Source organism: Agelaius tricolor, unplaced genomic scaffold (genome assembly GCF_023055355.1).
Source record: "Agelaius tricolor isolate 1412-34295 unplaced genomic scaffold, bAgeTri1.0.p SCAF_3, whole genome shotgun sequence".
NCBI lineage: Eukaryota > Metazoa > Chordata > Aves > Passeriformes > Icteridae > Agelaius > Agelaius tricolor.
Genome location: NW_027269263.1, coordinates 14407788 through 14549374, shown reverse-complemented (window position 1 = coordinate 14549374; position 141587 = coordinate 14407788). Strand labels below are relative to the sequence as shown.

Genomic DNA, 141587 nt, shown 5'->3' with positions numbered 1-141587 from the left:
TTGAAATGCATTAAGCAGCATCACACTTTCAATAATTTAATTGAGGAATAGGTTTGCAGAAGTGAATGACTACAGGATGCATCAGCAAAAGTAAACAATAAGTTTAGGAAATCTCATCATTTTAAAGGGCTTTTAATCTACTCACTGATGAAGAAATACATGAGTGTGATGATCAGTGAAGGCAGCGATGAGAAGAGCACCAATCTGTAACTACAGGGATGACTTGGGAAAAAATGGGGGGTTTTACACCTATCCCATAATGTTTATTAATTGTGTGTCTTCAGTTCTCTGAAATTTTCAAAATAGCTCAGATAAGGGCCCCTATTTTTCAGGCATAGATCCAGCCCAACCAGGCAGAGAAGCCACAGTGAAGTTATAAAATAATAAGACAATTCATGATCACACAAAATGCAGTTTTTTTCTGCTTACAGGATAGTTTTCATGCAAAATGCTTTACTATTTTTTAGAACTTTTAAAATAAACCACTTCTAGTTGCACTTTTGGAAGCTGGAAGCCCCTGCAATCTAACATGCATCCTTTAAAATGTATTAATTTTAATTACTAGTCCAAGTACTAATCAATAAAACTAAAATCCAGGCAGGAAAAATTTTTACCTACTTTCCTTAACGTGCTAAAAAGCAAATCAACAAACTGCAGGAAGCCTGTGACTTTCTGAATGTGTCTCAGCATTAGCCTGCAAGTTTACAATGACATGGAGATTATGGGAGTACAATTTACACAGTAAATCTCTGGCACACGTCAAGGAAAAAAATTGTGGTGCTTATCTAGCCAGTGTAGCTCATATCAGTGCTGGGGCTGATTCAGGGCAATTTACAACAGGTTACTTGCATGGGTTACTATTAATAAGAAGTGTCGGAATTACAGCATCGGGCACAGAAGAGGAATTCACAGACACTAAATTGAGCTGAGTGAAGCCAATTCACACCCCCCTGCTACTTCTGCAGTCTGTGGAAATGTAAGCTTCTCTAGAAGGCAGCTCAGAGCACAAGCTTAATTTAGACTCACGTTACAGGAGAGGCAGAGAACTGATTTAGTGTTTCCCAGCCATCACACAGGAAAAGGACTCTCCGTGCTTCTTTGTCCTGGACCATCCTGAGCTGTGTCTGGTATTTGCTGGGCACTTCACCAAGCCCAGTCAGTTGGCTAATGAACAAAAAAACTGCTTCAAGGAAATAAAAGTGATAGTTTCCTGCTGATTTAATGAGCTGAAATGGCTCAGGAAAGCTTAGAGAAGCTTGTGGATCTGAGGGATAAGCAGGGGTGGAGGGCAGCCCTTTGAGGCTTGCCTGATCCCGCAGAGCTCAGCTTTGGACTCAGCTCTGCTGGGAAACATCACCCTTGGCTGCTCTCTTTGTGGAGAGAAATTTTATGTGGGCACCTGTTAGATCCAAATCAAAGATATTTGTTGCAGTAATCCTAAAGTTCCTGTCTCAGTTGGCTTTGCCTACAGCATTATAAACCAAAGTGGAAGCTTGATTGGTTGAATGACTAAGCTATGTGTTATAGTTGGAAGGAGGAGATACAAAATGTGTCCACAGATATATTCCCTCACCTTTCGTGCATCACCCTCTAAGACCACTGCTGGAAAACATAACTCTCATTACTTCACAGAGAATTTGCACCTGTCCCTGCTTCCAGCAATGATTTCTCCCCTTTAAGTCCCTCTAACCAGAGGAACAGATTTGCAGGGTCAGGTGAAACAAGCTGTGACTGAGGACACTCCAGGAGCCTCCCAGCATTTGGATGGAGATTGACACTGCGTTTGCCAACAGTTCTCTTCCCCCTCCCCAGGAATCCAACACCATCAAGGGTAGGATGTTCCCTCACACCACCTGGTTAAAGGAATTCTGCCAGATTCCATCAAGGAATCCCTGCCACTACAAGTCCCTTCTGTGTACAGTGCAAAGCTTGTCCCTAGACGCAGGACTCAGATGCATCAATGGAGACAAACCTCCCTCATTACTGGGAAATGTTAAATAATAATGCTTTCTGGAAGCTCAGCTGTGTCCACAGCTCTTTCCACAGAGCTTGTGCTCTGTGAATGGCAGTGCTAAGGGTCCAGAGTGCAATATGGCAAAGGTTCTTCAGATAGCACTGGATGCTTCCCAAACAGGAGGGCGGTCAGTCAGCCTTGACCCTTAACATCAGCAATCTGCTTCAAAGGCAGTGGCTGCAAGGCTGTGACTGCTCTGGAGAGGTTTATGTAAACCACAGACAGGTTTGTGTGTAACAGGCAAAAATGTATTCAGTCTGCCTCCAGAATTACTTTTAACAAGGTAAATTGTGGGATCATGTAAGTAAAAGTCTAGGTGGGAGTGGGAGTGGTGAATCTGTTCTCCAGCAAAATTCACTGTAAGCAATATCCAGACATAGGTGTTCAAATAACATAACTTGGGAGTTCCTTCTCCCAGTACAACACACATAAAAGGAAACCTGGAATCAGCTCCTAAAGAGGTAGCAAGTCTACAGCTGTGGAACTGCTTCAGAAGTCATTAAAGGCCCAAGATCTGTTTCTATGTGAAGCACTACTGAAAAATCTACTGTAATACGATGTACTATTGTATTACAGGAGGCAACTCTTACTTATTACCTCACTGCTATTACACTAGTGCTGTACAGGACTACTACAAAAATCTTTGTACAAAGATCAATTGAAGTGCTACATACCAGATATGCCCCACTCTGTGTGTGGTTACAGGGGGTGATTGCACTGATGTAAAAAACTCTCCAGTATGAACACGACCTTGCGTCTGTGTCTGGAGAGGTGTTAGTCTGATAAGGTCATATTCATTCCTTCAGACATACAGGTAAAGCCACAAAATCCATACATAAAAATCTTAGGACTACTAAGTTTTCTGAACAGTTAACCAGTTCAGAGGAAGAAAACCCCATCCTTATTGTATGGAAATTCATCTATTGATAAAAAAATCATTGTCTGTCTGTAATTTCAGTTCCATATATTTTTGCTTGCATATGCACTGTTTGCCCGTTTCTGTCTTGTCACTTTGTTTAGCAGCTGTAGGTTCTCCTGAACCTTTTAATGAGCCAGAGCTCATTAAATAAACAACGTTTAGTTCTTACAAACTGAGTGCTATTACTTACCTAATTGTAAAACTTATCACCATTTATTTCCTCTGGCATAAAAAATATTCATTAAATGAGATAATCACATTTCACTCCTTTTGCACTATAGCCCTCAAGCTCATGATGTGTTTGCTTGGTTTTTTTTTAACTAACTCCATTCTAAAGCACTTATTATGAGTGTGTTATCTGTTTGCACTGTCTAATCTTTAAACAAAAATTAAACAGAAAGTTGGCTCACTGCCAAAAATAAGGAACCGTTCCTTCAAACTAAACCAGGGCAAAAGAAGATTGCAAAGCTGCCACTCCAAGATAATTTTTCTTTATTGTGTGATGTATTTTTCCTCCAAATGGCAAATCCAGGTGAAGAAGCACAGAATTAACATAGGTGGACCAGAATTTTAATTCAGCATCTGCCAGCATTGCATGTGACAGCACTTAACAATTTCCAGCAGATTAAATCAATTCTCTGTAACTGCAAAGCTGAACATCTAATGCTTTTCCCTCCATGACATCCACGTGCAATAATGCTTAGAAAACATTCATCCTGTAGGGCAAGGATCAGATCCACCAGGTCTAACACAGTGAGAAAATCTTCACATTGCCATCAGCCCTACATCCCATCCTGTGGTGTAAGGGTTCCTTCCCTTCCTAGGTTAAACTCTTCATGACTTAGGGCTACAGCCATCATTAGACCATGGCCATCAGAACATCAGCATCCTGCTGTGTGAAACAGTACCATGAACAGAGATTTTCGATTGAGATCTCTCTTTTTTTAAATCAGGTTTAAGGGTAGTTTTTGGGGGGGGGGGGAAAGGCAGGGAAATCCTATCTACTTTCATTTTGGGAAGGTGATGGGACAGATGGAAGTAGTGAAGTATCTCAGACTTATCTATTGACATAGTTTGTATACAACCCAAAAGTTGAAGTGATTAAAATGTATGCACAAAATATATGTTGTAATTGTATGAAGGTTACCAGGCAAATTTATTTACACTGTGTCCCTTAACATTAGGGTTTGTTTTTCTGGAGAACTGCGCTGCATCAAAAATGCCAATGTTGCCAAACTGGAGCTGAACTTTGAAACTGTGACCTGTCACCAGGAGATTTTCCATGTGACCTTGGGGAGATCTTTTCACCTCTCTGTGCCTCAATCCTCCATCATCTGGAACAATAAGTAAGTAAATAATTTAGAGCAGGAAAAGGGAACAAGCTTCTTTCTTCTACCCACTGTCTTGCTCCTACCTTGTCTATTTCGATTGAAAGGACTTCAGGTAGGGGATTAAATACCCTGTGCTTTTAGCACTGCATGCAAAATGAAGCCTGATCATAAGAAGAGCTCTTGTAACCTGTGGTAAACGGACTGTCTGCCTTTTAAAGCTTTAATATCTTGCAAATAGGAATGGTACATTTCCCTCTCTAATTCCAAATGCTACTGTGATAACTGATTGTTGAAAGGTCATAAGGAGAGAGAAGGATCCCGCCCAAAGAAGACACAATGCAGTGGTGAATGTTCCTCACAACAGGCACGGGCAGGACAAGGACCTTGGTTATGGTTCAGGAATTAAAAACTTTCCTCTGGTCCTTCCCTAATATCTCCAGAATCTTTTTATCTCCTTTCCTCCCTATTTCCTTAAATTTGAGCTGTGTATGTTCCTGTTGTGATTATAGAAGACAGCTTTTCTGACCCTTACATTTCATTGTGTAGTTATTATTTACCTCCAGCTCCCAGTGCAGCTGTAATTTCAAAGTCTTGAATTGATTTTCTTACAGCAAGCTGCTACCTGAAGTGTCATGTGGATGGCTTAACCCATTTCTTTCCCTGCAGGGGACCTTTTGCAAAAAAATGCGTAGAAGCAAAGCAGGCCACGGTTAGACAGTGATTTAAAGCCAGCATGGATCTGTACTGATCTGCTGCCCAGAAAAGCAGGTTTCATCCTTTGCTCACCACCATGCTCCCACCATCATTTGTTTGGCTGCTTGGTGAACCATGGGGAATTAATCCAGTTATTACTAAACCTGGCAAAATATCTGGAAAAAAAAAATCGATACAACTTTAAACCAGCCGCAGCAACAGAATAAAAAAAGGGCAGCCATAGTCATAGGCAGGCAGGGCTAGGCTCTCTGCCTAGTCCCATTTAACCCAGTGACTTATTTGGGAGGACTCTGGAATCCACTGTTCTGTTTTCCCTCTTGTGAGAGAGACTAAATCATGTGTGATGGGGAACCTAAAGCTTTCTGGTTTCTTCCCCACTGGAACTAATTGCATACCATTCAGTGTTGTGCTTCTACTTTCTTCCTTTACGGCTAGGAAGATGTAATGTTAGATCACTAGATGAAACAAACTCTGTTTGCTGTTATCCTGTATTTTGCTTGCTTTGGTCCTGGAGGAATTCCAAGAAATCCCTTCCTTCTCTGCTCAGCAGCAGTGGCCGATTGTACACCCAGATTTTCAGTCTGTGTGTTCTGCGTGTATGAGGAAAAGGAAAATATCATCTGACTCTTATTGCTACTTACAGTGGCGGATTTGCTTCCCACTTTAACAAGGCGTTGAACTACATTCACGCTTATTACCATCTTTAAGGGATGCCCTACTAGGATATCGCGAAAGAGTGTGCTGGGTCTGGCCGAGACCGAGGGAGAGGGAGGAGGCGCAGTGGCGGTGGCTCTGCTCAGATTACACTCTTTGTTGGCCTGCCTCAGGTTACCTCCCTTATTCCTGCCGGGGCATCGCTCCGTGTCTCCAGGCGGGATTCGTCCAACCACCAAAAATCCAACCGGAGTCAGGCCCGGGGCAGAAATCAGCGGGCGCAAAAATCAGATACCCCTGACTGAGGAGACATCCCCAACTTGAGCAAGTTCTCCCCGAAAGATCAGGTTAAATGCTTTACTTTTGCCATATGTTATATCGATTGCAGCGATTCTGGCCAAGCCTGCGGCTCTGTGACACCAGGGACCAACAGCCCCGTTGTTCCCTGTGGAAGAGGAGCTGCCGAGGCCACCAGTGTCGCACGGCCACCCCCGGCTCCGGCAGCATCGCTGCTCCCGGCGGCGCGCCCAGCGGTGTCCCGGGGACACAGCTCCAGGGACGGGCCACCAGCGCCGGCCCTGCGCCACTGCGGGACCGGGGCGGAGCAGCGACATCCTTGAGGCTCCGTCCTTGGCGGGGATTGAGCGCGGCCGCCGCCTCCCCCCAGCCGCGCCGCCGGGCCCGCCCCTTCCGCTGCGGAGCGGTCTTTGCCTGAGCCCCGAGCCCCGAGCCCCGCTCTCCCCGAGCTGCTCCGGCTCGCCTTCTGTTGCGGAGCGCTCGTTGCCTGAGCCCCGCGCCCCTTCCGTTCCGGAGCGCTCCCTGCCTGAGCTCCGCGCTCCCCTCGCCGCTTCTGCGCTGCTCCCGCTGACCGGTGCGTACGGGGAGACCCCGCTCCGGGACACGGGGTGCTGGGTGGCCGCCCAGCCGGCCCATCACTTGATCCCGCCGGGGTTCGGCCTTGCCGCGCGCCGAGCATCCCTGCGTGGCCAGCGGGTGATGCCTGAGGTGGCCGGAGCCGGGCCGGGCTCCCGAGGGTTCAGGTTGGGGTCTGGAATGGCCGGAGCCGGGCGGCGGTTCCCGGGGGTTTGGGTTGGCCTGAGCCGGGCTGCGGGCTCTGAGTGTTGGGGTCTAGGATGGCCCGAGCTGGGCTGCGGCTCCCGCAGGTTTGGGGTGGCCGGGGCCGGGCGGTGGCTCGGGGCTGGTCCCCGGCTGTGCTCAGGGCGCCCCGGTGCCGCCGCGGCCCCTGACTGCCCTGGCGCGGCCCTGGGCCTCGGGCAGCCTCGGGGGCCCGAGGAGAGGAGCCGGGGAAATCCCAGCCCGCTCCCTGCGGCCCGGCTGGCTCGTGGAGTCCCGTCCCGGAGCCCCGGTGTGTCGAGAGGTGAATGCCCGGGGCTCGGCAGCGCTGATGGAATTTCACCTCTGGCGGGCGGCTCTGGGAACGGCGGTAGCGGGGTGTGCTGCCAGCCCCTGCCCGGGCACAGGGAGGGCAGGCACCTAGAGCTGTGTGGGTGGTGAGGGGTGACTCGTGGCTTGGGAGGAGCCCCGCGAGCAAGGGCAGCGTGCCCGGAGCTGCTTTACGTAGGCTGTGGCAGGTGACTCCTCCCTTCAGAAAATGCCTTCAGCTCCCTCTGGCCTGCTCTGATCCACATCTTTCCGTCTCTCCTCACAGAAGACCATGGCCACCGTCAAGGACCAGCTGATCAGCCCCATTGCAGAGGGAGCCAAGGTCCCCAACAACAAGATCACGGTTGTGGGGGTTGGCCAGGTTGGGATGGCCGCTGCTATCAGCGTCCTTGGAAAGGTACGGCTCAAGGACAGCATGCTCCCCAAGCCTGCGTGCTGTCGTGCTCTGCACTGCCTTTCTTAGGAGAAGGTGGGACATTTGGGAGGTTGGCACAGGAATGAATCATTAGCAGCTCGGGTAAGCTAGCAGTGACCTACAAGCCTGACCTCCACATTCAACCTCTCCTTGTTCTCTCACTTTTCTGTCTTTGTTTAGCAGTAAATGTCTCATTAGGCAGAATGATTTTCCAGGCTGCTGGAAAAATGTAGGTAGGAATGACTCCACAGCCCCTACCAAACTTCTCATTCTCTTCTTAATTTTTTATTCTTCCCCAACAAAGCTGGACTTTGCTTGGTGAGGGAGCTCTGCTGGGCAAAGAATGGGGACAGAGCAAAAATCTGGGTGAAATATAGGATAGCAATCAAGAGTGTTTGCTTTTATTCTTTTAAAGAATATGTTCTCTAGTAGCTGAAAATACTGCTATCTCCTTCAGCAGCTTCTTGATTTCTCTTAAGCCCTTTTTGCTTGTTTATATGACTTTATTTTTTTTCCAGAGAGGTGTTAGCTAGTTTTTAAATAACTAAAAACAGAGGGCTGAACTTGGAGGTTATTATGACTTTTCCTGCTGCTGGTTTGTGGGATATGTTTTTCAAATCTCATGGTGTAGTCTTTGAGCAAAGTAAAGGCTTATTAATCAATGAGGATGTCTTGTACTTTGCACTTTGTTTTTAGAGAATATTGTGAATTCATTAAATTTGAAAAGACAGGTAGAAACTGCAGACTTTTTTTTTTTTTTTAAAGAAGACACCAACAGATATGCCCTGCACCCTTGCAGGGGCAGATCTTAAATCAGATAGTTCACAGTCAGATGAAAAATCTTGCTTGTATGAATAAACCAACTGTAATTTGTTTGTAGATGACCCTCCAGTGTATTACCCTGAGGATGCATGTTTTAATGCATGTTTAATTATATTTAAAAAAAAAAAAAGTAAGGCCTTTCACTTGCTGATATTCATGAACCCTGTGAGCAAAGAAAAACTGACAGAAGGAACAGGCCACAGTGAAACTGAGTGCGAAACTGATGTGAAAGTGGCAAATAGTTTTTAAAACAAATAAGTAAAGAAGAAATTTAATGGAAAAACAGTGATAGCTCCATGTGGGTTTTTATATATAACTATTTTTAAGCACATGGTTGCCTGTCATGGTCTGAAATCAGTTGTTTTTGATGTTACCTGTGGGGGAGCCAGGTGATGTTACCACAAATTGAACCACAATTCAGCATTCATTTAATGCACTTCTCTAAGCAGGGTCAAACTGCCTTGTCAGATAGCTAGGCACAAAGTTTTACTGTTAATGAAGAGTATGCACCAAACCCAGAATAAGAAGAACTGGTTTTAAATTCTTCAAGCATGGATGATGACATGGAGTTTATTTCTGTCAGGCTTCTGCTTTTACTCTTTCACAACTATAAGCTGCAGTATAAAATGTTTTCATAATAAAATCATCTGGTTCTTGTAACTGAATTATAATAATGTAATAGAATCATTTGGGCTGGAAAAGATCTCTTATGATCATTGAGACCAAGCATTAACCCAGAGCATGTCTCCAAGTGCCACATCTAAAAGTTTTATAAACACATCAAGGGATTGTGACCCAACAGCTTCCTTGGGCAGCCTTACCACCCTTCTGGTGATGAATTTTTTCCTCCTATCCAATCTAAACCTCTCCTGGCACAGGGTGTATCCTGTCCCTTGTTCCTTGGGAGCAGAGCCCAACCCCAGCTGGCTGCCCCCTCCTGTCAGAGGGTTGTGGAGAGCAGTAGGGCTCCCCTGAGCCTCCTTTTCTCCAGGCTGAGCCCCCCAGCTCCCTCAGCCGCTCCTGATGCTCCAGCTCCATTCTCCAGCTCCGTTCCCTTCTCTGGACACGCTCCAGCCCCTCAATATGTTTGTAGTGAGGGAATACAGGATTTGAGGTGTAGCCTCACCAGTGCCAAGCCCAGGGGGACAGTCACTGCCCTGGTCCTGCTGGCCACTCTGTTTCTGATACAGCCAGAATGCCTTTGGCCTTTTTGGCCAGCTGGGCTGGCTCATGTTCAGCCACTGCCAACCAGTATGATGTGGGTTTGACTTGTGCAAAATGCTCTAATACTGATTTCAGTTTGTTGGTGTGGTATTAACTGTATAAATTTGCATGACTCTAAAACTTCCACATTAGTTATTTAGTTCCTGCTCAGTTAGAGACATTGATGTTACCATACTGATTTAGAAATGGGAGCTAAATCTGTTCTGCAACATAAATATCACACAGTAGCTCCTGTAGAGAAAAATAGCTAAAGAATCCTTTTTCTCTCAATTTCAGTGTTGAGGAGATCTGTTCTCATTGTATATTTTTGTGAAATGAATTGACTGTTGGCATGTTGAAAGAGAATACTTATTTGATAATTAGACGGTGTGTTCTTTCAGATATTTAAATATTTAAAACAGGCCCGTTAGCTGGATAGATTTAGAGGGTTTGCCACAACTCTGAAAGATGCAACTTTTTTCCAAAGATAATAACTAAATTAAGAAGTGCTTTTCTAGCAAAGGGTTGGCTGTGCACTCAAAGTCTCCACAAATGATACCTTTTTTGGAAAGTCTGAGTGGGTTTTGTGAATCTGTGCTATAGTAGCCTCTGACTTCATGAGATACATCAGAACACCAAGATAGTGCTGGTTTATTTGGAGAAGAGATGCTTTCAGATGGGGGAAACATGTTACTTTAAAATGTAGTTTAGCTCTGCTCTGGGTTAACTTTAAAATGTATGTGAACTGCTTCATTGACTCCACATTTTGTTGTTTTTAGGGTCTTTGTGATGAGCTTGCTCTGGTTGATGTTATGGAAGACAGACTAAAAGGAGAAATGATGGACCTGCAGCATGGGAGCGTGTTCCTTCACACTCACAAGATCGTGGCAGACAAAGGTGCACTTCAGTTTCTTTGGTTTAATACTGATATTTTGTGACTTTGCTTAATAGTGGAGAATTAGTTGTGCAGTCCTAAAGAATTCTTAGGATTTGGCATTGAATAAGGTGAAGTGTGTGAGTTGGGGTGAGTTCAGATGAATACCATAATGGGAGTGGCTCTTAAGCTGGGCTCTCTTACATCTCTTAACAATTTGGGGCTTGTTTAGTAAAATTGATTTTAGTGAAACTCTATGTAGAAGAAATAGTATTTTTTTCATAGTGGAAATGAGAGTCAGAATGGCTAGATGGACTCTCAACACCCAGGTATTGATATATCAGGTCAATGTTAGGAGATGTTGCTGGCTTTCAAACTGATGCTTTGGGTTTTGGGTTTGAATGCAGAAGCTCCCTCTAACTCCTGTATTAACACAATGCTACTGGAATTAGTAGAGTTATTTTAAACACACTCTGTATCTTCTCCCCTGTGCTCTGGTTAGACTATGCTGTCACTGCCAACTCCAAGATCGTGGTGCTGACTGCAGGAGTCCGTCAGCAGGAGGGAGAGAGTCGCCTCAACCTGGTGCAGAGGAATGTGAATGTCTTCAAAAACATCGTTCCTCAGGTTGTCAAGTACAGCCCCAACTGCATCATCCTGGTGGTTTCCAACCCAGGTAATGCACTCTTCTCCTAATGACATACAGATTTGGTTTGACAAGATAAAACATTAGTTGGTTCTCAGAAAATCTCTTCAAATACAAATTGTTGGAACTTAATAGCTTTTTGTGGACATCTGACAGTACAGACAAATACTCTGTACTTTCTGATGCTCTTTTTATTCAGAACTTGTCGTGTCCATTTTAGAAGAGTGCTTCGTGATAAATACTTAAGTTCTTTGCATACTTTGGCTTAAGCAGTAGGAAGTTTAAATTTTTTCACTCTAATGGAAGCTTTTGTGTCTGGATAGGATAGGGCTGTTTTTCAGCATGAAGAACTTGCCCTATAGTTGTGGCTATATTTTCAGAAAAAAGCATTTGCATGCTGAAGCCTATGGTGAAACAAGGGCTGTCTGTACTCCACAGTTCAATTAAAACCGGAAAAAGAGTTAATTATGCATATTTGTCTGTTCACTTGCAAGTATCTCATTGCACTGAGACAGACAGCTTGGATATTTGGATGTCTAAAGGTAACTGTAAATATTCTGGTGTGCTTTGTTGGGTGTCCCTGTAGGGTTGTCTTTGCTTAATTCAACATCTGAAACCTTTACTGAAGAACTGTGGTGATGAAGTGACACTGCTTTTAAAGAAAACCTGGCAGAGTGGAACCATTGCATGCTCTGTTGGGGGATGAGTGATGATCTGGTGTACAGTCAGCCAGTATTCTGAGCAAATAGAGTGACTTGCAGCAGTTCTAAGCACTTACCTGAAAACCAAACTGAGACAAAGATCAGGCTGTTCTTGTTCTAGCAAAGCTGAATTCAGCCTGTTGACTTCTCTCCAGCAGAGCAGCTGCAGGAGGAGAATTGCATGTTGCTTTTTCAGAAGTATTTTTATAATCCTTTGTTTTCTCAGTTTGTGGAGTTTTGTCCACTAGTCTTACATAGTGAAGGTCGTTGTGAGCTCATGAGAAGGAGCTTTGGGTGTGTAACCTTGATGCCCTTCCCTGCCCCAGCTGAGGCTGTAGGGAACATGCCACTGGTGAGGTGTGAGCTGTGCTTGGTGCCTGAGCAGAGCAAATGATGCATTTCAGATGTGGGCACACAAATGTGTTCCCTCCTGAGAACTGCCTGGCTCCTCAGAGTTGGAGTCAGTTCCTGCAGCCTGCTTATTGCTGTTGCTTTGAGCTGTGAAGTAGAGCTCTCTGCTCACATCCTTCTGTCTGCCCTACCTAGCTCTGGGTTTTTTCCTAAAACTGTATTTTTAGAAACACATGCAGCTAAAGCACATTGCTCATCTGGCTTTTCATGCTGCAGAGGTGGTAGATGTAGAAAGTGCTTAGTGCACAAATCAAGAAATGAAACGGAAGGAATTACCAGCTACAAAGAGTATGTAAATCTCAGACTTCTGGTTGTAAATTGTTTAACCTGTTGTTGTGATGGTGAACTAGAAGGGAGCATTATTCAGGAAATTGCTGGAATGTTTTAGCCATATGAGATCAGTCCCAGTTCTGAATGCCCTAGGGCTTTAACTGTGATCAAAAAAAGTGTGTCCAACTTTAGCTGGTAGGAATCTAATCTCTAAAGACCTTCCTCAAATTTTCTTAGGACCCATCAAGCTACTGTTTAAAATTTCAAGCACTGCATCCATTTAATCCCCCAGATAGCCAGATCCAAACTTCCTTGATCAGTGAGCATGACTGTGTTTTGAGTCCTCCTGATTGCCCTGCTACGCTCAGTAAGGAAATTTTGGGAGCATTTTTGATGTGAGTGGAGTTTCATTTGCCCTGCATGTTTTTCCTTTCAGTGGATATATTAACCTATATCACATGGAAGCTGAGTGGGCTGCCAAAAAACCGTGTGATTGGAAGTGGCTGCAATCTGGACACGGCCAGATTCCGTTATCTGATGTCCGAGAGACTTGGGATCCATCCAAGCAGCTGCCATGGCTGGATCTTGGGAGAGCACGGTGATTCCAGTGGTAAGGAGCAGTTCTGATCTCCCTGGGAATGAGCCAAACCATAGCAGAGGTTGAGGCCTGAGGTTTCTTACAGGATTCTGAAGGAACAGCTGCAGCTGAGCTCAAGTAATTGGTACTTTGCTGTATTTTTATGAAGATTAGAGTTGAGAGAAGTACAGGAAATCCACCTACATTTAATAAATATGATTGTGGCTGTACGATTGAAGCCTGAGCTGAAAAGGCCAGTTTTGTGAGGCTGTGTTGTGAAGGCTGCAGCTTGCTTCTCTTTATCCTCAGTTTTTGGAGTATGATTCCATAGCCTTTGGCACAGTTCTCTGAAAGCAGTATCAGCACTTGCTAGGTCATTAGCTGAGCTTGTTATTCTAGCAGTCCATATCCAGGCTAACAAAATTATCCCTTACCTTATTTTGTGACTTTTCTCCTTGCTGTTTAAAGCAAAGATAGTTTTAAAATGAGAAATCAAAGAAATTTATCTGTCCTAATTCAGTTCATGTATTCCAAATCCGAAATGCTGCAGCAGAACATCTATGTGCATTGTTACTACTTTATATTTTCATGCTGTGTATTTCTAAGGGAGCCACCTCTTCATTGTCCCATTGCATTTGATCTAAGTAGTGTCTGATCAACAGCAGCAATTATTGTAGCCAGCTCTATACCAATGAAAGCAGAGTTTGGCTGAGCACATGCAGAGCTTATCCTGTGTCATTGTCACAGCTGCTTTTGCTTTGAAGTAACTCCACATTCCTGCTTACTTCCCAAAAACGGAGACTCGGCCTGCCTCTGAGCTTCCAGGATGCAGGGAGAGGTGCATATTCCTGTCTTGATAGTCTAAGTTTGCATATTGCTGCCCTCTTATTTGTGTAAATAAGAATAGACTTCTTGAAGGCTAATCCTACTGATTAGTGAAACTGCAAATGCTGCCATTTTGAGTAAAATCAATTCTAAAAGGCCAGGTAGCTAAAATATGCCTTTTTACTAGAATTTGATGTTTCTGACTTCAGAAACTTCCAGGCTCTGACTTGTCACATGTTACAAGTGACTTGTTTAAGTGCCAGTACTAAAACAGTCTCACATTTGACTCCCAGAGTTCTGAGATTTAACTGTAGCTAAATAAAAATGTAAAACCTGCCTCAGCCATTGCTGTAGTTCTGGCTGCTCCTCCTTTGTTTCCAATTATTTTGGCTAGGAAAGGTGGAGGGGGAGTTGCCAGGTGCTGTTGGCACTGATGTCCTGCCTCTGTTGCAGTGGCTGTTTGGAGTGGAGTGAACGTGGCAGGGGTTTCCCTCCAGGAGCTGAACCCCGCCATGGGAACTGACAAAGATCCTGAGAACTGGAAGGAGATCCACAAGCAAGTGGTTGCAAGGTATGATGATCTGAGGGATAATGTGGATGGATGCCATGCTGACAACAGTTTGTGTGCACTCTGTCTCTTCTGGTGCAGCTTTCATGCCCTCTTAGGTAGAGGGTTGCTTGAGTGACTGGGGCTGCTTTTTTAAACACAGAAATGCAGGATTTCAGCTGGTAAGATTTGTTACCCTCCAAGGAGACAGGTTATTGCATAAAAAACCCACTTAAGTGCTGGAGCACTTGAGCTGTGAGTGCTTGTTTTCCCACGTGGAGCTTCTTCAACAGGTAACTTTGTTCAAAGGGCACAAGCCCAAGAAAAGGTAGCATGTTTCTGTGAGCAGAGTGTTGGAATTGGGGAAAATGTTCATGGATGCAGGAGAGTTTGCGTACAGCTGACTAGATGTTGCTAAGTCTCTTGTGAAATGAGTATACACTCACTAGGATAAAGTGTGTGCAGATGCTGGCTAAAAACCTCAGGATGTAGTGGTGCTTTGACTCTAAATGTTTGCCTATTCCATTGTGCCCCTGACTGAAACAGAGCTTGTCAGGTATAGGTGCCATTTTCTACTTAACGCTAGGATCTCTTCCTAGGTGGGAGCTAATTTTGTTTGCAGCTAATCCTATGAGAACAACAGGATTCTTATGCATAGGGGATAATACAGATTTTATCCTCTAATGTTGAAACACATTTTAATTCCAAAACGTACAGTGTGTTTCAGGAGTTTGAAAATTTTTAAATGGCTTACATTGACTGGTTTTAAGACTTGTAATGTGCAGTGACTTGCTTGAAGACATCTTAATGAAGCTGTATTTCAATGTTTCCTAGTGCCTACGAGGTGATCAAACTAAAGGGATACACAAACTGGGCTATTGGCTTTAGTGTGGCTGACCTCTGCGAGACCATCCTGAAGAACCTATACCGGGTTCATTCAGTTGCTACTCTGGTGAAGGTAAGAATTGGGGGCTGATTGGACACTCTGGCTCTTTTTTGTTCCGGACAGGCTAAATAGCCTCTATTAGCAAGGTGCTGAATGAAGGAAGCTTTGTAAAATACTACTTCGAATTTCAAATGGCAGCTTACTATTGCCCTTTCTTCTAGACTGACCTCTTGTCACAAGTATGGAGCTGAAAAGGAAGTTCTCTGTGCAGAACTACCTTTGTGTGAAGCTTTGCTATGTGTAGCATATGCAGATTCCTTGAAACGAAGTTATCAGTGTAAAAGTGGAAGAGTTCTTGGAGGCCCAGCTGTGATTGCAGGAGCCACTGTCCTTTTATATCTGGTGTAACCTGCTGTATGTGGTCTGTACCAGCTCCACAACCTCTGCTGCAGCAAGGGCTCTGAGCTCCCTCTGTTGGCCTGTCCTAATCCTAATCCTGTGTCTGAATCTTTTCAGCTCCTTGCTGTATAGAACTAAAGTGAGAGAGAGGTTTGAAAGTGGGATTTCTGCCATCAGCTGTTTGGTATTGCCAGGCATTTGGTCTGAAACAGCTCTATGCTATTTATTTTCTTGAATTCATTGTGGCTGAAATTTTTTCTGCATGTTGTAAAACGATGGTTTTTCAGCTCTGCAACATAAACCAACCACAGATCTGTGATGACAGGCCTGTGTCTGATCTCTTCTGTTTGTGACAGGGCATGTATGGCATTCAGAATGAGGTCTTCTTGAGCCTTCCTTCTGTCCTAAGTTCCTCTGGCCTGACGAGTGTCATCAACCAAAAGCTGAAGGACGATGAGGTGAGCCAGCTGAGGAAGAGCGCGGACACACTGTGGGACGTCCAGAAGGATATCAAGGATCTGTAACTCCTGAATGTTAGGTTTCAGCAGTGTTGTAGAAAAACAGCATGTTGTTTGCAGACGGGGGTTCTACTCACTGTGTATCTCAATGGTCAACATGAAATGTTCTTCCAGACTTTTGTCCATGGTAGCTAAGCTTATGCTTGCTGTAACGCACAACCTTGCAAACAAATAAAGCGATTTTCAGGCGTCTTTGGTTGTCTTAGTGACTCTTTCAGTATGTAAATGATCTGCCTTACTCTGGCATTTTCCTGTAGTGTTTGCCATGGACTGCATGGAAGTGTAGACTTGATGTGTCCTTCTAAAGGTTGGAAACAAAGTAGTAAGAGTGAATTGGTGGGATTTCGCTAGCACCACCTTGCTGTGAGCAAGCTACCACCACTGGCTTTTCTCAGTCCAGGTGCTGAGTAAGTGGAATTCATTCCCAGACCTGTTTCTGATAGAGAACTTCATAATTTTACTGATGAGTAGAGGAAATGGAATGAGCATTTGGCTCTGTGCCACCAGCCAAAAATATGCCAGCAATAAGGTTCTGTATGCCACTGGCATAGAAAGAGTTCCATAGATCCTTCCCTCTTCTGGACTAAATTCTTTGCTTGTTACTGGTGCCTAGTTCTTATAATTCAAAAAACAATATTATTTTCTATTTGATTATCCAAAATTCAAGGGTTTTTTCTGGACCTAGACTGGAATGTTGTGATTTTGGTCTTGTTTATTAGACAAACCAAGTTGGGTCTTAAATCTCTAAATTTCAGCATGATTGTTAAAGGCTTTATATACTTGGAGGGGGAGCAGATTAAAAAAAAAAATCGTAGTTTAGTTCTTAATCACTTACTGTTATGGAGTAAACATTAACCATAAAATAGAACTGCGGAATCTAAATGTCCAGGGGACAGACAGCATCAAATCCATGTGTCTTGTGGGGCCTGTTAGTTTTGTTTCATTACAAATGGTCTGAGACTATGCTGGAGCAATTTAAAGCTCTTTTCTATCTGCATTAAAATGCTTTGGATATTGGACTAAAACACTTTCACAAGCAGGTAGCTTAATTTTTGTAGTTCCTTTTAAAAGGGAAGATCATGCAAGTGTTGTTACATTGCAGGTTAACTTTGTGTGATTCAGTAAGGATCGAGTAGTTACTGAAATATGCATGGCATGCTGCTGGCAGCATTATTTACAAAGGGTATCCCAGAGACCTCGGGAGATGTTTTATTCTTAGTTACAGGCTGAATTCCAGCCTCCTTTGCCAAGAGGGGGGAGGAAATTATATTCTCTGCTTTCCTAGCTTGGTGTGGAGATCTTACTGGAAAGCTTTCCACGCCTGGATGGATTAAAGTTCCTGCTAGAAACTGTTCATGATCAGCTGGATTTAGGAGGTAAATGGCACAAGGTGCTACTCTTTTCAGGACACACCCATTAGGAAAATTCACCTGAGCACTTTTAGTACAGGAACCTTGCACAGTTCCTTCCTGGCTTTGTTCTTACGGTCTTCTCAGCAATGAAGTAATTCAAAGTTGTGTTGTGGGACCTTGCAGGATTCTTGAGTGATGTGCATGAAGAGGCATCAGCTGTCTCAAGGAACAGGGAGTGCTCCGTTTGCCCTTCTGGTGGTGTTACATATTGATTTTTGAAGGTCACCTGGCTACAGTAAACAGGATTTTTCACTGACTGCATCCTCACACATTACAATGTAGGGTCAGACCTTGTTCTGTGGTTGGCAAACAGATCCAAAGGGACATTTTGAGCATCCATGGTCCTGGTGCTTGAGCTGAGGGATTCTGTCACCTGCTGTCTGTCAGCCGCTTCAATCCCCTCCAGGTGCACCGGGGAGGCTTTTTTCGTTATGATCACAGACTTAACAAGATCTTTAGTGCCTAGACATTAAGCAGAGAACTCATGAAAAAATCTGTTCTGTTTAAAGACGAAGTGGATACAGGTGAAGGAGGAAACTGAAGGAATGAAGAAAAAATGGTTTGTGTGGTGAGAAGTTTTCTTGCACATCAGCAATTTCACTGTACTACCCTTTTTTCTTTCTACTTTCCTTTTTTTCAACTGCTTTTGGGGATATGACATCATGAAGAAACATTCTAAAAAATTTAGGCAGCAGTGAATAGCCATCCTGGGTGTTATGCAGGATTAGTTCCAAATTGTTAAATAGGAATGAGTATCCTGGGTTAGTGCATTTTAAGCTTTTACAAATAGGCTCTTCAGCTGTTACTTGCATCCACTGATGCTTGTAAGACCTATGCAAGTGCCACAATGATATTGTGATCATTTTCTCTTAGGAATCTTAGCACACACAATCTTTTATTTTCATTGCAGCTGCGTGGCTGTAGAATAGCTTCCCTGTGTGTGTTTATACAATACCAGCCTATCACCTCCTGTTACTTGGAGTCTATCCACAATTTAGTATTATATCAACTATATAAATTCCTAAATAACAATATTGCTATAGGACATCTGTGGGTTTTGATCCAAATATAATAGGTTTATGTTTTCTTCTGTATGCTTTGTTTGTTCAAGCCATTGATACACAAATGTTGCTTGTTTTATGTGGTTTTTAGCCACATTCCTGTGTCTCAAGAGGTACCTTGGTCACTCCTTGGCCCAGCAGAGACCATTGTGGTGCTGTTGGGCAGAGCAGTGCAGCTAGCAAGAAGAAATGCTTCAAAACACTTCAGAAAAGTGAGGACAGCCTCCTCTGTTCACTCACACAGGGTAAGATCAGTAATGTTATTTTAATTGCCATAAGGCTCTGGACCCCCTTGCATTTGCAGGTGCACAAATACTGGAGAGCAGAAAGTCAGTCTGATTACACCGCAAATGTGCATATTGACAGACAACAAGGGACTTTACTGACTTTTAGTGTTAAATCATGTATTTTTTTATTAGTCAAATGATAAAATTGGGACAGGAACTTGAAGGCATATTTAAACAGTGAGTGTTAAAACTAACACATAGCTGCAGAGGGATGAAAATGTTTCATAAATGTATTTTTAAGACTTGTAGTGCTGATGTGACTTTTATACCAGCTAACTTAGGACTGTGGTTTATGGTAATTAGGTGACTTCAGTTGCTCACTGAGTTCCTCTTACCTTGTGTTTACAAACTTCATGTTATCCTTGTGCTGCAAAGAAATGCTATTTGCCCTGATTTACAGGTATAAGTCAGACCAATTAAGCCACAAACTCTCAGTGGATTGTGGATGCTGAACTCCTTGCTGTCAGTGTGACAAGTAGCCCAGAAACATTAGGAGTCAGATCCTTACATTGTGGTCCTGTGGCCTCCCAGGGCAATGTCTAATTTTGGGCATTTCTTCTATAAACAATTCTCCCCTAATGCATGTGTGTGAATCCAGCCTTATGCAAGGCAAAACTTACAAAGCCTTTCAGACTACAGTAGCCAGGGCCTTCCTAAAATCCACACCTGTGGTCCCTGTGGTGTACTACATTTTTATAAACTGCTCCTGACATACCATTGCTGTGTGAGCTGTTATTCTGTGCCAGCAAGGGAGCTGTGCCAATCATTAACTTAGAATGGTCTGTTGGAGAGGTCAGGATCAGGAGGGCTGGATTTGCTCAATATCTGAAATGAATAATTTACCTGCAAACATAAGCAACAAGGACCAGGCAGTGGCTATGCAAAGTAAGATTTCTGAGTAAATATGTTCTTCTTTATAGTCTTATCTTTAATAACTCTTCACCATTGTTAGGTATATTTACACATTCAATACCTGAGGTAAAAAATCCAGAAAATCTGTCAAAATAGCATGAAGGTGGATTCCTACCAACACTGATTTTTGGAAGGAAATATTGATAATTCTTGTTCTGTGAGATACATTAAATGAATATACAAAGGGAAGCAAAAAAAAAAAGACCAACCAGTTTTAGTTTTGCTTGAGATACAGCTTTCTCTGTGATGCTAATTCTGTATCTTAGGCAATAAGACAGAAATGCAATGATTTCCAAAGCCTCTGTTCACTCAGCAGTCTACACCAGTACCAGATACTGGAATACTCTCCCAGTATCACTGGGAATCAGTCTAAGAACCACATCAAACTTGATTTTCCTACCCACAGCAGTGGAGTCCCTGATACTCTGACTGAAGATCAGTCTAGAAGAGTATTTGTTGAACTTCTGTTCATTTTTCTGAGCTTGTTTTTCCCACAGCAAATTGCTATGCAGAAGGAAATAACTTTAATGTTACTTCTGTACTAGTTTGATTCTGTGTGTTGCAGGGTTTTGTTTGTTTGGTTGGGTTTTTTAAAGATAAAAGACAGAAGAATAAGGAGAAATATCTTATTTTTATATATTTCAAGTGCATTCAAGTCAGTAGAGTGGCTCTCAAGGAGGCAGAAAAGATGTTAAGACCACACTGAGCTTAGCTCAAAAGCCTCTATTGCACAGAGTAGGATTTATGCTTAAGTGTTTTGTTGAACGGATTAAATTTCAGTAGGTTAAATTTTAATTTTAAGGGTTATCATGGCATAACCTGTTTTTTATAAAGTCCTGACTATACTTCCACAGCTGAATGAATGGAAATGCCTCTTTCAGCACTGCACCTCCGTTTGCAGCAGTCTTTCAAAGCATAGGAACCTTGGTTTGTAGCCAGAGAGGTAAAATGATGGAGTGGTCATTTGCTGCCAGCCCTGACAACAATTCCTCCAAGGTCACTCAAGATAATAGCTGTAATAAGAATTCATACCTAGCCTAAGCATTTAACATGAGAAAAAATGCCAACCCAACAAAAATAATAACCCCAAAAATCACAACAAGAAACAAACCTGGGAAGAGTTGACTTTGATGTAACAGAAAGGAAAAAGAACTATTGGAAGCAAAGGAGTCAGGACAAAACCAAAAACTTCCAGAGCATATGTTTACAAGAGCAAATAGTGACAGGACAAGGAGCAATGGCTTCGCACTGACAGAGAGGAAATTTAGATTGGATATTGGGAAGAAATTGTTTCCTTGAGGGTGCTGAGGCCCTGGCAAGGTTGCCCAGAGAAGCTGTGGCTGCCCCTGGATTGCTCGAAGTGTCCAAGGCCAGGCTGGATGGGACTTGGAGCACCCTGGGATAGTGGAAGGTGCCCCTACCCATGGCATTGGGGTTGGAACTGGGTGATTGTTAAGGTCCCTTCCAACCCAAACCATTCTGTGATTTTATGATATATTTAGTAAGTCAGGCTTCTGTCTCTCTGTGATCAACTTTTAGTCAAGGAGAAGATACCACAAGTTACACCAACATACTGACAAATTCCTATGCTAAATATGATAGAAGCACTGTGTTGACCTCAGGAAATGAATAATTATCAAAGCAAATACATGTGTGTATATCTTTGAAAGTGTTTGTGTCTTTGTACATGAGTCTGAATTATAGGTGGGGGCTTGGCACCAAACAGTAGAAAAGAGGCAAAACAGTGTATTAGTCTTACATTTTATTTTTCAAGTTACAGCCATGTCAGATATCACGCAGAAAATCTTGGTGTCTCTCAGAAACTGCATGTGCCTGTGCATTTATTTCCCAGTAGAATTAGCAGGATGTTTTTAGTCTCTAATGCCTAGTGCTCACCTGGAGATACAGACAGGGACACTGTTCCCTCTCCAAGAATGTGAGCTGTATGTCCTTCCTTTGTCAGGAGATCACTTCAGGTACCTGGGGTGAGGTGACTTCAAAAGGGAACATTCCCAAATCTCTGCTCATGTGGGAAAATGGCACACATGAATTGTAGCATAGATTATACATTGAGCAGTGCTGTCCCTCAGAGGGATATCTGCTCATCACTGCATTTATTTTAAACTTTAAATAGGATGGTGGTATTCTCCTCTATATCCAAGTTGCAGGATCCAGCTTAGTGGCCAAGCTACTCTGGCATAATTTTCCAAAGCCAGTTCCAAAAATATTAACCTTAAACTTGCCCATGACATGCTGATATTTGCAGGATGGCTCTCATTGTCACTTCTGCATGAAACAGTAGAGACCAAAATATTCTGCAGGGCTGGGAATGTCAGCCTCTCAGACCAGCTGATAGGAATGTCTTTGGTTTGGTGCGTCCTGAAGTTCATGCACTCCCAAATTCCTAATTTAGGACAACACATACCGAGTGTCACTGAGAAAAACCCATTGTGTCCCATCAAATGTTTTGTAGCCCTTTCTGCCTCCTGGCTATTTCACAGGATTATTCTACATGCCTGTCCTCTAACTGGAAGAAAAATTGTCCACTTGTGGGAGATTTGGATCATTTTTTGGCCTTGCACAGCCAGGGCAGGAGTGAAGGCCATCACTTCTCAGCTGGAATGAGATGAAGTTGCTGCCAGGCAGGCAATGAGGGCTGTCCTAGAGCACTTCTGGGCCCCTCCCTGATCTCCCCTGGACTCTGCAATGACAAAACAACAGGGACACTGGAGAACTCATGTGAATGCCATCAGTGCCACCTACTGCTCTGTGTCACAAGCACAGTGTGTGTGCAGCAGTGACTGCTACAAACCCTGTCCTTCCCTCCTCTCTAATTTGACTCAATGTCTATGCATTTTTAACATCCATGTCTGATTTTTTCCCCCACAGTTAATTTAGGCAAACCTGGAAACCACAGTTCTGTTCAGAGCAAGCCAGTCCTAGACAATTATCTCCTCTTAAACTTCCACACATGGAAAGTGTCTCTTCCCCTACAGGCACCTTCTCACTTGCAGCCAGGGAGACTGAGGTTGATATTCCAAGAAAAAAAGGTTGTCTGGAGTGGTTCTGGTGGAAAGACTGTGGTATGAAGACAACATCCACAACGTACTTCTTGGGGTGATATACTGAGTTAGTTTCTGCAGAAAACTTTGCTCTACCCAAATAGGAGCTGGATCAAAGCATGCAGACTAGACAACAGCCTAGAGGTAACACTTTCAAAATGAGATATAGGTAGAGCAGAATACACACCACCATCCCCCATTGCTCTCTCCTGGAACTCTAGGAAATTTGGGAAAAACAATACACACACTCTGTATAATTCTCTTCAAAGACCTTGCAAACTCAGTCTTCTTACTGTCCAGTATTCTTGCAAACAAAATTATTTCGTTTCTGTGGGCTGAAAAAGAATTTGGTGGGGTAACAACTGGTGTCTGGCAGAATTGCAACACAGTGAATAATGTATTACCAAAGGGCATTTGTACAGTTTGTGATAAGAACAATATGAGAAGCTAGGCTGGACTCAAAACCAGCCGCACTGGTTTCCAGATTTCTGGGAAATATTTTAATCAATGTTGTATTTCAAAAACTAGTCTTTCTGGTATGTTTCCATCTCCCCACTTCAGCATCTGGCCTCTGTTTGGTGAAAAAGGAGCAAACTGGATGATCATAGTCACAACCTTTCCCTGCCTTTGTGACAAAAATGACGCATTGTTCTAGTGGCAGCAGAGTGTCCATTTCAGCACTTGCACCTCACTGCACCTCACACGGAGGACAGCTAAAGGCTGCCCTTCTTAATGTCAGAACACAGCTTTTCTTCTGAAGAGCTTTTATTTTGTCTTACTATATGTGCACAGCAACACATGGCCTCCTTTATGGCCCTAAACCCAGATAACTCCAGCTGCACCCCAGATATCCCACAGTTAACCCTTGCAGACCATAAACATAATGAATAGGGCCCTTTGCCTGCTGGCAGTTAAGAGCATTTGCAGGGATGAAAGTTTCTGCACTATCTGTTGGAGCTTGCCTTTTCTGGGCACTTCAAATACTTTTCCCTCACTAACAGAAAAGCAAGAATTTGGGATGGCATTGTGTGAAAAAAACCCTCTTTCATTAAGACATGCAGATTGGATAAAATGAAATGTAGTCAGAATATGAAGGAATGCTGATGTTCACTGTGATACTGAGCACTTTTTATCAGTTAAATACTCCATTATCTCTGAACTGCCAAAGGTGAGTTGCTCCCAGGTGCTCTCAAGGATGGCATTGCCAGTACTTGTGGAATTATCTAATGGTATCTGAGCATTTTTCTAACTCCTTTGCCAAGGTTTAAGGAATTATATCATATTTTGTTAAATTCAAATAGTAAAAGAATTATCATCTTATTACAAACAGAAGCTGGAAAAACAAGACACTTAAGAACCTGAAAACCACAGATTATGTGAGGAGCTTGAAAAATTTGATGCTAAACTTTAGTTCATTGCTGTAAAATTATTTGCATGTTTTTCAGGCTTTTGAATGCTTAGGGACATAGGTATGTCAGTGAACCAGTGCCACTGATTATCTGGCATCACTACTAGAGGGTTTTTTAGAGGGATAGAATACCTCTCCTATGAGGAAAGGCTGAGAGAACTGGGACTGTTCAGCCTGGAGGAGGCTCTGGGGTGATTTTATTATGGACTGAAGAGATACTACAAGAGAGCTGCAAAGGGACTTTTTACAATGGCCTGGAGTGACAGGAAAAGGGATGATGGCTTTGAGCTGAAAGGCCCTGGCACAGGTTTCCAGAGCAGCTGTGGCTGCCCCTGCATCCCTGGCAGAGTCCAAGGCCAGGCTGGATAGGACTCGGAGAAACCTGGGATACTGGAAGGTGTCCCTGCCATGGCAGGGTGGGGAATGAGATCTTTAAGGTCTCTTCCAACTCAGACCATTCTGTGGTACCGTGGTCCCTGGAGAGGTAAGTGATGTGAACAGTTTTGATTTCAGCACCTTGAGAGCTGTGTAAGGACCTGCAGAGCACAGTGGCCCCCAGGGTGATGTTGGAGGCAACCTCAGCGAAATCTAGGAGGCTTGCCAGACAACAGCTTGTTAGAAATCCCACAGGGGCGGAGGGAGGGGAGCAAAGGCCGAAACGGAGGTTGGCTCTAGTCCCAGCTGTCCCGGGGGAGACAGCTCCCGAGGAAGGGGAGCAGGAGAAAATTTCATCACCTCCAATTCCACCAGCCCCAAAGTCCAAGGGACCCCTAAAACGCCCAGAAACCCCAGAGAATGCAGGGGCTTCGGGCTCCGACTCAGACACCATCTCAATCCCAGAAGAGCTCAGGGTTGAGACTTCCCCGAGCGAGATCGAGGGGTCAGACCGCGCCACTGTTGCGCGTCCTCCCAATTCGCAGGAGCCAAAGGGATGTGGGAGAGGGGAAACAGCAGAGTCGGGAAGCGGGGTCGAAGCGGGACCAGAGGGGGAGGGGGAAGCGCTCTCTCACGGTAGGCGCGGTCGCGCGGCGGCGGTGCTAGCTAGCGGGGGGGGGCATGGAGGCGGTGGGAGACATGGGATCTGGCGCGGTTTCTGCGGGCGTGGCACCGGTGGCGGCAGTGATTTCGAGCTGCATGATGCCAGAAGTGCGCGCGGGGGGCAAGACTCGCGAGACATCCAGGGAGGGCTTTCAGACCGAGGCCACAGCGTCAGACGCGGGGGATAAACCTGGCGGGGCAGCTGCAGAGCCCCAGCCGGCACCCGAAGGGAGACGCAGGAGGCGCGCGGTGATGACGCCGTACCCGGAAGTCGGGACGCGAATGTCTGCTCGAATTGCGGCACGGGCACAGGCACAAGCCGGGAAGGAATTGCACGCGCCGGTGGAGGATGTGGATACAGCGTCGGAGGAGGAGGAGAGGGAATCAGAGACGGATCAAACTAGGGAGGAGACATCGGAGGTGGAACGGAACGGAGACAGTGACGTCAGTCTAGCGGAGACAGGAGGCGTTCCCGAGGGCGCGCGTGCGGGGAAGGTGCGGGCGGAGCTCGGTTGGAGGCAGGTCTGATCCCCTGTGACGACTAGGGCGAGGAAGGGGCGTGCTCGGGGTTCGACATCCCGGGGTTCCACCCCCTCTCCGATTCCGGTCCCTTTAATCCCAGTCCCTATGATCCAAAACTCTCCTATCCCGGGGAGACGTTCACGTATCCAATCTCCATTGCTAGCTCAGTCAAAAATCGCACAGTCTCAGTCTCACTCAAAATTGCGAGTGCTGCAGTCAGCCGAGCAGGAGCCGATTGAGTTTGTGACACCATCACGGTCGCCCAGGCAAATGACAGCGCCACCTTATGGTGGGATGATCACAGTGCAGGACATGCCAGACCTGTTCAGCCAAGCCACAACACCATCTGGTGGCAGGACTGCAACAATGCAGCGATTTTTTCCAACAACATATAAGAAGTAAGCCACATCGAGAAGAACAACACCACAACAAATGGATTATCCTTCAACTTCGGAATTTCGTGAAGCTCAAGACACTTCAGATGAAGTACAACCACAAGAAGACATGAAATGAATCATTGCATCGGAGGGAATTCCAGCATGGTTGTTTTCGGCAGTGGAAGCAGCAAAGAGTTTTCTGCATTCTTTTGATACATTCTTTTGAGCCAAGAGGGCACAACCACGAGAATTTCAAGTTCCTTTTTCTGATTTAGGAGCGAGGCCAAAGACCTCAAGGCAAAGAATGTGGACCTCGGAGACACCAATGACCTCCACAACTCCACTGTGCATGCAAATACCAATTTGCATGTTTCCAGTTTCCAGAGGAGGAAGAAGAAGAGCCAGTGAAAACAATGGATTGGAAAAACATCAAAAAAGCGTTGTTAAAAGAAAAGGATTTATTGCAAGGTTCGGGAGATCTCATAATACCAGTGACATATGATGCACAGGGTCAGAATCCAAGGTGGGACAGGATGGGTCACGATGTGATCAAAGATTTAGCAAAGGCCATCAAAGACAATGGGCTGAATTCACCATATTTTAAGCAGCTCTTGAAGGGGACTTTCAATATGTATGATTTTACACCATATGACATCCGATGCCTTGTGTCAATGATTCTCACCGACATGCAAAATCTCATCTGGGACAGAAGATGGAGAAGGTATCTCACAGACTTGAGGAATGGTTACCAAGGTGGGCCAAAAGTGAATCTCACAGTGGCACAGTTAGCAGGGGATCCTCCAGATGACAATCCAGCAGAGCAAGCAGTGCGACTCCCCAGACAAGTGTTGAATGACATCAAGGAAGCAGCGCGAAGAGCGATTCTACAGATTGCTGCAGCAGGAGTTCCAGACGTTCCATTCTCAAGCATCAGACAAGGTCCCACAGAACCATATTCATCATTCATAGATCGACTCACACAAGCTGTGGATCGACAAGTGACTGATGAGGTGGTGAAGAGACCTCTCATGGAAAGTCTAGCCTTCGGCAATGCCAACCCGGATTGTCAGCGGGTCATCAGTGCAATCCCTGGATGGCCGTCCTTGGCAGAGTTAATGGAGGCATGCAGCAAAGTGGGAACACCTCAGCACGTTGCATCGATCGTGAGGGAGGAGCTGCGAGGAGAATGGGAAGAACAGATGAGAGGACACTTGGAAAAACTTTGAAGACAAAGTGCTGGAGAAAATGCTTCAACAGCAGAATGAAAAGATGGACAAAGTTCTCACAACCATTCAGAAGAAGAACAACTCATCGGGAGGACAATGCTACAAGTGTGGGGTGTTTGGACACATGAAGAAGAACTGCCCACAAGCATGTGCACAAGCGAATGCACAAGTGCATGCACCAAAGATGGAAAGGCCACTCTGTCCACAATGCAGGAGAGGAAGACATTCTGTGAAAGAATGTTATTCTCAGACGGATGTGGAAGGAAATCTCTTGCCGTGTCTGGGAAATGCCAAAAAGAGCGCTCAGAATCGTCAGCGTGCGTTGACACAAGTGATGGCGATGACACAAGAGCAGACAGGACAGTAATCGGAGAACATCAAGCAGACGCCCTCAGCAAATGATTGGAAGGTTCTCTTTTGAAAGAGGCCAGCAATGAAGTTTTATATTCATACCTGGCAAGCATGAAAACATTTCTAGAAAGCAGGGAACACGAATATTTTATCACTTACATCAGAGCACACACATAACTTCCAGGATTCTAGCAGAAGGGAATGCTCAGGCAGACAGGTTGACAATGCCCATTTCACAAACCCTTACGGACATTTTTGAGCAGGCAAGATTAAGCCACGCATTTTTTCATCAGGATGCACAGACGCTGATGGAATCCTTTCGTCTCACAAAGAGTCAGGTGAGGGAAATCATTAGTGCTTGTCCAGACTGTCAGCTTGTGCAGCCACCTGCTTCCACAGGAGCAGTCAATCTGTGGGGACTGCAAAGTCTTCAACTGTGGCAAGCTGATGTCACAAAATATCCATCATTTGGGAAGCTCAAAAATGTTCATGTTTCAGTTGACACATTTTCGGGAGCAGTCTTTGCTTCAGCACATACAGGGGAAACAGCAGAACACGCTTGTCGACATTTTCTGTGAGCATTTGCATCATTAGGTGTACCTCAAGAAATAAAAACAGACAATGGCCCAACATATACAGGCAGGGTGCTTGACAAATTTCTGAAAAAGTGGGGTGTCAGACACACATTTGGTATTCCATACTCTCCCACAGGTCAAGCAATCATTGAAAGAACACATCATATCCTGAAATCCCTTTTGGACAGACAGAAAAGGGGGGAGCCAGAGGCGACGCCTCACATGAAATTGAACAAAGCGTTGTATGTGTTGAATTTTCTTAACAGTTCATTTTCAGAGCCCAATCTGCCAATCTTGAGACATTTTTCAAACAGCTCTCAGGCAAAACTGAGGGAGAATCCTTTGGTTTTGATCAGAAACCCAGAAACAGGACAAATAGAGGGTCCCTTCAAACTAATCACGTGAGGCAAGGGTTTTGCTTGTGTTTCCACAGAACAAGGTCTGAAGTGGGTGTCAGCGCAACACGTGACGCCATATTGGACACAAGAGCAAGAGAGCACTGATCCTGCAAGCAGAGAAACAGGCATGCAGATGGAAGAAGAGGCTCAAGCTGCAGACAACGACTCGGAAGAAAAATAAAAGAACAAGGACTTTGAGGGTTTTCCTTTGGGGTTTGAGTGACAAAAGTGGCAATGCTTTTCAACAAGAGTGAAGTCATGAGCTTCATAATGCTCATGTGCCTTATCTCTTCATCTGTTGCTTTAAGCAACGAGACAAATTTACCTATTGATCAACCAAAACAAAATGTTTGGGAGGCTTTAGCCCAGGCAGCAAATTTAGATAGTATTTGCCTGACACACTCAAGACCAGGGAGACCATTCTCGACATGCATGGTTGGATTGCCAGTGGACGAATGGCCAACTCCAGGACACTCTCCAGTTGAGATTTTGCAGGTCGTTAAAGATCCTGTGAATGAGTGGTGTTCTTGGACACATCTCCTTCCTGTGGCTTCTACTGAACCTCAGGAATTGGAAATTTTCGGGTCCACGACAATGGAACTATGCATGAAATTTGAAATCCCGGATGTGACAAAAACAAATAAGACCATTGATGTCACTCCGAATCATGCTTTTTATAGAAATGCATCGGCTTGGTGCAAATACACCAAGGCGACAACCAGAGGATCGCTCCAAGTTCCAGTGCAATTGCCACGAGGATTCTTTTTCATTTGTGGGGACAGAATTTGGCATGGCATCCCTGCAAATGTCAAAGGCGGTCCATGCAGCACTGGGAGGACATCAATGTTGTCACCAGATTCAAAATTATTGAGAGAACAAAAACATAAAGAGATAATTGAAACATTATAGTGCGGATTGTGATGATGGAGTGTACACTTGGGACGAGGCACGGAGAATTGCAACAGCAATTTTCTCACCTCAGACAGCGTTGGGGGTGGCCTTGACTCAACTGGACCACATGGGTTGCTGGTTGAGCAAACATGCTCAATCCGTCTCTCTTGCGCTGAGTGACATGTTGAAAGACACAGACAGTGTAAGACAGGCAACTCTTCAAAACAGAGCGGCAATTGATTATCTGCTGCTTGCACATGGACGTGGGTGTGAAGAATACGAAGGAATGTGCTGCATGAATCTCTCAGATCACTCGAGGTCAATTCACGAAAATATTCAAAAGATAAAAGACAGTGTAAAGAAACTTGGTGAAATCACTGGGTCTTGGATCGATGGTTTGGTTGAATTTTTTGATCTTTCTCCTTTGTGGAAGGAACTTCTAAGAATAGGGTTTTATGTTTTAATAGCGCTCTTAGTCCTCCTGTTCATCGTGCCATGCATCTTTTTGTGTGTGCGGCAACTCATGAGTTGAGTTGCAAAAGAGGTGTTTTTGGTGCAAACAGAAGGGGGAAATGTGGGAATTCAGCACATCCCTCTGGATGTCCAGAGTTGCCGGAAACCCTCTCGGGGGGCTCGGAGACCCTGGCATGTTGCCCGGAACACCTGGTGGCTTGACTTTGATCCTTCCAGCGAATGGCCACCTGTGTATGAGGACATGAGAGCCACACGGGTTTGAATGGTGCAAGAATGATGTATTTACAGGGTGGAAATATAGATTTTGGGGTTTTTTGGTATAGGGGTTATGGAGACAAGATGGAGGAATCAGGGCGTGTCTCGTCCTTCTTCTTTCTTCTTCTTGTTCTCCATTTTCTGCTGTGATGTTGGCACTTGGGGATTGGTTTAGAGTAGAAGTGCACTGTCTAACATAGGTGATAGGTATTGGGAATTAAAAGTAAATATGATATACGTAGTTTGTAGTATATAAAGATGACACCGCCTCGGGGGTGGTCAGAGTGCTTGTGGCTGCCTTGCTGTGCAGACCTTGGCTGGGCAGAAAGAAAATTTTGTAGATAAGAAATAATAAACAACCTGAAGACCGAAAAGTGAAGAGTCCAGACTCATTCTTTGGAGCGCAGGCTGCCTCAGAACCATCCCATGCGTCTCGGGGCAGAGACAGACAGCCGACCCAAGAAAATAGCATGGTTTTTTAGGTAGTGGATGATCTGGTTTCCTACCTACTGCAGGTAGTAAAAGCCACAGCTGCTCCAAAAATAATGGTTCTGGGCCAGGCCTTTTTTTTAGAAACTGGTGAATAGGGCAACTCAAGCCATTGAGACAAAATGACACTCAGCCAACAAACCCCTGAATATCCCTGGCCTCTTATCAGGCTCTTTTCTGAGACAGCTCCAGTTCTTAACTCTGCAAAAAGCGTTTCCTGCACCCTTAGGTTTTTTTCAGTGAGCTGTATCCACCAGCTCAGGGGTGGGTCTGACTGCCGTGAATGCAGAGAGGGCACAGATTGTGGAAGAGCAAGTCTTGTGGGGAGTAGGTACTCTTTAAGGCAGGCTCAGCTGTGCCATGCATTATGTATTATGTCTAAGAGACTTCTATGCTGATGGGCTGCCTGTCTCCTAAACTAATTGTCAGACTTGTTTTGCCTTAGGTGAGCTCAGAGCCTTTCCTCCTATGCCTGCTGCTGCAGTGGTATTCTCCACAGTGCTAGAGATGTCCTGAAGCTCACCTGGAGATTTGCTCCCTGCTGAACTGTGGGTTTTGGGCAGGTTGTGCTCTAAGCTCAGAAACAGAGCCAGCTGGCACAGCTGTCCCAGAAGCACTGGCTTCTCAACCAGATATGTAATATAAGCATCTAACAAGCAGGCAGCTGCTCTGGGGAGCTGTGAGGATCTCAGGCTGTGAGTTAGGGACCAACAATCTCTGTCAATGTGTGTTCAGTGCTTGCAGCATCCCAGCTCTGTGCTGGAGAAGACAGGGGCATGCTGTGCCCTGACTTGGTACTCACTAAGCTCCCTGGGCGGAGGACATGGGCCCAGAGGCCAGGAAAGACCTGTGGTATAGAAAAAAACCAAACAGGTGGAGAATCAGGGACAGGACTGCAAGGAGAGGCAGAGTGCATGCCAAAATGGGGGTAGAGCCTTTGTGGCTCTGTAAAAGCTGGCAGGGCTGCAGAGCTGCTAAAGCAGCCAACAGCTGATGCAGAGTCCTGGGAGCAGAGCTGGAGATAATTGTGGAGATAGGAGATGTAGTAAACTTAGGCTTACAGATGGCTGAACTGAAAAAGAAGAGTTAACAGCATTTAACCTGGCAAGGAACCTGAGAGACATCATGTAAAATGAGTGTACTCTAACTCCTGCAGACGGCCAGCAGGTAGGAAAACTCCACGGGTGTAAGGGGAGGGTGTGTCTGGAGGGGAGGACTCAGGGGCTGGACTCAAATCAGGTGGTGAACTCAAAGTGTCCTCCCTGTTGGAGTTGGCTCAGGGCGGTGCTGACTTTACAACCCTCCAATGTCAACTGTTCCTGAGGTGCTGGTGGAGACTGAATGCTGTGGTTCTGGAGCTAAAAATCCTTTTTTACCTCCTTCTGAGAGAAGACAAAGAAAGAGCTGTGGCCCCAAAACAATTGAGACCTTTCTCAGGTCAGTGTTAAATTCTTACCTCTCCCTGCAGCTGCTTCTCAAGCCCTGAGGATTTCACTGAGCCAATTTAATGCTGGTGGTCAGACAGTTTAAACCCATTAGCTCCCAGCTATCTGAATAATTTTCTCCTGGGATCCCAGCACACAGGCAGACTGCTCTAACCAGAACTGCAGAGCACTGCCACGGGACCTGGACTTTGCTGACTGCTGTGGCCTGCGTGGTGAGCACTCAGGGGCTGAAGAAAATGCCACTGGCAAGATCCCTGTCCATGACATCTCTGAATGGGCTTCTTCAGTGTGAGGATGAAGACCTGCCCGTGGAGGATTTGTTGCTCTTTGAAATTTCTTGGGAGGTTACCAACAAAGGTTTGTACCACACTTGGGGGGTTAGTATTGCTGTTTTCTCAGGAGTGGAGGGAGGGAGGGAGAGGATGGAGAAGAAAGGCATTCACAGGGAGACTGGAGAGGGCTGCAGAGCTGCTGGACGGAGAGAAGTGCAGGTGTGTAGTTGTGCATGCTGAGCGTGGGCTGCATCTGCCTGGGCTTGTGTTGGATGGGCAGAGCCAGGATGTCTCTCTGTCTTTTTGTGTTCCACCACCAGGGAGGGAGGGGGAGGGGGGCTGAACATCTAAGTGATAAGTCTGAGTGTGCAGCTATCTAAATTGCTTTGTACATACTTAGGTTTTGCCTTCCATGCAAATTCAGTTAGGAATGTTGTGCATGAAAATGAGCTGTACAACAGAGATCAGATGCACAGCAGTTTAGCAGCCCCCCCTCAGCCTTCTAGAGCAGTGTGGAGAAGAGGCCAGGCCTGGAAGGGGAATAAATAAATAGAGCTGTGTACAGCCACTGAACAAAACCCAGGAGTCAATGACCAGCGGCCTTTGTGTGCCAGCTAAAACTCTTCTGGACTGCTCTTTGCAAACACAGGTGGTGCCAGACAGGGGCTTCATTTGTTCATTGGTTGCTGCTGGTCAGGCAGAGGGCACACTGCTTATTAGGCAAAAATCCTCCTGCCTCCATTTCTAATCCATTCATCAAATCATCCCCTTTCAAGTAGGTGTAGTTCTGCAAGCTTCCATTTTCACTGCAAAAGTGAGTTAGTATGAGTAAATGATTGACCTCCTGTGTGTTATTTTCCTGGCAGATAAATAGAGTTTAATCAGGAGAGGGGATCTGTAAACTGTTAAGAATTTAACTTTAAAGAGGAAATGTGTGTGAGAGGAACAGGCAGTACTGGGGGTTATCCCCATGGGGATGCTGGAATTACTGTTCTGTGATAATTTCTGCAGGTTTACATTGCTTTTTTAGGGTGGAGAGCCTTATCAATACCTAGAAGTGAGACAGAGTAGATTTGGCTGTTTGAATCCCTGTGGGCTTGTTTTTCAGTAGCTTCAGCCAAGCTTTTAGAGTTAAATTACTAAGGCCACAACTTGGAGCATGCAGCATTCACTTTTGCAGTGTGCATAATAAGTAAGTAATAAGTAAGGCTCTGGCAAGCAGATGGCAGCAGAAATCTAGGAAATTCAGGAGTTCTCACTGACTTCTCTGAACTCCACAGCATACATATTTTCTGAGTCATCTGGACCCAGGGGTTGTAGATATCACACAAGATTTTTAAGAGAAGATAACCCAATTAGATTTTCCCAGAGCATGTACAAAATGTAGTGAATCATTTAATCATCCACCAGAGCTCTGGCTGACTTCACTGGAGCAAAATCAACTGACGCAGCTAAAATTTACTATTCACACATTTTGTGAGAGAATTAATATTAATAAAGTCAGTTTTATTCAGTGTGTTTAAAAATAAGGTGCCTTTGCTTACACCACTTTCCAAGCCCATATATTCAGACAGGGCTGAAGGAACATGGAATGGAAAGCAATTTCTTCATTAGAATCTGACCTTCTGCAAAGCTTCCATTAACCAAGCTCAACTAGAAACATCTGTGCAAAATATAATATATTATAATTTATTAAATTTTATAATCATTTTTCAGCCTATTTTTCTGGTAAATTCTTGATACTGAGGGTTTGGGGTTTTTTTTCTATATCTTCCAGGCAATTGAATGTCTAAGTCATGTGGTGAGAACTGTTCCCTGGTGACCTAACTTTTATAAACAGTTCTGGGAAAATGATACAGCACTGTGAGAGAGAGTAGACAGCAAAATACAGGGAGAGTCATCACAGAAGATATATAAGCTTAGGAAATAATAGATTGTAATGTATATTCCTAGCTCCTTTAGCAGGAGGAATTGTTTATTTGATGAAATAAACTGACCACACAGAGATTTAGTTCTACTGCATGTTTTAGTGTTTGTGCTGCTGCACATGTTCCTAACATAGAGGGCAAGATAAACATTATCTGGATTTATTGCCTGACAAGCTTATTTTGAGCATTTAACATGAAGGTTTCTGTCTTCCTTTCTGGCAATGCAAAGGTATGTCAGAGGAGCTCAGCCTGAAGTTGGTTTGCATTTCTGAGGTGGCATAAAGCTGCTGCTGCCCACAGGAGTGAGTCCCAGTCTTTATGTTAATTTTGGTGCATCACCAGGTGCTTGGGTACATTTCCTCCTGGGCAAGTGCTGCTTCTTAATAATCCCTCCATTTCTCTCGTGGCACTGACAATCAGGCTGCATTGTCCTCTCTCCTGTGAGGAAGGTGATGGCAGAGCTCACAGGTGAATATCCATCCCCACACACTGTAACCAATGACTTTTACAGGAGCAGAGCTGAACCTCTTCAGAGCCAGGGATGGCAAGGGAGTCCTGCAAATCAGAGAATATCTGATTCTGTAGAGAGGGAGCAAGCATTCCATGGCATTTCCCTGATGGTGCTGGTTGTTACTGAGGCATGAGGTGTAGCTGTAGGGAAGAAGATGGTTGTATGAACTCAGGGCTCAAAGATCTACAAGTATCCATTATTTCCAGAGTCTCATCTCTTCTTTGTCAGCAGCTGGAACAGGGGAGTTTTCTCTCCTTTTGTTTTAAGAAGGGATAATTTAAAAAGTGCTCCAACAAGGAAGAGTTTCTACTTCTCCATGTTTCCTTTTTGTATTTTTTGTCCTGGCTGCAGCCTGTACTAAGTTACATCCTCTGACACATAACATTGGCCTCTCAGTTACACCTCTCACTCTACTCTGTCTGAGCAAGCAAAGGTAAGGTAGCTGAAGGAGAAAATGGGAAATTAAAAAGGCTCATCTGCCAATGTCACTCTCCCTCATCTTTCCTCCAAGTCATGAGAGGGAACTTGCCACTTAAACCAAAAACAATATTGAAATCCTCTCGCATTGAAAGTCCTCTGCCAAAGAAATAAGAAATGAGTAGATTTTTTTGTGGGATTTCCCTCACTTTAGTTGGCTTTTCACTGATAGGCAAAACCTTATGTGAAGTGGATCTACAGTGTTTGTGTGGCAGAAGGGGAAAAATGCAGGCAGTGAAGGGTCCTAGTCCATTGCAGTGCAAAAAATCTGGTGGTAATCATGGGGGAGATCAGCATTTTTAACTCTTTCTTTCTCTCCTGGCCATCATGCTCTAGTAAAACGAGGTCTGGTCATACAACTGTGGAAAAAAGGAGTGGTTTCTTTCCTCCATAGCATGAAGACTATTAAAAGCTTTAAGTACAGGAGCACAAAAGAAGTGGCTACCAAGCTATGAAGATTTTGGGCCTGCGTTGAGTTTGTCTGTGGTGGGATTTCTGACACATTGGTTAGAAGGGCTGAGAATGTTCAAGATCCGCCTTTTCTCTAGAAAGATGTCTTGAAAATAATTCCAGTGATATTTAGATTAGTATCCCTTGCTGTACCACTCACAGTTTTTAGATAGAAAGTAGAAGAATGCTTAAAAATGCTGGGCAAACAGCCAGATTATGTCATCATTCAGCTGTGAACAGCTTAGCTCAAGAGTCACTGGTAGATGAATCTCAAATATTTTTATTCCATCCCCATTGGAATGGAGACTGTGCTAAAAACAAAACTTGTTTCAGCTCTCCTTGGAGCAAAGATCTCAGTTCAGCCTCTCTGGTGAAAAACTGGACTTTTGGAAATTAAATCCTGAATCCACTGAAGTCAGTAGGACCAGCGTTTTCCCTCCTCTGTGTCTTCCCATGATGAAACTTCCTTGGGAGAAGGTGATTACTGTAATTTGTGACACAGCTGAAGTAACACCCTTTGGGGAGTGGGGATGTGCTGGCATAAACTTGGCATAAGCACAGCCTCAGAGCTCTGTGCATTTATAGAGTGGGCTGGAATATCAATGTCAAATCAATTCCAAATGAAATCCTGTGCACTGGGGATGATGCACACAGAAATAGCTTCTCAATTGTGGACATCTGTCATAAGTTTCAATGGTTCAGTATTATTTCAGAATATGTTTGGAATGTCAGAATTTCAGAGAATGTGGAAATCTGTCTTCTGAGGAGTCCTGGCCACAAACATAGCCCAAAAACCACAGGAAAAATATCTGTTTGCTGAGGATGCTGGTTGTTTTTCACCTGACATTTTACAGCCTATTTTTATTCAACAGACAATTAATCAATCAATCAGATTCCAATGAAATGTTAGAAACAAGTTCAATCCAAATTTTTATCACACCTGTGCAGATCAAAGACACATTCTGAGGAGAACAGTGAAACAATTGATGTGAGAGTGATTGTGGCAGTTTGAGTCCCGAGCCTGGGCTCATGCTGCTCCCAAGGATCCTGTGGCTCTCATGGTTCTCAGGGAAGCTTTAATGCCTCCAGAGTGGCCTGGTGAGGACATAGCAAAGAAGCTGCAGAGCCCTGGAATCATCCTGATGCTCTCTCTCTGTAGCCAAGGTGTGTGAGAAAGGATCAGTGACAATCTCCACTTACCTCTGTCTCGCTTCCATAGTTCACTTCCTATTTCTCTCCCTCATTTTTGGTTTCTGCTGCTCCTTCATTCTGTCCTTCTGCAGTGTGGGGTGGGTAGGAGGACAAGCTCTAACTGCTGCTTGGATTTTAAATATACAAAAGAAATAATGCAGCAGGACTTGAAACAAGGAAAAGAGAAAATGCTGGAGTGATGCAGAGAACTCCTTTAGACAAATTCTAGTAGTGTTAACATAGTTAAAAAGGTTTAGACTTTAAAAATAATTCTGTGGAATTTTTTGAGATAGTATTTTGGTTTTATCTTCTATTTTTTAAAGAGGTCAGTAAAAAGACATCAAACTTCCCTTAAATTAACAAAATCCTTCTTTCCCAAATATCTGAGCTCTCCTTTCTGTGCCAGTTTATTTTTTCCTTAAAGAAAAAAACAAAACAAAACAAACCAGGAGGAAGAATGGAAAGGAGATAGGTGGGGGAAAGAATTTTTGTTGATTTCCTTTGAAAGTTGATTTCATTTATCGGTGGAAAGTTTAAAAGCACGTTTTAAAAAGAAATAATAAAAATATTTTTATTTCAATGATGTTTTTAAATGACTAAAAATTAATATATTTGAATAAAGCATTTTGTTGAACATCAGAAAACTAAACTATTCCTGTATCAACATTTTACTGCTAATTCCCCTTGTCTGTGATAGTCCAAACCAGTTCTCTTGTTCTGATCTCTGCTGATTCTCTATCGGCTTCTCATTTTGTCATTTCTTGTTTGTTTTAACCCTGTTTCAAAGTACAAAATTTCAGAGGCAGCATAGAGAAACTTGCAACATTTTGGTACATCCCTGTTGTTTAGACAGGTTTTCTGTTTATAGTATGACCTAAAACATTGTATTAGACAAGAAAAAGAAGGCTTACCAAATTGTTGAAGCAATTTGAGAATTCTGTGAGCTGAACATGTAAACCCTTACTCTGCTATTCAGTAGGATATGTAATGTTTTGCTTACTGGCACAGATATTTCCAAGGAATTCAGAGCAACTGAGCATATAGAAACTAGCTCTTAAAAGATATATAATCCGTTCCTGGAGTTTGCTATGGAGAAGTGTAATTTCAAAAATCAATACATTATTCTAGACATTGCTCTGTTCTTCTCAAGATGTCTTTTTTAAGTTATACCCAACACTTCCTACATACATAGTTTCACTTGCAGTTTCCCTCCGCTGTCAGTTAAACCTTATGCACAGACATGCTTTGTGAGTCATATTTCCACAGTAACAGGGAAGACAAAAGCAGGTCTGGGGGCCAGGTAGCACTGCTTTTATCACAGTTAACTTCTGAGGAGTTTTAACAGCCTGTAAAATGTACTCCTTGGATTTTATCATAAGTACTTTTTAGTGCATTTCAGGCAAATCAGTGCCCTGAAATGTTTTTTACCTTGCTGTGCAACAGATTATGACAGCAGAGCACGGCACACTCTCCATTCTTTCCCCCATAAGAGGCCTTCCATACATCTTTGGCCGTTTAGGGCACACAAGGATCCTAAGGATAACCTTGTGAAAAGAAACACTCAGATGCTGGCTGTGTGAAACAAAGATCCAGGCTCTGCGCTGCCCTTGAGCTGCAGATTCCCCATTTCTCTTGAAATCTCTGGCTGTGGAAACTCAGCTACGTTACCAATCCCAGTGTTGAGCCCTTTGCAGTGTGGAAGAGGCTGATCCACACTCCTAGGATGGGGGAAGGAGCTTTGCTTCACTCTAGGCATATACAGCTTTATTGTGGTATTTAGTGTCTTTCATTTTGCAAGTCATGTTATCACTTTTTCCAGGATCACCAGGCTGCCCTGCACTAAAATCTTTCCTCATTCTAAGCTCTGTATCCCTGCCAATTCAAACCAGCCAGTTTCATGACTAAGATTTCTGCCAAGCCTCATATTTATCTTATTTTGGATTTAGGCCTCTTATGCTCCTATGATGAATTTACCACCCCATAAAACCAGAGGTATCATCGTAACTATTGCTTTTTAGGTTGAATGTTCTGATTTGTCTCATATAATTAAAATTTTATGTTTATCTGAATCCAAGCTATTCAAATAGACTCTTTCAGCTTGAGCAGAGGAACTTGGAGGGAAAATACGGTGTTATTTATCTAAGATTGCTCTAAATCCCTGTCCAAAGCAGCCATGGAAGAATATGATGACTATAAATTAGTTTCTTAAGCTTTCTGGTCCTGCAGAAGGGGAGAATAATGGTGTTATGCATAGGTTTCCTTCTGCAATTCCATAGCTACATGATATGAAACTCTTGAACTGACAGCTTGATTTAGGAGCAGACATCTGTAAGGTTCTTGTCTTCTTAAGTCTTGAATTATTAAGGGTAATAATTTATTGTACTAATTCTACTTAGTAAGCTGGTAGATTGAAACTGCATTTTTTTTTCCTCTTTGTAAATACCTAGAATCCTGAGACATGAAAATATTGAGACCAGAGGTCCTTTCAGCATTCAAAACAAATGGGATATTTGTAGAGAAAAGGCATTTAAGTGAACAATTTATTTTCTAGGAGCATAATTAAAACTGTAGCTCTGTCATTTGGCTCTCCAGGGCTGCAAGACAGCAGGCTTTGCAGAAGGCTTTCTGTGTTTGTCAGGGGATGCAGTTTAATTAATCTGGAACTAATCTCCCAAAGTGCTGAGCAACTTCAGCTGCCGTATTGTACATAGCAGTGGCAGATTTTTAAGGAGAATTAGGTAACTTCTCAAGGTTTTTAATTATATTGAATATGGTGCACTGGCACCTCTGGATATCCCAATAGCTTTAAAAGGGTGAGCCTAGCATGCCAGCTCTCAATCCCTGGCAGTTTTCAGTGCTGGCTCCATAGGTAATTTTGATATCACTGCTGGAAGGTGTAGCACCATCTCCATCCCCAGAGTGCTGCCAATATTTCCAAAGCTTCAACATTCAGTGGAGGGAAAAAAATTTATGTAGGAGCAATCCCTTCTGTAGTGTTCCTTTTGCTCTTTGTACCTGTTGTGCTCCCTCTCTCCCACCTTGCTGGAGCTACGCTCATTGTCTCTGGTGTGCAGCAGCTGCTTGGCCTCAGGTTTTCTTTTCCCTCACCATCCTGCCCCCTTGCTGGACTCAAGCATGCCCTATGGCTCTTCTGACTTGGTGGCAGTGAAATTCCACTGCCTGGCACCCTGGGCACTGTAGCAAAGAGAGGTTTGCCCTGCCAGTGTGTGAATTCCAGGGCTGGCTATGGCCAACTCTGAGCAAGAGCAGCTAAGGGACTCTTGCACACCATGTGCAAGAATGGATAGATGTGTATTGACTTGGCAAGGGATGCTGCTGGATTCTCTTACACATTTGAATGGTGCATTTGCCTTTAAAGCAGACATTATTTTGGTGAAAGATGCTACAGACATTTATGTAGTCAGTGTAGGCTACATTCCCTTCAACTTTAACAACTCTTCAAGACTCATAATGCAACAAAACTCCTTATACTTTGAGGATATTGGCTTAAGTCCATTTTTATAGGCACCAGTCAAACAAGCTCAGTTTGTGTGTCAAACAAGCTCAGTTCTTACCATGTGATGAAAAATAGGTTTGAAAATTATAACTGAGGCAATAAAACAAAAGCAGAAGGCTGTGCTTGGGATGCAGCAGAATCAAGATCAGACATGAGAGAGTGGAAGTATGAGGCCCAGGATTTTAATCCCCCAACTGAACAGGGAAGCTCTGATACCATTTAAGAGACTGAACTTCTATTTATTTGACTGAGGCTGGATTTCACTTAAAGCCTACATATGTGAAGGGATTTAACTAGCAGTGTATCTGATCCACAGATGGATTGGAGCTTAGTACAGAGATCTGTAGCCTGTGCCCCTTTCTAATTTTTGTTTTTTGTGATCTTCTTTTGCAGTGGGAGGCATTTACACTGTGATCCAGACAAAAGCCAAAACTACAGCAGATGAATGGGGTGAAAACTATTTCCTGATTGGCCCCTATTTTGAGCAGAATGTGAAGACTCAAGTGGAATTCTCTGAACCTCCAAACCCTGCAGTTAAGAAGGCAATGGACACCATGAAAAGCCAAGGGTGTCAGGTAAATCAGATGTGTTGCTGCTTCCCCAGGGCAACAAATCTGACTCTGAGGAGATTAAAGTTTGGGTTAATGCTCTTGTCGTTCCACTTGACACAGCAGTCCTGGTCAATGTCACAATGGGAAAGGCTCAGAATCCACTGTTAGAACAGCAGAGTCAATTCATTAAAGGTTATTTTTGAGGAGGAACCAGTTCATCCAATTATGGGTTTTAACAGTCATTTATCTGCAAGGCTGCTTAACTGGATTAATGACTTATTTATCTGGTCTCTAAAGTACGGTGAGATTTTAGTACATATAACATGACCTTACCTTGTGCCCTTATTTCACATTCTTGCTTGGGAATGAGAAGAGTGTTCCATTAGCTCTCAGATTTTCTAATGTAGCATAAAAATATTGAGATGAAAACCAGAAAAGACTTGACAAAAGCACTGTGGTGACAAAGGATCCACTTCCTCAGTTCAGTGCAACCAGCTGTCAGTTCCCTGAGAAGAGAGGCTAAACCACAACACAAGAAGTGGATTTTCTCTCTTTCCAACATGATTTTTAACCAGTGTTTTCTGTGTGATCTCATAGCCTTTCTGAGGCTTGGTTTCTCCAACAATGAAGTGGGAATAAACTTCTTCCTATAAAGGTTATCTGCTAAAAGAAATAGATTATCTGCTGTGTTGATGGGCAGTTATTAAGCTGCAAGCAGCTTTGGTTACTTGAAAATGGGTGGAAGGTAACTCATGCTAAATTTAACCTCCTTTCTTGAAGTCCTTATCAGAGATGTAGAACTTGCCTGTGCTCTGGCTCAGTGTTGAGTCCCTCGGAGATGCCAGTTTGCAGGAGGAAAAATTGTCTGCTCCTACTGTGTGCTGAACAGATGTGGAGAGCATCAGAGGCAGCAGCAGGGAAGGATTCTTACTGTTGCTGAGGGCATTGACACACTTCAGTATGGAAATTCCTGAAGTTCTTGGGTTGTCACTAGCTGTGGCGCTGGCAATGTGTTGTCTGCCTTTGTAAGAGCAGTTGTGCTGTTCTTAGGATCTAATGCCTTGTTATGCAGATGTCTTTTGTTGGATGAGTATGTGCCACAGCTTGGGAGTGTTGGGGACACTGACATGATGCTTGAATTGTATGGGCCCAAACTGAAAGGTCCAATCTGCCATTTCTTATCTTTATCAGATTTTCGTAGGTCACTGATCAGGTTTTCCATGTTGCCTCTGTAACACTCCTGTGTCTGGAAAACAGCTAAAGACTTCTGGGGCAAATTGATTGCAATGCTTTATGTTGTTCCAGCAATGCATCCAATTTAATCAGCCACCTCTGCCAGCCCAACACGTGCATGGTGCTGCATAAGTATTCATATACAGCAGCAAATCTGTCCCAGGGATGTCAAATATAGCTTTGATCTCCAATAATGACGCTCTCGTTTCCAGGAGCTGCACTTATCCTATTAACATTTATGTCTGGGTTTTGCTTATGCATCACAATGGATGGTTTTAAACCAGGGTACCTAGGAATGCTTCCAGACTTCTCAGGTCAGGTGTGTTCCTTGCCACAACCTGACCATGTATTTAGATGAAGTCTGGGTTCTCTGCTTTTTAACCTCATTTTTCTGAATAGCAAATCTGGACAGTCTGAAATACATACATGAGGAGCTAAAAGGAGCAAACCTGCCTTTGTTATGCCTTCTACTTTTTGTGAAAACAGGCCAAAAGCTTTTATCTTATTTTTTTTCAAGACCTGACCTCTCTTCAGCTCATTGCAGCGTCAGGGCTGGGTTCAACCCCTGAGGTCCCAGCTGTTTTGATGCAGATTTAATGTGAAATTATTTCACTTTGCAGACTGTAGTGTGGGCCCAGCTGGGTTGGGCAAGCCAGTGCAGGCAGTGAAGTTGTGAATACTCTTAGAAATGGTTATATATACCAATGGAGACAAAGCAGGAAAGCTGCATTTTTAGCCTGATGTGATTTTAGGTATTGAGATTTATTGATCTTCCACTTCTGATTGACCCTTCCACTCTTCCAAATGGAATTGGAATGATTCCCCTCTGCTTGGGAAGAAGGAAGAAATGTCATGGTAGATACAGGCACCAAGCATCAGTCCTACAAAACCTCTCCCCAGTAATCTAGCATAGATAGCAAAAGACTGGAGACAAATATGACTGAAATAAACTGATAATTTTAAAATAAGAACAGAACTGGCATAGATACTTCAATAAGAAGACCTCATTATTCAAGCAAGTGCAGTCTTCCTAAGTTTTTTTTTCTTTCATAGAAAAGAAGTTGCTATTGCAATGAAAATCTAAAATGAAAGACTTAAAAATAAAATGTTCCTAAAGGTTAGAGTTTCCTTTGCTTCAGTATTACTCTATGTATTTTGCAAAGAAAACTGCAAGTCCTGAGTTGTAGGACTGTGAATACACATTGTTTGTGTGCTGTACTTCAGATGTGATGGATGAAGATTGTTGTGCTAACTGGCCTTTACACTCACTTTAACCTTTTTTTTCTATCCTTCTTATCCTTGCCTCTTTTCCATAGGTCTTTTTTGGAAGATGGCTGATAGAGGGCAGCCCTTATGTCTTACTCTTTGATATAGGATCAGCAGCTTGGAACCTGGACAAGTGGAAAGGTGAATTTTGGGAAGTCAGCAACATAGGGATCCCTTTTCATGACCGAGAAGCCAACGATGCTGTGATTTTTGGATCGTTAACAGCCTGGTTTTTGAAAGAGGTACAGTTTTTAAACCTAGAGATTTGCAGACCAAAACTACCTTGGGATGTGGTTCCTATTCTCCAGTTTGAAAACCAAGATTTTTAGGAAGTTGATCTCAACATAAATCAAATTTGTATTTAAAACTTAAATGTTGACTGGTCATTCAGCTATATTTTTCCAGAAGAAGGGTAGTGGGGCTGCCCAGTGTGGAGTCTGAGTGACCGTGCTTGCCAGAGCCCCCTGACACTCTAGAAAGAGGTCTGTTCTGAGGAGCTAGAGAGCACACATTTTTCTTGGGTTAAGGATTAGAGCTGATGGAAGTCAAGGCACATGTCCTCTTAAAATTGTACTGTTTTGTCACAAGAAGGAAAGCAAGAGTACAAAAAGCTTCACCAAAAAAAGAAAAAGAAAAGTTCTCTGGGGCTGGGATGATGGACATGATAATGCATGTTTCATGTATTTCTTTTTCTTTTCAGCTTTCCTCTCAGTTTGATGACAAGCCCAATATAATTGCCCACTTCCACGAGTGGCAGGCAGGAGTGGGTTTAATCCTGTCTCGATCACAGAAACTTCCCGTCGCCACAATTTTTACTACCCATGCAACTCTGCTTGGGAGATACTTGTGTGCAGCCAGTATTGACTTTTACAACAATCTGGACCAGGTAAGAGACATTTTTCTCATTCTTCTCTGGTTTTTTTAGCTAATCATCTACTGGCTCCCTTAATGGTGTTACACTATTTATTGTATTTTCTGTCTTGTGTTGCTTATGACCCATAGCTGGTTTTTGATTCCAGAGCATGAGAATCAACATTTTGTAAAATCATGAAGTGTCTAGGCATGAGTGCCTTTGTCTCATCTGACAGGTCTGAAAGCTCAGTGGAAACTAGTAAAACCTATTCAGCTCTAGCCAACATCTGACCCTTCAGGTGTAGTCTCACAAAAGTCTTTCTTAATGTAAGAAAAAATAACCAATAGCCCTCCTCTTGAGAAAAATACCCCAGAATTGCAGTGGATCATGGTTGCTTTGAGTTTTTTTTTCCCCAGCCTGCTTCTTAATTTTTACAAACCATAGAGAGTCCTAATTTCAAGCATTTCAGGTTAGGCCTAATTTGTGACTGGCAAATGTAGGAAGTACTTTCTGAGTTCAGAAGACTCACATGTGTTTCTTGGAATGTGTGTAAACTGTCTGTTGATTTTGATTTTCACTGTTCTCTTTTCACTCAAAGCATAACACAAAACAATGTTTCAAGGACCCAAATGTTTTTAGCACTGCTCTCATCAGGGTACTTTGCCTGATCTGGGATTTCTATTATGGTCACAGACAAGCCTGAATTCAAGAGGTTTTTGCATTCCAGCACTTAGTGAAGGGAGAGGTACATAAAAGAACCCCATTGTTCATGCACCTCCTTGGCTAAAATTAGTGAAGAAAATTACACAGTTGGTAATTTTCAGTTGGATGTTTGAAGCTTGACATGTTGGGGAGCTGTGTCTTCCAAAGACAAGGCCTAAGCCGTTGTATGTTGCTGGCCTGACTCAGAAACAGGGAATCATGGAATGGTTTGGGGGTTTTTTTTGGTAAACATTATCTCATTCTGACCCCTGCCATGGGCAGGGACACCTTCCACTATCCCAGCTTGCTCAGAGCCCCATCCAACCTGGCCTTGGACACTTCCAGAGATGGGACAGCCACAGCTTCTCTGGGCAACCTGTGCCAGGGCCTCACCACCCTCACAGGGAACAATTTCTTCCTTATATCTGACCTAAATCTGCTCTCTGTCATTCTGAAGCCGTTCCCCCTTGTCATGTCACTCCAAGCCCTTGTAAATCATCTCTCCTAGACTCCTAAGTTAGTTATGGTGTTAGGTGCATTAATAAAGCAGCATGAACATCACAGTCCTGCTGTGTAGGAGTCCAGACACTCCTGCTCACTCATAGTCTCTCTGTGTGTATAATATAGAATGGTTTGTTTTGATTCTGGTTAATTGAGGGAGCTGCAAGCAGTCTGGAAAGTAGTCTTTTTTTTCTCAAAGCAGCTGGGTTTTTTTCTCTTCATGAATACTTTTGGGGGCCTCACCCTTGTCTGTGTACTCAAAAGGTACTCAAATGATCTTACATCTGACTAAACCTGCAGACTTTAATATATTTATAAACTAGTCACAGCATTAATATAATTTTTTTCTGTCCACACATGACATGAACATCTTTATCTGTGAAAGCACTGTCCATCCTTCAAAGCCTAACAAATCCCATTGGTGGCCATCAGCTATATATGTCACAAATACAGAATTGTCTATTCAGATTTTATTCTAAGAATATGTGGAATTAAACATAAGTATCAATTTCAAATATCATTCTAAATGGCTGTAAATAATATTTAAGGGAAGGAAATTGTGGATTTCTAGGCTGTAATGCTTTATACCCTCTGTGGGTTGACAATTAAAGGTACTAATAGAGGAAATTGTGTCAAGCTGTTACACCATTGTTTAATATTTCTATAGGATGCTAAAACTCTTCCTGGAAAAGTTAACTATCTTGGTGAGGGCTTCTTTGTCTGTGAAAAGGTCACCATGGCCCAAAAGTCAGTTGAGACACAAGAGCTTGATCTCGAATAGCATAATTAAATAACAGCTAGATCTTCAGACATATTCTTGTTGTTGCCTTCTAGCAGCAAACTATTTAGGTCAAACAAGCAATTTTCCTAGTGAAGAAGATTCTTTAGGGCTTCCTAATGTTTAATCTTTGGAGGAAACAATATTTTTTTAGAGCATTTCACCCCCTCCCACCTCAAAAATAGGTGGGTTTCCTGATTCAGTGCTATTGCATAAATGTTTTCCCTTGAAGTACGATTAAGTTCTCATGTTTGACCAGTGTTTCACAGCTAGAACACAGTTCCCACCAGGCAGCAGCTGCCAGGATGTGTTGTGCCAGACGTCACAGAAAAATGGCTGCAGCACAGAATGAAAGTGTGTGACCTTATTGTGCCTGACACAATCAGGCATGTACAGCTCATACAGGGAAAAGAGGAAACCTCATGTCTTTGTTTCAACACAGTCCACAAAATGCTGAGTTAGGATGCCTGGTAGGCAGTTCTGCACTGCTCACACAGTGCAGGACTCTCCCACTGCACTGTCAAACCATCCCCATAGATAAGCAGGGCTAGAAGATGCAAGATCAGTAGAGTCCTGAGCTGTGAGCTACTAAAACTCCCTGTTCCATGAGCTGAGGGCACATGTCAGCCTGTAATCTTTAAGAGGACATTTTCTGGGGGGCTGCAAACCCAGTCAGCTTAGTAGAGGAAAGCTGTGGATGGCTGGAAGATGGGAGGGTGCTATATGGATGTAAAACTGTAATGTTGTGTGAGTCCTGACGTCTTCCTGAGCCATCTGCTCTTTGCCTCAGTCAGAGATGGGATCTTGGTTTTTAGGCAGAATTACAGCTTAGCAACTGGACATGGCACTCCAGGCTGTGCTTTAATTGGCAAGGTGGTGATTGGTCAAAGTTTGGACTCAGTGATCTTACAGGTCTTTTCCAACCTTAATGATTCTGTGGTTAAGGTTTGAGCTTATACAATTCTTATATTCTTACAGTTTTAACTCAGTTCATCTGGGCTGGCTGGAATTAACCTGCCTCTGCTCCAGTGAGAACCTGGGTGTTAAACTCCTAGCAGGTGCTCAGGAGCACAGTGGCCACCAGAAGTAATGCTGTTGTGTTACTATTTAGTGCATATTTTAGTACCTAGATTCACATTTAATTCACTCTCATCTTGGAGAAAGGAAGGGAGGGAAAACCAAAAGAACAAAATGGGGTGACATGTACAGTAACTGACGGTGTCTTTATTTTTATTTACTTTTAATTATTTGAAGAACCCTGGGTACATGACTGGGTCAAGGACTGCTCACTAAACCTATGGGTTATTGTCTTGAACTCTTCCAAACTCAACACTTCCTAATTTCAATATCAAGCAGGGTTTTTTATGAGTTTTAATTCCCAATAGAAGTTTAAGGACTTTTGTATATCTAAATAGTCCAGCCAATAGGGCATTTTCCCATTGTCTGCATGTCCAGTGCAGCTTTTACATTGGTGTGTGAGATTATGTTTGTTGCCAAGATACCTAAACCAAAATTGCTAAAATGTAGGAATTTCTGTGAAAAAAATCTCTAGGTCTGTGGAGCCTTTCTCTCTTCAGGAGGAATTGGCTTCTCAGCTGAAGATTAACATTCTCAATCATTGTTTTCCCCATTGTTTGAGGGGACTGATTTAGGTATTTGCTTGTTTTGCATGGGGATTTTTTTCTATCCTTTCATGCCTCTAGAGTTTTATGAAAGGTGCTGGTTTATTTAAATTGACTGAGACACCAATGATCCAAACAAGTTCCTAGGTGAATAGACAGCTCATTTTGGAAAATTATTTAACCTGGAGAAGTCATCATCTGAAATTATTTTTGGGACCACTGGCCTGGTGTCATGGAGAAGTTTGTGTGGTTCAGCCTCTGATGCTTCTTACTAAAAAAACACTTTGAGTTTAATGGGTAAAGGAGAAGGAAAAAAAGGTCAGTCATAGTCTTCATTGCCTTTTTCCTTAGGTTGCCCTGCTGATGTGTAACACTTCTGTTTAGAACTTGGAACATTTTCATTCAGCTCATGCAGGTGCAGCTGAATCCTGTTTGCAAAGTGGTGGAAAATCCTGTCCCAAGAAGTCTAAAAGGAAAAGTACTAAAAATCCCTATGAAAATGAATAGTCAGGAGCTTTTTTGCTGACAATGTCTCACTCCACTTAGTGCTGTACTGTTCAGTTTGTCACCGAGCTCACTGTTACACAAAGCTAATCCACTTTGTCAACAGAACAGCTGATGGAAATCTGATTTAAGCCAGGAAGTGTAAATTTCATTCTCTTTTGGCCTGGCAGAGCTATACCAGAATGAAAGCTCTCTTTACATAAGGCAGCAGTCAATTGGAGGTAAATTTGATGTTAGCTGGATTTAAGGGAGCGGTTCTTACCTAATTTAGACAGCAGCAGCCAGTGAGATAATGGTGGAAGCAAAAATGTTTCCCTTCTACCTGTTAGTCACTTAGGAATTTGAACTTCAAACCAGTCTCTGACTGTTCCTTGGTCCTGCAGAATCACTTTGAACTTGAGTGTACCACTCTTTTAGAAGACCAAGAAAGATTATTTCGTTCTCTGTCTAAAATCCTCAAGCATGAAACCTGTACCTTTTATTTGAATAACAAAATATTTACAGTGACATTATCCACTCTTGAGGTAAGGTTTAAATGGTGAGGGTATTAAATGGTGAGTCTGTATTTTTTCTGCAAAGATGTTGTCATGTTTTATTTAGGAAAATTACATATATTAATTCCAGTTTGAATTTGTATTGGTTTAACTTCTGTTGGTTTTCACCATCCTTTTTTTTTCATTAGGAGAGCATAGCCTAATATCAGTATCTAGAGATTCTTTGTAGACTGTGACAAATAATTTGTCTTTCTTTCAGACAAGAATTTAAATGGCTAATATAATTCTTCCTCTTTTTCCACTCTCAAATGATTCTTGTGTTTTGGAAATACTTTGCAATTCATCTTTAAAGTATTGAAGTAGGAATGGCTGATTTCAATTCGCTACTTCAGTGACTGTTTCCAGAAGAAACATAACTGCTTAATATTCTCTTCTTTTTCACTCAAAGTTCAGAATGTCATGCTGGGGGGCTCAGTGATTACCTGCTGTGCCCCCTAACATGTTGAATTTTAAGAGATCAATGGGATGTTATGCTCATTACATGGATCCATAGAAAATGAACCAAAGAATCCACAGAAATGAACCAAAATTTTCCCTCAGAATTGCACTGCAGCAAATGCAAATTTTACTCCAAAGCATTGCACCTGTGGAACATCTTCTTTTGCTTTGAAATTAGAGTGGCCTTCTAAAGGAGTAATTTCGCCTTCTAATCCTTGCCCGCTTGTAAATTCTAATAATCTACTTGCTTTCCACCAGTCAGGGAAGGAGAGGATCCTCCAATAAATGTACAGGGAAGTGGATATTGAAGCTGTTGGCCTTTAAATATCACTGAAATGGTTGGACTAAAGGACCTTAAGAGCTTCTTCTACCCTAAAGGGTTCTGTAAACAGGTCATCTGACTTAGGTTTTTTTTTTCTCTTGATGCAGCTGTGATCTGTGGCTTAGCTAGTGTTCCCATTTGCTGATAACAGCAAACAAACAAAAGCAGGCGTGACATACTTGATGGGAATCTCGCTTTGCTCTGGCTGAACACGAGGGGTTTGGAGCAGAGTTCACAGGTGCCTGAGCTGGGCTGGGCAGAGGGCAGGGCTCAGGGTTGAGCAGGAGCTTTGGGTTGGGGGTGAGGAGCTGCCCAGGTGTCCTGCTGGTTTCAGCATATTGTCCCATGCCCCACAGTGCCTCTAACTCTGGAGATTGTCAAAGCAGGCTCAGCTTTGCACAGGACTAGGTGGGTTAAATTAGTCACCTGCACTGTCTCATCAATTAATTTTCATTTAGCCTGCCCTTCAACTTGGCTAAGGCTCTTTTGTGAAGTCGCTTGTCTAGCCTGCTCAGAAGTGCACAGTTCTTACTCCACCCTGAGGTCAAAAGTCAAGGTCTTGCTTTACTGATTGGTGCTTGAAGCTGCCGGAGAGTGAGAGCAAATGAAATGTGAGAACCCCATGACCTCTGTTTGTACTTCCTAATAGATGTGGAATTGTGTACCTTTGCAAAAACATGCCAAAAGCCCCGAAAGCATACACAAAATAAAATACTTCTTGTTTATAAAAGATGGGAAAATGAATAGCAATGAAGAAATAAGCACTGATATGTGTTAAATATGCAAAGCCTGTTCATGAAACCAAAGAAATAAAAGTTAACTAGAAATAAGTCATAGTGCTTAACAATCTTTTTATAAACCTTTCCCCAGCAGTGTTACAGGGACAACAGTTATCAACAGTTGTCTTTATAATATCAACAGTATTCTTTATCAACAGTTGGTGAGCATGTCCCAGATTTAATTTTTAATCACGTTTTGTAATTAAAACCCATTCTTGCTGAGAAAGGAAAAAGAGAACAAAAGGCCTTTGAAGTTTGACCAGCTATTTGTTTGCTAGCAATTTCAAAAGTATTTTTAATAGAAAGCCAGATGTGTTCGAAAATACTTTCATAATTATGACTGTGTAGTTGTGCCCATCCCATTCATGTGTTTGTCTAGCATGCTAAAGAACTGTCCCATTTTGTATCTTCTTTGCACAGAATGTTTAGACAATCAAATATGCAGTTAAGAGCTGCTTGTGAATCAGTTTAGTGTAAGCCAAGGATGATGCTGAGACCTGTGGCACTTTAGGGAGCCAAATGAATTCCCCTTTATTTTTCTCTCTGTGTTTTTTCTACCACTTGATTTCTGTAGCAAATGAAATGAACGTCCTGGAGAAAATATCCTTTGTATTTCATGCTCTAAAATTCTTGTGGGGAATGCAGAAAAGACGATATATGAGGATACAACTGAGAGATGGTATCATAGTATTTAGCACATTATGTGGTAAATTGTATTTGGCAAATGTAGAAAAGCTCTTGATATAGAGGATCACCAATACAGAATAAAGCATTTAGTTTCTTTGGAAGTTTTCAGCTGAGACTTTTCAAGAGTCCTTTTTTTTTTTTTTTTGATCACACTAGGTTGGTTAGGTTGGCACTTTCAACTAACACAGTGGAAGCCACTTTCCCACTAGTATTGTAGCACTGATGCAGAATTAAAACAGATAAAAGCAAGTAATTTTCTCAGCAAAGCAGTTATATCTATATCTACATCTGTGTCTACATCTATCTAAGTGAAAATAAGTTTTTTACTTCACTGTAGATCCCTAAAAGGGTTCACATTACATCAACTTTCTCACAATATGTTCTGTACCAGCATTAAGCTTTGCAGGACAGGTCACAGTCTAAATAGCTTTACTTCTGTCCAAGTTCTGAAGTGCTAAAAGCAGCTGGCCATGGCAGGGGTCACACAGTCCTAACTATAGAAAGTGCTGTCTGCCCTGCCTGTGATAGGGGTTAAATCTATTATGGTCAAAGTTACACAGTCAAATGCAATCAAAATCAGGCTGTACAGCCTGCATTAGGCAGCGATCACGACAGAGCTCACCCAGAGTCATTGTCACCCTCCATGAAACTCACAGGCCACTGGGTGCCCATGCTGTTGACCTTAGGGGCTCAAGACTTCTGTTTCCAGAAGTGAAACATCATGGAAGACTAAGAGGATTGTGATTTAATTGAAAGCATTGACACCTTTTTTAGACTATGTTGTAGCGATTTTGCAGTGGACACCGTTAGTGAACATTTGAACCTTTAAGCGTGGACTCAAGGGAATTGTGCATTTTCTTTGCATCAGGATAACAGAAGTTAAAAAAAGGGTAGCTGCAAGATTTAAAGGTGATTTAGAAATACTTGGGTGTTTGGAATGTCTTATCTAGCAGTTTAACTCACATCTGCCTCTAAAAATTAAGGGAGTTCAAACTGAAATATAAGAAGCAGCAAGTAACAGTGGCAGAGCTGGAGGAAGAATATCTCTGAGTTTCAAAAAATATCTCATGTTCTGTTTTCTTTTTTCCCTTGGGAATTGTCGCTGAGTCTTTATATCCTGCCTCTCCATTTCTCTCTCGCCTACCTGTGATTCCCACCATTCTGCCAAGTCCCCAGGTTCTGTCCTCATCCCCATTCCTGTTTTCTTCTCTTCCCTTCAGCTACCAGCAATCTCCCTGCTCTCCCAAGTTTTCCCACAAGCCCGTGGAAGCTGCAACATGATACATTGCCAGCCAGCAGGCCAAATTCCACAGATCCTTACCTTTCATGGAATCATTAATCTAGATTTCCTTCCATGGCAGAGCTGCCATTCTTTGAGGAACAAGCAGGATCTGAGAGCTCTCCTGCTCTTTCAAATTCCTTGAAGTTGATAAAATCGTTCAAACACCAGAATGACAGAAGAGCAGCATAATCACGTGGTTCTCATTCCCTGGGGAAAAGGAGCCTAGCAGGAGAAACCTTCCGTGAGGGAGACAGTTTGATGGTCATGTCACACAGGTGTCTTTTTTGTTGGTTTTGTTATTTAACAGTTTGACATTGACAAGGAGGCTGGAGAGAGGCAGATTTACCATCGGTACTGTATGGAACGGGCATCTGTGCATTGTGCCCATGTGTTCACCACAGTCTCCCAGATCACAGCTACAGAAGCAGAACATATGCTTAAAAAAAGCCCTGGTAAGACCTGGATTATTTTTTTTTTACTGTTATTTCCTCAGAATGCCCTCATATCCTTAGATTGAATGAGCATAATAGAGGCAGTATGCAAACATGAAGAGAAAGAACACATGCACAGGCGTGTCTGGCTATGCTACAGGGATTAACCAATTTTCCATGGATGTTAGGGGTTTTTTTGCCAGGACTCCTCGACTTCAGGAATTTGGTCTGTGGCAGGGTTTCCCTGTTTTTAGAACTGAATCATGATAAGCTTCATATAGATAAAATATCTTCTATTAGGCCAACAAGTAGAGTTTGAAAAATAGTTCTGTGCCCAATAATTTGTCTGGTTTTCCTCTTGAAATTAGTCTCATAAAATATGAAGCTTAGAAACCTTGTCTTGTTCCATGCATAGATTTTGAGTAAGCTCGTGATCCCAGTTTGATGTGTTATCAAATTTCTCTTTAAATCATCTCAGTGCTTTATAGGGATAAACCCCAATACTCCATCTGCAGGTAGGCAGCATGAGGGAAAACTGCACAACAGTTTTGGAGACTCTTTAGCAGGTGTGTTGGTATCTTGGTTATTTTAAATTAAACAGTGCTCAAATTATTGTTTTTGTTTGAGCTTGTTTTTTTGTTGTATTTTGGGGGTTTAGTTGTTTATTTGTGGGATTTTTTGCTTACTCTTTGTAGAGTTGTTGGTTGATTTGCAGTGCTGATTATAGTTTGGGATTCTTATCCTGGTTAACTTCAATGCTTCAAGCCACATTGTGGTTCCTGAACCCAAACAAAATAAACCTTCGCCTCATTCCTGACTAGCTGTCAATAGGATGGTGGATCTAGATTATCTTTTTCATTTTATTTTAAGCACAAAAGCCATGTCTTAAAAGTCACTGAAGTTCAGTCATTTAAACTGGGATATCTCTGAAAGGTCTTGATTTTTACAAAGTGCAGACACTCTGAAAATCAGAATTTTAAAGCTTTTTTTATATAGGCATGACACTTCTCCCCACCACAGCTATCATTGAAAATCATAGTCTGTGTTTTGGGATTTTAGGAGACTGAAATGAGTCTGAATCCAGTTTAATTTGGGGAAGAAAATCTCCAGACTGCTCACAGATAAAACATCAGTTGAAGCTGAAGAGAATTCCATGCACAGAGATTCACAGGCCTGAGCTTTTTGTGATTATTCTTGCAACTTTGAAGAAACCAAGTAAATATACTTAATGTTTGGGTTAAAAAAACTACTGACAGATGTCATGCTTCATGTTGATATAGCTAGAAAGAAATTCAGTAGAAATTGTCACCCCAAATCCTAAGAGATGACTCTAAGTGGAAAGTATGTTCTGATGGGAATAAGTACTTTAATAGTTTCTCTGAATCCAAGACCACAAATAAACTGTGCAGGAACCTATTCTCACACTATTTATTCTCTCTGAAGTTGTGAAATCTGCATAGACATTGATTTCTTGAAACACCCATCAATCCTTCAGTAGGTCATTGAGCTTGCTAAGGAACATGAATACTGAAAGCATGTGTGCATTTCTCCATCCACTTTAAAAATAAACCTTTAAAAGGAGGATGCTGAATTAGCACAACTACATTTTATTTGCATTTATTGAGACAAAAACTTTTTAAATAAATTGTTAGCTAAAAAGAACTCAGAAATGTGCTAAATTGAGCTGTCTCTGCTACTCCACTTTAACATCAAACTTGGATTATAATTTAAATTATAAATCTCATCACTTGGAGAAGTCCCTTTAAAATTTAATAAACCTGATTGCATAGAGAACTTTTGCAGTGGGACAAAGGCCAATTTACCAGTCTAAACCTGGCAGAATGACTGCTTGCATTGTGCTGATCCCACTTGCTGCAGTTGTTATGTGATCAACAATTTATCAAACCATATTTGTCAAAAGCTTGAGTATCTTTGACATATCCAGCAGGATTTTTTCAGTGATCATAAGTTATATTCTTGTGATTTGAAAAGTGGTGTTATGGGATTTCTAATGTTTTCACTCAGATATGGAACATATTTCTCATTAGCATATTCTCATTAGCAACTTTGAATCAAAATTCCAAGAGATTCAGGTATCAGTTGAGTTCTAGATCTAGGTTTCCTATCTGTATGTATTTGATCAAAATCATAGATGGAAACTCTGAAAAAAGTACAAGTCAATTCTAACTGTTAGTGATCTATCAAGAGAAAACTTAATTCTGTGCTAATATTACTTAAATCATGCCAGTTTCTTTCCTATAAATACAGAAGTTAAAACATTCTGGTTTGACCTACTTGGGACAATTTTTCAAGCAAAAATATTATTTCATTAAACAAGAACAGCAACAAAAGCAAACAAACAACAAAAAAAAAAAAAAAAAAAAAAAAAACCAAACCAAAAAAAACCAAACCAAAACAAAACAAAAAAAAACCCCAAAAAAATAAAACCAACATAGGGACCAAACTCTCTTCCATCACTTCGTCCCTCACACATGTTCAAAATATTCCTGTGTGTTGAGCAGAAATAGTGAACTGGATTCTTTGGGCCACCACATCTGTCATGCATCTCAAAGCCTTAAGCAAGAGATGGATGGAGCCCCAGTCCTCATGAAAGGATAAATGAAGCTGCAGTTAAACCAAAGGACATGGGAGTAGGTTATGCACAGGCTGCTGCTGGTGGGTGAGACTCTCCAAAACTCCCTGATAAATGAATGCGAGTGTGGAAAGAAGCCAGCCAGAAATAGCTGGGGAAGAGATTCTTCCTGTATTGGGAAGTCTTGGAGATGGCTGGAGTCTCAAAGCTCTGTCCTGCATGAGCCAGTTCTCCCACACAGAACAAGGAACAGGTCAGAGAAAGGAGAAGGTGTGTTGTTGGTAAAGACAGTGGAGGATAGTTCTGCTCTGTTACCTCCCCCCTGAGGTCTTTGCTCAGAGAATTCTTAAGTGCTGGGCAGGAGAAGGTAAGAGCACAAGTTTTCTCCTCATGTTTTCCAAGGCTGTTTGGTCATTGAAAACCAAATCTTAAGTACCTAACAAGTAAAGATTTCCTGGTCTTTGGTTTCAGAATTGGTATTCTAGAAACAGATCTATCAAGACTTTTGCTATTTCATGGTTACTACTAAAGGTTATATTTTCATCTGTTATAGTTTAACCTAGAGTGCTTCAGGACATTTTCAAGTGAAAGTTTAACCACAGATCACTTACATGGCAGGGAAACATATATATTGCTGAAGCAGACTGTAATTCTCAAGGAAATAATCAAAAATGGCTGTTCCATTTGCATAATATCAGGCAATTATCATAAAGTAGTATAAGTCTGTTTCAGTCAGTTATGTTGCCATGAAATACATCTGCTGAGGAACTGGCCTTCCCTTTCATTTTCATTCATAACCCAGTTCAAAGGACAGAAAATGGCATTCTTTCCATTTACTTGGACTGGATTTAGAGCAAGCCTTTGAATAGCTGCTGAGATCTACCAGGAAGGCTAAGAGTGACTGAATTTCAGTGCCTGTCCTCTGTGTATATCCCAAAACTCTACCTTTAAAATGCTGGAAATGAACAAATTTTAATTGTAAGATCCTTTAGAATCTTAGAGGAGAGCAGCAGTAAAAATGTAAAGCGTACTATTCCTTGGATGTTTTTAGGGGAATGCAACTGATTACTGGAAAGAGGCTGTTTTATAAAGGTTTCTTATATGCTCCCTTTTTTGATAAATCATCAGAAGTTTTGATAGAATGGACATCTTTTGTGCCATGCAGTAAACAAGGGCATAGCACAATTTCTGCTTCCAAGGGCTCTCAATCTGCAGTGATCGAGCAGGGAACAGTGATATCAAGGATAAAGAGGTAAAGGGCAGGTTGCACAACAAATTTATGGCTCAATGGAGACATTACTGGGGTCTTGACATGACAAAAGGGCAGGGGCTGAGGACAGGTGAAAGCTGCTTTAATGCTGCAGACAGTGCAGAGCCGCGTGCAAGAGCTTTGTGGAGGAAGTGCTGTTCCCCCCACCTTGAATAACATAAATACATAACCTGTTCACATAAATCTGAGAGACACATTGGTTCTTTCCTTGAAGATTTCTCTGACTCTGAAGATGTCTACCTCTGCCTTTTCTCTGCTTTTCCAGATGTTGTCACCCCAAATGGCTTGAACATTAAGAAATTTTCAGCAATGCATGAGTTTCAGAATTTGCATTCCATGTACAAGGCTAGGATCCAAGAGTTCATTCGAGGTCATTTCTATGGGTATGCTTTTACTTTTCAAACATTAGCAATGCTTGTCCAACACTATTTAAAGCAAGAACCAAAGCAGGAGGACTAACAAGTACTTCATAGAGGAGTGTAAATGTTGAAACCAGCTTATTCAAATGGCTGTCTGGGATTTCTCAGTCAGAAGCTAAGGGAATTTTAGACACCAGATCTGACTCTACTTAACAGATTGTGATTTCATACAGCAGATCTTGATCTGTTTGTTATTTACCCAAGATAAAGTTAGTCAGATTAAGATAGTCAATTTAAAGCACAGCAGAAAAGCCTCACTTCCGTTTTTCTCTGGGGATAATAAGTTCCTCCAGAATAGAAAGCTGTCGTGTGTTTTATTTGATTGTATCTCAAGAAATACTTTGTTCTTGTCTGTTTTTTTGCTTTCAGCCACCTTGACTTCGATCTTGACAAGACCTTGTTTTTCTTCATTGCTGGGAGATATGAGTTTTCCAACAAAGGAGCTGATATGTTTCTAGAAGCCTTATCAAGATTAAACTTTTTGCTGAGGGTAAGAAAGCTTACACAGCTGTTGAAAGCATAGAGCTTATGCTCAAACTCACCATCCTGTGGAAGTCACCTACAAGAATTCCCTTTCAATACTCAGGTTTATAGGGAAGTAATTATGGAATATTCACAGTTTTCATAGGGCTCTCCTCCTGAACCGTCAGAATATATGGTGATTTCACACAGTTTTAATTGATAGATTGGTTGTATAATTGAAAATAATTGATTACATAGTTCAAGAAATTAATCCATGGTTGCCTCCCTGGTTTTTAGAGAGAAGTAATGAAAATAGTATTCTAGAGTTTACCCTGATGGCTTACATATTATAATGGAAATAAAAGTAAGCCTTTAAAGCTGCATTTTAAAAACATCCTTTTAAGCAAATTCCTTAATTTGTTAGAACCTGTTTATGATCTTTTAAATCTCTGCTACCCCACTGGATGGGAATTGTTGCATTAAAATTCACAGAGTGACAGTGGTGTGGTGCAAAGCAATGGGAAGCCGTTCAGGTCTCTATGGTTCTGTTTCCTCAGCTACAAAATTGGTGCAATGTTTCTAAATGTCTTTATGGAGTACTTCAATGAAGATAAGAGCAAGGCCTTGTTAAAAATCACAGAGCAGAGCACTTACTACCTACAATTGAAAATGTCTCCATTGTGTCCTAAAGACTAATAATTGAAAAGAAAACCCAGAAAAAATGCTAATAATGCTAATTGGTTTTCAGTCATTTGGCAAGAATCATTTAGCTGTTGTCCTAGACTCTGTCCTTTGTACTCTTAACAGTTGAATAGTATGGAAAATCTGGATAAAAGTTATGGTACTGCTCTGTCAGCAGGGATGAAAGAATCACTGATGTTCAAAGCCCTAAGTACAATTGTTCTACCACCACCTTCTATTATTATGGCATTTAGTGCCTCTGGATTTTCTAGAAATTCTTAATCCCTTCATTCACACAGATCACCTCACAGAACTGAAGTATTTCTTCCACAACAGAAATCAGCTGTTTGGCTGTGCTGTGCAACATCAGCTACCTGTTAATGGCATTTTCATGGCTGTCACCTGTGAATGCTGGTAACGTGGAAGGTCTTGTGCGATAAGAGGGAAAGAATTGCCTGAGCAGTTATTGCAGCAATCTCTTACTGCAGCTAATGATTTATATCATAGAATCATAAAATCTTTAGGGCTTCAAAAGACTTCCAAGATCATTGAGTCCAACCTTTGGCCAATCACCCATTTGTCAATTAGACCACGGCACTAAGAGCCATGTCCAGTTGTTTACTGAGCACTTCCATGGAGGGTGAATTCCACCACCTCGCTGGGCAGCCCCTTCCACTGCCTGATCACCCTTTCTGTGAAGTTCTTCCTGATGACATCCATGGTAAACAAGGCTGATAGAAATTAAAGGAAACAGGCTAGTTTTCCCAGGCTCTACAGAGCAGTGTACTGTTGTTTCTCCCAGAAACTGAGCCTGGATTTATTCCATTATTCTTCCAGTGTGGATGCCAACATCTGATTGGCTGTTCTAACAACACTTGCTCTGTAATTAATTCAAGAGGTAATTCCATTGGGAATAGTAGACTACCTGTACTAATTACAAGTCTGGAAATGGTGGTACTTCCTAAACAAGTCCCAATATTGTGCCTGAACCTAAAAAGTACATACCATTGCATGAAATTGTTTTATTTTACAAAGACATCTTCCTCTGCTGCTTGAAAACCTTACTAAAATTTTGCAAATAAAATATGGATGTTGGGAGAGATTGTTAGTGCACACTAGGATTGTAGCACGATGGACTTGGAACCCACTTTGAAGAGAGGGAAGGGAAGAACATTAATTAACATAAACATGATAGATGACTCCCATAAGTTTTTTTATACTATACATTTCCCTCTGTGTCAGTCTGAGAGAAGGCACACTATTGAATGGTTTTGTATCTAAAATTTGAAATGGAGGCAATTCAAAGTAATTTAATTTTTACAGCTCTGAACAGAGTTCACCCTTAGCTTTTCATTAAACAGTTGCTGAGAGGAGTAAAACCTCATTCATGCAGCAATGAATGGATCTGGTATTTTGAACCTTTTCCATGCACAGGAGAAACTAGCAAGTGAAACCACCTAGAAATAAAGGGTCAGCATTCACAGCAAGTGCTTTCTGCCTTTGAAATAGCTGGATGGGAGAGATGGCCAAGAAGTTACTTGTGGCTTTTTGCATGTCTGGTAGCTTCTTTGCCAGAGTTTCAGGTAGAAAATTGTTCTTTCTCTGCTGTAGGAATTCCCTCATATCATGCCTAGGCATACCTCAGATAATAAACTAAACACTCACTCCTTTGAGCCAGCACAGTTTGTGTCAGGTGAGAAAGTGTGTAGGACTTTTATTTTTCTGCAGTTTATGTGCTCAGCCAAAGCCAAGTCCTCTAAACCATGAGAGCTCAGGAAGATTTGATTGCCCAAATTGAAACTGGGTGACATCTCTGTCTTGATCTCTGATTTGACAAAACTTTGTTTGTAGCAAAAGCTACAAGATCTGAGCCTTCCTGGAAAACCAAAGTGCATTTGGCGTTTCCTGTGACTAATTCTTAAAGTTGGCTGTGATACCCTGTATCAGATTTTTTATTTTAAATTGCTCTTCATTTCTTGTCATGTAGGTTCACAAGGCTGATGTTACAGTTATCGTGTTCTTCATCATGCCAGCAAAAACCAACAATTTCAATGTGGAAACCTTGAAAGGACAAGCAGTCCGGAAGCAGCTCTGGTAATTGCCATTCCCACTCTGGTACAGTCTGATGGGGACTCATGCAAAAGTCTCAGCTGGGGAATGCTCCTTCTTTTTGCTACAACTGAGGATTGTGGGTAACTAGAATGTGTTTCAGACGTGAAAGAGATAGGAAAGATAAATAAGGTCAAATATTTCTTCTTTTAGGTCTGTTTTTTTTTTTTTGTCCACAGTTATTTTTAGTTAACTTGTGTTGTCATTCTATTAGCAAGTAGTACTTGTAGCAACAAAGACAAATGCTCTAGAAAATCCAGTGTTCTGAATGTTTTCTGGATGTTTCTGGTACTCCCTTTGGATGTGTCACAGAGATCCCACAACATAAAGACTGCCTGCTCATTTTTAACAGTGAGCTTCTCTGTGGGAAAAAGAAATTAATTACACATCTTCTTTTATTTATAAATATGGAAATTGCACTGTGTGATCCAGCAGATTAGCAGTTGATAATTGTCTATAATTTTCTATATGGACTACAACAAGCAGTGGCCATAACCAAGTAATGAAACTTACAGCTATAAAAGGAAAATTGTCACAGTCCTACTTATTTGGCAACTTTTCAAAAAAAAAAAAAAAAAGCAAAGCAGGAGCAGGATTAACCTTCACCTCACTTTAACTGCTGTGTGATTCTGTATCGGAAAAAAACTGCTTTCAGCTGTTCTTCTCTGTGAAAAGCAGAAGACCCTCTGCATCACTGTATGCAGCATTATCATGGTCATAATCATAATCAGGATAAACCCACCTGCTAGCAGTATTTCATAATAATATCAAATTATTCTCAGGATGCCACAGAAATTAAAGACAAGAAGAGGTTGGCACTTATACAGGCATACAGCATTTAGAAATTAATATGTGAAGGCTGACTTGGGGTATAAAATCCTTCTTTTCCTCTGCTTGCTTCTGGAAAAGCAGTCTATCCCATCTGGTTTAAATTTTAGATATTTTGCATGGCAATCTATATAAGTATAGTCATGTGGGAATGATCCTGCTGGGGTTTGGATCAGTGTGGCTTAACATTTGGCTGCTTTACAACTCACCCAAAATTGACTTATCCACTCTTGTGTCTATGTGAGCTGGGAAAGAGCACCTAAAAACAGGTATGTGGATTCCCAGCTTGGTAAAGTTTAAGATTTCACTTAACAAGTTTCGTTTTTGCCTAAAGTATAATTAGAAATCAGAAAGGCAGAAAAGGTTCTGTGAAGTGGAAACTTCACTCTCAGTAGATTCACTCAAACTTAGAGTGCACTTGCTGTTTTGACAACAGAACTTTTTGCCACAGGCAGAATGATAAAAATTACTCTTTGCATGCAGAACAGGGGTTCACTGGAGTTCTTCCTTAGCTAAAATATAACATCTGTCTGACATAGGCCTCATTATTGGCTTAAAACTTGGCCTGAGCTTTTCAGGAAGTTTTTTTTGTTTTGCAAACTAAGATAACTACCTTTAAGTCTAACACTTGTTTCCAAAAGTCTGTGAGTTGGGAAATAGGGCAGAAAGTGAAGGGGGAAGCTTGCTTTGAAAACCGCTATTTGTTTAATTCTTATATCTTGCATCTCTCTTCCAGGTCAAGAGAAGCTGGAGCTCTCTCTGTCCTTTATTAATGATCATGTTGCAGTACTTAGGGTCATATATATGCTCTTTTTTTTCACAGCTGGCATGTGGTCTACTGATCAGAGAAGAGAGCTAGAAGGAATCCCTAGTAAAGCCTGCCCCTGGCTTTCCCAGTGCACTCATCTGTAGGTGCAGGTTAAATCCTCAGCTCTGCTGGAATCCTTCAGCACAACTGCTGGCTTAGAGAGCTTAGAGAACCAGACCTCTGTCTGCTTCTGCATCCCGGGTTCCATCAATCTATCAGTTTAATTTCCAGCAGCAGGAATCTCCTCTATACTGTCTTTGTCCTGGATTCTCCTGTTTTATATGTGTATTTATTTATCTTCCTAGGGACACTGCACAGTCTGTGAAAGAAAAGTTTGGAAGGAAACTCTACAATGCCTTGCTGAAGTGAGTGAATAAGTTGCTTTGCTCTGCCTTGCAGAGCCTCATGTTCAGGTGGCTTTACTTGTGCTGTTTCTGTGCTTTTGCTCTTCATGTAAGGGATTTTGACATCCATAGGAGGGCATGGTAGGAAGATATGGGACCATAAACAGGATACTTGTTTAACGGGCAAATCACAGAGAAAAAAAATAAAGGTTCCAACAGCTTGTAGTGGAAAGACTCTTAAGAGACACGGGGTTGTCTAAGTAACACAAAGGCTTATTCACTGTCAAAAACTGGCTACTTCAGCTTAAAAAAATCACCAGAGACAAAGTATAATGTGTTAGTGATTCAGTCATATAGTTTCAGAAGACAGTTGGAAGTGAACGACCCAAAGCACAGGGGAGATGACTGCAACTTCAGTAAAAACAAGCTGTGTCCAAAAAACAGAAGAAAGCAATTCTTTAGCTTTTTTTTCAAAAGCTAATTAGGAGATCAGCAAGTATGTGGGAGAACACAATATAGGGAATATAGAAGTGCCATGAAAACAAAGGAAAGGTTCATGTTGATATCAGCAAACTTCAGATCAGACCTTGTTGGCCATTTCTTCATTTTCTTTACAAAAAGGAATCATTTGGTAAAGGAATCATTTGGTAAAATTGGTTGCATGTTTCCTTTGCAGAGGAGAAATCCCAGACCTGAACAAGATTCTTGACCGAGATGACATAAGCATTATGAAAAGAGCCATCTTTTCAACTCAGGTCAGAAAATATGTTATTTGTGTAAACATCTAATCAAAATAATGAATGTGATGATGTAAAAGATTGAGTATGGCATATAGCAATATGTGTGCATTGGGAAGAAGTTTTCAGCAAATACACTTCTCATCAGTAACATCTAAAATCAGCTCTGATTGTTTTCAATGAGAGTATGACCCAAATGGACCTTTAGGGGAGTCCGTGGATATTGCTTCAGTCACATGCATTCCTAATTCTTTTATTTTGAGCCAAGTGTGAACTTTGAGTTGATCCTGAGCCTGGATTTTTCCAGTTTTATTAAATATGTGAAATCAAATGCTAAGGAGATACAGCATTGACTAACAATCTTCAAAATTAAAAGGTGGGCCCTTCTTAAAGTTAGTACAAATTAATTTATTTTGAGGTAAATTAAGCTTATTTACATCAATGACAAAATCTGCCGCTGTCTTCCAGTAGCCTTAGGAAATGGCAACAGGACTGTTTGCCAAGAGTTTTTCTGATTTATGGATTGCCTTTTCTGTGCTCAGAGACACTCTCTGCCTCCAGTGACCACCCACAACATGATTGATGACAGCAATGACCCAATCCTCAACACCATCCGGCGCATTGGGCTGTTCAACAACCGCACAGACCGTGTGAAGGTGCGTTCTGGCTGCCTCATTTGAGACCCAAAATGGGATTTCTCTGAACATTCTCAGTCTGCATCACTAGCATGGGGAGTGCAGTTAAATTCTTGATAGGCGGTATTATACTGCTAGAGTACTTCTCTCCTCCTCCCTTTCCAGGAATAACAAGTTGTCACTGCACAGAGATCCTCAGGTGCTGTTTAGCCAAGCTAATTTCCAGTTAGAAATCTGAGGTTAGAGAGCTGTTTCCATTGCTGCCTCCTGCACTGAATGAGTAGCTGCTAACTGCTGAAATCAAGAAAGTGCCATGAATCATTTGCACCCAGATAGAAAACTCTGACATGGAGTCACTTGCTTAAAACTGGAGGTCCAAAGTTTGAGCACAGACATTCCTGGAGTATTGATTCATCTCTTAAGAGCAACACCCTGATAGTAGCATTTTCTGTAAAAGATTAACCAGGGCTTTGAGCAGAAAAAATTCCTGTTCATGCCATGCTCATGTTTACATCACCTGTTGAAACTAAATTAGTGCAAATAAATCTTTTCCTTGTTTCCATGTTTAGTTTGTCAAACCACAGAAATTATCAGCTTCTGCTTTCACAGGTCTGCCAAAGTTGTTTTTTTCCTGGCAGTCTCTGATATTCTAACTATGACTATCTCAACATCTATCTAGTCAAAGTTGAACCTAAAATTGCAAATTCTCCCTCTTCCAAACCTTTTCTTTAAGGCCAGATCCAAAGTACCTCTAGCAATGACATATCAGTTATTCTCAGTTTCTTTTTAAACCCATGGCTATACCTAAGTAAATATTTTCTTATACTTCCTAGTTGCTTCTTCCTGGCTTAACATATAAGCATTAACTCCAATAAATTCTGGGATCATCATATGGTAATAATACACAAGATGTAACAAAAGTAGGGGGAAGGATGCACTGTGTATAGATGTAGTAAAAAATGCCTCAGAATCAACTGCTTGAAGGCATTACAGAGCAGATAGGATATAACACAGCAGACATGATGATCTGCTTCTCAGCAGGTGTCAAGTTTGTAGAAATCTGTCATTACCACTGAAAAATTACCTCCTGCATGAACAGGCTTAATACTTAATAAGCTGAATACCATTTAAAAAAACTTCTGTAAACTTCAAATTGAAAGTAATTTTGAGAGAGGTACAACATATTCAGGCAGATACAGCTGGTATGTGAAAAATACCTTCAGCAATTCCAGTGAAATCACTGGGATCAACTAAGCTTGCAAAATGAGCTTACAGCCCATTTACTGATTGAGTACATTCATTTGTTTACTCAAGTGAGTAGCATGACAATTTTATTAAGAAGGGATAAAAGCACATCCTGAGCATGGAATAATGGCTGTGGTATGTTAATGCAGGGAGATAAACCCAGAGCAGTTTAAACCATTCCCTCACGTTTCAACCTCCCGAAGCTGACTGGGCACCACATACAAGGCACTTCTCAACTTCTCTGCTGCTTCTAAGCAGCAGATGTGGGGGCAGTAACCCCAAGCCTTGCAGAGTCATGCAGATAAATTAACTTTGGTCCTTAGAGGTGTCTTTCAGCAAGATTAATTAGGCACAGGTTTGTGGTGACAGGGCTGTAATGTGTCTGCTTTCAAAATTCCATCCATTCTTGGGAGATCTGTTGAGTACAGTGAACATTCCTTTATCTCAGGGAGTGCTGTGATGTTCAGAAGTGCTGTGTCTGTCTGAGGCCTCCTCCTAAAGAGACATCCCAATAAAATCATAGAATCATTTGTGTTGGAAGGGCCTTAGAGATAATTTCATTCCATCCCCCTGTCATGGGCAAGGACATCTTCCACTAGCCCACGTTGCTCACAGCCCCATCCAGCCTGGCCTGGAACACTTCCAGGGATCCAGGGGCAGCCACAGCTTCTCTGGGCAACCTGTGCCAGGGCCTCAGCACCCTCACAGGGGAGAATTTCTCCTGATATCCAATCTTAACCTGCTCTCTGTCAGTGTGAAGCCATTCCCCCTTGTCCTGTCACTGTCCAGGCCTTTGTAAATCCTCCATACCTTTGTACAAGAGACCAAATCTTGCTAAATGCCACGGCCTTAGGCCTAATTCTCAATGCATGTGGGCCTCCTTGGTGAAGAAAGATAAAGCCAAATACCTGTCCAGTGAAAAGGGGGTTCATCGTCAGTCCCATTTCCAGGACAAGAGTGCACACAGGCAGGATGTGTTGTAGTATGGGCAGTGGGGTAGATAACAGATGGATGGCCAAAGGAGGTGTTGTCCAGATACTTAGAAAAAGACCAGGGTGAATAAAGGTGCCTAAGCTTATTGATAATGGAAATATATCAGTGATGGTTTTCTTTCACCTCTAACATAAGTTTTGAATATCCAGGTGATCCTACATCCAGAGTTTCTTTCTTCAACAAGCCCCTTGCTGCCCTTGGACTATGAGGAGTTTGTTAGAGGCTGCCACCTTGGTGTATTCCCATCATACTATGAACCCTGGGGCTACACTCCAGGTAGGAATTTTGTATCCTTAACTAGCTTAGAAAGATGAACACCCATTCTGTTGATGCAGCCAGTTCCTTCCGAAGTGCTGCAAAAACTCTTTAAACTCTGTTTCCTCTGCCATGCAAAGGTCTTACTGCTGGCAAAACTGTCCCTGCAGTTTACTCTTTCCCATTCTAATACGTAATCTTTTGATTTTTTATGGCTTTAGAACAAGAAATAATTTTAAAAACTTGATTCTTGGTTGAAGGATTTTTAAAAAAGGTGTGCAGGAATGTGAATATTAAAAAAAGCAAGACAAGAAATCTGATGCTGCCAGCTGACATAGTTCAGTGGATTTAATTCAAGATAACAAGTTTGAGAGAATTATGTAATACCATAGCTATTATTTAACAGAAATACATGCAGTGGTAGTGAATCTCATTGAATTAACTGGAAATTTCTAAAAACGCAGAGAGCATATGGATTATGACTTAAAATATTCTCTTTGTCAATACTCATTAGTGTCTCCCAGAAACAAAGACTACTTTTTAAAGGTATATTTATAACTATTTTACAGACACCAGTTTTATTGTCATCTGAGTGAAGGCCATGTAGAAGTCTCTGTGCTTTTGTAAGACTAGAGTCTGCATGCTGGTGTAGGTTAGGCTTAGGCTCCTTGGCAAAAACGTTTTAAGGAGGGTAAGCAATTATCTTCACTCATGGATGTGACAGAAAAAACTACAAAACATCCATACATTTTCTGATTTTATAAAACTAGCTCCACATCCACTGTGAATGAAGTCCTGAGTTAATCACAGGGTTTGTTGTTTTGGGGTGGGATTTTTATTTTGGAGGGGTTTTTTTCCTGCTATAGAGACCTGTTGGCAAACTATCGAAATCCAAAGTTTGATATGCTCCTGCCCCAAAGAGATTCAGTTTTGTAAAGAGTTATGAACAACTAATGAACATAGGTGTACATTAGGCTCCAGTTTAAAATCCACATAGTCCTGACCATGTATTGGGGTTCTCTGTTTCAAAACTGCACTCCCAGAAAGTTTTCAGTTTAGCTGCTCTGAAACACAAACATATGTTTGCAAACACAGGGTGAATTTTGTGTTTAAAATTTCTTTTTATATTTTTTCCAATAATCCACAACAAAACATTATTATAGTTTTCACTTGACATTTTTGGAGCAGCTTTATTGTTATGGGACTTTCTGTCTGCCTTTCTGGGTTTTTTTCCCCTCATAAAGGTGAAACCATTGCAGGTGTATTGTCCTGAAACCCTTTTTGCCTGTTTCTTTCTGCAGCTGAGTGTACTGTGATGGGCATTCCCAGTGTAACCACAAACCTCTCTGGATTTGGCTGTTTCATGCAGGAACATGTTGCTGACCCAGAAGCTTATGGTAAGAACTTTAACAGTATATCAAAATATCACCTCTGAGTTAGGAAAGCAAAAAGCACAGCAACCATGCTGTTACCCTCAAATTTGTGTTTCTCTAGGACAAGGAAATGCATTAGGGGAATATATTCAGAGCTCTGAATATCTTGTTAAGTTGAACAAGTGATTTGAGCTTTCATATTTATCCAAACCCTTTACGGGTTATTTTTTTTTTTGTCTCCCTTTAACCTTTTGTTTTCCATATTCTTCCAAATTCGTCACTGCTCATATCAGTCTGGAGTCTCCCAGCATTTCCCTTTAGTGCCTCTGGTTATAATGTTCTAAGCCTTCCAAAGAAGCTTAGAAATAAAGTCTGCTTCTCTTAATAGTATGGGATTCGAGACCGGTGACATGACCCTTCCCAAACAAACATTAAATTACCATGTACACTTCAAAAAAAAAAAATCCATGGAAATACAAGGAATCTACTTCAAATACTGATCTGCTCAGTTTCATGACTGGAGTGCCAATGCCTGGTATGTCAGGATGATTCTGCCTCTTGAGTCATCCTCTGCCTCAATAGCTCCTCCTTTTAGGGTTGATTGTCCCTGTTTTCCAACTGGTGCAGTTGTCACTAAAGCTGTGGCCTCCCCGAGGTACAGAGCAAGGCACAGCCCTCCCTGTCCTTTCCTCCTTGCTTAGCCAGGGCTGACTGGATGCCCCATCTCTGGAAGTGTCCAAGGTCAGGCTGGATATAGCTCTGAGCAACCTGGGATAGTGGCAGGTGTCCCTGCCACGGCAGGGATTGGAACTTGATGATCTTTAAGGTCCCTTCCAGCCTGAACCATTCTATAATTCTGTGGTTCTGTGAATATTGAGTATATTCCCAAACTAGGGCCTCTTTCCAAGTACCTGGGCTTCTTTCCACAATCAGGCAGTGACAGCCCCACACTGGTGCCACCTTTGCCTGACCTAGAGGCAAGGGTTAGAGCCAGGTACAAAATCTAGATACACCTGCCTGGGTGAACATGTCTTTGAGACCCTTCAGAGGGACCACAGAACCCAGGTCACTTGCTCTTCTCTGCCAAAACATAGGTGTGAGTTGTATAAATTACTGTGCTGGTCCCAAGCACTTCATTAAGGTAGTTTTGCATCTCTCATGTCCATTAAGAGAGCTGCAAGGTCTGGCACCCTCTTCTTCCCAACACTCTGGTTTAAGGAGGGTGGCAAAAATAAAGTATTAATCTCAACAATGTAGAGGCAAAGTTTACCTCTGCCCTCTCTCTGCCAGAATTGTCTGTTGAATGATGTATGTGAGTTAGCTGTCTCTATGGAAACGCTTGTATTTCTACAGAAAACACAGCCTCTCTCCTACAGCCTGATTCTGGCCATCCACACTTGTGAATTCTACAGCAAGCTAGGAAAGCACTAGATTGATTATGTTTTCTTTAAGAAGTCAGTATTTTTTAAATTATGGGAAATAAAAATTATATATCTTTATCCAGAAACTCGAACCTTTTTGGACATACTTACACATCATCAACAAACCCTCTGAGTTTTGAAGAATTTGCTGAATTTCAGCCTGAAAAGTAGAAAAAATTAAAGTTTAAAAACAAATAACATATTTCTCTGCATCTCTCCATTTCATCAGAATGATAACAAATGTTCCAGTTGTAGCTGTCTTTAACATTTAAAAGAATATACTGCGTGTAACATTTGTCACCTGACAGAAGGTAGATTGGAGGTGTAGGAGGTCAGATTCTATCTTCAGTCCCACTCACCTCGGCCTCCCTCGTGTCCCTCAGGGATCTACATCGTGGACAGGAGGTTCCGCTCGCCGGACGAGTCGTGCAACCAGCTGACCCAGTTCCTGTACGGGTTCTGCCAGCAGAACCGGCGCCAGAGGATCATCCAGAGGAACCGCACCGAGCGCCTCTCCGACCTCCTGGACTGGAAGTACCTGGGCAGGGTGTGTGAGAAAGAGGCATTAAAAATTCCAGGCTCATAGGCCTGGCCAGAGCCTTCAGCACGGTGCTGCAGTGTGAGGACACAGCCCCGTGCTGAAATTCCCTTCTCCAAGGGGATAAAGGCAGAGCCTGCACATTTCAGTGTAATCCTTCCATGCTCCAGTGGCAAAGAGAGACTGAACAGGTTAGAGCAGAATCCAGCCACAACCACCGAGCTCTTGCTGGTGCTAAACACAATGTAAAAATCTGGTGGTGTTGGCAACACCTACACGAAGGAGGATTTGTGTTCCTAAGTCATCTGGACATTTTCAAAAATCCTTCCCATCCTCCATGAAATGTTGCTGGGCTCTGTGGCTCCTCAACACTCCATAACTCCCTCTGTACTTTAAATGCAAAGTAGTGTTCTTAATTTGACACAGGGCACTACAGTACCACTTATTCAGAAGACAGTAGTGAAGTATTGTTCTCAATTCTGCAGGACTAAAGAAATGGATGCACATATATGAATTTTGTAACTATTTTGGACCTTTTCCTACTCTGATACCTGTGTGTGAACCTTAGTATTTATATGGTTCCCAACACTGCATAAGATATAACGAGCTATTTTTTCTGTGCATGTGCTGCAAACTCAGGAATACAGTGGATCTAAAAATATTTTTGTCAAATTCTTAAATACCAGGCATCAGTGAACTCATAAATGTTACTTCTCTGTCACTGTTACACATGCTTCAGTGCAGTCCAAAGTGACTTTGAATGAGCCTAAAACTTATGTGTAATACATATGCACACTTAAAAAATGTAAATTTTCCTTGTTAAAAAAAAAAAAAAATTCTTTCCTGAGGAATGAAGAATACCTGTCACTCAATAGGAACTACACTGACCAAGACAAATCCTAGTTTCCATTTTAATACATCTTACAGACCTTATTCAGTTTCTGCTCCAGACTTCTTTGGTGTGAATCTATCATGAATGGCTCATCACTTCACAGTACAAGCAGTGATATCAGCTGGATTCTACTTATCTGAAAACACATTTAGCCTTTGTTCAGCACCATCTTTTAGAAGATAACTCATTTTATGTTCCTTTCCCCCCTTGCTTAAATCTACCCAAGATTTCTATGACTTGTAATGGCTTCTCTGTTTTGTTGCAGTATTACATGCATGCCAGACACTTGGCCCTCAGCAGAACATTCCCAGATAAATTTGAGATGGAACCAAGTGCTCCACCAAAGGTAAAGTCTGCTTTTGGAAATAAGTTCATTTTGCCTGCTTTACAAGGACAGAGAGGAAGAGTGTGAGGGAGAAGAGAGTTAACAAGTTTGGGTTTAAATAAAGAGAATTAGGAACTCCTAGTTAAAAGCTTAACAAGTTATAGACCCAGTCTCCAGTCAGGAGTATGCTGTTTTGGGCTGGGACAGAGTCAATTTTTCTCCCAGTAGCTGGGCTGTGTTTTGTATTTGTGCTGAAAGCAGTGCTGATAGCACAGGGTTGGTTTAGTTCTTGCTGAGCAGGGTTTGAACAGAGCCAAGAACATTTCTGCTCCTCACCCACCCTGTCAGTGAAGGGCTGGGGGTGCACAGGAAGTTGGGAGGGGACACAGCCAGGACAGCTGACCCTGGGGACCAAAGGGACACTCCAGACCTTATGGCATCATGCTCAGTACATAAAGCTGGGGGAAGAAGGAGGAAAGGGGGATGTTCAGAGTGCTGCCATTTGTCTTTTCAAATCACTGCTACCTGTGATGGGGCCCTGCTCTTCTGGGGATGGCTGAACACCTCCTTTCCCATGGGAAGCGGGGAATGAATTCCTGGATTTGCTTTGCTTGTGTGCACAGCTTTTGCTTTCCCTACTAAACTGTCTTAATGTAACCCATGAGCTTTCCCACTTTCCCCCTTTTGATTCCCTCCTTGGCCTCTCCAGGAGGGAGTGAGCTGAGGCCGTGTGGGGCTGAGTAGCTGACCGGGGTTAAACCACAGCCTACTGGTATCAGAGCCAAACACAGGGGTTACCAGGTGGGACACAGGAACAGGTCTTCAGATGATTTAGACTGAGCTGGATAGGGCCATGACACTTTGCACCAGCTGAGGAACTGGCCCTTGAAATTCCTCTTGGAAGAGTGGCTGCTTCTCCTTTTTGCTTCTGCTAAATGCCATGGAGATGTTCTGCACCAACCAAATAGAGGGGAGTTGGGAAAGGATGTTCTAGGGAAAGCAAGGCAAGGTATTGCCTTCTTCTGAACATGGTATGTTGGCTGGAGCTGCAAGGGGTCACTTTAAAGGCACACCTTCAAACAGTTCTTGCCTGGTCCAGATTAGCATGAATTTAGGAAGAGAGGCTGCTCAGAACAATGTTACTTGGAACCAAACCTCAAAGAGCAGCTCTTTTTATTTTTTTTAGTAAGGCGAGAGGAGGTTCAGACCAAAACCCTTTGCTGGTTTTGCAGATGCTGACATTATAACTAGAAAACTGTTTTGAATGTTCAGATTGAAACCTGAATTTCAGTAAGCATATTCTGACTACAGAGTACAGAAGGATTTTGTCCTGTGCTGATTGTTTTAAGGCTCAGTAAAGGTAGCCATGTTTTGCAAAAAGTAATGCTGGAAGGGCAGGATGTTGTTTATGGCACAGGGTAAACATCTCTGTCATACAAGTGTGTATTTACTGGCAGAGGAGGACTGAGGAGGACCTGGGTTGAGAGAAGCTTAATTTTAGATTGCAGGGCAGGTCTAGCTTACATATGACTTCCACTGGCTTCCTCTGAAGTGATGATAGCCTTAAATTGCTGTATAAAACCAATTGAGGAGCTCAGCTGACACATTCACCTTGCTTGTGTCCCTGCCAGACGGAAGGTTTCAGGTTCCCCAGGCCTTCATCGGTGCCGCCATCGCCCTCTGTCTCCCAGCATTCCAGCCCGCACCACAGTGAAGCTGAGGATGAAGATGAGGATGAGAGATACGATGAGGATGAGGAAGCTGAAAGGGATAGGCAGAACATCAAGTCCCCCTTTTCCCTTGGAGCCTTGCCACAAGGAAAGAAGAAGCAGCATGGAGAATACAGGAACTGAACTGGTTGCTCTCCCCATCCACTCAAGCGTTTCTCCTGTAGGCTTGGCAAGCTTTATGTTAAGGACAGTGTGATGTAATTAGGGGAACCTTAAATGTTACTTGAGCTACACTTTTGGAAAGCATAATATTATTTCACCTTGAAAGTAGTTTAAATTACAATTTTTCTGTGCCCTTTTGAGGTAGAAGAGATTTTTCAGGCTTAATAAAACTAGAGGATGAGACAATCCCCTCAGGAGCTTATACAAACTGCAGATCATACCGTTGTCTGTGGAATCAACTGTATTAATCATAGTCTAGACAAATAGCTACGTTTTGGGTATCCCAAAGGAATTTCTGCTTCATTCATGTTTCCCCTTTTCCCCTCCTAAACTAACATGAACTTTAAACCAGAGCTCAAAAAAAATAGAGGAAAAAAAAGTGTTACACTGGAGAAATATTGGAAGAGTTTAAAAAGATACCCTGAAAAGAAAATGGTCTTTCTTTTTCCTGATGCTGTTTATTGTAAGCTTACATAACATTTTTTTACAGCAAACAGAAGTGTCCTAATCCAGTGGTAAAACATACTTCCTGTGGAACAATATAAAGTCTTATGCAGTGGGCATTTGAATTTTAGAGACAAATGAAGTCATCTTTCTGACGTCATTTAGACCCACAATAAACAGCAGACCATTTATTTTCTGATTCCTCTGGTATGTCTCTTTTATTTTCATCTTGTTGTAGATTCTAAGTTTGTTAACAAACTGGTTTGGGAGGAAATTAATGTAACTTGGCTAAAGGGAATGACAGCATTTCCCTGAGTGGCACCTTCCCCTGAAGACAAGAAGCCACACAATGTGACAACATTCAAGGATCAGTAATTTCCATTAGTCCATGCTCTATTTCACTTCTTCCAGAAGAGACCTAATCCTAACAAATAATGCTAAAAAACTTTAAGATACAGTTTTGAAAAGCACTTGAGACTTCAAAGTTCTTGGGAGATAACTGTTCCTCACAACAAGAGCTAAACATTTCATTTCCCTTGCAGAAAACTTTTAGAAGTATTTCAGCTCCTAGAGATGCAGAGGATACCTGAAAAGGCTCTTCAGAGGTTAGAAGAGGTTAGAGATCAATCTCTTGTTTTTCAAGTTTGTGCATCAAAAATTTCTCATCCTGCTCAAGAAAAGACATTTCCAGAACTTTATTCAGCCTGTCCTTCAGCAGGTGGGACAATGTAAGCTTTGGAGGTTTTTACCTTTCCTGTCAATCCCAGGGGGAGCCTAGATGCCCAGCTTTGGTTAGGCTCCTACTTTTCCACTTAACCAATGCTTGATGACATGGTTCTGACTATAGGCCACTTAGAATAAAAGTGACAATGTGCCTATTTGTATTTTTGACCACCTAAAATCAGTTTTAAATCTGGACTTTTAATCTTGAGCTGATTTGGATACTTGAAAGAATATTCTCAGAAGTCAGGTTCCAGTTTTTATGGTAAAAACTTATTTGTAATTTAAAGGACTCACTATTTCTTTAGCCATTTAAAAAGTAATTCAACACTAAGTAATTTTTTATATAAAAGTGGGGAAAGCAAAGATACTGCAAATCTTTTCCTTCACACAGTTTACTATGTGGAGAACTGCATTTTGTGTTTCTTCCACAAAGTGCACCTCATCAGAGTTCCCTTAGACAGTCAAAAAATGTAATGGCTGAGAGTCCCAAAGAAAGAACATATAAAGGGCATATTGATTGAAAGTTGATGTTTTCATAAATAAATTGAGAAATCTGTACTTATTGCTTATGTTTCTAAGCTCTGCTGTAGAGCAGGAAGGCTGTGTGTGTTTCAGCACACTCACATGCTTTGAGCACCCTCCTGGTGTTAGAAAGTGCTTGGATTTGAGGTAGGACCAATCTGAATTCTCAGATTCAGGTCCTGCAGTGGCCAAAGCAACCTCTGCCCCACGCCTTGGACTCGTGTTAGCTCTGCCTTGATTCCAGGAACAACCATTAGTAACAAGGCAATTTATCTACAGCAAAACACTTCTGTATGTTGAATTTATAGCATTGGAGGAACAGCTTCTCATTCAGCCACAGCAACAGATTGCCTAAATTAAGTGCCACACATTCCCAACACCTGACAAACTTGGTAGCAGCTATCTGTTACATAAGGGATTGTCTTCCAGATGGAAATCGCTGGGGTTTCACAAACAGCTCACCAGCAAGGCAGAATGTCTATTCTGTTTCATGATATTTGTGAAGAATTGTTTAAGCTTGAGACCTTAAATCAGGAGCACATACAAAAATCAGTCAGCTGGGAATAGGGTGGGTGCAGTTTCTGTATCACTGGGACAGGCAGAGGCATATAAATTTCAGGACACTGATAAACCAAAGGATGTATAACTCCCCTACTTTTCACTTTTCTAGTGGAAGGTGTCCTAGCATTTGGAAATGGATGATCTTTTAGGTCCCTTCCAAACTAGGCCATTCTAGGATTATGTTCTCTGACTCCATGCTACTTTTTGTCTGAGCACAGACTGATGATCCTCTAAAACATGCTGGAAAATCACTTAGATGCACCTGAGATATTCCAAATATGCTGGAAACAAAGGGCATCTAAAACAATGAAAGAATTCAGGTGGATACCACTGGTCTTGAGGTGAAGTTCATCATGAATGTTCTGTCATACAACAAACACTTCCATTGGAAGATATATCAGTGCTTAAAAATGAACAAAACAGGACACTTTGCTTTCACCAGTTCCTCAGTGGAGTGATACAGATTATAAACAATGACTGACAGTGCCTCTAACCCCATGAAACAAATAAATTCCTCTATTCCTTCAGCTGTGTTTCTTTGTGTTGAGGTAAAGCATCATCATAGTTAGTGTGAAAGTTAGTCAGCAGTATTATGAGAAAGATCAGGGGAATTTAGCATTAAAAGATGAAGAACATAACTAGAAGGTTAAAAAAATAAAACAGTTGCTTGGACACAGAAATCATGTGGCTACTCTTTAATTACATCAGAACTACAGAGGGCTTTCCAGTGAGACCACAGAACTACATAAATAATACATCCTTATCAGCACAGAATGATAATTAACAGATTTATGCATAATTCCAGTTCTGCAACTCAGAAAGAAAGAACAAAAAATACAATCACAAAGCAGTCTTTAATGAGGCCTTGATAATGCAAGACCTGTCCCCAAACTGTCTTTATGTGCTGGGACTTGCTCAGTAGGATTTTTCAGAGAATTTCTGCAGGACTGGACTGGGGCAATAAGTGCTGCTGCCTATTCTCTGTGCTGACTGATACCTGCCAAATAAAAATTTAAAAGAAAAAAAAAATCACCAGTTTTGCAGTCACAGACAGCTGGAATGTTTTTATATCTCACTGAATTTATTGACCATCAGCAGCCTACAGGGCCACCAGAGAAGTAGTAATGGAATCTGTCTTTATCAGGGTTCAAAAAGCTTCACTATTCAGCTGAGTGGAGGGTGGTAAAAGGCTTCCCAATGACAATTGAAAAACTTTTTAATGAAATTGTCTAAAAAGACAGTTTTAATTATCTTTTCAGGTGAACTGATGCCATGTATTTTAAATTTCAGATGAGACATACAAAGTGCTGTAAAGAAAGCAGGAACTTTACATTTGCTTTCCTTATCTGAACTAGTACCTTTTAATCCCTTTGCATTCAAAATTTTGCAATGTGAAAACACCTCACCCTTTGGGAACTTCAGTGAGAATGGATGAAACACTTACACAAATTATGCTTTCAGGTTCAAAGCTGTACAAATGTTAAAGACATTTAAAATAATTTCACCACTTTATTAGACTGTCTGTCAAGTAGCCAGGATGTTCACTGTTTTCTTCTTCTACTGTAAGACAAGACACAATGGGGAGAAATAAGTTGTAGATGAAGGAAAATTCAGCCAGCCAAAGTTTTCAGCTTTCAGATGTGCCTTAGGCACAGATTCAGTGCAGTGTGACAGCTCAGCTAAGAGAGACACAGGCAGCATCTCTAAAAACAATCATGTCTTCTCTCATTTTTAAATGTGGGAATTTTTCTGTTTGCTGAAGAAGAAAATTACAAACCGTGTCCAGAGGGGTAAGTTAGCACATGGCAAAAAAAAATCACGCTGAAGTAAATAATAGATTTGTTCTTCATTTATGCATTCCCTCAGTCAGGTCTAAAATCAGCTGATCTGAAAGAGCATGGCTTACCCAGGTTTGACTGGTTATTTCCTACCACAGAGATGGAAATGTTACTCCACCTAGTTTTTTTTCAAACAAGCTGCCTGTTCTGCTTATCTCTCTCAGATATTTCACCTTTTTTTCTCTGTTGCTGTCCATCTCCCCTGCTACAGCAACAACAGGCAGGAAAATACCACTAAAATTGGAAAAATCCACCTTCAGCAGAGGCTTTTGCAGGCATGCAAATGACACTTTCACTGGTTTAACTTTAGAAGTGCTCACATATTTTGTCCAAAACACTATGCTCATTTTTTTATTCTGCCTTTTTCTCTCTCCAAAATGCCACTGATTTTTTTTGTTGTTGTTTTTTGTTGTTGTTGTTGTTGGGGTTTTTTTAATTGGGTTTTTTGGGTTTTTTGGTGGTTTTTTTGTTGGTTTTTTTGGTTGTTTTTTTTTTTTTTTGTGGTGGTTTTGTTGGTTTGGTTTTTTTGTTTTGCGTTTTGTTGTTTTTTTGTTTTGTTTGGTTTGGTTTGGTTTGGATTTTTGTTTTGTTTGTTTGTGTGGTGGTTTTTGTTTGTTTGTTTTTTGGTTGGTTGGTTTTTTTGTTTTTTGGTTTTTGTTCAGAGTTCTGCCAGGTCAGGGAAGAGAGGGCTGAGCACAGAGACCCAACTCCATTTCTCCAAAAAAAAAAAAGTCTGTGGTAGCTGAAGAGGTGAGAGATTTAAGGGCAGAGGACATGGAGAGCAAAGGTTTAGGGTCGCAGCCTGGTGATGTGAAACCAACAGCTCCTCTCCTGGGGTTCTTATGGATTCTTTTAAACCTTTTAAACCACCAAATCCAGTGGAGGAATAAAATTTTCACAAGCAAACAATATGCTATAGAAAAAGTTACCCCAGAAAAGATTTGGGGTGAAAATTTCAATTGAAAAATAGCCATTCCCTTGAATCCAAACCAGTAAAACATCCGAAGAGAAAATTAAAAGCAGAATATACCTGCTGTCATTATGTGGCTCATGTTGTAATCTGTGTAAATGTGCACTCTTATACAGGGCTTTCTGTTGAACAATATCTCAGTTCAAAACAGACCTTCTAGATTAATTTGCTAGTAACTGAAATACTGAAATACCACTTAAAAAAACCAGTCAGAGTAATACAAAACATGCATTTACCTTCCTGTGCTTTCTGTAAGGAAGTAAGGAACAGCACAGCAGCTTCAGAAAGGGATAAAGGATTTGTGTTATGGCTGCGTGTTTCTAGAATGAAAAAATCAGAGATGCATGGTTTGTCAGTGTCTTATGGCATTTCTTTACTTTGTTCTTTGCTTTTTTTATTATTTCTATAACTAGAGAGTCAAAGACAAGAAGATATTGTCTCCTTCATTCTATAGCATTGTCTGCTCAAAACCAGCCTGATAATTAACACAAGAGATTAGCAATCTTTTTAAAAGGGAGGTTATTTCAAAATCCCTTAGAAGGTAAAAAGAACATTTTCCTTTTTTGTAGGTTCCTAACTTTTTTACAACATCCTGTTCCCTCCAGAAACCTTGCCTAGTGTGGATTGATGACATCTGCTTCTGTCATTTGTCGCTTCAGCACAATTAATAGCTTGATTTGATTCTTTTTTCCAGTGCAAAAAGGAAGTCAAAAGCACTGATGAAAATCCTACTTAGTGGCCAGGTCAGTCTGGAAATTATGTAAATGAAATCACACAGGTGCACCAGAGAGGAAAGTCAGCCTTTGTCATGTGCTGGTTGGAATGAAGGGACTAAAAGAAGGGGGTTTAGTTGTTTCCTTGGCTGTGATTCCAGGAAAAGAAATCCCCTTCTATTTCCAGGGATTTCTGCCATAAGCTGGGGAGGTGGATGGGCTTCACAGCCCTGTGCTGATGGACTCACCCAGCTGCACTCTGTCATACAGGTCCTTCCTCTGGCTCTCATCTGCGATGAAGCGACGTCCCTCTACAAAAGCAGTGAGACAAGGGTGAAAACAGCCCCCAAACTTGTTGTAATTCCTACTTCATAGAGTCCCTAAAGTACTCTTTTCAATTTTGTATATGGTCAAGAGCCTTCAATCTCTTTGCTGGACTATGAAGTATTGGCTTTTAAATTGTATTTTTATTTAAAAAAAAAAAAAAAAGGAAAAAACCCATCCCAAATCCCAAACTAACAAAATAAAATCACGCTGTTTCCTGTGCATCAATAAGAATGATAAAAACCTCACTAGGGAAGTAACACAATGCATCATTCAGTTGGAAGAATTTTTAAAAAATAACAAAAAGGGCCAAAATCTTCACTTTTATTAATAGAAATAATTGTATTAATGTCACTAAAACTTTCAGTTATCTTTACATTTGTTTGGAGCTTATATTTATTTTATTTTGCAGTTATATTGTTTCCCTTTTGCATTTCTCTCAGGATTATGACCTTCTTTTTCTTTTCTTCAACTTACAGGGAGCTTTTTTTCTTCCTCTCTTTATACCTGCCCTCCCTGATATCTTTTAATTTTAAATCAACAATCCAGAATACAATTTTTCATATTAATATTTCTGTTATATTTGATGATTTGGATCAAAGGACAACATGTCTAACTAAGTACAGAATCTGAGGATATTCTGAGTGGGAAGGACCCACAAGGACCACTGAGTCCATCTGGGAAGTGAAAGGCCTGTACAGGGACCAAAGGTGTGACCATGACATAATCAGCACCATGGAATTAGCACATCCTCCCTGCAAGCCTCAAAACTTCTACCCCCACAGCATCCTCAGGATCTTCTGCTTGTGTGGAACCAAGGAATAATCTGGGGTGGGGAAAATGATCTCCTCAAATGGAAAGAGCTTGAGACTTACGTGCACCCTTCAAATACAGCATGGCCTGAGGAGTCCAGTTTCTCCTTTGAAAATGAGCCTTTATGCCAAATAAAAAAAAATTAAAATAAAAAGAGGGGAAATAGACATGTCAACATTCCATGCCATTGCTTATTAATGCAAATACTTAATGGCACCAAGCTGTGAGCTTCATGAGCTCCAGCCTGGGCTCACCTGAGGGGCACTCCAGGAGAAGGTGACGAAGGACGCTGCCAGGAGCAGTGCCAGGGCAGATGCTGAGGGTTTCTGCAGCCCCTGTGCACAACAGAGAACCACAAAGTGCAGGAGGAGTCTTTCACATCTGCACATCCTCCCAACTTCACATCTAAATGTGTTCCCAGCTGCTGCCTTGTCCCTGTCTTGCTGCCAACCTCCTCTTGCTCAGGGGGGGTTTCAGTGCACGCTGATCTGATCAGAGGATTAATCTTAAATTGAACTTTATTCTTTTTACTCAAATCTATTCCATCCTGGTGAGAGCTGCCATCAAGGCAAGCACCTTTTGTGGTCCTATTTACAAGGACATCAGATCCTCCAGAAATGAGGATAATGTACAAACGAATGGGTAAAGATGGTATAGAATCTACCTTGATTTTACCAAACCATAGACAACAAGCAAATGTAGGGGGCTTGTCATTCCAAACAAACAAACAAACCAAGAAACAAAATCTCTACTTCCTCAGGTTAAAAAAAAAAGGAAAAAATGTTTTAAATTTAGCATCCTATCAATATCAACCATGATTAAAACAAGTCACAAGACAGGTTTTTTTTGATTCTTGGAGTTTGTTCACTGATGCAGCACATGCAAATGGAAGCATTGAGCATGAATCCTCTGTGCACAAGTTGCACCTCTGCTTGTTCACACAGAGCATGTTGTTATTCATGTAGTGGTAACAGTGGTGGGCACCAGGGAATCTAACTGTATGTTTCACAGTGGTTCATTTCATCCTGGGTTTGAGAGGTTATACTATTGGTGTATTTTTAATACAGTTGTTTAAAATACATATAATATATCTATGTGTGTATTTCTTTTGGGTTATTTTTAAGGAAAATTTCTTAAGCCCCCCCGCAGTTCCTAAATATTGCACTCAAATGAAAAAGAAAGCATTAATTGCAAACTAAATGTTTGCTACAGACCAAAAAATTCTCACTTACCTTCATACTTATCTCGGTGACAAACCTTCAGTCTTCTTTCCTTGGGATGATGTGTCACAAGATCTCCTTCCTACATGGCCAGGGGTCCCTTTTTAAATCTTCAGAGTGGAGATGCCCTCCCCTTCCGTGGCGGGGCGGAGGAGTCTGAAGGGATCTCTTGTCAGCCCTGTAGATGGAGAAGCAGAAGGTCTGATGACTCCTGAGGGAAACCTGCAGCCTTGCAGGAAGTCCTGATTGAAATGATTGAAAGATGGATGCACTTGGAGATGCACCCCATTAAACAGGTGAACACCTTCTGAATACATCAGCATCAGCCCTGTGAGTTTGCAATGCTCACCTTCCTGCTGGATGATCAATAATCACAGCCAGAGTGGGTATTAATATGGATGGTGAGAGTTTGCTCAGGATAATCTACAATAGATCAGATTAGCATCCATGGTGGGAGCTGGAAAAGCTGGTAAATTACTCACCAGCATCAAGAAAGAAGTAACTTACCCAGTGTCACTAGCCTGAAGTTATTCCTTGCATACATTCAGAGGATGTAGTCTGTGGTTTGATTCTTTGATGATCTTATGCATCTAGTTTTCTTGCACACAAGTGAAAGTATAAAGTTCAACAACAGCAACAACAAAAAAGACCCAAAATACCAATAAATCCTGAAGTCCTAATAGTCAGAAACACATTTCTGTCCCATGGATTGGCTGGAGTAAAAGTCTAGCTCATGGGCTTGAATAGGTTAAACAGTGGAGCAGTGAACAGAAAAATGGCAGGGATCAGGGAAGAAATTTCCATGAGCTACTTCTGGGTGATTTTTGGGCTCATTGCAGTCATGGAGAGTTGCTTTGGTCCTCAGGCAAAGAGTTAATCACACTGGATGCCTGGCCTTGCTTGCTCTGTAGCCAGGGTTTTCATCTCTCCTCCTGTACTTTTTCCTTTGTAAACTTGATGGTAGCAGAAGGAGAAGCAAAGCAAACAGGGAGGTAGAAATTTGCTGATTGGAATATTGGCCAATGGAAAGTTTACTGCAGCAGCCTCACAAACAGGGCCAGCCCATGGTGTGACAAAAATCCAGGTTAGGCCATGCATGTGACAAACACTGGCTCATGGATGTGGAGTTCAAGGAGGAGTGTGCAGACAGGCACTGTGAGCTCCTCCCTGCCACTGTGTGTCTGTGGACACTGCTCCAAAGCACATTATTAAGTGAAGGCGCAATTGCTGTCCAGCTTTTGTGGGGTATCACTCTGTTCCCAGCTCATGCCACACAGAATTGCTCACTGAATAGACAGAACTGCCATCAGCTGCTGCTTGTGCTGGTGAAGAGGCAAGAAACCAAGGGGAAGTTCAGGTTTTGGTCTCAAGCAGCTCCTGTGGTGGCTGGGAGCTGCTGTTACCCTTTTTAAAAGGCCATGCCCTGATGCAGCCTAGCAGAAGGGATTCTACTTGCATCTACTTCACTTGTGAAGTTTCTTTTCCCTGCTCTTTTCCCTGTGCACTGACAGATCAGAGACATTTCTTGATGATGCTTAACCCCTAGCCTTAGAAGGGGACTGTGCATTTCATCCAGGAGTCATTTAGCATGCAGAGGCTTGGAAAAGGTAAAGAAAAAATAAAATACTCCCCTATTGCCTTCTGGAGTAACTTCAGATCTTCCTGTTATGCACAGACCACGGGGCTGGAATCAAAACATTCAGCTGAGCCTGTGAAAATCAACCCCCTGCCATTGGGGTTGGCAGTGTGCAGTATGATCTCTTCAGGATGGTTCTCCTCGTGGTAGGAAACGTGTCTGGCACTGAAAAGAAACCCTGCTTTTCCTGCCACTGGAATGAGACAAGATAACACAAAAGAAACAGGGGGGTAAACCAGCTCAGCCGCTCCCGTTGCAACTGGGGAGAAGAGGAGGAGAACGGGAGGCATGGAGAAAGATGTTACCACACTGGAGGAAAACAGCTTCAGTTTTTCTTGTGACCATTTGGCAAAATCTGACTCTGACTTGGTGTTGCTGGAGTCTCAGTCTCTCTTTCAAACCTGGCTGTATTCTGAGTCCCATGGGAATCCTTGTAGAGATTTGGGCTTGTTTGGAGCTGCCTGGAGGGCAGCAGGGAGCTGAACTGAGCAGATCAAAATCTGAACTGCCTTGTTATGGAGACAGGTGACCACCAGCTCAAGAACAAAAGCAGGATCTTGGCAGGATCATCTTAAATTAAATGGTCTTATTGCTGTACCATCTGATGCCTCAGTGCCACCATGGTGTCTAAAAGTCAGGAGTTTAGTCACAACCTGTAGCAAGAGAAAATTGACCTTGACCTTTCACATCAGGTGAAATGAACCCAACCTGAAATTGCATTTCCATAATGGCTTGGGGCTTTGGGATTTTTTTTTTTTATTTTCCAATGGTTTTTATTTTTCCTTTAAATTGTCTGTGCCTTTATGACTTAGAGTTCTAAATCCATTTATTTTTACTATGACCAGTGACTCCAAGTTGCTTTGTTTTTCAAACAAAGTGTATTTCAGAACCTTCTCCTTGGAAATCTGTAAGGACTCTGCTTGCAGAACAAAGAACTCCATGTTTGTCAATTCTACTTCAGGGATCAAAATTTAAGAGAATTGGCTTCTCCCTTCAAAGCTTTTTCTTACCATGATACTATGAAAAGGTGGCCACCTCACCCTTCCCAGAAATCCAAGCACTTCTAGGATGGTGTATGGGACACAGTTTATTTGTAATCAGGGACAGGAGGCAGTGTTTTGGGAAGGCAGTGCAGGTACTGAGAGTGTTTGCATTCACAAAAGAGCTCTGGCTCTGTGTGGGCACATGTGAGCTCGTACTCTTGAAAAACAAAGCAGCCTATAATTGGGTTATGGATCATAACACACCAAAAGCTGTGGCACTTTGGGATGATGAGCTGTGCACCAAACACTCACTGTCAGCGCTGCCATTTCTCAGCTGATTCACCTGGAGGAGGAAGTGGCTCTGGCATGTAATCAATACCCTGAGAGAGAAAAGTAGAGGGAAGCTTGCTATAGCAGCAGGACCCCTTATTAGAAAGAACATAACCTATTCTTATTTTTTGAGATGATCTAAAGGGCACAGGCTGCATATCCTGACGCTGTAAGTGATACAAAGCTGATTTCTGGCATTGAAGTTCAGTGCTGAGGTGAGGGGAAAATGTTCTCACGCGCTGGAGTTTTAACCAATGGGGTCAAACTCACCTCACTGACTTGCATCACAGCCATGCACCTTCCCAAATATTTCCCTGGAAATATAGGATACAGTGTTGTATCCTGGTAAGGGCAGCAGTGCCCCATGGCTTGCTCCTGAGGAAAAGGTGCAGTTGGGGTGCAGGTGGTCCATCCTGACTGGTGCTGTCAAGGTATAAATCTCCCAGAACTTATGACCTTTGCTTTGTGCTTATTCTCATTTCCTTTGGGATTTTTTTTTCCTATTAGTTTGGTAACTCCCTGGGAAATCCATCCCACTTGTGTCTGGCAGCTGAGCAGCACCTAGCACAGTGTACTTCTGGCTCCTAAATGCTACTGCAGCATCATAAAAGGCTGTGAAATGTCATGGCAGAGCCTGCAAAGTAGGAAATTACAAAGCATGTTGCATTTCATTTGCAATAAGTTGCATAGTAAGGCAAGCTTTCTACCAGTGGCAAAGTCAAATATAGATTGCCCTGGAAGGATGTTGATTTGTTATCACTGAGAAACTCAGAGAATAGATTAGACAATACTTTTTTAGGAATCATTGCCCAACTGATCCTGCCCAGACACATGGTTATGAACCATATGACCTCTTCTTTTCGGGCTGGTTTTTTCTGTTTCTGTAATCTTTCAAAGATGATTCTGGACTTTAACCTCATATATCCCACTCAGACTAAGGGGAAATTTGTGTACAAGCTCCATATTTGCCCTGTAAAACCTGTTGACCAAAACAATCCAACTTGCAATCCATCAATATGTTTTATGCCATACAAACATGTTTTTCAGTGCTATTTATTTTCATAACAGACCTTAATTTACAGAACCATGGAATAGTTTGCATTGGAAGACACCTTTAAAAGTCATCTAGTCCACCCCCCTACAATAAGTAGGGATGTCTTCAACTTCTCTGGGAAGGTGAATTTTCATGGTGCAGCTCTGAAGGGAAGAGATGCTCTCTGGTGTAAGCCAGGTGCGTGATTAGAGGCCATCAGTTGCTGGCCCAAATTTATTTAACTATTCTGTTGCACATTCAGCACCACAATGTCTGTGGGTGTGTTTCAAGCACTGCAGATTTGCTGGAGAAGCTTTTTGTCTTTTCTCTAGACTGTATGAGAAGAACTGTGCTAAAAACTCTTGAAGTAGAGAACAAGGTAGAAAATCCAGTCTGTCAGAGAGGATGTAAATGTCTCACACAAGAGAGGTAACAGGGACTTTGCTGAGGACTAATGTGTGAGCAATGCTGCAGCCAGGTCCAGGTTCTACTGTTCTCACAAGTGTGTTTGTGAAAGAGAAGCAGCTTCAAGGGATAATTATAAGTAGAATTTAAATACTTTATGTGGCGTGAGGGGTGTTTGAAAGCATCAGGAAAGAGTAGAAATCCACAAATTTTTGAAAGGTGTAAGCATCTCAGAAAGAGGTGTTACTTCTGAAGTTCAGTGAACCACTGATGGGATGGCACAACAGTTTTTTTTCCCAGCAGTGGACAAGTCTGAGGCAAACACCAGGTGAAAAGACCAGCTGAAAAGTAGTTTTCTCCAGTCTGCAGGCTGGAAAGGAGACATGGCCATCAAAGAACGGGCATTTACAGGGTAATTTAGCAGGAGCAATAGAGCTCTTCAGACAGGCAGGATCTACTGCATGTCTTGATAATTCAATACAAAAAAAGGAATTAGTTAAGGGTCCTAATAATTTTTTTTTCACAGAACTAAGGGCAGAGATGACAGTTAACAGAGAGACTATTTAATACACTATCAGCTCAAGAGACTTCAACACTTTCTTCTTTTCAAAAGTGGCGAGAGTGATGAAATTTATACAGCTCCCAGATTCCATGTTCTAGCTCTCAGAAATTAGGAGAGATCTGCTCCTGCTTGAAATTTTGCTGTAGGTGGGAAAAGCAGGAAAGAACTGCTAATAGAAGTGAGAAACAACCCAGGAACCAGAGTTTTGAATAACCTATATCACAACATTCCTTGCTGTTTTAAACAATAATTAGAAGAGCAGTGAGACTTCAAGTTGCACTGAAATTACAGGCAATTAATTTAACAGCAGCAGGAGAGATGTGAGGGGAAAAAAAGTAAAAAGGCCAGGAAGCAAGAGCCTAAAGCTTGATTAGAACCTGGTTGCAGCTGGTGGGCCCTCTCAGCTGAGGGCTGAGTGGCAGCACCTGTACCTTGTAAAGCTGATTTTCCAGCAGAAGAGCCCTCTGCTTATTTAAACGCTGAAGTTCAGGCAGTTCCTACTCCTCAGAGGAAAAGCTGAAGTAGCTGTGCTGTCTCCTTCAGAGAAGGAAGAGAAGCTCTTTTTCCACGTGCTAGTGTAAAGTATAAAGTCTTGGGCTGTGTTTTTTGTTGTTTGTTTTGGTCATTTTTTTACTGGTGTATTACAGAAAAAAAATCAAATATCCTTTAGTAGAGTGTTACTTGTATCTGCTTGAGGGCTCTTGTATGCTTTAAAAAACTCCTAAACTAATTGCAGGGTATTTAAATTTTAATTTAAAGGTAATTCATCTATCTCTTTAGAGATAATACATCTGTAATAATGCACTATAAAAGACTGCTTCCACTTCCTGGCATTTATTTGAGGAGTAAATATTTTAAGCAAGACATAGTTAAAAAAGTAGATTCTTCTCTACAATTGCTCTGAGCTTTTTATTCTTTTTATTCTTATTTTTTGAAGTATTCATGTAGCTAAGGACATGTTCATTAGAGTAAATGCTACTACTTATAGAAATACTAGAAAAATAAACTTAGAGATCTTGCCTCTGCTTATATAAACTAAGCTGCTGCCATGCAGGCAGCCTGTAATAAGCTAGTTTAAATTAAACACTTAGTATTTATGTTTATTTCAATCTGTATTAATAAATAATTATATATAATTTTATTCCTTGCTTCAAAAGATCATATAAGTGTTAAGTGCTAGTGAAACCTACTGCTCTTTTGGGGGAAAGGAGTTAATTTTTCTACATTAAAAGATGACTTACTTAAAATCTGATTCTTGGGAGCTTCACCTAGCTTCATTTGGTATGTTATTATTATTTAATAATATAGCTCCCAGCTGATCACTTCAGGTGGTTGCAATGTGCAGGGTAGACATGGGAAACCACTGGGAATGAGGATTTATCCCTGCAAAATGAATCTCCCCTGCCTTAGTCACATGCAAACATGCTTATCTTGTAGGAAATACCTTTTAAATGTTGCCTGGGAGACTAGATAACAAAAATACACACAGGATGAGGTGCCTCTGTAGGGCATATTTCTTGTGTAATTCCCAGTGTGACACCATGATGCTGTGGCTGCTTAGTACAAGGAACACTGGATTTTGGAGGTTTTTTGGACTCATAGGCTCACAGAAACACTGAAAGTCTTGTTGGTCTCACATTTTCTGCCTCACCCCTACCACCCCCAGTACAATTAAAGTGCTTCCTTTAATTTAAAAAGTCCTCTGCTAATTTGCAGGGTCTTCAGTTTTTATTTTCATTCCCCCTTACCTCCCTGCCACAGTTATGGTATTTAAGAATAAGCAGTGAGATTTCAGGAAGTATTTCTGTCTTTCTTCCCCAACATTTCCACATCAACTTCTAGTTCCCTGGACAGCAAAATGTCCTGGCTGAAGGTTTCTGTCACAGCTGATAAGTGGAACGAGGGTTTTCAAACCCCTGGATGCCAAAGCTCCAAGCTGGCTGCTGAATGGAAAAGTTGGCATAAATATGTGTGTGTTGATCACCCTGATTCGTGTATCTTGTGCCTATTCTTTCCAGATATTTGTCAAGAGAAGGGAAGTGATGAAGTCTTCTAAACATGGAGCTAAGAAACAGCGCCACAACCCAGTGGACAGCATCTGCAGGAAGATCAAATCCATCCAAATGATGGACCAAGTCTCCAACCCGGCCTTGCAGATACCAAAATTTCAGTCCCAGAACTTTGACAGCCCTCAGAGCAATATGAAAAAAAATGTGGAAGAAATACTGAAAGGGAGAAGCTGCAGTAGTGGTGGGAGCACTTGCTCGCCCTTGGTCTGCCCTGGCAGCGGCAGCGTTTTCTCTGCGCCCTCGCCGGGTCTCGGGGCCAGCTCCAAGCACCAGACTGCAAACAGAACCTATTCCATGCTGGAGGGCAGTGAGAGATCCAGCAGCTCCTGGGTGCCTTCTTCTCCTGTGGGGAGCTCTTCTCCATTCCACTTTGGAGCCAGGGAGGCCAACGCCCAGGGCAAGCCGTGTGCTTCAGCAAATGCTGAACCCCAAGATGTGCGGCCCAAGCAGAAGTATCTGACATCAAGTCCCAATTTATGTTTCTTCACATCGGAAAAAAAGCCAGGAAGTGCTGTGGTCCAGCTTCCTGTGCCAAGGGCATTTCCTTCAAGTGAAAGAGGTAAAAATACTGAAGAAAAACACTGCCTAATTTGGAATTCTAGACATCTGAACATTCAGTCTATGTAGATGACATTTATTTACCACTTAAAGTGGTAAAATGCATTTTAGTAGCACTCAAATCTTGTAAGACTGCAAAAAGAGCTGAGGCAAATCCTAAATTTTCTCTAAAAAATTGTGAGTGTAAAAAGGGAGTAATTAATAAGGCAAAAACTTTTTCAAATCTGCTAATTTGTTTTTGATTTAAGAGATAAAGATATTTTTAACAGTTTAAGAGATTGAGACTACTATTTGGCTAGTACTATAACATTTTTTTTGATAGCCAAATTTTATTTGGCTTTTAATTTAGCCTATGATTTTTCTTTTAGACTGATTTTTGAAGATACAGGCGTTTTGGTTTTGCTCTTAGTTTGGGGTGGTTTTTAGGGGTTTTTTGTTTGTTTTAGGGATTGTTTTCTTAATAACTTAATGATTTCTCAACAATGTATCTGGAGGGGGAGGGAAGAAATACCTGGTTTCTTAAAATGTCCTGTTTCATATGTTTATGCCATAGAAAGAATAACTGAGTTTTTCCAAAAATATATGTATAAAAGTAGATGCATGGAATACATCCCAGCTCAGAGGCCCCAGCTATGACCAGTTCCTGCTGTTTAGTGCTAAAAGCTCTGCTTTTATTGGCAGGGAAGCTGGTTAGCTGGTTTTGTTGTTTCAGTCATCTGGAATGAAAGTTACTATGACCAAATAAAGATGGACAATAAGAGATTTATTCCTCACAGGAAAGAGGCAGCCTGTGTGGTACAAAGGTGACAATATGTGCGACATGAGCTTGATCTGTAATGAGAACCTGCTGACCACCATCTTCTGGGCATGTGACAGCCACCACACAGGTTTGCCAGGGTTTTTTCATTGCTCTTTTGTTCTCCTCTCAATGAATTTCCAAGGGTCAGACCTTGTTTTGGTCCCTGAGAGATGCCAGGCTCTGAGGTGTGTTAGGTGCCTGTGTTGTGGCAGATGTAGAATAAATGTGTAAATGTCTGTGCCTCTTTTGCGTGGTGCCTGATCATGGAATCGTGGAATGGTTTGGAAGGGACCTTAAAGATCATCTAATTCCATCCCCCTGCCATGGGCAGGGACACCTTCCCTTATCCCAGGCTGCTCAGAGCCCCATCCAGCCTGGCCCTGAGAGCAAGGATTAGTATCATGCGTCAACTTTTGCTCCTCTTAAACTGAATTCCACAAAACTAGTAAACTGGATTTTTACACAGAAAAAAACCAAAAACCCACCACTACTAAAAAAAAAAATCTCAACCAACAAAAGAGCTCTAAACTACTTTTTTTTTCCAGATTCTGCTCTAACTCAGTTCAGGAATCAGTTGCATGTCTGCAGCTCTTGAGGGCAGTTGGATCCAATGCAGTTCAGTAGCGTTGCCTTTCACAGTTTATGGTGCCTTGCCAGGCTTTGGCATTTGATCTCTGTTTCTGCTTTAGGGAAAGTGGCAGTGTCTGAGATAATCAATTATTTGAGACATACGACCAGTCGGGACTCAGAGGACAGTGGTCTTGAGGAGCTCTGCAACAAGCTTGACCCAGAGCACAAAGATATCTCCATGGACCTGGAAACCTACCACGCCGTCATGGGAGAGTGGATTGAAGACCGTAACAGAAAATGGTAACAGCATTTTGATAAATAAGTTTTCTGTGGAAAGATGATGTTATAAGCTTCCCCTGTGGCTCTGGAAAGAAAGTGGTATTTGGACACCATGTCTACAACATTGGGTTTGGCTAAAGTTTTGTAAGTGTTACAAAGCTAGTAAGCAGCCTGGTGTCCTGCTGATTTTGTGACCCTTGATGCTCCCTTCTTTTAGGGAAGAAGGTGCTACTGAGAAATCATCATCAAGCACGGAAGACTTGGAATCTCAAGTACCTAAAAACATCTCTAAAGGTGCAGAATGTTTTACTCTGTTTCTGTTCAGGAAAGTTCCACTTTCTTGCTCTATAACCAAAGCCCTCACCTCTTTCAGCTGACAAGTCACATGTCCAGATGAATGTTACCTCAGGAAGCCTGGAGGCCTTTGGGGGTGATGTGTCTAAAGGAGACATGTGAGTCCATTTAAGCAATTCTTTCTCAGAATATAGTACTCCTGGCTTTGAACCATTTGACAGGATCCAAGAGCCCTTATTTTGAAACACTATCCTTGGAGATTATTGCTCACCTCAGTCTGCAGGAGCTCTTGATGTGGTCACCTTCTTCTGCTCAGACTTGAAGGACAACCAGTATTTTATCCTACTTATATCTTGGTGCTTCTGTGTCCATTTGCCTTTTTAATCTGCAATCAGATGTTTGTCATGTCCTTCCCTATTTAAACAGGTTCCTTCCCTCCACCAAATTCTTAGTTGTCTGATGATAAGAAGACATTGACCTGAAAGTCTGATCTTGCATTCTGTTTGGGGTTGTTTTTCTTATGACAGGGAGTTTGTTGAGGTGAGATTTTTTTTGTTGTTGGGGTGGCGTTTTTGTTTGGGTTTTGTTTGGTTTTTGGGTTGGTTTTTTTTTTGTAGTAGTAGTAGCAATGAAGTCTGTGATTTGGACTGTTAATGGCAAAGCACTTAACAAAGAGCAGAAGTTTCAGAAGTTTCATTCGTAGTTTATGCCTAGGCAGAAATCCAACATCTGCTCTCTAAAGCTTCCCTATAATTTTTCAGGATCTCAAAAGAATGATCCTCATTTAAGCTTTGGTTGAAAGCATGAGGTGGGAGATGGCTTGGGGTAAAAGAAAGGATCCAGAAATTGCAGAGTGAATACAGAAGGATCACTAGTGATGAGGTGATTAGCAAAATCTTAAAGCACTCTCATGCAGACATCCAGCTGTGGCACTTTTTGACAGCAAAACTCCAGTTGTAGGGAGCAGAAAAATGCTTAAAACCAAAAGTTCTTGATACCCATAAAACTGCAGAACAGACGTGGAGCTGCTCTGTTATCTCTGTGCAGAGCAAATAATTGGACACTGCAGCATCACAAGTCCTCTGTGGGCTCTCATCTCACCTCTAATCAGTGCACTAGGATGCTTTAAAAGTCTGAAGTAGATGAAATCACCTTTCTCACTCGTGCCTGGCTTTTTCACTGGGACAGGGAGACCTCTGACTTGATAACCTGCCTTGCGGATCTGCAGTACAACAACCAGAAGCTTCAGGAAGAGAGCAACAAGCTGAAGCTCACCCTGGAAGCTTTGGATGAGACCAATGGCAAGCTCCTGGCAGATAATGAGCATCTATGTCAACAATTAAAAAGGTAGGGGACTCTGATGGCCCCAGGCCTGCCATGGGCAGAGCTGTGATCTTCCAGCCTTGCTTTCATGCTTTTCTCTTCACTGTTGCTTCATCACAGAGGTTTTCTTGCCTTTATGCAACATCTGTAAGGTTTAGCCTCCTTGCCTGGTTGTTCTGCTCTGTCCCTCCTGGTTTTTAAAAAATCATTCCTCTCGGAGCCAGGTTCCCGCAGCACTTGGTGGTGTGGGGGCACACAGGGAGAGCCTCAGGCTAAAGCAAACAAACAATGTAACAACAACAATATATATATTAAAAAAAGGCATCATATTACCAAGATAAGAGCCAAGCACTGGAAGGCTTCCAATCCTAGGCCACATTCTTGTTGCCAAGCAGAGGGGAAATGAGTGTCCAAAAGCTATTTTGTTACAAGTTTGGTGGACTGGGGTGAGTTGTGTCACTTGTTCAGCCTTTCTGTAGCCTGAGGACATATCAGTGCCATGATTACAAGCCCATTTTGAATTGTGTTCATCTGGCCTAATTAATTACACTGTGATATGGTTTGTTCAGCTGCCAAGCTGCTCCCAGGGTTTTCAGGGAAGATTAAGGCAAGAGTTCTGCAGGGTAACTGGCAAGGGATGTGTGCCCTTATGTGGGACCACCTGCTCTGGGATGCTCTGCAGGATCAAGTTAGCTTGGAAAAGGGCCTTGCCTGTTGCTTTAATACATGGTTTGGGGCTTATCAGATTAGGGTAAGGAAATGGTGCAGAACTCATCCTTGAATACTGAATTGAAATGGTTTCTCCAACTATAAGCCATGAAGTGTTGTAAAGACGAATTTGTGCTCGGGTAACCTGCTATATTTAACTGTAATGAGCTAAATTTTTAACATATTTAACATGGCTTTGTTTGCATGCACCTGTCTTGGATGGGGTTTCATCCCTCACTGTAAGACTGGAAGAGTGATAAAAAGGAAGTAAAACCATGAGATTTGCTTCCTGGACAGAAATTATGGTCTTAAGCTTGATTGTTGCTCTTCTGTTAAGTGTCATGCCAAAAAATAAGTCCCTGGTGGCTTCTAAAAATACTGTTTCAAGCCTATCTAAACAACCAACATTACCTGACTGAAGTTTCTCTGGATTTGCTTCCCCCTGTGCAGCCTCCAGCACTCTGTGATGAAAATGAAATCCCTGGAGGAAGAGCTAGAGGAAGCAAGAAACAACCTGAACGTGTCAGAAGAGGAAAGAAAGCAGATTCTTTGCCACAACAGACAGCTAGTAGGTGCTCTTCTTTCTTGTTTCCCTTGGACAGCACCTCACACCTTGCTGTAACAGTGGTGTGGCTGCTCAGGCTGTTAAAAATCAGAAGTAGAACCTTCTCTGTGCCTTAGTGAAGGCTCATGAGCTGCACCAGCCTCAGCTCTCCCCTTTTTGTGTGTTCTCTGAAACAAAGGGATTCAACACCACAGCTGTGGATGTGTTTGTGATCTGTTGCTTACATGCTAAAACCAACTCTTCTGTTTTTCTTTTTCTGTGTTTGTTTGTTTTTCCCCATAAACTTGACCAGGAAAAAGAAAATCGGTCTCTCAATAGCAAAGTTACTTCTCTCCAGGAAGAGGTAAAATAAATAATTTGAAAATAAATAAAAAATAAATAAAATTAATTGTTCTTGCCTAGCTAAAATTTGCCATTAAGAAATAAAATGTTTGTCAGACTTTGAAGCCTTGCATACTAATTAGGTTATCAAAATATCTAACACTTTAAAAGGCTGATTTGTCATAAAACTTTATATCTTGAGGTTGCACTGTGATTTTTATTTTCCACTTGCTGGGTGAGTAAGGATATGGGGTTAGGGAAGCATAGGGACAGACAAACTACTTCAACCCCACCACCACCTCTTTTCCGAGATTTATAGGCAAATTCCATGTATTTCTGGTTCCCACAGCTACAAACAGACAAACTCTATATTGAAACAATCTCCCTCCAACACTTTATCATTTCATATTCCCTTCTGTTTTCCTCCCTTAAATCTAAAGAAGTAATCTTGCATAGAGCTGTAACACCAAAAATAAGTAACAAAAATAATAAAAAAAAAATGCAGTGGGTGGGATCTCCCATCACAGATGGATCCATTGACACTGGCCAAGGCCCTACAGGAGGTTTTTAGGGAATGCAGCTCCATATGCAGAGAATCCCTAAGCTTGTTTTTTATTCAGAGAAGAACTGTTCATTCTTTCTCTCTATTGTTTTGTTGGGGTTTTTTTACTGCATCAGAGCAACTATTTTATAAACCAGTTTTTGTCAGGTGATACAGTCTGTAAGCAAGCATTAAAAAACTTTATTTCAGACTTTTCAGGGGGAAATGGAGAAACAGGTTAAATCAAAGAAAAGAAAATCTTTCTTTACTTCTTAGTAAAGAAAATCAGCACCTTCAGATCAGTCTTTCTGCAAAGGTCCTTAGTCCAAATATCTATTAAACCACAGTTTTCTGAAAACAATTCTCATGCTGCAGGGCTGACTTTTCTTTAGCTCTCCAAGTCTGGCAGTGGTTATAAATCACATTTTGAGGGGTTTTCTCTTTTACTGGTGCTCTGGGTGGGAAAAGGAGCAGAAGCAGTTTTGGTGGGGCAAACACACGGAATGTATGTGCACAAATGCTGGTACTGCTTGAGAGTAGGCAGCAGCTTAGGGGTGGAGATGTCATTTTTGCCTGATTTCTTCAAGGAGAAGCTGTCAATCCATTCAGCTGTGCCTAAACACTGTGTCTTGTTTAGATTATTAGGAATAGCATGGACACCAATGGGCTGCAAAAGAAGATTTTGGAGCTGTCTAAAAATGCAGCAGAGCTTCAAGTAAGCATTTCAAAGCTTCAAGTAAGCATTTCAAAACAAGAGGAATAAAAAGTCAACCTGGATTTCACTTGGGTCTAGCGAAGGGGGAGTTTCTGCTGCTGGAAGGTGAACAGTCCTGAACCTCTGTGTTGATGGACTGCAGTGAAGTGGTAGCTTGGAGAGTGTGACAGCTTTCACCAAGGAAGTTCCTGTCTGGAGGCTAAAAACTAGGCTGATGGAAACAATCCACAGTTTCATTATTTCCTCAGAGTTAGATTTTTTTTTTTTGGATACCTTTCCCTCACTATTCAAGAAAATACATTAAGGTCATGCTTTGAGATATGTTGCTGAAAATATTGGCCTGGACAGATGAGAGGAAACAAAAGTGACTGAAAGTTAAGAATACTTTCACTCTTTGCTGGGTATAAGATCTGTACTCTGAAACAAATACCACAAAAGGTCTTCAAAGAAGAATTTGTTTTTTCTAAGTAAGGAACATTGATATTCTTTTTCCTTTCCTAGTAGGAAATAGGAAGAAACTTTTATTATGGTCTGTAATGATGGCTGGGTTTACTTTTGATCTTCTCATTCTTCAGATCCAAGCTCGTATCTATGAGAGCACTGTGGCCAATAAAGAGGCAAGCATAATCCAGGTTAGTTTTTTTACTTCGTTACTGACTGAAAACCACACTATCATAGAATAATTTGGGTTGCAACAGACCTTAATGATACCTTGTTCCAATCCCCTGCCATGGGCAGGGACAGCTTCCCCTGGCCCAGGTTTCTGGTCTGTACTGATGGGATGATTTGTAAAAAGGCAAGGCAGTAGTATTCACTGTGGCTCTTTGATTTCTACTCTTCTCCCACTGCAGAACCTGATCCTATAAATGGCTTCAAAGTAGGCGAGCTCTACTTTAGGACGTGCCTATGAGTCAGCATAATTAAAGGTTTCAGGATTTTGCTTGCCTTTTTTTTTTTTTTTTTTTTAGTCACAACCTATTAAAACAAACTTGCAAACTTCAGACAATATGTCCAGAAACTTCTAAAGGCTACTTTGTTCAGCAGGGAGCTACAGAAGGCCTTTCCCTTCATGTCTTTTATTGAATTTTTTTGTGTCAAATTAGAAATTGTGACTTGGAGCCCAATGGAAAAGCAAGTTTGTCATTTTATTGCTGAGGTGCAATTATCTAGACTTTACTGAGGAGTGAATATTTCAGATGTTTTTAAACATGCCTTTTATACTAGAAAACAAAGCTAGAAGGCCATACAAATGTGCTGGCATTTTCTGGATTCATGAATTATGCAAAGAGCTTTCTATGCCAGTGGAGTTTCTACTTAGCAGAACATGCTATAAATCTCCTGATAAAATATTTGACTATTGGGCTCCCTGCAAAGTGACTGCAGGTGAATTCAAATAATAAAAAAGAGAACTGAACTTGAGTGTGATGGAGCTGATAACTTTGTACTGAGTGCTTTAATAGTTTTGGTTTGGTTGGTTGTTTTTCCAGACACAGCTTAAGGACACAAATTTATTAAAATCTTTTTTTTTAAGTAGCTTTTACTTTCTCCTACTTGAATGATTCGAAGCTTTTTGTGAGCTCTGTAGTATCATTTTATTTCAACAAGATTCTTAGTCTACTGACTAAATGGGAATTTTGCAAGTAGACTGCTAGATTACATATGGATAAATGTGAGTGATTGGAATAATTTTGAAGAAACTGGCATGGAAACTTGTTGTCATTAGGATAATCTGGTTCTATAATCTGGTTCTATAATCTCTGGTTCTATATTTCTGGTTCACTTTTTCTGCCTAGTTTTCTGTGCACTTCATCTCTTTCAAAAACCTCAATGATTTTTAAAGAGAGAGTAGGAAGAACTCATAAAAGTGTGAGAGGACAAGAGCTCCTACTCTAATTTCCTATTTTCTCTTATAAATTCTGTGCTGTCTGTGCAGTGTCTTTTATTGGAATGGCATAACCTGACTGGAGCTAATTGCTAGTTGCGAAGAAAGGTGATGCTTCTATTAATTCTTCAGTCCTACCATGAGGGCTGACTCTTTTTCAGCCTTTCTGTTAGGTTGGGTTTAATCTACAGGGTGCTACATTCTAATAACGAAAGACAAGTAAACTTGAAACATTGCAACTTGCTTGAAGGGTCAGTTGGGATTAAAATTCATACTGGCATATAATATAGGTCATATTTTAAGTTAAAACTAGAGTATTTCTGTCTAGTTTAATCTGTTGGACCTGAAACCAGGTGAGTAATATGTGAAAGTACAACACTTGGAAAAGAGGGTTTGTCTCCTTAATTTCAGAGTTTAGGTAGGAAAAGGTCATCTGGGTGCTTTCTATTAGTTAAAATTCAAGGTAATTTGTTGTATTCTTTTAAATTCACGACTATTTTTATGTCATGATCGGGTTGCTGCTCAAGCTAAACCATACATTTTACTGCTGTGGTGTAGGATGGAATATAATTTTTTTGTTGTTCTTTTCTCAACAATCTCTGCAGAAGGAGCAGGACATCAAGGAACTCGAGTTAACCATTGTGGAGTATTCCTCAATCATAGAGGTACGGGCTGGGTTGGGTTTGGCCTGTGCTGATTCTGCATGGCAAAGTCAGCCTCTCACCAAACCCCATGGATGTTTCAGACACTGAGAGCTGAAAAAAATAAACTGCTGGAGAACATCCAACACATGCAGCAAGAGCTGATCTCGTGAGTACTGTGGCCAAATCCCAGAAAAGGCAGTTCATCAGAAATCCAAAATAGACTGATATGTATTTTTTTTCCTGCTTCTTTTAGGCATGGGTTGAGTTTACCATTGTTGTATAAATTTAACAGCAATATTCCTGAAGGGACAAGCACACTGCACTGTGAACTGGAGCTTGCAGAGTCTTCTGAGGTATGGATTAAACCTTAATTTAATCTCTTCCTAGTTGTCTTGCATCAGCAGAGGCAGAACAAAGCTCATTGCCTGTATATGATTAGATAACTCTGGAATTTGAAGCCATTAATCCTAGCATGTAAACACAGAATGAGAAGGTTGCAATATTGTTCCAAGCACCTTGGAGAAAGTCCAAAGAATAGCAAACAAAACGCTTGTAGATATAAAATATTTGCTCATAGTATCCTAGAATGGCCTGGGTTGGAAGGAACCTTAAAGATCATCCAGTTCCAACCCCCCTCTGCTCTACCCAGTAAATCTGGAGGAGCTTGGGTCATGCATTTAGCTGGCAGAAGAACAGATAGATGGGAGAAGATATCAGTTTTCCAATATATAAAGGCTTTTATGCTGCAGAAAGTAAATGACAGTCTGCTTCTTGTGCTGCCTACAACAGACATGAACAATGATTCTTTTTCACTTGTGAAAGAGGACACTTCTTTTTCTTTGAAGTTGACTGTAGTGAGAAAGGAAATTCAGCATTAGAGTGAGCATCTTGATAAAGTTGTTGGGTCCTAATCTAATGTACTGTTAAGGAACTCTGATAAGCATCTCTGATGGCAAACCAAATATATTTAAATTAATAAAAGAAGTTATTTATGTAAATAGAAGATCATTATTAGACTAAAATACCTTAATCAGAATTATTATGACTACTTGTACAGTGCACTAGCTATTAAGCCAATGATTTCCAAGCTAATAATTGTTAAATAGAGTTTGTTATTACTTACCCATGTTGATGATCATGGACAAATCTTTTGTTCAGCTTTGAGGAGTAACTTTGAGGGTGTGCCCCCACTTGAGGGAGGGATCTCCACACACACCCTGCTAGAAGGGGTGTGTCAGAAGCCCTGACTTTAAAAAGTGGGGCTGGGTTTTTATGGTATAAAGTGATTGACTGTCAGATCTTTCCAGGCCAGCTGTGCCAGCTCAGTTGGGTCCCTTGTCAGGAGCTTCTCCTGCCACTTCCTCACTGGTGCCAGTTTTTGTCAGGAAATGTTGTTCTTCACATCCTCAGAATTTTTAATTTTGGGATCAAGGAATCAGGCTGGTCTTTGCATTCTCCAACACCAACAGCAGCATGATACCCCCCCCCTCCCCTTATAAATCCACCACTGATGATTTTTGCAAGAAGGCTATTGCTGAAGCTGTTTTACACCACTTTAGGCAGAGCATCTGGCTACAATTATGGTTTTGGTTCTGATTTTAAGGTGAGCTATTCTGTTCCCATTTCCTTAGACAATCCATTGAGTCCCATCCTTCCCCCTGTGCTGCTTTCCTTTCAGATACAAGCTGTGCAGCACAGCTGACAGCAGAGAGATGCTGCTGAGTGATTTCTGCTTACTTTTGTGCAAGGTGCATTTGCAAAGAGTTAGCACATACAGCAACAACAACAACAATGTACAAATAGATAAAAACTTCAGGCCCAGAAAGGAGAGGTAGGCTTGGCTAGGCAGCTTTGAGGAGTTAGGTATCATCCTATATTGCAGCTCCCCAGAGCCCAGTGAGTCATTGTGTTTGCCCTTCAAAGCTGCAGAGAGACACGATTCCACCGAGTCACCTGTAAGGAAGGGCTCTGCTTACTCATCACTTGGTAACAACTCCTCTGGATAAAGATAACAAATGACTGATTTCTTCTTGCCTACCCTGGCAGGGATATTTACACTGGATCACTCAGCAGCTTAGCTGGTTTGCTTTCTTTTCATTTTTTTAAATCCTTGTTGATGTGATAGTTTTGAAAAGTTTTTCCAAGCCTCAAGTTTTGTAGCTCTGACCTTCTGGTAAATACAGAGCAGGGATACGTCAGGAAAGTCTAAATGTCACTGCTGCTGGTTTAATAAGGGGATGTCAAAACAAACTAACTGGCTCTTCCATCTCTTCAAAGATTATCAGGACCGAACGGGCATCCCTGGACGAAACACTGGATCGTGAAGTGCAGCTTTTGCTTCAGGGGTCTGAATATGCAGGAGAAAAATTCAAGACCATCATGAAAAACCTGGTCAGTAGCAAAGCTAACTGGGTAAGGATGGATAGATGCTGTGGATAAGGGTGCTGTCTTCGATCAGCAATTTAATTAGGAATTCTCCAGGCATTGATAATCTGATTGTTTGCTCCTTTTGGAAAACTAAGAATAGTTTGAGATTGGAGGGGGTCATAGTTTAACAAGATCACTTGGCACCTACTCTAACACTAATTTATATCCTGGGTAATTCTGGGCAGAGTTGTAGATGTGCACTAGAAATCATGGAGTTTGGGGAGGTTGTTTTGGGTTTTATTTTCTTTTTCAGCAAGAGGAAATCTCTGAAGCAGAGGAGCTTGTCATGGTTTCATTAGAATGGGTAGAAGATCCTGATGAGGACATGCAACAGGCCTGGGAAAGAAAACTTGTGGTGAGTAACTGTTTCTCTGAAGCATTTAGTGAAACAGTGGGGCTGTGCAAAAACTTCAGGTGGATATCTTGCTGCTGCATGCTGTGTGTGTTTATTACTGGAGATAGAGTGCATCTGTGGGCCAAAGATGGCTGCATGGAGAGAAACATCTTCTTTACTGGGGTTTTTTGAGGCGGAAAAGGATGATTGCTGTTCACTTACATGCTGTGCTCTTGCTGGCTTGTCTTGTGCAAGAACTCCTTTAGTTAAAACTCTGCTTGAAGGAAAGGGAAGACAAACCAGGTCAAAAAGCAAAGGAGGCTTTATAACCAAATTTCCAAATCAAATCCTCCATAGGGTTTATTTGTTGTGAAAGGTGAAGAGTTGGGCTTTTACTGGGTATATTCCACAGGAAAAATTTCAACAAAACCTTGTTTTACAACTTAATCTTGCATAATGTATTTCTCCTACTCCTCGTACCTCTGGTGAGGCTTGCAAGGACAGACTTTTGCTCAAGGTACTGGTAAAAATATCTTCCCTATGTAGTGGCAAGTGCTTTTGAACACAACTAAATGCTTTTGTTCCCTCCTGCTCTCCCCTGTAACAGCACAATTTCTGACATTTCCATGCATCTTATTGGATGTGACTTTTTCTCTGACCTGCTCCTTTCTGCTGATCAGTTGTTAGGAATGCTCCAACAAGCCCAAGCTGTACATTAATGCTGTTTCCCAGCTCCCTAATGGATGTCAAACCCCACAATTCCTCTCCCTTGGGTGACAGCAGGTGCCACCAGGGGATGTGCTGCATGAGGTTGTTGCTTCTTTGGGGAGAGAGCTGCCTTTCTTTTTTCCTCTAGTGCTACAGAATGGTGTAGCTGGGCCTCTTCTGCCTTCCTGGGCAGGGCTGGAGCAATCACTGGGAGCCATCCAGTCCTGGAGCCAGGTTTTTTATAATTTCGGCTAAATCCTGAAACCTTCTCCTTAGAGAAGGTGCAATCCTCTCACTCTCTTCACCCAGATGTGACTTTGGGTAGACTCTAGCAAACTGCTGGCTTGTGAATTGCTATAGCTTTTTGATCTTGACTGGAAACCTCCTCCTGCAAAGCTGTCAGAGCTGAAAAAGGCTTGTGAAGTTACATTCACATTGGGATCATATTCTTGTTAAACATGTGAAGCTAAAATCTTTTGGTATAGGAGTTGGAGTTGATTGTGGCAAATGAATCCTACTCTGGCTCCTAAAGATTGATGTATTTGGAAATTGAGTTAACAGAGGATCAAGAAAGAAAAAAAATCCTTTAAAAATAAAAGGTCCCATGGGGGATGAGACGTGACTTCATGTCAAAAATTATCTCCACCTAGACAGAACAAGCCAATGTGTGAAATTTTGTGCATGCAGCTGAACAGCAATAGATCAAAAAAAAAGGGAGGGAGATTCAAAGTAGCTTCTTCCAGCCTCAGAGAAAGTGCATGATCCAAGATTTAATTAGCGTGTTAACAAAAGTTTTCACCAGAAGCCTTGCCTACCATTTCCTGTGAAATTTATTATGGACATGTTCTGCTGGGGTTTAGTGTTTTCAAAGACATTTTAAAGGATATTAGCTATAAACCCAACCTGAAGTGTGCATATATACATATATCTAAGTATATATAGTGACATGTGACATCAAAATCTTTTTCACTCTTCTACTGCAAGATAAGACTGGTACATGTGCCCTGAAAAGCCTATATCCCTTAAGTGTCAAATTATGGTATTTCAACAAGTGAGTGCTGCCTGCCTTGGCTGAGGAACAGACAGACCCTCAGGATGTGGGCAGTTGCACATGGTCACATCCCATGTCATCCTAGGAGCCCTATCAGCAAACACTGCTCTTTTTTTTTTTTTTTGCCTTTTTTAAAGCATGATACTTGATGTGCTATTTTTTTTTTATTTGAAGCTCATGAGCACCAAACTCCAACTTGCAAGCAGATAATGTGGTCTGTATTTGTAAGATTGATGTCTTCCCCTCAGAATTGCTGCAGAATCCCAGGAATATAAACTTCATTCTTTCCTGACCTCTGTTTGACTCTCATTAAGCATTCTTTAAAAGCTGAGGACGCTCTTTCATATGTTCAGTTTAGAAAGGTCAGAGAGAGAGCACTGGATTCTTCTTCTCAGGACTTTTTACTGCAAGTCACTGTTCAGAGAAGTAGAGAGTTCAGTCTTACCTAACACTTAATTTTTACCCTTTTCCCTCCAACAAACCAGAGGTAAATCTAAAAGCCTTCATGGTGGGGGTCATCTCTGGCACAGATCATCTGCTAAGCATGTATGGCAAACAGGTTTTATTGGTTCTTGGTTATTTCATTAATTTTGCTGTAATACAAACTCAATTTGGACTCAGTGGACTCAGTTGTACATTGAGGAAAGGGCTGCAGAAGCCTAAATTATCAATTTTAGAGCTTCCTGCAAGATGATATTTATTACAACTTCCTCTTAAGAGCTATGGGTTTTGTTGCTGTATCTGGGCACCTTGCTGGTGGAGTTTTATCTTTACTCTGATAGTGTGGGATGTAGGTGATGATATTAATTGGTGGAGCAGGGAACTCAATTCTCACCATGTAAATTAAGGCTCTGGCTCTGTTCCTCCTCTAACCACATGGCAACTTCAAAATTCCACAGGTCCTCAAGCAAGAACTAGGGGAAAAAAGACACCTTTGGACCCAGAAACTCCAGCTTTTGGAAAAATGCAATGAGTCCTTAGAGGAGGATTTTATTCGAGTGGCAGACAACCTAAGGAGAACCAAGACAGAAGAACTTCACCTAAGGAAAAAGCTCTCTGCTAGGTACCCCTTCAAAGCATCTGTGTCTTTTTTGGGCAGGCGAGGTTGGGTTTTGGTTTGGTGGTTCTTTTGGTTTGATTTGGTTTTGGGGTTTTTTTCTGGTTGCTTAGCTGTTTAGTATCTTATTTTGGGGTGGGTTTTTTAGTAGAACAAAGTCTACTGAATTCTCAAGATTTTTTTTTCACAGAGGAAATGGTCTTCTGTTTTGGAGAGTAGATCTGGTTTTAGCACAAGGTCTGCACTGTGTGGGAGTTAAGGTTTGTGAGTGAACTGATGTACTGCCTTGAAGGTGTCTTTGAAAACACCAGGGAGACCACAGACTGAGCAGTTAAAGCAAGAGGGCACTGATTATTGAGCAGGTGTAGCTCTTAAAAAAACCTGCTGGGTTTGTGTGAAGCAGGAGAGCTGCTAAATATCTGTCTGCAGGTATTTTTGCTTTGGGATACAGTTGCTAGGCTCAGGGAAGACATTATCTCAATTCCCCAAGGGTGTAGCTTCAATGAGTTGTCATTGAATATGAAATGTGACTTTTTTGGCATATGGTTCCTTCTGTGAGTTGTGGCCTTAGAAATAGGATCATAAAATGGCCTAGGTTGAAAAAGACTTAAAGATCATCCATTTCTAAGACCCTGCCATGGGCAGGGACACCTTCCACTATCCCAAGTTGCTCCAAGCCCCATCCCTGGGTTTGGGATGTTCCTAGGGCTTGGCAGCCCTGAGAGCTGATGCAGAGCAGTTGTGCCATACTTTTGCCTGACTTATCTTCCACTGAACCACCTATTACATGCTCTCCCTCCACCTGGAAAAGAGCTGATAAAAATACTGATGGCTTGGTTTCTTAAAGCTGTCTCTGTATCAAAATTGTGATGAAAGCAATAACAATAAACCCCAGCCCCCCCCCCCCCCCCACCCCACCCCAAAAGAAAACCTGAGGTGAGTTAGAGAGAAAATGGGCAAGGGTTTCTGCAGTGGAAAAAAAGGGGTTTTATTGAAAGCCATCCTCTTTAGCACCAGTTCTGATGGCATCTGCTTGCTGTCAAATGAAATTCCCTCTCAAATGTGAAGAAATCAATCCATTGAAGGAGTAATAGCTCCTGGGTATCTTTTTCTAGAATGGCTGACTCTATATCCAACCGCTACTTCTCGAAAACCCATTCTGTTGTCCAAAGTGCAAAAGCTCGCCCCACTGAGCTCTTGCTTCTTGCCAGTTCTCTGGTGATTCCCCTGTGGTACCCAGCAATGTTACAGAAAGCCTTCATCCCCTTCCTGCTGTAAAAAAAAAAAAAAAAATGTCTGATTCCCTGGTGCTGGATCCTGGGGAGCTGCAGTGTGTGACAGCTGACTTTTGGTGCATGTCCCAGCAGCCAGAGTGTGTCACCTCCCAGGCCAGCCTGCTCTGAAATGTCATTAATGGGTTGTGGTTTGTGCTCTCTCTCGCTCCGCAGCCAGCGCAAGGTAGAAACTGCCAAACAGCTACTAGAAGAAACTTTGGCAGGTGGCCAGGCAGAAGACCGGTGTTTAGAGCTGCAAAAAGCCAGCAAGCAGCTGGAGGATATCAGCAAGCACGTAAGGGGCAGCCCAGTTCCCTCTGTGTGGGGCAGCAGGAGATGCCAAGGGCCGCGTCCGACGCGCGGCTGCCCTGGGGAAGGGAATCGCGCGTTCCGAATGGTGTGCCTCCCTGCAAGAGTGGAACCAGCAGAGGAAGTAAAATTTGAGGGGGTGGTGACAACAGTTTGCTGATGAAAGAGGCAGCATTGCATATTTGTGGTGGCTTAAAAAAAAAAAAGAGAAAAGAGGGAAAAAAAAAGGCACCCAAAAATAGCTTCCATACACAGTCCACCCCAACGTAAAAATGCAGAAGTTCAGAGGGAGCTTTATCACTTCCTGAGAAAGAACAGATGCAGTTTGGTTTCATTTACATGAACTGTAGAGCCTTCTTGTGCTAGCCAGGCTGCTTTATTTTATTTTTTTATTCCTTTCTTTTTCTCCCTAAATATTGTTTTGTGCTTAGGCGGATGATCAAGCTGAAGCATTTCACTCTGCTCATGAAGAAGCAGCATCCTTGAAGATCAAGTTGGAGGAAGCCATTTCTGAGCAGCAGAAGCTCAGGGATGTGAATGCTGCTTTAGAAAGCACTTGCCAATTGCTTCAGGAGAAGGTGGAAGACCACAAAAGTGAGTAACTTCTGGAAATGTGCCAGCATTCACTTTTTGCATGGGCAAGTACTTCAGGGTTTAGTTACATCAAGGGAAAATAGGACTGATCTGCAGGTCATCCAGGAAAATGCTCTGTGGAGTCTTGCTTGTTGTTTTGGGATTTTTTCCCCCCCATTTTTTTCTACTTTTCCTTCTCCTTGAAGAGATCTGCCACCATCTGAGCTGAGAAGCAGGTGGGATCCTAAGGGAGTGGGTGTTGGGATCCACCAAAGCTTCAGAGAAGCTCCCAACAAAACCCCCAGTCCTAGGAAGGGGGATTAGTAATTCCACATATGGCACAGGTACTCCTTTACCAAAAGCACTGTTCCCCACCTTATACCTAACAAAGCCATCCCTCTTTCTTAAGCTTCCTGAACCAAACAGACTTGATTTTTGTATGTTCTGTGCTCTGTTTGCTGGTTGTGTTTGCTCTGTGTTTTTGACTAGCTGTGTGGTGTTAGGCTGCTCTCTTCAGTGGAAAGCAATCCTGTCACTGCCTTGTACACGTGCAACTTCTGCCACAGAGCCATGGAAACTTCATATTGCCTCTTTCTGACTCACTTCCTGACATCAGCACCTCAATAACCTGGGCATTTAAGTAATGCAGAGGTCTGAATCCAGAACACATGGCCTTTTTCTTTCCTAACCCTGGAGTCTGATAACTTTCTTGGAGAAAAGGGATTTGACTGATTTAAGCCCTCTGAATGTTTTGCTCTCAGGCACACAGTTACCATATAAGCTCAACTAATATGTGTGCACTGCAAAAAACTCCATGTGAAGCCACAGTTTGTCTCACCAGAAGAACTCCCTTGGGACCCTTTGCTTTAGCTCTAAGGCACAACTTTGCACTGATATGGCAGAAATAGCTCCAAACTGTGCTTGCTCCACTCTGACCAGTGTTTTGGTGTTCATGTGTGTGCTCATGCTGCTTTCATGCCTCCCACAAACCATGCAGCTGCTTTATTTTGCCCTTAGCAAGAGGCATGACAGTGGAAATAGTTTGTCATTTTCCATCTCTGAATAGATGAAGCGCTCCTGCAAAGTGAGCTTGAGTAGATCAAGCGAGAACCCCAGATATGTGAGACTGGTGCCACTGTGACTAAACCAACCACCCCACCACCACCCCCAAAAAAAAAGTCAACCCCCAAAGAACCACCACCACCCTGAAAATGACTAGCTAGGACCTTGGCTTTAAATTACTCCAGTTACTTGACAGAAATCTTTCTGTAGATAAATAAACTGGCAGATGTGTGGATAATTAGCAAAGCATTACGAAGAACAGGGCTGACAAACAAGGCTGGCACTGAAGAAAATAATAAAAATGCTTTATATTGGTTCCTTTAGAAAGGCAGACAGGTCTGGTGCCTCTTTTGACTGAAGGGCTGGGTTGTGGTCTCCTCCCCACCTACCCATTCCAACCCCCTACTTCCTCCCACCTGCACAGTAAGAGGGGGAAAATGCTTCTAAATACAAAGCCTGTGGACTTTAAAACTTCTGTACAGGATGTCAGGTGGAAAGGTCAAATATTTCTCTTCCCCCAAGCTGTAAGTGAAGGATCTGTTTCCACAGGGAACTGTGGCATCCTGTGGGGAAGCATTGCCCTTGATTTGCAGGTGAAGATGTCCAGTGTTTTCTCCTTCCCGTGAAAAAGCTGTTGCAGGCTTAACCAGACTAATGCAAACTCCAGTAAATTCTTATAAAGTGTAGTTAGAGATGCTGTAACATTGGACTGCTTGTTATCAAGTTGTTAGGAGCCCTGTTAGACTTGTAAATGTCTCTTCATAGCAACTGCTAATGCCCTGAGATGGGAACTGCTGCAGAGGCGTCTCTGTGAATTGCTGTGCCAGGTATGGTGCCCTTTGCTGGGACCAGGAAAGGTGGGCTTGCACAGGAAGGGCTCTGGTGGAAGGACAACACAGCTGAGACCAGCTGCAAACAGTTTGGCAGCACCTGGTATCTTCTTTCCTAACATGTACATAAGCTGTATGTAGGAATCTGCATGTTATTTTCCTTATTCACCCTTCTGGGAAAAATGTGTCAGGACTTACAGGTGTGGTGTTGGTCTTCACTGTGAGCAATTGTTGTGATTGTATCAAAAGGGGCTGAGGGAAACATTCCCTGATGCACTGGTGTGATTTTTGTCCCACTCTGCAGACAGGCTTTAAAACAAATGTTTAAAATTTCATAACGTAAGGTTTTTTCAGTACCCAGACACTGGAATAGGCAGTGAAACAGTTATTAACTTTGTGGCCCTCTGTGGAGAAATACATTGGAAATTACATAACTCTGGAGTGCTTTGCTTTGAATAAAATTACTTACTTCAACTTTGGGAGGGGGTGGAGGGGGAAACATTGTGGAGAGACTTTTTTCCCAACTGGTTCTGGTAAGGAACACTATAGCTCAGGATCTGAGCACTCTGGATTCAGCACAGACCAACAAGGTATTTAACAGCAAACAGAAGGTCCTGAAATGTCCCCTAGGCTGTGACAGGAGCATTAGAGGAGCAGAGTGAAAGCTGGGCCATCTGCACATGAATAAAACTTATTATATTTGTACATAAGGGTCTGCAGAATTAAAGGCTGAAGGTAGCAAGGGCAAACAGCTGCAGCATTTTGTAGTTGCAGTTTTGCACCTGATAGCAGCAAGTAGTTCAGTTGGAAAGATAAAGTTGCATTTTGCTCAGAATCAGTGGGGTAGTGCTCCTTCTCCTTTTTTTTTTTTTTGTTTTTTTTTTTCCCCTTACCTGCCTGCCTTAAACTCACTCTCTATTACAACAGTGCTGTGCAGAGTCAGAGTCTGACTGTGCTCTGCTGCCCACGGTAGCTGCACACGTAAAAGGGAAGGTAAGTGTGCTTGCTGTGATCAGTGCTGAGCCTGTTAAAATGGGATGCTGGGTTTATTTGGGTGGGGGTTTTTCCCTTCATTACCTCAGGGAAATAAATAACATTCCTCGTGAGAAACTTTGAGTTAAACAGTCTTTAAAAATAATTTGAGATCAGTATGTGTGTATGTGCATGCAGGTGTTTACATGCATACAAAAACATATTCCAAACTTTATTGCGAAGCTGGGTTCCTCTGAAGCATAACACACACATGTGATAAATTGCTTCTTGAGAAGGATCAGAGTCTGAAGATGGCACTTCGTTTCTTTTCCATTTTTCAAGCAACCTTAGGTCAAAACCAGCTCTGCACGTGTTTTTTCAGGAGTCTTCTCAGATGCCATCTTCTTCAGATGACACCTCTTGGCTTGGCTGAAATAGTGTGTTTTGGATTATTTTCTTTTTTTTTTTTTCTTTTTACCTCCTTCACAGAACTAAGTGGCTACTTTTGTTCTCCTCTCAGGCTTATCTTGCCTGGTTTTGTAGGATTTATTTCCAGACCTAGCTTGAACCAACACGTTTTGTTGCAAGTGCAAAGTTTCATTATCCTGCCTCTTCCTGTAACTGTTCTGCCCATTAAAGATATGAGCTCTTCTGCTTTTCTAGACAAAAAAGCCACAGAAGATGTATTTGTGTAACTGTTGGTGTTACATTATGCAGATGCCTGTGTGTGGGGGGAGTTGGTGGCATTAATGTATTCAGTGCAGTGGAACAGAAGCACTTCTTATTTTTTCAATTAGCAGCTCCACTGCTCCAAAAGACCATGGAATGAAGGACCCACCTCGTACTCTGACTTTCCCTGGGCACTGCCCTCAGGTGCTTCACGCTGGCACAACTCCCCTTTGCTAGGTAAGACCTGGTAGTGTTGGACATTTCTGTCTTTCACCTGAAATAGAGAAAGAGTTGACAGAGCAGTCTCAGTAGTGCTGAGTGTGCTGCTGGAATGTGGAGAATCTGTTGTGGGCTTTAACCTATTTCTGCATGTAATCCAGGAATGTGAACCATGATTACAGTGCTTGCAGTGAAAGGCCTGAAGAGGTGGCTGTCTGTCAACCTGGCAGACTGTTCCCAAAATCTTCAGGAACTATTGGTATAAATTATACATCCAAGTATATTCCTGACAGGATGCTTGTCAGTCTGGGCCCAGAGGGTGTGAGTTCTGTTCTTCCCATTCCCTCTGACTGGGATGTCCTGCTCCTTGGCTGCTGAGCTGAGTCCTGGTTTAGCAACCTGAGCAGTAACAGAGCTACTGAGAATAAAATCATAGAGCGAGAGAATGGTTTGGGAAGGCACTTTAAAGATCAGCTAATTCCATCCCCCTGCCATGGACAGGGATGTCTTCCACTATCCCAGGTTGCTCAGAGCCCCATCCAGCCTGGCCTTGGACACTTCCAGGGATCCAGGGGCAGCCACAGCTGCTTGGGTCAGCCTGTGCCACTGTCCACTCAGCCTTCTCTTCTCCAGGCTGACCACCCCACCTTTCCCAGCAGATTGTACTTGTTGCTTTTTCTGCACTCCTGAGTTGTTTGAACTTCCCTGCAACTCTGGAGCCTTGTGAGGATTAAAAGCAGCCACTGACAGCCATGCATGGCAGGGCTTCAGAGCTGCAGGGTGCTGCATTTGGTATTTCACACACAAGTGTTTCTCCCAGAAGTGAGCTGGTACCACACAGAGGCTCTTCTCACACAGAATATACATGTTCAAGTGTAATTCCAGGCATTATTGATGGGAATGGAAGCAAATCTTCCTTTGCTACATGTTGCCAAACTCTCCATCTACAGAACAAGTTGAGGCCACACAATCAAAGCCTTTCTTACCAAGATAGAAGTTGCCTCATTATAAATCTCTGCTTGATTGGTCTGCTTCTTGGTTATTTTAGAGTTACCCAACAACTTGTAACTAAATCCAACTTTGCCAAGGACCACCTCTCTTCATGCTTGTCCTTCTTACCAGATGCTCTGACCTTGGAGACCTCCTGCCCAAATAACCCTCCTGGGCACAGCTGGGACCAGCCTTGCAGGCAGAGCTCTGGCAGCTGCACCTTGGAGAGGCATGATGTTGGACATGTGTCCAGCTCAGATGTGACCTCAGGAGGATGCAGGTAAGGTGATGTAATAACCTTTTTGGGGTGAAAGGGGGGAAGAGTCAACAGGGTCTAGCAGATTCCATGTGCTGGATTCAACTGCAGGGCCATCCCTTAGAGGGAATACTGGACACCTGGTGATCAGCCCATGGGGATCCAGGGCAGCACTTTGCTTCTGTTCACAGCTACCAGAATTCTTTACTGGAACTGCTGGTAACCAGCCAAATACCCTGATGGAGTTTCTATTTCATGCTGGAGAACTGAGACATGATTTAGGTGTTCTTGTCTATCTTCCATGTTTAACTCTAATTTAACAATTAACACCAATTTAACAATTGGTGTTCCCATTAGGTGCCAAAATCCTATTGGCTTTGAGGAAGTCACTTTTTTTTTCTTTTGCAGAGCTTAGAGCAGGAATTCTGAGGTCCTTGCCTATCAAGTTGCCTCCTTAGATCTTTAAAATAGAGATTGAACTGCTTGAGATTATGAAAGCTGAAGTGAATTGCAGTGAATATTTTAAAAGATGAGGATGTTCCTGAAGGTGCAGAAGCAGGCAGTCTGCAGCAAGAGACTCAGCAGCTCTCAAAGCTTTTGCCACTGGTTTTCTGTAGAATAGTGCAGTGTGGAGGAGGTTGGGAAAAGGGCTGGTGGTGGTTCTTGCTGTTTGGGGGAGGAGAGATTGATGTTGGTGATGAATTTTTCCTTCCCTAAGAGACCAGCTGACTGACTGCACAGAGAGTGGTGACTTCAGTTGTTATGTGCTTAAGGAAAATGGGCACTCTATCTCTCTGTTGTTTGGGCAATATGCAAATAAAGCCTGTGTTGCCAGGTGGAAAATATGCTCTGCTGATGACTACACTGATGCAGACCTTCCTGTTTCCATTACAATGATGGACTCTTCACTTGCTGAGGTGAGTGCTGGCTCTGATGCCCGAGATGTGGTTTTGAACAGGCTCGAGCATTTCGTGCCTTGCTCAGACCCAGGTGCAGATGGCTCAGCTATAAATCAGCACTGCTCCACAGTGGATGGAGCTGGCACCAGTCAGCAGGGTGCTGTGGGGGGTGTTCCCTTCTGTTTGGGCATGTTTCTGCAATACCTTGGTTATAAAATGAAATGTCTTGATATTTTGTGTCTTGAACATCAAGACCCAAAAACTGGGTCATGCTTTTAGCTATGGAGTGTTTTAAATGTGGTTTCAAGGCTGGAGATAGTGCTGGTTCTGCAGTAACAATTGATTCTGCCAGGGAAGAACTGAGTGTTTTCACTCCTTTTCTCCACCTGCAAGGAGCCACAGGATGCTTCAGTTGGGAGTACTGCCTTTCTTTGCACTTCCTCCCACAGGCACCATATAACAGCTTAAAAATGCCATCTTTGCTGTAGAGGAGCTTTCCTTCAGCTGGTGTACTCAGCTATGCCTTCACTGCTGCCCTGAATCCTGCATCTAGAGCTCGAGCTGCAGTTCCCCTGTGGCAGCAGCAAGAGAAGCTGCAGCTCAGCACACCTAAGCTGTGCTTCAGTCCTCACTATTGAAGTCTAGACCTCAGCTCCACCACACAGGGCTCCTAATGAGCTTACAAACTCCTGTATTGGTGGGGATGGTGGAAGAATATTGATCAGTGGTTTCTGTCAACCTGGAAATAAGCTTTTGGGACCACACAGTAGCCAGCCTCAGGGTGAACCTGCCTGGTGTGTGGCACCTGTGAGTACAGGATGGTCTGGTTGTAGTGGTAAATCAAAGCAGAAAGTGCAGTGTGGGTAGAAAGTAAGAGTGCTGGGGACTCTGTGGTTTCAGCACACTGGGGTAGAGCAGGTGAAGAACTCCCAGCTTGTGCTGCTATTAAGTGCCCTTAAAGAGGATCCTCTCAATGGTTCCTACTTTATCCAGTCCTTCTGGAAAGTCACAGCTGTGCAAAGGTGTGTGAAACATCTGTGCTTTGTTGCTCTGGGGCTTCCTGTAATTCCAGCTGGGCTCAAAAATGTCTCTTTCCATCCTTGTTATCACTTTTTAGTATAAGCTTTGCACATGAATGTTCTGAAGGGGGGAAATGAAAATGTTTAAGCTTGGCCCAGAGAAAAGGCAAATGGGCTGTGCCCAGTATCTGTTCTAAACACTGGTATGTAGGAAAAGTTGCATATCCTTATTCAGTACAAAAAGTCTCCCTAGTTTTCTTTGGAGTTTTACTACTCTGCAGTTGCAGATGTATTTGAGCAGATCAGCTCGTAAGTAACTCTATTTGTGTCAAATCATTGTCACCATAGAAGTTCAGGGGCTACTTAATAAAGGAGCACTTGAGAGCCAAGTGAAACTTGGGCTTTTTGTTCTTGTTTGGCTTTATAAATGTGGAAGTTGTACCACAGCCTGAAAACCAGACAGGTCTTCCAAATGTTAATGATTGTTTGGGAGGAGTTGTACACAACTGTGGCCAGAATTCATTGGCTGAGATAGAGAACCCTTGGATTATTACGCTGGAGGGATGGACGTGGGAAAAGTGATTAGGGATGGGCTTCAGGATCTTCTTTGGCTGTTCTTCATCATTAAAGGACTGTGCCATTCTCCAACACTCTGTGCCAACAGATTTTACTGTGAGGGTGGGGAGGCCCTGGCACAGGCTGCCCTGAGAAGCTGTGGCTGCCTCATCCCTGGAAGTGTCTAAGGCCAGGTTGGATGTTGGTCTGAGCAAGCTGGGATAGTGGAAGATGTCCCTTGGACATCAATGTTGGAACTTTGATCTTTAAAGTCCGCTCCAACCCAAACCATTGTGTGATTCTATTTTATTCTAAAAAATCTAGAATGTGGTGTTTCTCTTTAATTAGGATTTTTTTTTCCTGTTATGTGGAATCCATGGGGGCTTTTCTTCATTGCAAACAGAAATCACTGACCACGTGCCCATCTGGGCCGGTATAGGTAATGTAGCATAATGTGTCATTTCAGTTCTAGGTGATGCAAGGGCTTTTCTATGTGCTTGGGTGCTGTGTATTAGTTTTAAAAGCCCTTTAGATTTCTTTTCTTTCTAACATGATGGTATTCTCCCTCCCCAATACTTCTGCAGACCCAATGGCCAGAACAAGGCAAATGTATTGCTGCACTTCCTCAACTTATGAGAGAATTCAAATAACAATAATAAAAATAGCCTAAATTTGCATTAGGGGAAGCATCCACCTGGCTGGGCCAGGGCTGTGCAAGAGCAGCCCAGCTCTGACAGGGCAGGGAGGAGGGAAAAGGCACTTCCTAATGCTGGGAGCAGTTGGTCACTCTTAGGAATGACCAGGGCCCTTGGATACCTCCTGTTCTCATTTGCTGGGTTTTCTGTGTCCTCTGAGGGCATTTGAAGGGGGTAGGAAAGATACCAGAACACAGGCAATCACTTGCTGATGTGGTTTTTCTGTTGTTTCTCCACACACACTTCAGTAGTGCTCTTGGGTGCTTGCTGTGTAGGGAGCTGTTGTTTGCCCTCCTTCCTTCTTTTCTTGGAGAGAGCAGGAGGTTTGGGCTGGTTTTGTTTTCTGTTTGGTGCTTTTCTTCAACAGTGGGTGTAATTCAGCACAAGTCATTACCAACTTAACCCTTTAAACCTCATCAGTTCCCCCCTGTATCTTCAGCCATAAAGAGAGACCAATCCAACAACTGAATAAGCAAGCTGGAGCTTTCCAGGGTGAAATGCAGAAGAGGGATATTGCACAAATAGCACCTCCCTCGAAATTCAAAGCCTCAAGAGGATATTGGTTTTGTCTGTGATATGATAAGGCTCAGGTCCAAAACCGCACTGTGGCAACTAGAGGAACATGAGCAAAACTGCCAGCTTTTAATTGCTTTGTTCCTCTGCTGCTTGCACACCAGGGAGGCTTGAGGCCTCTGAAGGGGCTGGGTAATTGTCAGATATAACATTGATGTACAACACAGCACACAAATGTTCTGAACCATCTGCTTGCTCATGCTGTGACTATCGGCACTTTTATATTTACCTAATGAGTCTGATCTCTACAGCCAAGTGAAGCTCTGTGCACCTCATTTGTAGGTTTTGGGCTCCAGACCCTGAAAATGGATCTCTCCCGATGCACAGACTTAAGATGGAGCAATGGCGGTGCAGTAACATGTTTGTTGGTCATTGTAGATGTGACTTAGGAGCCAACCACAGAGTGGGGAACAAAAACACCTCTCTGAGTACAACATTCCTGAGATGGCTTTAGACTAGTGGGTGAATCTGTGAACTTACCAGCTAGTTCTTCACTGCTGGAGTAGTTTAGGTGCAGCTGGGAAAGTCAAAGTTTTGACATACAAGTTTTATACTGGCATTGATCTTCTGATACTCACTCTTTTCTCTCTCTCTGAAGATTGACCATGAGGAGTCAACACCACCAGCCATGCTGATTGCATCCAGGTCAGGTCTTGTGCAAGATTTAAAAGACTTCATTAAGATCTGTATCCTGTGGATGAGTATCTGAAAGGGTTTTGTTTTGGCAGTGATCACTTACCATCAGCCCAAGAAGCTCTTCCATCCTCAGTGGAAAGCACAGCACTGGTACCAGGTGAGTCCTTAACCTGGGGCGCTGGGAGTCTTGGATGTGCCCAAGTCTGTGTGTTTACTGAACAAAGAAAGCTGTGTTTCTGCTCTCTGGTGTTGCAGGCTGCCTTGCTATGGAGGAAAGCTCCTCCAAGGGCTTACATGAGAGAGGGGAAGATGTGCCAACTTCTGTGGCAGTGGAGACAAGCAGCAGTAAGGAGCCAGCTGCTCCCATGGCAGGTACGGTGGCTGCTGCTCTGCCTGTTGCTCACCCTCGGAGGAAATGGTTTGCTTCCAGCGCATCTTTGAAGTGAGGAAGCTGAGTAAGAGCAACAACATGAGAATTTCTATTTTTGCAAGTGTTTTCACTTGCCAGTGTTCTCAAGCCTCTGTGAAGCTGAGTAGGAATAAAGTTTTTTACCCCTCTTACCACAGCACTGCAGGCAAGGGAGCATGAAACAACTTTGTGAGACCTTGGGCCTTGCTCAGCTGGTAAAACAGTGAGTGGGTAGAAAATTCCAGACCATTTTGACAAGAGAAAACACGTTTTTGTGGGTTTAAACAGTTATTTAGTTCAGCAGTGCCACTAAGCACTTTCCTCTCATTCAAGGCTGTTGCACCAGAAGCTGGGATGGGTCAAGAGGTGAGATGAGGGTAGAGGCATTTGAATATTGTCCTGTCTTTGCTAGAGCCATAAACACCCGCCAGATTCTTACCAGCTCTCATGATTTTCTTCCACTGAAAAACTATAAAATCAAACCAAAACTGAAGCATCTGTACACACTGTATATAAGCTGATTTTGTGAAGTTGATCTGAATAAGCAGTGCAGAATACCTGTGTGTGTTTGTTTATAATATCTTTTTAATCTTTACCTCAATATAAGACTACAGTTGCTTGTTTGGTTTTGTTGCTTTCCTTGGTACTATCTTCCTGAAATCTAATTCTGTCCCATCATTTAAAAGCATTTTCTTTCTACTAATCTCCCTCTACTGTTAATTTTCATATGTGATCCAGGTGCCTTTAGCTAAGAGGAAGCAGATATGCAGAACAAATTTAAAGAAGTCTCAATAGCTTTAGAGTCTGAGAGTCCAGATATCTGTTGCACATCTCTGAAAAGAAAGTGTTCCTAGAACTAGAACTGATAAATCTCCCCTTGCAGACTTCCAACTTGAAGCTGGAGTTTTTCTGGTTTTTTGGGTTTTTTCTTTTTTTGTTTTTCTCTGTGCCATTTCTTTGGCTCACAGCTATGTGACTGCATAAACAGAGAAGAAAACAAAATATTCTAGATGTTTTTAAAGGTATAAATACTAATTAAAAGCTGCCTCTTTAAACAGCAAACATACCAACAACAACAAAAAAATCTCCATGCTGGTAGCAAAATAATAAAATTTATTTATCCAAGGGAATGTTACTGTAACTCCTGCATCTTAAACTACAGGAAGTACATTATAGTCTCAGCTGTAGACATATAACATTTCTTATGGGGATTTTTTCCTATCTTAGTTATCGTACTTCTTCCTATGTGTCTTTATAGTGTTCTTTGCTGCCTCCTCTCTTTCTCAGTGGTCTTTCATGGCATTTGGTGCAGTTTTTTAGCTTGGTTGGCCCATGGCTAAAATGATGGGTGTTGGAAGCTGGGTGTGCTTTATTAATTGTTACATTTGGATTTGGGAATGTTTTTCACAGGACCAAGTCAGATCACAAGGGAATCCTCCCTGGCCACGGAAGAACACAAGCCTGTGTTTCAAAATGTTTTGAAGCAAGACCTGGTAAGAGTGCTGGTGACAGTGAAAAGCCCAGCTGGGTTGGCTGAGCAGTGACAAAGGAGGGGAGAGGCCCCTCCAGGGGTGGTGTGGCTGCTTCCTTGCTCTAACTGCTCTGATGTGCCCTTAGGAAGCGGACCAGGAAAAGAAAAATAACAAAGAGCGGAGTGAGGAAGCACTAGCTGTGGTTCCCAGCAGGAAAGGTAAGGGGGTTTTGCTGCACACCTTCATGTTACTGGAGCACAAGCTGAGTCCAGAGCTGTGTAGAGAGGTGCAGGAGTTGCCTGTCCCACACCAAGTGTGATGTTTTAGGGCTTGGTACTTGCAGTTGGAGATCACAATGATTAGAAGAACAGTGGTGTCATGCAAAGTCTGCTGCTCTGATTTCTGCAGATACTGATCTAACCAGCTTCACATTCCTCTAGACAGGAGGAAAATTCTTAGCTACAATGGAGTTGGGATATTTGAAACAGTTTTGGCACTCCTGTTCTCCCCAAAGATTTGTAAAAGAAGCATTTCTGTGCTATCCATGACATAGAGGTGCAGGATGTTGTTTCTCCTTAGACATATCTACTTTTCAAATCAACTCCTCTTTTGCCTTTGGAGATCATTAAAAGCTGGTGAGGTAGTAAATTGCATAACATCCTGAAGCAAAAACCTTCAATTAACCATTTCTGTGCTAATAAGATGCCAGCTGAAGTGCCTGAACAACTGATTTTTGGGGCTTTGTAAAGGTGGCAGTGCTGTGGTGCCTCACAACAAACAGAACCTGAGGCACATGAGTTCTTTTCAGTGGTGAGAGCTTAACACTGGGAATCTTGAACAGGGGGTTCTGTGGAAGCTTAAAAGTCTCTCACAGGTTGGTTTGGGGAGGCTATCTTTTCACTTTGGTCTGAAAATGGGTTTTTTTTGGTCTCTTCTCAGGGAGTTCACCCACTGCAGGTGGCATTAAAGGAGATAAAACCAAGCAAAATGATCCGTAAGTGTTTCCACTTTCAGTGATCACCTGCAGGTATGAATTTAAAGCCACAGTCAGTTCCATGGCTCTTTTTCTTCCCCTGCAGTGACTCCCCAAATGAGAAGGAAGTGGAGGTAAGTCTCAACTGCTTGTATCCTGAAGTATTTCAGACATCAGATCTTGTAGATAAACTCCTCCTATGTAAAAAAATGATCCAGCTTAAACTGGATGTATTTCTGTAGGCTAACTTCTGAAATCTCTTTCCAAGCCTAATGGAAATTTTTGCAGGAGATGGGATGGAGAAAGGTGGAAATCTGTAAAATTGAACAAAGACTTGTCACTACTGTGACATTTGTTTGCAAGCTTGAAGGAGCATAGCCGTGACCTCCTCCCAGGCAGAATGTGCTGATTTAAGACAGTTTTGTCAAAAGGCACAGATGGCACATTGTGCTGCTAGGATGTCACCTCTTCTGGCTGCAGAACATTCCCACCATCACTACAAATGGGAAGACCTGCTTTAAGGAAGTGGGTCGTGTTCCCTTATTCTTCTGTATCTCTCCTAAACTTTGGTCACAGGGTATAACCCTAAATGTCATATCAGTGACCAAATCTACTTAAACTTCTGCATCACTTGGATTCCTCTGAAATCTTTTCTCCCATAACAGGCTGAATTTCTGAGGCTGTCTTTAGGTTTTAAGTGTGACTTGTTTACCTTGGACAAAAGAGTGAAGCTTGAAGAGAGGTCCCGAGACCTGGCTGAAGAAAACTTGAAAAAGGAGATCACAAATGCTGTGAATATGTTAGAGGTATGGCCAGGGCTAGCAGGGTGGATGGGATAAGTAGATGTGAGTGTCTCTTAAAACAGCTCTTTAAAGTGGGGGTGTGTGCATGGGGGGTGCATGATGAGCAAATATGAATGAAGGTCTGGGGCAATGCAGTTGAATTATGAGATATTATGAAGGGCAACCCTGATCCAAGTGTATTGCATGCTCAGGCAGCAGGGAATTTTTCTGTTGCACAAACATCTGACCCCTGCTTTAGCTGCTTTTATGCTCCAGTCTCTGCCCACTGGAGCTCTCTATCCAAGTTACACCGATTAAGGATGTTGATGTGGGCCTGAATGCAGCTTCTCAGTGTCATCAGGTCAACCTTCATTCTCTGTTAATAATTCACACCAGTTTTCTTACCAATGTGTGCTCTTAGGCTTTAGTTCCTTTGTGTGAAGAAGATAACCAGGCACAGGAGATCATTAAGAAGCTGCAGAAAAGCCTGCAGTTCCTTAGCCAATATGCAGCTCGAGTTGCCAGCAGAGCAGAGATGTTGGGAGCTATTAATCAGGTAACACTTTCCATCTAAAAATACTTTGTACAAAGCTAAAAGCTTCTAGCTGTAAAGGGATAGCCACATCTTGCTGGGCTTATGGTTCCAGGATTGCATTTGGGAATCTGGTGTGTGTAGTGTAGACTGGTCAGAACAGCTTAGTCCTGGCCTTCTCTTCTCTCTGTGTCCTTATAAGGAATCCCAGGCACTGAGAGCAGCTATGCTGCACTAGAATTGTGCAAAAACCCACAGCAGAAATAAGGTTCTGGTTGAAAAAACCAAACAATAAAGACTTTGCAGCAGTGAGATGTACAGAATACCAAGCAGTGTGGTAACAATGGCCTTGATGCTGCAAAGGTGGTTCTGTGCCTTATGGAAAGGGCAGCTAATCAGCAAAATGACCAAGTCCTGCTCAAATGTGAGGTGTAGTTGTGTATAATACCCCAGAGCAGCATAAAAATGACTTGGCAATACCAGCAAATGCATGGTGGCAGCTGAGACTGCAGATCAGAGGAAGTGATGATGATGAGTTGTAAGAGCTTGGCAAACTGAAGATCGATTGATTGATTTTACAACAAGAGTGATCCCCAGAGAAATGAAACCTGTGTGCCATGTGCCAGGACAGGGGTTGTAGTGAAGCTTTGAAAAGGAGGATAAAAGTGAGATAGCAGAGGAGAGCAGATGCTTGAGGGGCAAATCTCCAAACATGAGGCAGTTCCTGAGAGCTGCTGCTTTGCCTGCTCCCTCAGGAGAGCCGGGTGAGCAAGGCTGTGGAGGTGATGATCCAGCACGTGGAGAACCTGAAGCGCATGTACGCCAAAGAGCACGCCGAGCTCGAGGAGCTCAAGCAGGTCCTGCTCCAGAATGAGAGGTCCTTCAGCTCCCTTGGAGACAGAGGTAACCAGGAAAAGCCTCTTTCCCCTCTCTAGCACCTGCCAGACAGGCCCTTATAGCTGCAGAATAGTCATATAATCTATAATCCCTCTGCATCTTTGGTGACAGAATTATACAGTGGTTTTGTCACCTCTTCTAAAAATGGGGGGGGGGGGGGGGGGGGGGACGACAGCCATCTATTAACACTATTAAAAGTAGCTCTCTGAAATTAAACTTGTACCTAAACTGTCATGGGTCTCAGGGTGTGTGTGGGGGACCACTGCAAGCACACAGGAATGTCCTGGCTTTCAGCAAAGTGCATGGCATGTGCTGGTGATAATCTTATTCCTTGTGAGCAGTAAGTTTAGGTGCATGTTCACAGTAGCTATTTCTAGGTAGTTGAGCTTTGGCTGCTCTCTACAGCCTGCACCCTTTCTACATGGGAAATTACAAACCCCTTAGGTGCAGGAGGCCTCTATTTGTAAGCAGCCAGGTTTGCAGCCAGTGTCGTGCACTTGTAGCTTTGCCAGGGATGTATTAAACTCTTCTGAAAAATAGGGTGTGTTTTTTTAAGTGCCAAAAGGGAAGTCTTCCACACCATAAAATCCTTGCAGGAGCCTTTTGGATTGCAGTCCTGACTGCGAAAGACAGTCCTGTGACAGGAAACTACTTCAATAATGGAATATATTTGATGATAGTGACAGAAGTTGATGCTTGCGGAGGATGGGTGATGTGTAAATGTTATGAACTTATTTAATGAAATAGGAAGCTTTTTCCTGAGACCTCATTTCTGCTTTCTGAGAGTGTTTTGCTAAACAAACACTGCAGAAAGTCAGACCTTAGGCTGCAAATTAAACTCACTGCACTCCTGTTAGCAGCAAAATCCTACTGTAAAGCTCTGATGTCTGATGTCTTCACAGATGAATCTATGAATAAGAAGCTACCAGGTCCTTTTAACTTTAAGGTAATGGTTCCAACATGAAATTTCTATTTTTTTTTAAGTGTATGTGTGGGTTTTTTTTGTTTTATGTGCTGGTGCTCTGCTGCATGCTTGACTTAGTGCTTTTCTGTCACAAATATAGGCTGGTGTCATCAAACACGAGGATCTACTTTCAGGCACCCCACCAACCTTCTAAGTGGTCCCCCTTAGAAGATGGAAAAGTGGTTGGGCTCTCACTCACTGGTTAAGAAATATTGTTCATGTGTGGTTCTCTTGGAATTAAAGGAGGGTTTAGCACAAAAATATGGGAGCAGTTCAAACTGCTGAGTGTAGGAATTCCTGTCAGCCAGGTTAGGGGAATTTAGTTACCTTCAGTGTTGGTATTTTGCTAGAAGCTGTGCAGCCAGCCTCACTCAGATGGGCAGTAAGCACTTACTGTGGAAAGATGCTGCTTGAAAGAGCTGATTTGATCTGCACTTGAGATTGGATTCTTTGTGTTACTTCACGCTAGGTGTCAGCATCTCTTTTCAATATAGCCTGTACAAACCAGATGGTATTTTGTGTGCTCAGTGGGTAACCCAGTTGTGCCTTGCTAAGAGCCAGTAATGCCTCTTATTTGTGTAGCCCTCGTCAGCCCTGCGGAGAGTTAGCATTGCAACAGTGCCCAGGAGCGCTGGGATTGCAGGGATTGGGGTGCCACTGGTAAGTAGGGCTGCTGGAGGGATGCTGAGGTGCTTCACCTCCCCAAAACTGGCTGGGATGAAGCATCAGAATGCCAGTGCAGTAAATGTGGCAAATTTCTCCTCCAGGCACAGTTGCATGAACCTGATGGGGATGAACGGAGTGACAGATTCAGCAGGCGATCAAGCAGTTGGTAAAGTCACCTGGGCTTGTCTTTGAATGGAGCAAATATTTTTCAACTCTAGCTGTGCCTGTAGTAAGCAGTTTATGGAGCATCTTGGGTACAATAATGTTTAGGCTACACCTTTCACATTATTTTTATGTGCTATAATAGGTAAATGAGCCTTGTGAGCTCACCTTTTTTATTTATTGAGCATTGAGAGCTTTAAAAAAAAATCCCACAACTTTCTTACTTTAGAACTAAAATGTGAAATCTGAATATCTACAGCGGATGGATCTGTACTTTTGTTTGATTTCATTTGGGGTTTTTTTAAATGGTCCTAATTTCGAGGAATTAAATTTGTAAGTTATTTGTCTGTGGTTAACCAAATAAGTAGGCTGCTGCTAAATTTCTGATTTTCTGCTCTCTATCTGCTGGGGAAAATCGGACAAATGTGTTTAACACCTGGCAGGGGCAGGCTAGGAGTGAAGCAGAATGAGAAGCGCCCTTCACTGCAGAGGTTCCTCAGCACCTATTCCTGGGCAGAGTATGAAGAGGAGCCTTTTGAAACCAAGTAAGTTCAGCAGTAGCCTCCTCCCAGGTATGCTGGTTTAGTTTTTAATGAGCTTTTAATTCACCACCTGGTCAGGGCTATAAAGCCAAGCTGTTGTGAATTTGGCAAAGCTTTGGAGCTGTTGATTCTTGTTTACAGGAATGAGCAGTTGGAATCACCTGCTGAAGTACAGGAACAACCAACTAGGAAGGAAAGTGTCTCTGAAAAAGGAAAACACCCACCCAAATGGACCCTGGAGTCAATGTAAGTTTCTTTCACAAGTTAAAAGCATGTTTGGGAGGTGCACTTGAGAAGAGGGTTCAAACAAAAGGCCAGGACTTTCAGTGCTTTCTAGGAGCAAGATTTCTTGCTGCTCTTGCAAGGCAGCTTTTGTGAATCCTCTTCAGAACCACTGTGAGGAACAGGGAGCATAGGTGGATGGCTGAGCTGGGCCACTTATCAAGAATTTGCTTCCTTGACTGTATTTTAAACTCAGAACAGTTTAGCTCCCCCTGCACAGCTCCCAAAACAGTAACAACCTGTCACTCTTGATGTTTGTGAGATCTAGTTTACTCCAAGGCTGGGTGGGGTGGGAAGAGTTGCACGTTTTGGGGAAACCCTGAAGGGCTCTGTGCTTTCCTGCCCTGCCCAGGTACAATTCGATGTCAGCGCGGGCGTCCCACCTCAAGGCTTCCTTCTGCAACGCCAACAAAACCCTCTGGGCGTCCATGTCCATCCTGGTCCTGCTGGCTGCTCTCACCAGCTTCCTGGTGGGGCTGTCCCTGCAGAGGCCAGCAGATGCAGCCCCTGTGTGCAGTGGGAATGCCTGGAGGACGCTGCAGCAGCTGCTGTGGCCCTACATAAGACTGCGGCACTTCGGCCCTCCCCCGATGTAACCCCGGCTCTGCTGCCGGGGCTGTGCTCTGCAGGACAGGAGCTGAAGCTGGCCTTATTTAAGGTTACTTGTCTGGGTTTGTTTTGTTGGGTTGTGGGTATTTTTGGGGGGACAGATGAAGTTTTTTTCTTTAAAGCATGACTTGAAATGAAAAAAAAAATTTCCTATTCTGACAAAAGTCATCTTTAAAAGTAGCTAAAAGGATCTCAGCTCTACTGAGGTTTACAAAAGAACAGCAATTTTGAACGTAACTAACAATAAACATGTCTAGGTGGTCTGGCCACAATTGAATAAAGAATTTATTTTGCTTGAACAAAGATAAAATGTTTGCATTTCAGAACCTGTTTCAGTGTTTTGAATAGAAAAGGATTTAAGACTTGAAATGTAACTTTATTGAAAGCTTTTGATAATAAAGTTTTGAAGGAAAGCATGCAGTAGTATCTAAGAGTATGCTAAGACTCTGGTAGCGAGGAGCAGCTGATACACAGAATCAATGAACAGGCAGCCAGCTCTTTCCACTTTATCCATGGCTTCATTGCTGGCAGAATCCTTGACCATATGGTAGAGTGTGGAGTGAAATTCAGACTCTTCTTCCAGCTCTTCTGAAAAAGCTTCACTGGTTTCAGTGAGCTTGAGGTGTTGCACTTTCTCACCATCGAACATCAGCAGAGACCAGTGGTTGCCTTTGGCAGAACCTGCCGTGAGATGTTCACTCACCTATTGCAGGAAGAAAGGCACTGAGGTGAAGCCTGTGCCATTGTCAGAGCACAAATTCCAATATTTGTGTGTCCCATGCATTTAACCTGAGAGTGAGACAGCCACTGCAGCTCTCACAGTGGGCTGTGCTGCCTTTCTCCAGCCACACATGGGAGCGTTTGGCTGGCTGGGAGAAGTTTTAACCATGTGTTTTAGTTCACAGGTGGAGACAAACCAACAGAGAGGTTGCTCATTGCCTGCTTTGCAGCAGGGAGCAAGAGAAACCCTCCAGGCAGGAAGAAAGTCCCAGCTGTTCTTTAAAAAGCTGGCAGAGCAGATAGCTGATTTTCAAGGGGCCTCTGGAGAGCATGAAGCTCTGTCACCCCAGCTCTGGCTAAAGCCTCCCTTGGTGACTTTTCAGTTCCATTTTCCTTAGCAAGTGTCTTTGTTGCTGAGCCTTGTGTCCCCTGAGAGCTCTCAGGTGCAGCCTGTGACACTGAACTGAGGCAGGGGCTGAAGCCACCACGGTGAGTTAATTGTTTCTAACTGGGGATGGGGTCAGTGCCGGCCTGCCCTGGAAGTCTGGGACTCCACAAACCTTGAACACAACTTGCTCTGGCCCTGCTTCTCCATTCCACTTGCTGTGAGCAAAAGCAAAAGCAGCTGAGAGCAGAGCCATCTGTCCATAGGCCTTCCCTTCTGCCAGGGCAGCCTGCAGGGCACGATACAAATCAGACAAACACATCTCTCCATCTCCCTGTGCTGCAGCAGTGCCAGAGCCTGCTTTACTCAGCCCTGCCTCTGCTGGCAGCACAGCAGCTCCCAGGGCAGCAAAGGGTGACCTGAGGGAAAAACAGGGAAAAGCCACCAGGAACTCCTCTGTCACTCACCTTCCTGGGCACAGGGACATACTTGGGAGAGTACTCTGCTGGGAAAATGTTCACTCCAGCTCTTTTCAAAGCTGCTCTGAGGGCAAGAGGACTCATCCATTTCCCTGTGCTGTGGGAAAGCACCTCCTCCTCTTCCACCACTACTGAAGACAACATACACTGATTATCCTGTTGTACAAACCAGTGAAAGCAACTTATGGTCATGGAAGCTCCTTTCTGGTTTAGGCTTCAAATATTGATATTTTTGCTATGCTGGGTATTACCCACATCATCTGCTACTCTGGGCTGTGACCTTTCAGCCAGCCTTGTGTAGGAATCAGAAATTACACTGGTGTACTGATTTATACACCAATGAACAGATGGGTAATCATGAGTAGCTTGAACTTTGGGAAGAAACAAGGAGCATGAGTAGTGGGCTGCTAGAACTCCCTGTATTTCTCTTGGTAGAGCTGGGAGGAGAGGGGAACACTTTTCAGCTCTCTAACAGGGGGGACAGGCTTGAATGCAGCAAGGCAAAACCAGCAGCAAAGCACTGACTGAAACTTTCCAGAGCAAATGCACATTTCTGCTATGTGAAATGTACTATTTCTCATAGTAAATAACTGAAATTAAATAACCAGTGCAGTGCTTGGAAAGGAAGAGAGATTCAAATTACTCTTGTAGAAGCCTCCCAAATTCTTAATCAGGGACAATAATTATGGGGCTTTTTATCTGCAAATGTTTGATTAAAAAATTACTGACAGTACCTTAATTTGTATCTGAATGGTTGCAAAGACTGCAGTAACTGTGAAGAGTCCTTCATCCACACCAGTAGGGTGCAATTCCCAGGCCTGATAGGGCAGGTTCAGGTGAGCATCCTGGAGAAGGGCTACTGTATAAAAGTCACCCATGCTAAAGGTGATGCTCTTTTCTTCTGCTTCATAGGTTATCTTGCTGATGCCATCAGTTCTCCACCATTGGCCTGGACAAAGAGGATGGAAAGATGTACATGGAAGGCTTCTGGCAGTAATGCTGAAGTAAAACAAACCAAAGAAGTAGTAATAAAAAGAAAATGTAAAATCCCCAAATCAATTAACATTCAAATCCCCAAACTATTTCTGGGCTCCAAACTGGCCCTTATCTTTACAGCTGGATTGTAACAAGAGTCCAACTCAGGTATAAATTCCACTATTCAAATTTGAAATAAATTTTTAAGTTCAGACCTGCAGGATCCCATCGGGCTATCACAGGCACTTTAAAATAAATCACATTATCAGGGAGCCTCAGGGTTATCTGTACTGCTTCCTGTGTGCCATCTTCAGCCTTTCCTGGGGAATATGGATACACCTCCTATCCAACATCCAGCAGCTTTGGCAAGAGAGGAAAAGGACAGATAAGGGGTTTATCAGAAAATGCAGGGTTTTTTCTTTGAGTTCATCTAACACTGCAAAGCTTTTTAACACCCATGGAAAATGGTTTGCTAATACTGCACCTTTCCAAGCTCAGCTTTGGAGGCAGGAGAAGAGCAGCTACCAGGAGGCCTTGGGCCCTTCCTGTGCTGCTGCAGGCACCCTCAGGGCAGGGCCCAGCGGGGCACAGCCGTTCCTCACAGAGCCCAGCCTGGGAGCAGGGGAAGCAAAGGCAGCTGTAATCCCACTGTCCCCACAGTGCCAGAGGGAAGGGGAGGCCACAGGGGCTGGGAATGAACATCCTGGGCCTCTTCCCCTGCCCACAGTCCTGCTCTCTGGGTTTGGCTTTTTGGGAATTTTGCTTATTAAAGGTTTCCAGCTTCAGTGCCCTCTGTGGGGTAGGGCAGTGCTAGAGGAAACCAGAACCCAGTGCCCACAGTCCTCAACCAGCCTGCAGAGCCTGGAGCTGAACCAGCAGTGGTTTTTGGTACCACTGTGCTTCCACCTTTCACACGTGAAAAACTGATCATTTGTAAACCTCGCCTGGTCAGTTTGCGGTCAGGAACTCGCGTGCAGTGCATGTGACAGCAGTGACAAACCTCAGGAGCAGCTCCTCAGGGCCACCAGGGCTGCTCCCTGTCCTCCCTCACCTCCACCATGGTCCAGTCCCCGGCGTCCTGGGCCTGGGGTGGCAGCTGCAGGGCAGAGATGTGGAACACGCCCCCCACGGGCACCAGCTGCTCCAAATCCACAACCTGAGGCGCCTCTTCTCTGCCTCCCGGCTCCTCCTGCGGCAGGGCCTCCTCCTCTGGAAAGTGCAGCGGACAGCAGGAGTTCAGCGGGGGCTCAACCTCAGCGGCATCGCCCAGCGCCGAGGCTCGCTCAGCGCTGGGAGTGCCTCGCTCTGCAGCGCTCCGGCCCCATCTGCTGGCGCTCCTCGGCATCGCTGGAACCGGGGACAGCAGCGAGCCGGGCAATGGAAACACTCGGGACTGGGGCTGAGCTTTTGGATTTGGAGTTCCAAATGCTTTCCGTGGGAATAAGGTTTTACTGACAGAATGAGTCCATCGTTACCCACAGAAGAATTTCACAAGCACAATAATACCATAGATTCTGGACAGGTTTAGTAAGATTCTATTGATATGAAAAGAAATTAAGCAAATCACATAATATGTCAAAATAAATAAAAATAAGGCACCAAAAGGTCATGGGCTGAAGGTGAAAAACATATGATAATTACGAGGAGCAAGAGGGATTTAACATGAAATACAATTTTCAGATAACAAAGATAATTGTGCATAGGAAAAAAATACATATATATAATATAAAATAATAAATTTAAGGTTTCATGAATTGGAAAATGTTACTGAAAGGCAGAAACACTGTGGACAAAAATGGCTGTAAATATTTTCTCTAGAAAAGCCAAACAACCCATAAACCATCACAAGGGATGGTACAGGAAAAGTTACTGTTGTCAGGAATCAAGAAAATAATGTTCAATACTGTAAAAACACCTACTGCAATTGTTATGAAATTTGCTCTGAGAGAATGAGACCAAATAAAAAAATGGCAACTCTAAAATGCTGTGAAGTGGAGCTAAATTATGTCAGTATTTTGCAGTTGTTTTATTTAAGTCAGTACTACAAGAAAACTCACTCTGTTAAACCAAAAAACGACACCACAACACTGGAGAAATTTGCAATTCATGTGGGACAGACAAACAGTTTTATTTCCTAGAATTAGGCCCTCTTTTAACAAGGTGCAAGAGCAGGTATCTCACTTACAGCACCCATTTAATAATACTCGGTACCACCCCATACTGCACCAATGCCTACCATGATACACATTGGAATCATCATTTTCTGAAGAAGTCAATCTCCCCAGAGCCTGGCAGATTCATAAAGATTGTGTGTTTCACCCATAAATGTATGTATAATAATATACATATCTATAGAAACATGATAAACATGTACATAAGCATGTACATGTTTAAATAAATAAAAATGTTTAAATAAATGTTTAAATAATGTTAAATGTTAATGTTAAATAAATGTAAATGTTAAATAATGTTAAATGTTAAAATAATGTTTAAATAAATAAAAATAAGTATAGGGACAAACTTCATTTTCCTATTTGTCCTGTTATCTCCCCTCATAATTTAACAATCATTAATAGAAATGTCAACAAAACCCAAGTGATATCAAAACATCCCTGTATTTATAAACTTTGCTCCATACACATGGAGATACTGCAGTGTTTCCATGGATCATGGAATGGCCTGGTTGGAAGGGACCTTGGAGTGCGGTGTCACTGCGCCAGGCTGGTGGCCGGCCCGGGGGCAGCGTGCCCGGCCTCCCGCTCCCTTCCCGCTCTCGGCAGTGGCTGGAGCTGCCTCCTCCCGTCCCTGCCACTGCAGGCCCCCTGCTGCATCTGAACAGTCAGCCCAAAGCACATGAAAAATGCAGGCCTGGTTTTAGAAGAGGAGGTAATAACAGCTATTTTGTTATTCTCCAGTTGAAGGTACTGCCCTATATTGTAAATGAAGGCAACCCCGACGAGGGGAGAGAATGATGCATTGGACTCTATCTTATCAGAAGGCTAATTTATTACTTTATAATACTATATTATATTAAAGAATACCATACTATACTATACTAAAGAATACAGAAAAGATACTCACTAAATGCTAAAAAGATAATGAAAACTCATCACTCTTTCCAGAGTTCTGACACAGCTTGGCCCCAATTGGCCAATGAGTCAAAACAACTCACACCAGAGTCAAATCAGGCAATCACTTTTGGGTAAACAATCTCTAAACACATTTCACATGAGGACAACACAGGAGAAGCAAATGAGATAAGAATTGTTTTTCTTTTTTCTGGGGCTTCTTGCTGCCTTTCAGCTTCCCAGGAGAAAATCCTGGGCTAAGGAATCATGTTCAGGGAATGTGAATGCCACAGCCCTACTCTGGAAGAGCAGTACAAAATACAGGGCATAAAAAAACCCAAACCAAAACACAAACATGAGGTCATCCATATTACAGAATTCTGATGCTTGCTTAAACTTAAAAACTGTCAGGGAACATTTCTCCCACCTCTCCTGTCTGCTACCTGCTTTATGTTCCCCAGCATGGGGTTCATCACTGTTTCTCTGTCATTTGCAAAGGGCCACATCCCAAGGGCCCCAAACCCAACCTCCCTCCCTCAACTGGACTTGATGATCCATATGGGTCCCTTCCAGCTAGGAATACTCTGTTCTGTGATTCCAGCACAGGTCCAGTGGACAAGAAGAGGCTGTGTTGAAGCAGGATTTCCTTCACTTCTGGGAATGATGAGATAAACCTCCAATGGGAAGGAAATACAGGATAAACCAGATGGTTGGTATCCTACACACTTCCTTTGGGAAGACAGACCTGAGCTGGGAAAGGTCAGCCACATGCTCTTCATTTTGTTTCCATGACCATAATAACATGGAGCCACACTAGGTGGTGCTGCAAAGGGAATTTTATCCATTAGTTTACAAACTGAGAGCCTGAAACCACTTTGGAGACACAGATATGTACCTAACTTCCCATCTAAAGAAAATGTTTAATTTTCCATTAATAAATTTAGGAAACCTGTAATGAGAGCTGGCCTGAACTTGCTCAAGGGATTTTCCTTTCTAAAGGCAAAGGCAATATTTTGTTCAGTGGGTTGGATCCAAACAGTGAATAATAACCTGAACTGCTCAGTTTCACTTCTTGTGAGAAACTCCTTTGAAATTACCCTATTTTGTGTCAAAAATATACATCCTTTTGAGCATTACATGGTTTTATGGAGCAGATTTGGGCAAGGGACTTAGAGGGAGCTGGTCCTGTGTGGGACTGGTTCAACTGCTCCCACCTGCTCTCCAAAACTGGCTGAATTTGGAAGGATCATGGAATCATAGAATGATTTGGGTTGGAAGGGACTTAAAAGATCCCAGTTGGGCCCTCCTTGGGCAAAGCCAAGCACAGAGATGGGGGAGGAGACACTCCACTGCCTTGCAGCCTCCCTTATTTGTTTGGATTGTGACAAGATGATTTATTTTATCTATAAATATCCCTCTGGCACAGGGAATAAATAATGCACTGGATGATATTTTCCAGATGGTCTCATAGTCCTGGGTGAGGTGATCCCCTGGCATCATTTGGAGAGGGAAGAAAATGGGATCTGCAGGCCCACACATCATTGTGCAAGTGACCTTAAAATAATTCTCTGTCTCTCCCTGCTCTGAGGACAAAGCAGGAAGAGTCCATTCCATGCATCTCATGCATTGTGATTCTCAGGTTGAGACACAGCACCCCTCAAAATCCACATCCTGCAAAAAAACTCTCAGGCACACAGGTATCAGTGGCTTTTCTTTTCTGCTTTTTTGCCTCTCAGCCTTTCCTTGATTTTTCTTCACAAAAAATGTTTTTTCTTCTAAGTGGGGGAGGGATTTGAGGATTAAGAAAATGAAAACTTCGCTGCTGTTCCTTATTATGTTAGGGTTCTTTTTGGTTTTTGTTTGTAATTTCTCACACTTGTTTCACCATGAAGAGCTGTGCAAGGCAGGCATTTGAAGTCACCACTGCTGTTCCAAACACCTGGTGTTTTTACAAGGCCTTTGGAAAGGGGCAGCCTGACCAGGCAGCCACTGGACCATGCCATGATTAGCTGCCATTAAATTGTGCAGGTGAAGTGATCTGCCTGCTGTGGCAGGACAGGCAGGATCACCCTGGAGTTCCATGGAACTCCTTGGCTGCGTTCCCCAGGAGCCCCGTGACATTCCTGCAGGGTGGGACAGAGGGGACGGCTGGAGCTGCAGAGCTGGGAGCTCTAGGAAGGGCTGAGGGGCAGTGTCCCGTGCAGGACCAAGATGTGTGCAATGAGATGTCCTGTCCCTGCACCTGGGATACCCTCTGGACACGTAGGGATGCTGAGGAGGTGCTCTTGCAGGGGTCAGCAGGTACAGAGCAAGCAGATCAACTCCCTAGGCAGACTCCTGTGGGTGATGTTACCCCACAGAATCCTGTTGGAGCAGGGAGGACAGCTGGGTTCTGGAGTGGAAAAGAACAAGCGGAATTAGCCAGGTGCACTGTGCAGGTGTGCAGTAGCTTTGTGCTAACCACAGGAACTCAGAGTACACAGGCCAAACCCTGGCCAGATTATCCAAATGTGTTGTGCAAATCCAAACATATATTCTTTTGTACTGTAATAATCCTATTGATTGATTGATTCATTTGGGGGAAAAACAGAAGGTGAGCCAATAGAGGAAAAAAAATAAATGCCTCTGGGTGGCTCAGATCACACCTCTAGACCTCCAGCTGGGACACAAACCTGCATCCAGTACTGAGCCATCGGTGCCTGAGAGAAATCCTTAATGTCCAAAATTTGGAAGCTAACAGCTGGGAACTGAAGATGCCCCTGTGCCTGAAATGTCTTAGGTGTCCTCAGGGCCCCAGGAGGGCAGGAGGGGTCTCCACTGTTAGTTCTACAGATTAGTGGAGCACATAAGGGCACTCTGGCCTCAGTGACTGTGACAGCTGAGAGCACTGGCTCCTGCTCCTGACATGCTGGCAGCCACTCCAGGGAGAGCACTGGGAAGCCCCTTTGGAGCTGTCATGGTTCACAGCCTGGCATGTTGAGAGGCTGCCCCAGGTCAGCTCCTGTTTGCTTTAACTCCCTGCTCTTTTGGGAGCTGCTTCCCAGGGGTCTGCAGCTCCCTGCAGGGCAAAGAGAAGAGGCTGGCAGCAGGTAAGCTGTGTGTGAGGGCAGCTGCTGGAGGCAGCTCCTGGACCCTGCGCCCTCCCCTCAGCAAAGCCTCGCTCCCTGCAGGTCTCTGTGCCATTTTTTATCCCAGTGCTCCTGTGGTTACCTGTGCAGCAGCAGCACCGTGGTTTTTGGATGGTTCTTCCTCCCCAGGGGTGCTGGCAGGGCCATTTCCAGCTGTGGGAGCAGTGGGGTGGCTGTGCCCTGGGCAGGAGCACCAGCCCTGGGCAACAAGCAGTGCCTTGCCACAGCACTGGCCCTGGAGCTGAACAGAGCAGAAGGGCTGTAAAACACAGGGGAGGCTTTGCCCATGTCAGCAGTGTTTGTGGTTGAAGAAGAGCTGCCCTGGAAGTGTTTAGGGAGCAGGGAGGACAGGGGGAAGATGCACTGAGAGAGACCAGCCTGGCCATGCTGCAGCTGCCTGCTATCCACACCAGGAGTATTCCCAGCTCAGCCACTCTTGCAAGGAGCTGGAGCTCCTTTGGTAGGTGCCTTTACTCACAGAGTACAAGGGCTGGAAGGAGGCTGGCTCAGGGCTCTGCCCTCAGCAAAGGATGGCTCCAGGCAGGAGATCTGGGCTATCAGTGCTGATGCACTGCAGGGAAGTCCCCACTGTCGCTGCTCCAAGGGCCAGGTGCTGCATCAGAGACAAAATTGGAGCTGTGGCCCCTGCTCATCCTGGCATTTGCCACCTTAGAGTCATTTGATGGAAACCTGGGGAGGGTGTGAATTTCTGGGCCTCCCTTGGAAATGGAAACCACAGCTTGGGGAAGATCCTCTGGACTTCACCTGCACACGACACTCACGAGAGTGGCCTGTCCCATTGACCACCCCCAAAACACCACTACCACTGTGCACACCTCTGCTTCACTTAATTTTAGCTTCATTTTATTTTGGTTCACCTACTCCAGATTGGCTGTTATTTTCTCTCTGGAACCAGGGAAAGCAAAGCTGTGCAGCGCTGATGGAGGTTCCTGACTGCCACAGCTCTTGGAGGAGCAGCCTGCAGTGGGCAAGCCCTGAGCAGCTTCAGGGAAAACACAGTCACTGCAGTGTCACACGGCAGGGCACAGCCACGGTCCCCTCAGCAGGAGTCTCCTGACCAGCCCGAAGGCTGCACCTGCTCCAGGCTCTTCAGCCGGGAAAACGAAGTGCCTGTCTTCACTGTCTGCACTTCCCGGTCACGGCAGTGGGATTAATCCCTAATCCTACCCTGCTGCTGTAGGCAAAGGTGTTTGCCCTCCTCCTGTGGGTTTAAGGCAGCCCTGCCTGCTGGCAGGTGAACACAGCAGTGCCTTACACGCTGGCCAGGGCCGAGAGCCCCGCCGTGTTTACCGACTCCATGGCTACTACGGAAAACCTCTCCGGTTTCCCTGCCCGCTCCTCCTTCCTTATCAGTCCAGGGGTGGCTAAGGATGAATGATTAGAGGTAACGGCAAATATTACACCCGTGCTACCAATTCTGCTTTTCAAATGGAAATCAAACAACACTTAACCTGACACAGTGCCCGGGAAGGACGTTAGGGCTGTTGAAAGACCATTAAGCTTTAAGGAGAGGATGAGCTGCAGAAAATGTTCTGTAACTAAGTCAGCCACCCACAGCCTGGTGGAAACCCGGAAAACCTCAGTAAACATCGGCAGTTCTGAGTGTGAACAAAAGGACTCTATTTCACCAGTTAAATACTCACTCTAAACTCGGTAAGTGCTGTGTGCTGGCATTGGTTGTCTCAGGGGGAGTGAAAATCTTCCGTGGACCTGTTTTTCCTTGGTGTTTTGGTGGATTTGTTGATCCTGCTCTCATGCCCCATCCCAGAGCAGAATAAATTTCCCTGGGGATGAGTAGTTTCTGCTTTGCATAAGTGTTGTGGGATTTTTGGCTCATAAAGCACCTCTAACACCTGGCAAGGTCAGTGCTTAAGCATCTGCTAATCCTTGAGATTTGGGCTCTGGCCTCTGGCCCCGCAGTCTGGAGCTCTGCCCAGCCAGATCAGTGCGGACCTAAGCAGGACTAAGGAGGGATGCCACCAGCAGGAAAACCAGACAGGTCTGGAATTCAGGCAGACAAACACGAAACCTCTTGCAACACACAAAGTAAGAGAAAACCTCTGTTAAATGATTGCGGCTGACGAGCACGCAATGTACCCAGGCCTATTCCTCTACCTGAGGATTTTTGCCTGTTTCACAAGCTCGTTTTGGTGGCTCAGAAATCTCAGACAGCCACACTGTCTTGGTTTGAAAAGATAGGTGAATGCTAGGGAAGGCAGGAGCCTCCCCTGAACTGGAAAATGCAAACCCCTCCCTCTGAATTGTTATAAATTTGAAATTAAGGGGGCTCTCAGGTAAAGATATGGGAGCAGGGATAACAGTTCTTTATTAGGGAAGAAAATAAAAATAAAATAAATAATACAGCAATACAAAACAACACTGACAGAGTCAGAATAAAACCTGACACCCTGTTGGTCAGGGTGATGGTAGCAGTCCCAATAAATGGTGGCTGCAGTCCTCCTGCAGTGACAGGTGTGGTTCTGTTGGAGCAGGGTTCCTGTAGAAGGTTTTGTTTTCCTCTGAAGATCCAGTGGTGGTGTAAATGGGCTTGGTTTTCCTCTGAGAATCCAGTAGAAAAGGCTGTCCTGATGTCCCAAAATCTCAGGTTATATCCAGTTGGGAATGCTTGGCTCTTCTCTTTGGGCAGAGCATCTCCCAATGGGATGGTGTAATTTTATCAGTCATGCAGTTACACTCAATGGCCCAGTAGCAGAAGATATCTCCTGGAGGGAGGATCGGTTTGTGGAAGAGGTAAAGAAAACTGCCCAGTTAACAGAAGATAACTGCCACATCTCTAACAGATTGCAATAGAATACACACATTGCCTTGCAATCTCAGACACACACACTGCTTTCAGACTGGTACAGGTTTCATATCAAAATAGCTCACCTCCTTCAAGAGGAAACTTTTAAACATAAAATGCCCAACTCCACAAAGCTCCAGCACTCAGACTAGACCATGTTCTTTCTTGCATTAGCACCTTGGAAGAGCAACCCTGCATCAATAATGAGCCAGGCATGTTTTCTGAAAATGGACTTTCACATCTGTTTATAGTCCTAAATGTATTTTACTTCCAAATGGCCTCTGACTAAAGAGTGATTCACATCTGAAGAGTCATGAAGTGCTGTAATAGAGCAAATATCCTTAAGGACCAAGGGAGGCAAAAAAGGCTTAAAATGACCTTTATTTACATAGAATACAGTGTCCAGTTGGGTTTAGGGTGTCCTTGCTGCATTATTTACCTCCACACCCCACAGCGGGTTAAGTGTGAAGCACAGAGGATTTTTTCTCATGCTTCACCAGATCTGGGAAATACTGCAGTTTCTTCCCTTCCTTCAGGAAAACTTCACTTTATAGCCGTGAATGGTGACATCAGGCTGACAAGAAACAAATGTTTACGAGTGAATGTAAGTAGAGGGGTGGGGGCAGTCAAATGCTGGGCGTTTGTAACTTGATCTCAGTACCCAAATCAGAACCACCTGATTGATGGGAACTGGCAGCTCTGGCTGACCACAGCCTTACAGGTCTGGGTTCTTATTAGTAGCTATGAAATTTGTCCATTGCTCTAACTGGTGGAGTTACTTTGGGATTTTTTTTCCAGTGATTCAGGGCTTTCTGGTATTTCTTTCAAACTGGGCTTCTGGCAGGAAGAAGTGACTTTTAATGAGTATTGAAACTAAAAGGAAATATGGTGAGGTGAATTAAAAATACACAAAAATTTTACAAAATTGACATTTTCTATGCAAACATTTTCCCTCCAACTCAAAGCAAATACTAATTTTGAAATGGCATTTGAATTCTGAATATGGCTAAATCTATTTAAATGTGATAGAAATTAAAATTATTTTGTACAATCAGCATGACACATTACAATATGATCCAACCAATTTGGCAGTGATGATTAATTCAGTACTCTCTAACTTTGGGCTTGGGCCAGGGAAAGCTTTTGCAATCTTAGGTTCCTACAGAAAGGGACAAACAAGTACTTCATTTCCATGTACTCAAATGTTTCCAGGTCTCCCTGCTGCCGGCTGTAGTTACAGGGGAGCTGCCCTTAGGGATTCTTGGAATGGGGAGAAAGCTGAAGCAGAGACCTGTTAGGCCATTATTGTGCAGAGCAGGGGGCTGCTGGCCTTTTGTCTGTGGTAGAACACCTCACTTTGGGTCTAAATTATGTAACAGCCATCCTGCCTTCTCTCTGAAGGTACCACACCATTCCAATTTCCCTCAGTGCTCCAATGTCTTTCACATCACATCTCCATTATTAATCCACTTGCTGGACACGATGTTTATTATCACTCTTGACTCAACTGGCAAAATGCATCCAAGTGCATAAACCAGGGTTGGTGCACACTGATCGATAAATATTATAATGTCCTAATGCCTCTAAAAGGATTTCTCTGTTTCTGCCAGCTTCATTTTTTAAAAAAAAGCTCTTATTTGAGGCTCAAGAACTTCATTCCAAGGTGTGAGTGTCTGTAAGCAAAGCCACTCACTCACTGGTTTTATTCTTCTTTCCTCTCACAGAAACTTGATCAAAAAAACTGGGAATGGGAACACACTCCAGTGTCAATCCTATTGAGGCTGATTGGGAATACCATGGCACAAAAAATGCAGGTGCTTTAAGGGTCTCAGTCTGCAATCTGGCTCCTGGCCAGACAAGGGGTGCTGGCAGCATCACAAGAGGGTTTGATCTGTTTTTCCAAAGGGAAAATTTCTGTTTGGCTAAAAGCAAAGTCACAAGAGACCACAAGACAACAGCTGAGGCTGAAAAGCATGAGGCAGGAGAGGAAAAATGTCCTTCAGCCCAGCCACAGTCACCACCTGCAGCACCCCAGGATGAGCTGCTCCCTGACACGACCTGTAAGGAGCTGCTGGATGGAAAAGCAGGAGCAGTGCTGCACCAGACCCGCTGTGCCTGCAGGAGACTCCCCTCAGACAGGAACAAACAGCCCCAAGGACAAGATCGTGCCCTTGGTTATACCCATTTACCACACTGGTAATGTGCAGCTCTGTGACCCTCTGGGCTGAACCTGTTCTCCAAGCAAATAGTATGTAAAACATCTGGGAGACCCTGCTGGTTGCCTGCCTGCCTTCCATCCCCTGGGCTGTGTGCAGGCAGCCCTTGGCATGTCTCCCCTGCCCTGCCCTGCCCTGCCGTGTCCCTCTCTCGTGTGGCAGGATCGCTGGGTGCCAGCCACGCCGCGCCCTTCTCCCTTCCCACCTCCCCCGAGCCCTCACTGGTGCCGGGCTGGGAGAGCCGTGCCGTCACTTCGCTGCTTTCACAGGAGTGAATCCTGCGGGAGCTCTTTCCAGCCGCAGGGCTCAGCCCTGGCCAGCAGCTCGCTGGCTGATTTGAGGCAGGGAGGAGGACGAGCCGCCTGTATTGTCACAGCAACCCCTCCCCAGCGGCTGTCCCCTCCCGGGTCACACGGGAGTCGCCTCAGCGGTTGACAGATGACATAGGAAATTGCTCATCAAACCGGACCAAAAGCTTGGAAACTATTTCATGAAGGCGATTTGCAGCCGTCGAGCTAGCTCAGAGGTGATGATGCTACTGCTCTGCCGGGTGCTTTGGGAGGGTGATTTACACCTTGTTATGCTCTCCAAGGGGACTTGGGGTAGATTATTTGCTTCCCACACCCCGACTTGGTTCCCTGAGACCCCGAATACCCCAGCCCAGACCCGTGAGTGGTGTGGATGGCATCCTTGGGGTACTGCCCCTCTTCAAGCTTCAGGAACTGATGGTGAAACAGCCCTGAGGCACACGGGTGGTCTGAATTCTGCTGGTTGGATACATCTCTATGTCCAGAAACTTTTATCATCCCTGCTGTAGTAGCCCTAGGGTACATAAATGCTGGCTCAGGAACTCTTATGGAGAGAGGTCTAGCCTCCAGACCCTCCTTCCCTACTTTGTCACCTTCCCATGGGGTGTCTGTGTGTGGCAGTGCTGCAGATACTGTACTTGCCCTACGAGCCCCCACGATCCACCTGCCGGCTCCTGAATGCCCCATGGGCTTCACAAACTCCATCCTGCCTCCCTCTGCATCCGAGGGCTGCTCCCACCCAGGGATCAGGCAAGGAATGGCATCCAAGCAGGATGCTCCAAGGAGGATGAGCACTCACACCTTTAGGAGCAGCAACTCTGTCATTAATTTAAATTCTGCTCAGCCGCACAGACAAAAATATCTTGAAATCTCTTTTAACTTAAATTTTGATTAAGACCTGTTCTGATAAAAGAAATAACACATTATTGGTGGGGAGATGCAATTTCAGATTACTTATTTGTGAGGAAAGCGTTTTTGTTTGCAACAATGTTATTATTTCTGTGGTGGAAAGGTTTGTCAGAGGTACAACGTTTGCAACACCTTAGTAACACATAAATATCGTGGGAATCAAAGCACGGGGCTGGAAGGCATCTCTAAAGACCTGGTGTTCAACTCTTGCTCCAGGTAGGAATTATCTCTGTCTAAACCATTCTTGATTATATCACCTAACCTGCTTCGCAAAATCTCTGGTGACCTTCCAATGCAATTTACTCTACCCTACAGCAGCCTAGCACTCAACAGTACTCCTCTAAATGAAAGCCCAAATTTCCCTTCTTTGTTCATGCTCATTAAGAACTTGTTAAGTAATCATTGCCAGGAATTTAATAGAAAAGTTCCTCCTGCTTGAGGGTACGTTAGAAACTTGCTTAGCAACAGGTCAGCAGCTCAGGTACGGGCTGCTTTTTTTTTTTTTTTTTTTTTTTTAAACTACAATTTTCAGTTTCCCATCTTTAGTGACTCGCGTCCTCTTTGTATATGATCTCCTTCGGCGTCCACAGGTGTGGGAAGTTTCTGCCTCCCCCTGCTCCTCCTCCAGTCCGTAATTAGCGGCTCCTGATGTGGGGATGTCTCTGGCTAGGGTGGGTCACCCTGCCATGCATCGCCACTCGGGCGAGACAGCGCAGGTACAACTGCGCTGGGACGGCTCGGGTTACCTGCCTGCGGGGTAGAGCACAAACTCCTGCAAGTGAGAAAGAGAGACCGAGGTGGGGGGAAAAAGTCCTTAGGACAATTTTAAGTGGTACACTGGGAATTAAAAGTCCCAGAGCGCCCGGCCGAAAGCGGCAGCGCCGGGGGTGGAGCCCTTCCGCGGGGCGCCGCCGCCGCTCCGGGGCTCGGGGAGGGGACGGGTCCCTCCGGAGGGGTCTCCCCGAGCCGACCTGAGCTGACCTGAGGGGCGGCCCCGGGAGGGACATCTCGGTCCCGTCCGGTGGGGGCGGCGCTGGCGGCGGGGCTGCGGGACGGAGCCGCGCTCTCGGCGAGGTGAGCCCAGGGCTGCGGGGCTCGGCTGGACCGGGCTGGGCAGCTCAGCCCTCGTGTCCCGCTCGGGAAAGGGGCGGTTTTGCTCGGGGGAGGTGCGCATCAGAGCGGCAGCGGGACCCCGGCAGCGCCGGGCCGGCTCCGTGCGGCCGCCGGGGCTCTCGGGGCAGCCCCCAGCGCTCCCTCCGGAGCAGCGGCGGCGTTTCGGGCCTGGGCTGTGCAGGGCAGCCCCTCTCGGGTTCCCCACGCCGCTGTGAGGTTCGTGTGGCGGGGGCAGTGGCGAAGGGGCGAGCGAGGGCGGCAGCTCGCACGCCGTGCCCGCCTGTGCCGCAGGCTGCAAGGGCTCCCAAGCACTGGTGGGACGCTGGAAGGTCTGGGAGGATGAAGAGGAAGGGGTCAGCTGGGAGGAAGAAAAGCGGAATTCCGCTCTGCCAGCGGTGACTAAGAGGTCTGGCTTGGCTGAGGGGGTGGAAAGACATCAAACCTGGTGAGCGGGGAGGGTGCAGCTGGCTGCCGTGCTCCCGGGCAGACGTGCTCTGGAAAACGTCGGAGTCTGGACAGGGGTAAGGTCTGAGGAAGAAAGATGGAGATTCACAATAGTACTGTAGGAGGGGGAGAACAGAGCACCTCTACCTTTTTATGCACTAAAGAGGCATAAAAAAATACAGAACTTTTGTAACTGTAGTAACCTAAAACTATTAATGCTGCTGAAAGAAGACGAGTTTAGAAGCTTTGGCTAAAAATGAACCATCCTGGCAAAGTGAACATGTTGCCTTCTAATGCGTGAGAGGTTTCTCAGAATAGACTGGATGTTTCTTAACTCTGAAGAAACTGGTGGTTTTGCACGGTTATCCACGGGATTTGTTGCAATGGAAGCTAGAGAAGGAAATCTCAAGAAACTCTAATACCCCTGCATTTGGGTTTTGTAGCTATCCCAGCAGCATCTCAAGACAGTGACTCTGTAGGAGGAAACACTGGCTGGTGAGGCACATGTGAATGCCCTTCTCCTGTTCATGTGCCCTGTTTGGCAACACACAAATGGCCATTACCCTTGAAGGCAGGAGTGTGTGGAGTTGAATGAGAAGCAGTCTGCCTGCCAGATTTAGCTTTGGGTGTGCAGTTCAGGGAGCAGCTCTCCCTGTGACTCAAGGTTTCCTTCCTATGGGATTTCTACTGACTCCCGAGGCATTTGCTCTCTCTATCCAAGCTCTATGGCTCTAATTAAGTTTTTTGGGTTTTTTTTTAATGTGCCTCTAATGAAGTTTTTCCTGTTCAGAGGCATCATTGTGCCAAGTTACCATGCAGTGAAGTTCAGTGACACCAGAAGGATGCAGCCTCCTGGATGCCTGCCATAGAATCTTTTTGTACCAATATTTGTGTCTGTGCCACAAGGAAGAACATTCAAACCTTCAGCAGAAGCAGCCTTTTGCTGCTTTAGCTTTAGCAAGGCTGGTCACAGCAGATTCAGAAGAGCACCAAGGAAGAGCCTGAGGGGCCACTTCCTTTTGCAGCCATCAGCCCTCACCTTGGCTTTGTCATCAGCAGATATTTTGGCACAAGGTGCTTATGAGTAATCCTTCTATCTTGCTTTCATTTCATTTGGTCTCTGGTATGAAGAGAAGCCTTTGTGCCAGTCACAGTCCTCATGAGAAGCCAGGCAGGCGTGCCTGTTCCCTGTGTAGAGGTGAGACCAGAGGAGCAGGGCACCCAGTGCTGGATGTGCCTTGCTGTCAGTGCCCCGGTGGTTTGGCCCAAGTTACAGTATGTGATGGCAGGAGAGACCGGGTCACTCCTCTTGTATCCCTGACTGGCAGCCCCCCAGTCAGTCATTGTAGCTGTGCTATTATTCAGCTTCCTAAGGGTTGTGCTTCCCAGGTTTGTCAAAAACTTGGACCGTGTCTTCTGGATTTGTGGTTCCTTTCTCTGCTTTCATCAGGGGGGTGTGTTTTACTCCTGATCAAATTAACACTAAAACACCTCAAGTTGCTGGGTTGTTCAGGTTCTAGAACAGATTCACAGATCTTCTTTCGGGTGGTGTTTTTACTGGGAAACAGGTGATAATGCTACCAACTCACTTTTTGTAACTCATTTTTTCCTGTCTTCACTGACTTTAATAATTAATCTTAAACTAGGGCTGAGAACACCACCCAGCAGTTTAAATGAGGTCTAGTGGAACTTGAGATTATGGCATTGTGAACCAACCACTCCCCTGTCAGTGAAGGATTAAGTCATGTTTATTTAGATTTTTCTCATAGAAAGGAAAATGTTCACTCTTTTGTACAATTGCATAACACCTCCTGTCTATACAATGTTAATTGTCTCCCAGTAGTTAATAAGTTCAACCTTGCAGTTGCACTGTCACATAAGAAAGTACTTCCTCAATACTCATAGAAGGAAAGTTGTGAGACAAAAAAACAACCCCTGAGATCCTTGAGGGAATGTAGACATTGACTTCAGTATAATTTCAAATCAGAGGTGATACTTCCTGCTTCAGTTCTAAGTGACCTGCTCCTTGGTCTGTAAGAAACCTGTTCCAGAGCACCAAAATAAACAGAGGTCCCCTAAATCCATGTGTAGTCTGCTGTTAGACCATCTTTCCTTGTAGTTAACAGTGATTCTGTGAATTAACAGAATTTTCTCACTTCCTGATCAGGTGGAGTTCCGGCTTCTGTGCTCTTATGGTCTCCTCAGATGTGCCACCAAAGGGCAGCTCCTTTTCCGGCCATGTAGCCATGTGCCAGTATTCTCTTGAGCTGTGAGGGTTAAGACAGTATTTAGT

At 43.1% G+C, this 141587-nt stretch overlaps 6 protein-coding genes across 8 annotated transcripts; 4 read left to right on the top strand and 2 right to left on the bottom strand.

The window, feature by feature from the left end:
* Nucleotides 1-5768: 5768 nt before the first annotated feature.
* On the top strand, nucleotides 5769-16322 carry LDHB (lactate dehydrogenase B). 2 transcript variants are annotated; one of them, XM_071422596.1, is made up of 8 exons: nucleotides 5769-5979; nucleotides 7302-7433; nucleotides 10256-10373; nucleotides 10853-11026; nucleotides 12815-12988; nucleotides 14234-14351; nucleotides 15162-15285; nucleotides 15969-16322. In XM_071422596.1, the coding sequence occupies exons 2-8, from the start codon at nucleotides 7308-7310 to the stop codon at nucleotides 16134-16136; spliced, it is 1002 nt and encodes a 333-aa protein (XP_071278697.1). In that variant the 5' UTR covers nucleotides 5769-5979; nucleotides 7302-7307; the 3' UTR covers nucleotides 16137-16322. The 2 variants fall into 2 exon arrangements, with proteins under 2 accessions (XP_071278697.1, XP_071278696.1); XM_071422595.1 differs by lacking the exon at nucleotides 5769-5979 and adding an exon at nucleotides 6307-6503.
* Nucleotides 16323-26622: 10300 nt separating this feature from the next.
* LOC139587896 (endogenous retrovirus group K member 5 Gag polyprotein-like) lies at nucleotides 26623-30753 on the top strand. The gene is made up of 2 exons (XM_071422597.1): nucleotides 26623-28124; nucleotides 28795-30753. The coding sequence occupies exon 1, from the start codon at nucleotides 26623-26625 to the stop codon at nucleotides 27433-27435; it is 813 nt and encodes a 270-aa protein (XP_071278698.1). The 3' UTR covers nucleotides 27436-28124; nucleotides 28795-30753.
* Nucleotides 30754-32549: 1796 nt separating this feature from the next.
* Nucleotides 32550-73626, top strand: GYS2 (glycogen synthase 2). 2 transcript variants are annotated; one of them, XM_071424271.1, is made up of 16 exons: nucleotides 32550-32670; nucleotides 41053-41234; nucleotides 43760-43951; nucleotides 44410-44595; nucleotides 53039-53183; nucleotides 57291-57408; nucleotides 57814-57934; nucleotides 60575-60681; nucleotides 62638-62697; nucleotides 63353-63431; nucleotides 63956-64069; nucleotides 66436-66562; nucleotides 67843-67938; nucleotides 69719-69882; nucleotides 71031-71111; nucleotides 72722-73626. In XM_071424271.1, the coding sequence occupies exons 1-16, from the start codon at nucleotides 32550-32552 to the stop codon at nucleotides 72941-72943; spliced, it is 2115 nt and encodes a 704-aa protein (XP_071280372.1). In that variant the 3' UTR covers nucleotides 72944-73626. The 2 variants fall into 2 exon arrangements, with proteins under 2 accessions (XP_071280372.1, XP_071280373.1); XM_071424272.1 differs by lacking the exon at nucleotides 43760-43951.
* A 3107-nt stretch (nucleotides 73627-76733) lies between these two features.
* Nucleotides 76734-80733, bottom strand: SPX (spexin hormone). The gene is made up of 5 exons (XM_071424270.1): nucleotides 80145-80733; nucleotides 79953-80010; nucleotides 79002-79064; nucleotides 78277-78360; nucleotides 76734-76792 (listed from the first exon to the last, which is right to left on the bottom strand). Exons 1-5 carry the CDS (start codon nucleotides 80277-80279, stop codon nucleotides 76734-76736), a joined length of 399 nt encoding a protein of 132 aa, XP_071280371.1. The 5' UTR covers nucleotides 80280-80733.
* Nucleotides 80734-88101: 7368 nt separating this feature from the next.
* Nucleotides 88102-123141, top strand: IRAG2 (inositol 1,4,5-triphosphate receptor associated 2). The gene is made up of 39 exons (XM_071422021.1): nucleotides 88102-88687; nucleotides 89463-89573; nucleotides 90175-90355; nucleotides 90552-90628; nucleotides 90708-90786; nucleotides 91817-91975; nucleotides 93110-93227; nucleotides 93517-93567; nucleotides 94724-94801; nucleotides 95377-95433; nucleotides 97289-97348; nucleotides 97429-97493; nucleotides 97581-97680; nucleotides 99605-99739; nucleotides 100008-100109; nucleotides 102747-102910; nucleotides 104353-104473; nucleotides 104919-105081; nucleotides 106888-106949; nucleotides 107880-107945; nucleotides 108722-108830; nucleotides 109935-110082; nucleotides 110894-110975; nucleotides 114398-114444; nucleotides 114528-114592; nucleotides 114691-114807; nucleotides 116255-116337; nucleotides 116462-116534; nucleotides 117256-117310; nucleotides 117396-117423; nucleotides 117955-118095; nucleotides 118493-118627; nucleotides 119359-119506; nucleotides 120403-120446; nucleotides 121047-121124; nucleotides 121232-121296; nucleotides 121736-121837; nucleotides 121976-122080; nucleotides 122469-123141. The coding sequence occupies exons 1-39, from the start codon at nucleotides 88102-88104 to the stop codon at nucleotides 122710-122712; spliced, it is 4404 nt and encodes a 1467-aa protein (XP_071278122.1). The 3' UTR covers nucleotides 122713-123141.
* On the bottom strand, nucleotides 123081-126922 carry LOC139587893 (dynein axonemal intermediate chain 7-like). Its single transcript, XM_071422594.1, is given in 6 exon segments — nucleotides 123081-123428; nucleotides 124006-124119; nucleotides 124298-124465; nucleotides 125044-125258; nucleotides 125500-125644; nucleotides 126336-126922. Coding segments are annotated over 6 exon segments (1212 nt in total). The 5' UTR covers nucleotides 126630-126922; the 3' UTR covers nucleotides 123081-123152.
* Between the last annotated feature and the right edge of the window lie 14665 nt (nucleotides 126923-141587).

Coding starts and splice junctions, on each gene's coding strand:
- LDHB (XM_071422596.1), top strand. CDS start 7,308: ATGGCCACCGTCAAGGACCAGCTGATCAGCCCCATTGCAGAGGGAGCC. Junction 14,352..15,161: donor CACAAGCAAGTGGTTGCAAG/GTATGATGATCT, acceptor AATGTTTCCTAG/TGCCTACGAGGTGATCAAAC. Junction 15,286..15,968: donor CAGTTGCTACTCTGGTGAAG/GTAAGAATTGGG, acceptor TGTTTGTGACAG/GGCATGTATGGCATTCAGAA.
- LOC139587896 (XM_071422597.1), top strand. CDS start 26,623: ATGGATTGGAAAAACATCAAAAAAGCGTTGTTAAAAGAAAAGGATTTA.
- GYS2 (XM_071424271.1), top strand. CDS start 32,550: ATGCCACTGGCAAGATCCCTGTCCATGACATCTCTGAATGGGCTTCTT. Junction 32,671..41,052: donor TTGGGAGGTTACCAACAAAG/GTTTGTACCACA, acceptor CTTCTTTTGCAG/TGGGAGGCATTTACACTGTG. Junction 62,698..63,352: donor CTCTACAATGCCTTGCTGAA/GTGAGTGAATAA, acceptor TTTCCTTTGCAG/AGGAGAAATCCCAGACCTGA.
- SPX (XM_071424270.1), bottom strand. CDS start 80,279: ATGTGCAGATGTGAAAGACTCCTCCTGCACTTTGTGGTTCTCTGTTGT. Junction 80,011..80,144: donor TCTCCTGGAGTGCCCCTCAG/GTGAGCCCAGGC, acceptor TTTGGCATAAAG/GCTCATTTTCAAAGGAGAAA. Junction 76,793..78,276: donor CTTACAGAAAGCACAGGAAG/GTAAATGCATGT, acceptor CTTGTCTTACAG/TAGAAGAAGAAAACAGTGAA.
- IRAG2 (XM_071422021.1), top strand. CDS start 88,102: ATGAAGTCTTCTAAACATGGAGCTAAGAAACAGCGCCACAACCCAGTG. Junction 90,787..91,816: donor GATGTGTCTAAAGGAGACAT/GTGAGTCCATTT, acceptor TCACTGGGACAG/GGAGACCTCTGACTTGATAA. Junction 97,494..97,580: donor ATGCAGCAAGAGCTGATCTC/GTGAGTACTGTG, acceptor TGCTTCTTTTAG/GCATGGGTTGAGTTTACCAT.